Below are 121,781 nucleotides of genomic sequence, written 5' to 3' on the forward strand. Positions count from 1 at the left end.
GTGCCAGAGTTGATCAAAATAATCAACTCAGTCAACTTTTTATTTATATTTCAAACCTTGCACGATCGTATCGATCGTATTCAATCGTTACGATTGTGCCACAGTTGATCAATATAATCAACCCAGTCAACTCTATATCAATATTTTAAACCTAGCACGATCATATCGATCGTATTCAATCGATACGATTGTGCCACGGTTGATCTGTATAATCAACTCTTTATTAATATTATGAACCTATCACGATCGTATTCAATCGATACGATTGTGCCACGGTTTATCAATATAATCACCTGAATCAACTCTATACTAATATAATAAACCTGACACGATTGTATCGATTGTATTCAATCGTTACGATTGTGCAACGGTTGATCAATATATTCAACTCAGTCAACTCTATATTGATATTTCAAACCTTGCACGATCGTATCGATCGTATTCAATCGATACGATTGTGCAACAGTTGATCAATATAATGAACTCAGTCAACTCTATATTAATATTTTAAACCTAGCACGATCGTATCAAATAGAGTTTGCAGTTGATTGCAATGGTGTTTGGTGAATTATGCCCTTTAGAAATAGCATGAATCATGAAAAAACCCAGGAAACCAGTAGGTGACATTGTATTGCCCCCAAAATACTCCTTCGCCTGTTAATAATGCCTCTGTACTGTGCGTCTTTAATGGTACAATTTTGACACTGTGTACTTTAGTAAAGAATTTTGCTCTAACCGGTGCTTTGAACCGTCTTCAAACTTGAATTATGGTTAAAAAGGTTTTATCTGTGTTTAAAATCTTTCAAACAGCAAATTAATAAAAGCGCTGTTCCTGTGCCGCAACTTTTGTACATTTTCCAATTGTGTGTACTTGTTATGTTCACCATACCCATTCTTACATATATTATTTTCATAGAGTTTATCTCTCCCAGTGCTTGAGTTTTGTAAATATAGCATAACTAATCATGTTTAATCTATATCAATCGTATTAATAGTTACCATTAACAAATTGGGTCTATAACGTTCAATCGTTATTGATCGTATCTATCGTTACAATCGAGTCTTCATCATAAACACATTGAGTTGATTGAATCGACAAACAATGTTCAATCGTTATCGATCGTTACGATCGAGTAGTGGTAATAACCAGACTGTGGAGGTTGATTCGACATATGATCTTCAATCGTTATTGATCGTATCGATCGTTACGATCGAGTAGTGGTAAAAACCAAACTGTGAAGGTTTATTCAGCAAATGATGTTCAATCGTTGTCAACAGTTACGATTGAGACTTCGTCTTAAACAAATTGGGTTGATTGATTCGACATATGACGTTCAATCGTTATCGATTGTATCTATCGTTACGATTGAGTATTCATCATGAATAAATTGAGTTATTATATACTTAGTAGTAAATACAGATAAATTGTATGTGTAATACGGTCAACGTCAACCGTGCTGTATCAGCCATCCGTGATGATATCGATATCTGTCACGGTTGCAAAGGCTTTATCACACCTTTTATCTGTATGACGTCACGTCATCGATATCAGTCACTGTTGCAAAGGCTTTATCAAACCTAATCTCTATTATGTCATGTCACATAAAAAACGTCTACTTGAGGTATATCATAAAGGGTATATGATATGGCTTTTTCAATATCACACACCGTATCAACCTTCAACCAATAAAATCCCTCGAGCAGAGCTCTTGGGGTTATATTGGTGTCTCGGATTGATACGGATGTGATATTGAAAAAGCCATATAATATTATCTATTTATTATATACTTAGTAGTAAATACAGATAAATTGTATGTGTAATACAATCATTGGCAAGCGTGCTGTATCAGCCACCCGTGATGATATCGATATCAGCACGGTTGCAAAGGCTTTATCACACCTTTAATCTGTATGACGTCATGTTATCGATTGCAGTTACTGTTGCAAAGGCTTTATCAAGCCCCTAATCTGTATGACGTCATGTTAAACCTATAATCTCTATGACGTCATTTCAAACCTCCTTATCAGTATGACGTCATGTCACATAAAAAAAATCATCTACTTGAAGTATATGTATATAATAAAGTGTATATGATATGGATTTTTCAATATCACACACCGTATCAACCCTCAACCAATATAATCCCTCGAGCAGAGCTCTTGGGATTATATTGGTGTCTCGGGTTGATACGGATGTGATATTGAAAAAGCCATATGATATTCTCTATTTAATTGATTCGACAAATGTTTTTCAATCGTTACCTATCGTATCGTTCGTAAAGATTTGTTGTTTTAATCAATTGTTAAGTTGTCTATTCAATACATTCTTTTTAACTGAATTGAATTTGAAATCAACTGTTGTTGAATCAATCGATTGTCGAATACTGTACCTTAATGTAAAACGAGTATAGTACAGTATTCGACAATTGATTGAACTACCCCGAAATGTTAAAACGAACACTACCTAAAACCGCGGACGATCTCATGCGCTCAGAAAGTGTATTCAATCTTTCACAATATTAATTTCATTCACATTTAATTAAACAACTATTTGTCATGTCCATAAACACACTAGAATTTGAATTTGTGTTTTTCATTCATTTTAATATTCATATAAAACCAAAAGATCCATATTTGTAGATGGCAGTATGTTGGGCAACTGTTTCCGGAATATCATGTAAAAATTGTCCTTGACCTTACACATGTTACAATAATAAACTGATTTATTTTGGGCATATATCATATCCAATATTTTGCTTTTAGAGCATATGTTTAGCTCACCTGGCCCAAGGGGCAAATATCACTTGGCGTTCGTCGTCTGTGTTCGTTAACTCATCTCCGGCTCTGAAACTACAAGACCAAATAAAACCAAACTTGGCCACAACCATTCCGTTGGGTATTAAAGATTTATCTCTTATAAAATTTCAACCATTTTTCCAAACGATAGCTACAGATTTGAGCCGGAGAAGCAGATCGGAATCAGTTATGACGTAGACAGTAATCGTTTTATTCGTAATCATGTTTATTGACCATAACAACGACGAAAGCACTTTATATAAGGATGTTTTGACATCATATAATGAAGTAAACTAAACCACATCATGTAATGTTACAAGCACAAAGTATTATGACACAACCAAATCATATAAAAAAAAAGATGTTTGCACATTATACAAGTGTGGACACAGATGAATGTGGATAGTATGTTTGGATGTTTGACAGTGTTTTATATGACAAAAGGAGTTCTATGTTTTTCTTATATGGTGTTATTAACTGTGTTGCACGATGACAACCAACCTGAGCATGAGGAGTGTTGTTTATTTAATATTTAGATTTTATGTTCAAGAGGGCATGAAAGAGACACTAATTGCATTAATGACCAATTGATTATGATAGAATATTTTCCACATCTTTGATTTTGGATAAATTTTGTAGCTAGGAGAGCAACACATAATAGGTTCATTTTTTTATGTGATTTTTTTTTAAATGGGAGATGATATCTGAGAACATGATATCAGGAGGCTGCAATTCAGTGGTTGTCGTTTGTCTATGTGTTAAATAATATTTGTTTGTTTTTTCGTTTATTTTGTGTACATAAATAACATAAATGACTATGCGTTATGGGCTTTGCTTATTGTTGAAGGCTGTACGGTGACCCGTAGTTGTTAATTTCTGTGTCATTTTGGTCTGTTGTGGAGAATTGTCTCATTGGTAATCATACCACATCTTTTTTATATGTATTTGCTCACTATTTGTATGGTTCTATTTATATTACTTTGTGGTGGATTGTCAGTATCATTAGTAAAATATTTTGTTAAAATGTCGAAATTGTTTCTCAGATTAGAAGACATTTATTGGTTTTTAGTAATGAAAATGCCTGACATGATGCTTGGGGCTAGATGAGCTAGAAAGTAAACTTCTGTGTTGTTTTTTATCAATTCTTTGATAACATCTCCTCCAAAGCTGGCCGAAGCAAAAAAAAGTTTTGACCAATATGAAAACGATATCAACAAAAAAACCTTTGTGAGCATGCTTCAAAGACTCATAACTGCTCCAAAAGTAATCTGATAGAATTTCAAGCATGTCAAGTGGGTATTATGAAAATCTACTTAATATGTCTAAATATCAAAAAAGTTATAGTATTCAATATGAAAAAGGTATTGCAAAATTATTCTCTTTTCAATTTTTTTTGTTATATGGATACAAATATAAGTGATACCAATACAGTATTTGTTGTGGTATGAAAGTGTAGTTATTAACATTTACTGTAACAATGTTAATTCACACAAATTAAGAAATAAACAAATGAATGAAAAATGTTGAACATGTACAATGAAATATAGTTTTAGAAATCAATTAGGCCAGATAGGCCTTATAAATTTTTTTTTTTTTTAACATACTGAATGACCATTTACACTCAGGACCGAGTCATCAGTAGGCAGTACAGATGTATTAAAACAACCTAGCATCATATTGCTAGTAGCGAGTGTAGCATTGTCGGGTAAATTTGTTCTTTTTTTTAAATTTGGTTAAAGGACAAAAAATGTTTGGTTCAAATCATAATAAAATGCTTTTATCTCCTTATTACTTACATTGTACATAGAATGGATACTACCCTGACAAATCCTTGTACATGAGAGTTGTCTGTCAAATCTTTATTTCACAAAGAATGAATTGCATAACAATGAACTGAGCTCAAAGCAAAGCACTTTAATAATACACTTAGACAAAGAGCTCAATCCAGTGATATACTTTGTACTACAGGTCCTTCATGAACATCCTATCCACCAAAACCATATCTCACAAACATGCCATACTACATGTACATGGTTCGATCAGAAGTCCTGAAAAAGATATGAATTTTATATTCATATTTTAATTATACATACACAGGTTAAAAGTTATATACTCCAATGGCAGTCTTTCCTGCTAAAATGTCATGTGTAGAATGTGATATACCATTTTTGGGTCTATATGGGTACTGTCCTTTATATTCATTAGGTCATTTTGACACAACAAAATATATAGAAAATGTTTACTTTTATCTGGAAATTGAGTTCTTTTTCGCAAAATAAACCCACTAAAACTAAACTTTGAATGCAAAAGACCCCTAAATGGCTAACAGATATTGCTATAATGAATAGTCCATGATCATTATTGTTATTAAAGAGTTCATGAAATGTACACTGATTCTGTCAGTTGAATGGACTAGAATGAGATAAGTTATATAAACATAAAGGTTTTTTCAACAGTTGTGGTGTAAATTAAATCAGTTTTATTTTATGGTTGACATATTTAAGTATATATGTAGACCATTGGCTTTTCAACACTATATACAATATCGATTATCTATTTATTGTTATATTGTTGGTATTTTTCACCTTCCTAAAACAGTTTTAACGCAACATGAACGCAAGCTTAATAGATCTTGATAGGGTGTCCTCACATATTTTGACGTTGCTGAAAAATTTTGGTTGACATATGTATCCTCTTCTCATCGTTTTTCGTGCTATTAAGAATGCATACTGTCGTCACAATTTCCATTGAAAAGGCATGCATAGTACAAATTCATATGACAAACGAAAACATATGATCTGACTATATACATGTACATGTATGTATAGGTTATCAGCTTTTCTGCACATATTAGCCGGTAAGCCGCAATGAACCTATTATGGCGAGTGAGCGCAGCTAATGAGCTAAAATGAATCAAATTGTGTCCTCAGTGGGGGATATTTTAAGGGATCTATGTGAAGAAAACCTGATCATCTGTTCATCGTTCTATTACTGGCTTTTTCACCTCCCTAACTTGGCCTAAGACAGTTTACAGACGAAAGCAAGCTTGATAACTACTCCTCACACACATGTATAGATTATCAGCTTTTCTACACGAGTCATGAATATCGTAAAATGTTAGCCAGTGAGCAGGCCCGCAATGAACCTTTTTAGCGAGTGAGCCCAGCTAATGAGCTAAAATGAATCAAATTGTGTACTCAGTCACAGTTGGTGATATTTTAAGGTATCTACACAAAGAAAACCTGCTTATATAAATCTCAGTGGCGGATCCACAACTTTTCATAAAAGGGGGGTGGCCGCTGACTGACCTAAGGGTTGCCCACTCCCGTCATGCTTCCCCAGTGGCGGATCCGGGGGGACGGTTCCGATGGTTGGAAACCCCCCCCCTTTTTTTGGACGATCAATGCATTTGAATGGGGACACATAGTTGGAACACACCCCCCCCTTTGTCTCGAGTTGGGAACCCCCCTTTTATAAAATGGCTGGATCCGCCCCTGCTTCCCTATAAAATCAACAAAATTTTCCCCACCCCCTGGATCCGTCTATGTAACTGTTTATCGTTCTGCGTAATACTGGCTTTTTCACCTCCCTTACTTGGCCCTAGACAGTTGCTTATCTGTTTATCGTTCTGTCACTGGCTTTTTTAGACTAGAGACTTCATGTGTACAAACCTGACGTCAAACTCGTGTACTATAAAAGAAGAGACAAATAATTTCACATTAAATCCTGTAACATTACATCTAAAGATAATTACAATCCAAAGTAAATTATATTACGATGTCAATGGACTAAATTCCCGCGCAAATGTCATCACTGGGATAGACCAAAACGAATTTTAGGTTTATGTATCATTCACATTCCGATCAATTTACTCAGTTAAATAAAATATATGTGTTAACTATTTTTATTTGCACATTATATAAGAGAAAATGCACATCAAGGATATATGCACATCATATATACGGTATATTTTCACATCATATAAGTATATTTTGCACATCATAAAATTATGTTTGCACATCATATAAGTATATTTGCACATCATATAAGTATATTTTGCACATCATATAAGTATGTTTGCACATCATATAGGTATATTTGCACATCATATAAGGATGTATGCACAGCAAATAAGGATGTTTGCACATCACATAAGGAAAGTTGCACATTATATAATAACAATTGCACACCATATAAAGGTAAATGCACATCATATAATGAAAATGGGCATAATAAGACAGTTTTGGTGTTCAAATTATTTTCAACAGATTCTCTTGGAGGACTTACGGATCTTCAAGTTTGAATTATTTTATAGGCAACGTCAAGATTTTCGAAAACATTCATTAGTAAGGTTTTTAATCGGTTTCTCGTCAATTTCTAATCGAATATTTTTACATTATGTCAAATTATTTTTTATAGTTGTCGCCTACAGATGATATAAGGCATTTGATTGCCATCTATTTTGTTTTATTAACCAGATGATCCACAATTATTTGCCGGGCCACGCGGCATAAAAGCGTAATAGTAGTCTAGTCTAGTAGATGTTGTTTATTTGGCGGCGGGGAATTGTTTTTTTTTAACTCTATCAACAGAGAACAGAATATAAACATATATGTATGAAACAATTTATAAACACGCATATAAATTTTATCTGTTACATCGAATCTCAAATGAAGAGAAATCAAACTAAAACGTATAACAAGTTTTTTTACATACGGCCTTCAACAATGATCAAAACCCCATAGTATATGCAAGTAGAAAGCTGTTTAAGGCACCGGATAGCAAAATGAGAAACAATGCAATGAGGAAAACTTACGGGCTGATTTAAGTTTATAACATTAAACGGAAAAAATCATGACAAACGGTTATCAACGAAAATCGCCATACTACAGTTTCTGGCTTTGGACAGACAAATACAAACTGTCGATATTAGCTTATGAAGTTATCATTTTTATTAGAGGGAATAATTCACTTAAAGAAGGAAAAGAGATGATGATGAAACAGATCATTTTGGTTACTAGTAATTAAAAGTCGGGTTTTGAACTTTTAAAACGGGAGGTTTGTTGCTATATTTTAATTGCAGTTAACGTTACAGACAGAACTGACGATACCAAAGGACACTATAAAGTCGCAGAACACTTTGCATATTAAATGTCAAGCTTGATCTCTATGGACTGATATCAGTTTTAGATACACAAATGATCCCTGTAAACTAAATACAAATATTGATTTGAATACAATAGCTGATGCGATCCCTAATACCATCTCAATAATTGCATAAAAACAATTTCAATCTGGCAAAACATTCATGCTATCAACGATATCAGATTCTAATCAAATGTTAAGTGTTGTTGGCATATTCATTCAATACATCAATATTTGTTATAACAAAGACAGGCGGTACTATCATCATCATCACACAACAGACTAGCATACCAAATCACACATTCTAATAATTATACAGTCATTTTGGAAGTAATATACATATCATTGTTGTGCTATGGTATTTTATTGCTATTGCGTGTAGACATATGTTGTGAGAAGTTACAGTGTATTGTAATGTCTGTGTCATCGGCCACTGCTGCAGCGTCAACGCGCCCTAGAAAAGATTCTAGAACTACAAGTCCTAAAGTCAGATCTATGACACCTAAGCAATCGGGAGTAGAAGGTTTAGAAGACTTCCAAAGGTAAGAGAATTTTACAAGTTTTTTTTATTCTTTTATTAAAGTTTTGCAAAAAAATAATTCTGATTTTTATAGTGATAATTAAGATACCATTGGCTTGAAATATTCCTAATTTCAAAGGTAAGCCATTTCTCTTTTGTAAAAGTTTTGCTAAAATGATTCCGATTTTTATAATGATAAGACACAAGTGGCTTGAACTATTCCAAATTTGTCATAAAGAAAAACATCTTTTCACATTTGTATTTTTTTTAATTACTGGAATGATTTTCAGTAAAATGTGAAAAAAACCCGACGATTGCAAACATTTAATGAATTTCGCATCCCTTTTTATTTTGTTATTTTGGGTCTTTAGGTCACCAATGGATTAATACTTCCGGATTTTATAAAGTATAACATTTTACTGGACAATTGATGAACTATGAATTTTAGAAATGCACATATGGTGGACCAATTTAGCTTTGTTATTTTGTCATGTTGTATTAGGGGAAATAAGTGATATCTAAATGAAGTCCATGCCGTCTAATTTACTCTGTATCCCATATATGAAATAAGGAGATGTGGTATGATTGCCGATGAGACAGCTATCCACCAGAGACCAAATGACGTAGATGTTAGGCTAGCAACTATAGGTCACCGTACGTTCTGCTTTATGTTCGAAAATAAAAGTGCAATTACCATCTCATTTTGAAGGAACAATGTTCTTTAATTAAAAAAAAAAATTTTGAAGACACTTTATATCTATGCCGACATTATGCTAAATACTTGGGATATACGTGATTTATAAAGTAAGACGTGATAAACATTTAAAAATCATCTTTACATTACACCTAAATACTGAATAATGCAAGACTTTATAAACATTTAAAAATCATCTTTACTTTACACCTAAATACTGAATAATGTAAGACGTGATAAACATTTAAAAAAAAACATCTTTACATTACCCCTCAATACTGAATAATGTAAGATGTATAGACATTTAAATCTTTGATGACTGATATCTTTACGCTGCCCCTAATTACTCAAAACATATCTGTATTACACTAAAACGGCAAAGATTGCATTCAATAATTAGTATATATTTTTTTTAACATTAACATTTATGATAATTATGTTGCATAATTGTTAGTAAAATTATATTGCAGTTTATAGTGAATAGAAATTGACTTCTTTTAAACTGAGTTTTACTGTGCGTATTGCTGTGTGTTTGTTTATTTTTTTGCTAGAGGTATAGGGGGAGGGTTGAGATTTCACAAAACACGTTTAACCCCACGGCATTTTTGCGCTTGTCCCAAGTCAGAAACCTCAGCCTTTGTTAGTCTTGTATAATTTTTTTTAATTTTGGTTCATTTATATGTTTCGGAGTTTAGTGTGACGTCCATTTTCACTGAACTAGTATACATTATTCTCCGGGTGCGGGATTTTCTCGCTGTGTTGAAGACCCATTGGTAGCCTAGGGCTGTTTTCGGCGCTTTGGGCGGGTTGTTGTCTCCCCGTTTCCATTCTCAATTTTATTTCTAAATGATATGCAAAAATCTAATATTTGTTATTATATATACTTTATTACTGTTAAAATTAATTATTTACGCTAGTTATTTAGAATAGAAACATAAAAGTTTTAGAGAAAGCAGGGTCGTAGCTAGGTATCCAATGAAGTTTCAATGCAAGGAAGAACATTTACCATGTATGTTAAATCGATTAGCAGGGTTTCTCCATTGATGTTCATAATTAGAAAGATTAATCCTATTTACAATTTGATTGATTTATACTAATCGTCCCGATAATGATTTATGGAAAGTAGTAGGTCTTAACTAGATTCTTCTCAAGAGTCAATATTTAATGGTTAAGTTCTGATATGATAACCCAGTAACCATTAACACGGATAACTTATGTAATAAATTGTTTGTATTCTGTTGTTACATCACATCGTAGGAGGTCAAGTACCATTGATGTTGGAAATCGAACACACTCGTCTATGTTCGATGGAAGAAGTTAAGGTTATTATCTGTGACTTGTTCATAAATGAAAAATAAAAAGATACGATGAGCGGAATAAAAAAACATAACTCGACGAAAGACAGACAGACGACATCATGTGCAGAAGAAAAAAAAACAAAAAAACAAACAACACTCAATCAACACATAGTACAGAGAAACTCTATCTAAAATTGGGAGATGTATACCAAAAGGTTCAGTTCCTACTCTACTGGTAGCGCCAGTCGACTTCATTATGACAAGTAATTAGCTGTTGACACAAATAAATGTCTCGCCTTTAAGTAATTTTGATAGTATAATACAAATATTGAAATTATTAAAAAGCAATACTTTAACATGTAAACTATGTAAAAGAAATTAAAGTTTATGACCCTTAACTGAAAGTGCCAGGCCAAATAACCTCTGTGGAAATGAGAAATGCCAAGGCTAATACAAATGAATACCAAATACCATTGACTTAGCATAAGTGGTGCCTCATAAATTGAAGAAAAAAACTTCTAACATGTAAACGAGGCAAAACATCCAAAGTCAATGAACTATGACTGAGGGAACAGGCCAAATAATCTCCAAGGAAATGAGATGTGCCCATGCTAATACAACTGCATACCAAATATCATTTATTTGTAATAAGTGGTCCCCCTTAAACTGACCTTATCACAAACTTTAACATGTTAACTATGCACACATTACAAAGTCAGTGAACCATGACTGAAGGAGTGTGACATAAAATCTCCATGGAAATGAGACGTGCTAATACTAATTCAACAACAAAACAATATCATTGATTTACCATAGTGGTTCCCGTCAAACTGACATAATCGTGCTAAAATTAAGTCAATAGATAAATTGAGAATGGTTTACGGGGAATGCGACCAAAGAGCAGAAAAACAGCCTGAGCCCATCAATGGGTCTTCAACACAGCGAGAAAATCACGAGTTAGGGGCTGCCCACATAATCTCCACGGACATGAGATGTACTAATGATGATACAACTACACACCAAATGTCATTGACTTACCATTCGTGTTTCCCCTCAAACTAACCAAATTAAAACTTAAACATGTAAATTAAGCAAAAGTTTCAGTCATTAGACCATGACTTAGATGTGCCAGTTCTACTTTAACTGCATAACAAATATCATTGAAATACCATTATTGGTTCACCTTACACTGACCTAATACCAAACTTTAACATTTTGACACTGCCGCCACCGCCACTGAAAACAGCACGCCTACGTCTCGCTTTTTCGACTTTGTCTATAGACGAGATAAAATTCCGATGAAACTCGCATTCGGTGATGTCATAAAAAGAGGGATAATGGTAAATACAAATGGTACAAATCACAGGTTATCAGTCTCACAGATAATTATTAATAGTCTGCCAAATCTTGATAAATTTCAAAGAGATGACCTCAACTTTACAATTTTAAAGAACCCTTGATTCAGTAGCATTACTGTATGAGCAACAAACACTCTTTCAAGGAAATCCCGATATGAAATTCACGTGACATGGGCAATGTGGTGAAAGCTAAATCGTTAAAGTTGGACCACATTTTTTCATTAATCCACTGACAATGATTAACAATACTATAAATCAAGGACGTATCAATCTCAGGAAATTGCAAAATCTCTCATACGATATAATCTTAATACATTGCCATTACAAACACTCACGAAGCTAATTTAACATGTTAACATAGAAAAAAAAGAATGTGGATATTTGATGAGATGTAAAAAAAGAGAAAGTCTAAATGATTTTAATAGTTAGAATGTAAAAATGAAGGTCTGTGCAATAATGTAAAAAATAAACATAAAACGTTTGTATTGTATTTGACACGAAACAAATAATAAGACAATGTTGACTAGCCTTGCGTAACTTCATGTTGATTCCTCGGTTAATATATTCCTAATTTATTTTGCATGAAGAGACAATCCAAACTAATAGCTGTCCGTAGCCTCTATAGTTATGTTTAAAACAGATAAATTTATCATAACGGTAAAAGTCATAGAAAAATGTTCAGCCCGTCACAAAGTTCAAAATTTTACTTCTTACCGGAAATCGAATAATTAAAAGTTGGGCAATTTTAGCTTAGAACCTATAGATACGAAAAACTAACATTTTAACACAAAAATCACATTTTTGTAATAAGTTCCATCAATTAGGCACTCTCATGACAATGACAAATCTCTGTTATTGTCTTATAGTGGCCAAATATGACCCTCTGACTTTTTGTCTGTGTGCTTCAGGGTGAAAGATGATTTGACTTCATCAGACGCTTCAAGTCAGATTAAAATTTAACTGTAAATATGAGCATTCAATGGTGATTTCCTTCTTTATGTATTATTTATGCACAGTGGGATATAAGATATGCCAAATTTAAAATGATCTTTAAAAAGTCTTATTCAAAACACATCTCACCGTTTGAAATTTTAACTATCTTATTAAATTCAAACGATATTTGGAATTTTCCATTTTCTCATTTGATGAATCGCACTTTTTCTTTTAGTCTTTCTTCGAGAGGATTTAGAAGGGCATGAAAAAAAAAAAACGATGAGACCGAATTCTTTTTTCTTTGAACATTTTCGTGAATAAGATATTGCTATCAAATATGCCTTAGTTTTACTTTGATAAAGAATCAAGCAAAATAGAATCCTTGTTAATAATCATTGAATTGCTGGAGGGCAGAGATGCATATCAATTTATTTCTTAGGCCAGTGTTTTATTTTTCTGTATTTGTCAAAGGAATTCATGAGTATAAAAATAAAGAGATGTGATATGATTGCTTATAAGACAACAATCCCCCAAAAAGACAAGGACATAAACATCTACTGGTCATCGTATGACCGTCAACAATAAGCAAACCCATACCGTATAGTTAGCTGTAAAAGGTCCGATATAATAAAAACAAAAAATTTGGAACAATACAACAGAAAAATAATGGTCGGATTTAAGCCAACACCATTTAAACGAAAAGAATTTATCACAGACGACAACCACTGGACTATAGAGGTTTGGGACATGCACATACAGAATGTGGCGCAGTTAAACATGTTTATGAGCATTAAATTTCAACACTCCCAAAAGTCAGTGACATTGGTGTAACAGCACACCATTAGAACATCATAGAAAAATATATAGGTTGATAAGGGCTTTATTCGTCGGATAAGTACTAAGTATACACAAGACAACTAACAAAAACACAAAAGACACAAAATTCCGATTTAAGAGTACTCTTAGTTACTAAAACCTAGTCTAAAGCTTAATTTCAACCAATAAATAGACCATGTTTCTCAAACTAAAAATGACGTATATTTCCTGACATTATTGCATCTGCCCATTCTGTCGTTATGAGTCTATTCGTGTCTTTAATTGAACAAAAAATAGATGCAGTGTATATGGCAGCTCCATGTATATAAATTGTGTGTAAATAGGTATGTAAAAAATCTTAAATGTTACGAACTTTGAATAATTGTAGAAACAGATGCAAACAATCCAGATATACAATTTTCATCATTTACATTACGAAGGGTGAAAATTGGCCATAAGATTTTAATGTTTATTTTTTAAATCAGGTCAAAATATTATTCAAGTTTCACATAGAAATAGTTGTGATATTACCATTTATTCAAAATAACTTCTTTTTGGCACACCCCAATATAAATAACACGAAGAATTGACCCCTCAATTATGCGTTATTTGTGTTGTAACGTCAGTTTTGGTCCTATTTCTCCATAATTTATGACAGTTTTTAGTATAATTTACTTTGGTCGCATATCCTGATCCAGAAGATGTTTATGTCCAGGGATACAATATGATAATTGGTACCTATTGGTTAAAGAACATTTTGTATCGTAGATGGCGGCCAATGTTTTCCTAAAGCTTTTAGGTAAGAAAAATACACAAAATCATTGTATTTTGACAATATATCCAAAATGTGCTGACTTTCTCGTTTCTCGTTTTGATATAGATTAGACCTTTGGTTTCTCCGTTTGAATGGTTTTATACACTAGTAATTTTAGGGGCCCTTTATAGCTTGCTGTTCGGTGTGAGCCAATGCTCCGTGTTGAAGGCCGTACCTTGACCTATAATGGTTTACTTTTATAAATTGTAACTTGGATGGAGAGTTGTCTCATTGGCACTCATACCACATCTTCCCATATCTATTTGGAGCCTATAATGTACTCCTATGGAAAAAAAATGTTTTACCAGGCATTAAGGCATTGAAATTATTCAATTTTAGAACCAAATTATGGTCATTTTGATGTTTTATGATAAAGTTGAAATTCAAGGCAATATTTGGCCAAAAGTTGTCCTTTGATGTCACGTACACGCTTCACATTTATGTGGAAAAAGCGATCCCAGTTGCTTGGCGACGGACAAATGAACGAGACACCAAAGATCATACACATAATTGTCGGTTTAATATTTTGCAAATAAGTCGGATTTATTACAATGTACCTACGATTTCATTCTAGGACTCCGTTAAATGAGTTGAGTCATTCATTATTATAGTTGGAGGACGACCAAAGTCAATATATTTATATTTATAAAGAGTTATGGAAGACCTGAATAAGAACCAAAACCAAACTGATGTCCTTTAATACTTCTCAAAAATCCAATTTAGAATCCGAAAATATTTTGAATTCCTTGATCACATTTCTACGATCTTTGAAAATTAGTATTGCCGCTGGTTAGTTACGACTGTTAAGGCTATAACGAAGACACTTCCGTGTCAGTTCCAATGTAAATTCTTTTTGTATCGTTTGCACAAAACTGTTTTGATATTATGTATAACTTATACAGAGAAGTTTTGTTTCTATTATAGTTTGCCCGATCAGACAATATTTGTTGTTTTGTAAATTGGGCGAATGATTGCAATTCAATATGTTAGCAGAAAATTTATACAGTAGAAAATCAATTCCGCTTATAATTGCTCGTGTAGTGCCTTGGAATATCGCAAAATGGATTTATTTCCGGTTTCTGTAAAAGAATTTCATTTCCACGCTTCAGAATAATTGTCCTATGTCTAGCGTAATGAAAATGTATTGGTGGTGATGACACTTCGTGAATTAATTTTTATGATTAAAACAATTGTATACGTCTTTAATTTCCTAAACACACAGGGTATTTCTGTTGCTGTTTGTATCGTAAAATAATTATGATTATCGCTTCTAGTTTCATTTTTTTTATATATATTCCCAGAAGAATCAACTATACGACTATGACACAATCACTTTATAATAACTGATAGCTTAACGGAAATGACAAATACATCATGTTTATTATTTAAATTCATTTGCTTAAAACCCAGTGGCAAATATTTCATGCATATTCCGGACGAGAACAGTTGGCTAAAAAATAAGTAGTTATTAAGATTGGTCGACCGCTAATAAATGCAGAAAATGCCAACTGCTACTGGAAAAAAGATAATACGTTTGTTCTCCTAGTGAAACGAATGACATACGGGACCCCTTAAGGACTTGTTGCAAACGTGGGTAAAAGTCAGTAAAACCGTAAAACAGTAATATATCGAACATTGTCTAAGTTATAATGATTAGGTAATAATGAGATGATCCAGCCCAAAATAAGAAATCCAGACTATTTTCTTAACATAAAAAGTTAACCTAATAGACAGATCATTTACATCTCAGTTGTAATGTTTTCAATGGTCAATTATTATTGACCCACTATTTATAAATACTGTGATAAAAATATAATCTAAAACCTATAATGATCAATCGAACATTAAAAGTACGGTCTAAGGTTGAGTAACAAATGTATATCGCCGTTTTATCAGCAATTATACATGATTGTCAATAAGATGTCTTGTAAGTAAGAATTATTTGTTCGTCTGGATGATGTTGGCTGTCTTTATTCTTCATAGTCTGGTCTAATAATTTAAATTAAGTTGTCATAATGAGACCAGCTTTTCTCTAACCAAAGAGGAGAATTAAATATCTGGTATGAATAAAAGAAGATATGGGATAGACGCCAATGAGAGACAGCAAAACGCCGACACAAAAAAACCCAAGAAACATCTAGAGAGCAACACACAGTCTTCAACAGGAGACGGGTTTGTATAAAAATCGTCTCCAATTCAAATAATTTTGGCAGACAGCAGATTTAATAAAAACAAACTTTACGATATAATGAAAGAAAACCCCTGCAAAAGTTCCTGACTTGGGACACGCAGATGAACATGTCGCGGGGAGTCTACCGGTATAATTGATTGATTGGTGTTTAACGCAACTTTCAGCACTATTGTGCTATTCCGTGGCGGTCAGTTTTTATTGATGGAGGAAGCTAGTATATCAAGTTTATTAATACACTCAGGCACCATTGTGTGCAACAAAAGCAACATGATATAGTATACACAATAATAAATTGGTCAATTAATATTACAAATAAAAAACAACGCAACCCTTTTATCACTACGGGTGAAAAAGAGGTTTTCAGTATTTGTGAAATAAGTTCAGGATAGTACTAGCGTAGAATAAAATTTTAAAGAAAGATTATTCATAGAGTTCATGCACTTCGCATTGATTTTATGTTGACCAGGCTTTATGAATCAGGTTCGTCAGAATTGATTCTGTTCCGCTTCAGAATTTTCCGTTGTTTTGGTATCGGACGATTCCATGGGTAAAAATTACTGGGTCGGGTTGAATTAATGAATGGACTTTTATCAGATAAACTATCTATAATTGGTAAATAAAATCATGCCGCCCTATACACTCCAATATCGGGGGCTATACTTTGGAGTATACTTGATACTCATCCCTAAAATTCTAAACGCAATCAGGGAACAATATCGGTGTAACTACAACCTTTGTCTTTTTTATAACAATAATGTTTATGAATCTGTATAATTTGAATTTATAATGTTTGCATGATATGTGTTATATGTCATTAGTTTGATCCGATTTTAAAGAGAAAATACTATAGATGAACGTTTTACCCAGACAGTCATAAAATAAGGCGGTACTTATAGTGTCTATTTTGTTGTAGGAATGTATAAATACTCTGCCACGTCCGATCTGTGTTTTTGTTACTTGTTTTTCTGCTTTATATCGATATAAGCCCTTTTTAACGGATTCTGTAGTTTGTTCATGTATTATACTGTTACACCACTGTCCCAGATTTTGGGGAGGGTTGGGCATGTTTAACCCCTCCACATTCTGTATGTGCCTTTCCCAAGTCAGGAGCTTGTAATTTAGTGCATGGTTGTCGTTTGTTGCTGTATATCATATTTGTATTTCGTTCATTGTTTTTACATAAATCAGGCCGTTGGTTTCTCGTTTGAATTGTTTTACATTTGTCATTTTGGGGCCCTTTATAGCTGACCTGTAGTTATTAACTTCAATAACATTTGGTCTCTGGTGGAGAGTTGTCTCATTGGCAATTATACCACATCTTCTTATTTTTATATTAACCCCGCCACATTCTTTATATGCCTGTCCCAAGTCAGGAGCCTGTAGTTCAGTGGTTGTCGTTGGTTCATGTCTGTCATATTTTTTTTTCGTTAATTGTTTTGTTATAAATTAGGCCGCTAGTTTTCTCGTTTGAATTATTTCTCATTTTACATGTCGGGGCCTTTTATAGCCGACTATACGGTATGAGTTTTCGTATTGTTGAGGGCCATACGGTGGCTTATGACTTTCACCAACTTCATTTGAATTCTGGTGGATAGTTGGTTCATTAGAAATCATACCACATCTCCTTATTTTTATATAAATTGATTGTATTGGTCATACTATTCAAAATTCTTCGAAATCAGTATTAGATACAAAAATACGCCACACAAAAATGATTACTTTTCGGGAAAAGTTCTGTACAATCCATTCATAAATAATATCAATGTCTATAGGAATATCGGCATGAATAACTGAATAAATACAACTCTTTGTAACATCAGTCACCTACGTATATATTATACTCTGATCTATCTACACAAAATATATCTGTCTACTGTGATTTCTATCACCAAAAGTCTGATAGAGTTAAAATGTCTATTCGCCATTGGAGAATTCCAAACTACAAATCTTCCATTTATTCTTGGAATACATTATGTCAATATTAACAAAGAATACATCAATCTTTTCGGTAAACTATCGAATTTACATTGTTATCGCTATAGACAGCATCACAACACATATATTACATTTTTAAAGACATCGTTTATCTTTTTGATTTATATCTATATTCTAGAGAACTTTTGATAAATGCAATACAATTTATGAATCAAACAACAGTAAAACACTTTTTTTCATATTCTGTCAAAATTCATAAACAAAATGTAAAAGCCATAAAATAAAAAATGTAACTATTATTTCATGATGTCGAATAAAAACAACTGTTACATTTATCTCCGATCTCCTTACAGATATTTTTGGATCTCAAATTGATCGTGTTGTCAAATGTTGAGACCTTAAGTATCAGCTTTGCGAGTTTTGTAAGAATACCGTTTCACATGTTTAATAAGAAATGTATAACCAAAAAAAATGAACTCCAAGGTAAATTCAAAAAGGGGGAAGTTAAAAAAAAATAGATAAAGCCAAATGCTCGCCTTTATCAACCATCGGAAGGACTAGTAAAAAAACTGTTATATTCCTGACTTTGTAATGGCATTTTCTGAAGAAAATGCTGGGTTAAACCTGGTTTTATAGCTAGTTAGACCCCCATTTGTATGATTTCAGAATAATAACAAATAAGGTTCCAGCATGTCGATTTTTATATGTAATATGTCATTGACGTCGTGCAGTATATAAAACATTTTTCATTTGTCGCCATAACTTGGCATAAGACGAATAAGACAGATATTTCATAGGGATATGTTTCGTTATAAAAATGTCCTTGGGTCAAATAAAAATAAAGAACTAATATGATGGATCTCAAATAAATGGAAGCTGAAGTTAAAGTGTCAAGTTGCAATATCCATGCCTCAGTAAGACTTACAAAGCAATGGTAAATTTAAATCTGTCAATTTATATGACTACATTAAAGTTTATATTTATTGATTTTTTTTTAACTGGACAATGAAAAACGTTTTATTTTAAACTTGAGTTGAAGAATTATTAATATACAAAAGAGCTCTGGTGTTAGCACAATATTTATTGTTGGAATAAATGCTCAGTTATACTTATACCATTCGGAACAGGAAATTCTATCACATCGATTTACGCGGGTCTAATAGGTTATTTTGGTTTTTTGTTTGGATTTTTTTTATGTTGTTGGTGTTTTTGTCGGGGTTTTTTGTTTGTTTATTTTTTTAATCCTGCTAGCTAGATCGAATAATTCTCATACCAAACATGTTATGGAGGCTTCTTAAATGAATGTTACTTTTATCATAGATGTATATGTATGTGTTTATATATCTATGCTTTTATGAACAAATGTTGATGAGGTTTTTATAAATGATGTGTCTAGAAACTGCATATAAAAGTTCTAAATCTTTAATGATACATGAACATATTGGGATAGAAAACTAGATCAAATGATCTCTGTGCGTGTATCTTTACATTACCCGATGTTTACATAACACTCTCAAGTCGAATACTAATATTTATCACAAATAATCAGATTCCAACTTTATACTTGAAGCCATACTAATCCAATTATTCGTTGCATTCTTAACCATTAACAATTATCAGCTATCTATTGTTATTGTTATCTACAAGCTTTGGTGGCAGCTACTGTATTATTACAAAGAAAAGAAATAATCATCCCGTAAATCCGAACAACTAAGACATCTAACATGTTATCGTACTTTGCTTTGGGAATACACACTGATTGCCAAAGTATTTGCCGTTCTCAATGTGCAGACACATTTTGTTAGCTGCTATAATGTTAATAATGTAAAACATGAAGTCGTATTTCAACGATTTTTGTTGCTTGAAAAAGCAATCAATAACTTAAGACCCCCAAATAGATTTATCTTATTTTTATGGACCACCATCAATATATATTCTCGCCAAAAGTTAAGGATAACTTTACTTTAAAAAAAATTATGATTTCACTACCACCATTCTGTTAGTCATCTGATGAAAACAAGAAATGACTACGGGGATGACTTTTTTGTATGTCATTCGAACTTGTTTTGGTCACCATTACGGATTTTTCTATCACGTCTAGAATATTTTTTTTGGAAAATTGATGATTTTTAGTATCTATCCAGTTTACCCGGACTATCAATGATACTTTTTTTAAAAATGGATGGTACGTCAAAACATGTTTCTTGTTTTATCTCTTGATTGTTTTTATGTTGGTTGTGTTTTAGTTTTTCATCAGTTGTGCGCCACTGATAATATCATATACTTTCACGTACAAATCATAACATTCATTCATAACAAAATGTGTAGGTTTGTCAAGAAAGACGTTTCCCGCTTGTCTGTCTCCAAGTTATAGACTGACGGACTTTAAAAACGCAACACATATTTTGGTGATTTTATTTACCAAATCATGATTGATCCTCATATAACTACTATTCATGCTTACCATACTTCTATTTAGAAAAATTCAAGACCTGACTTACCTGAGGTAATTGAAAAAACCGGATTACTGAAGTCGCATGAATTTCTTAGCGCGATATTTGAAACCCATAAATGATTATTTAAGGTATATTTCTTCGTGAAACATTTTTTTCAATCTATACCCACACTGTAATGGGTGGTATATAGGCAAAACCAGAAGGTACGACACAGAACTCAAAACATGCACAACAGAACTGTTTGAGTTATCTGTCTATCATTTAGGCGTTGGTTGCAGGCAAACATTGTCTTCGACGGTGATACGTTCATTGATCAGGGGAAAACCACGGTTTCCGTGTATACCACATGATTTGAACGTTAAAGATGACGTAATCAATTCAACTTTAAAACTGCATTTTTTTTTAAAGACAATGTAGTAATGAATGAAATTTATGTTTATACAATTATTTTACAAGAATAGCATGTTTGAAAATGAGATTTCAAAAGATTATCTAGTGTTGCGTTTAAAAATCCGTCAGTATATATATAAAAAGAAATAAAGAAATCCATGTTTTGGAATTGGAAAATCGCTAAAATTACAAAGTAAGAATAGGAGGTGCATATCTTCATGTCCTGTGAAAATTATGTGCAAGGTTAGTTGAATTTTGTCCAACAGTTTTCAAGAAATTGCGGACGACGAAGACGACACAAGCCTTATGTGTCGCTACAGCTTCTTAGGCGACACATTAAATCGGCGAAATCTTATTTCAAAATAAACTTTAGCAACGTATATACACGTTGTATCTTTTACCTTTTTTTTTAATTCTTATTAACTTTTTCTCCTGGTACTGAAACTGTAATGATTCACAATCTATATTTGTCGCTGTTATTAAAGTATGCGTGTATTGACTTGAATAAAGCAAATATAGGCTGAAAGACAAGTAAACAAAAGTGACAGCAAATTAAATTACGCTGAGAAGCTGCTTCACTTGATAAATCTTTTGTGACAAGTTTTTCAATCAGTTTATCTTTTCTGTAATATATTTTACAGCCTTGGTGGTTTGACAATAGCTTGAATGTTTTTTACACAGTCAGCATGTCTCAGAAATAATTTCATTTCATGTTGTCCATATGCTTGTATCAAACGAGGTAACAGACGACGTAAAGAACATTAGAACGTCTGTGGTTTTCAATTTTAGCTCACCTGGTTCGAAGGGCAATTAATTTCACCATAATCTTTTCACCATGACAATTTGCAATATGTACTAAAATTTCAACATATCCCACGGTTTCGTGTGCTCATTTATACTAGAAAGTAACCCGCGCACGGGTATGAAGAACACTTTTGATAGATTTATTATAAAGTATGAAGCAGACCAAACTTATCAAAAGGACGAACGTTGTGGTGTGCATACCTATACTGCCTCTTTCGGCTTCGCCGGTAAGGCACTAGAACTATGAATAGAAAAGACACCCAGAGGTTTATTGCAACCTGTTGTTCTTTTAATTTTAAAATTCACTGTATGTACTAGGGTAAGTATTCCCGTAAATTGTAGAATTTGTTAACGAGTCATAAAATGCCTTTGTTTCGTAAGGTAGTCCTTATATTAATATTAACATTTTTAAAGTGTATATTATTTTATTTCTATTTCAGGAAAAGATCTAATTCATCAAAATCTGCAGTAAATGACTGTTGTATTATTTGCATAATTATGTGTCTGGCTGCAATAATACAGATATTTCATGGGAGCCCAGGATGATCATAAATGAAGATATAGAATATTTATAAAAAAAAGATACCTTTTTCTAAGGTTTTGAAAGAGAATATTTCACTGGACTGGTGATATTTGATGAAATGGAATCCGATTCTTAAATGGATAATTATATGTATATGTAGCATGTGTGTTATAGTTTCATTTTATAGAGTACACGTTGACTGACAGATTCATTGATTCTGAGATAGCCTAGCTGGTTCTACTCTGTAAACTAATTACAAGATAAGCCCTTTTATGGTAACTATCTTCAACTATGGCGTCTACATTTAGAATTATTAACCAAAAAGTATAGCCAGTATCGTAAATCATAGCATCGGAACAAAGTCATAAAATTTTCTATTTGCAATTATTACTTCAGAAGATAATTATTTTCAAAAATCTCTATACATTATTCCAATTTGAGGACTGAAATTACACTTAAAATAGTACAGATATTATATGAGAGTGATTTAACATTAAATCTTAGGACCTTTGGAGACTTCTAAATGTCAATAAAATTGTATTGTATAGATTTTGTGAATGCAACGTGTATATTAATGGGTTGATATGCATTAAAAATATATCGTGGAATTTCATTTTCATTCGAAAAATTCGACTTTACAAAATTGCATCTTTCTCTACCGATATAGATAATTGTTTAAATTTCGATGAGTGCTATTTCTAGGTCCAGTGATTTTTCTTAGTAAAAGCAATTTGTATTTTTCCTCACCATGCAGACATACAAAGTTTTTGAATTTCATATCTCGAATCTAATAACGGTTTTATGAATTATCTGAAAGGGTTTTGATGAATTTAAATAATGATCTAGATTTGAAAAAATAAAAAAATATTTGAAAAAAGTACTTTATATAATGTGTTAGAACTTCGTGAGATTTATTTTACCTTTCATGAGAGATCCTGATGATTTTACGGGCAATTATTGATGTAAATAAAATTGAGAATGGAAATGGAGAATATGTCAAAGAGACAACAACCCGAAAAAAGAGCAGACAACAGCCGAAGGCCACCAATGGGTCTTCAACGCAGCGAGAAAATCCCGCACCCGGAGGTGGTCCTCAGCTGTCCCCTAAATAAAAAGTCAATTATTAAAGAAGCTTTGAAGCAAATTAAGAGGGAAATAATGTTATTTTCAACAGCATAACCAGTTATGCATTTTTAAGCAAACAACATACAATACATCCATTTTCTATTTAGTATTCAAATGTTATACTATTATTTTAGATCCCTTTTGGTCATATAGCCCTTCACGGTTTCATCCTTGGCTTTCACATATTTAGTTTTGAGCGTCCCTGATGAAGGTAAATCTAGAAAAGCGCTTCGGACGCATTAAACTTCTATAAAGAAGTGTTATTATCATATTTTATTATACAATCGTTTATTTGCATTTTTGGTGATTAACTTTTATTTGCCAAAAACAGAGGATTGTTTAAATGATATTCTGTGACTAGGTTTACATTTACATATTACATTTTATAAAAGGTCATTTTGCTCTATCCACATGGCTTGGTCATTCATTTTATTGTAAAATTGAGATTCGTATATAGTAGGAGAGTCACTAATGATTTATTTGTTCAGCACGTTTACAAATGTTTTGAGTTATATGATAATTCCATTTTTTAAAACCTGTATTAAAAATGATATGAATACCAGATGGTTGGGGATTACAACATCAACACTTGTAAAAACTATATTTGCAACTGTGATTTGATATTTGTATGCATGTAATTTGCTAATGTGTTCAGAAATATTCTAACTAATTTAACAAATTAAAATGATAAATATACCAAAATCAATATTCATGTCTAATGTATTTATTTATTGAGTAAGCAGGTTGTCTGTAATTACTACTAAAGGTTGATTGACAGATCCAAATATCTCACAGAATTAATTTTTTTTTATATTTTTTTTTAAACTGAAACTAATTGAATGTGTTTGTTTGAAGCATGATGAAGGAAAAAGTTACCAATTACTCAATATACTGTTGAAAGACATTCTGTCATATTTCTAACTTAGTTCTAGAATATTTGTTTTAAAAGAGGAGATAATCTGACACTTCAAAAAGGCAACAGACACACCATCCATTACTGACCAAATACATTTTTCCTAATGTTATTTTAATAACGCAATTAGTATGTTGCAATGCAGTACAACATGTATATTCACAGATTGACCATAAGTCTAGCTTGGTCAATTAAAACAGATTATAATATTTTCTGGTAAACAGTATTACCATATACAAATTTAAGAACTAAAAAATCGTATAATTCAAAACGAGCTCAAATTAATAGTAGTCAACCGATTCCTGATAATGTTCTGCGGTATCCTATTAAAACATGTTCTAACAGGTGTGCATATTTAAAACCTATGCATACAGGTCATCATATATACATGTGTCAACCACCTAAGAAAAAGAGGTAGGGCAAATTTCCCCTTTATTTGTTTGACTCGTTTGACTCGAATAGTCAAAATTGGAAGGCATGAGTCTACATTTAGTCTTAAATACATGATTTTTTTTTATTAGTTTTTATTGACTTTGAACTAGCTTTCAGTAACTGCAAGTCCTCTCATGTCTGTACTTTGTGTCTTTTGTCTTTGACCTATGCATACAGGTCATCACATATATATACATATGTCAACCACCTAAGAAAAAGAGGTAGGGCAAATTTCCCCTTTATTTATTTGACTCGTTTGACTCGAATAGTCAAAATTGGAAGGCATGAGTCTACATTTAGTCTTAAATAATTGATTTTTTTTATTATTTTTTATTGACTTTGAACTAGATTTTAGTAACTGCAAGTCTTCTCATAACTGTACTTTGTGTCTTTTGTCTTTTTGTTAGTTGTTTTTGTACTTTGTATCGATCTGATGAGTTAATAGATATAAGAAGATGTGGTATGAGTGCCAATGAGACAACTCTCCATCCAAGTCACAATTTGTAAAAGTAAGCCTTTTCAACTCATTTTTATAGTTTGATCTAATGTTGTGCCGTGAAACCAATCACAGGTTAGGGAAAGGCTGGGGAGCCCTCAAACATGTTAAACATCGCCACATTATGTATGAGCCTGTCCCAAGTCAGGAGCCTGTAATTCAGTGGTTGTCGTTTGTTACTGTATGCCATATTTGTTTTTCGTTTATTGTTTTGTACATAAATCAGACCGTTAGTTTTCTCGTTTGAATTGTTTAACATATGTCATTTAGGGCCTTTTGTAGCTTGCTGTGCGGTATGGGTTTTGCTCATTGTTGAAGGTTGTACGGTGACCTATAGTTGCTTACTTCTACGTCATTTGGTCTTTGGTGAAGAGTTGTCTCATTGCCATTATATCTTCTTATTTTTATAGCACTAACTTTAAAAGAGGTGTTGATGCGCATTTTGAAATGACACTTATATTACCTTTTACCTATAACCAACAGTACGCTTACCATCCGTACTTGTATGTTTACCTCTTCGTCAGCTTTATTTTTATTGTTCTCTCGAATTATTTACATGCTACAAGTCTTTATGAATCATATAAATTTATTTATTTGTATTCTATGTCAGTAATTGTCATGTGTCTATTCAGTAATACGCCAAGATTCTTTGATCTTATATCCTATTTTTGTTTCTAAATTTAAGTAGATAAATTGGTAAACAGAACGATTTTAAACAAACAAATATACTTGAACGAAGATTTGAGCTATCAAATTGTTTCTATCATATATGGTCTCATTTCCAATGCTGAAACAACTATATCACAGATGCGATATACAAATGTGTTTCTTACGGTACAGTCTTGTCTATCCTTTGTCATAACAAAAGTTGCGTTAATTCATTCGGAAAAAATTAGGTTATAAAATTTATATAACTGATGGTTTATGAAGTTGGTGATGTCTTATATAAGTGGTCTTATATCTAGATGCTTCGTACAAGTATCTAGATGGTTTTTAAAAACATCCAGAAACTATAGCGAACTATCTAGATACTGTTTTCCATCTAGATATTTTCAACAACCACCTAGTTCCTTTTAATTAGTATCTAGATGGTTCGTACAAGTATCTAGAGGGTTCGCACAAGTATCTAAATACTTAGCAAAAGTATCTAAATACTTAGCAAAAGTATCTAAATACTTAGCAAAAGTATCTATATGCTTCGCACAAGTATCTAGATACATTTCAAAAGTATATAGATAGTTATGATGTCAGAAAGTACCTAACAGCCAAGTACGTCCATTCCCCAGGACCCAACACGATCGTGTTTCTGCAGAACAGAATAGGACGTACTTATGACGGTTCGTGGCTCTATAAAAGGTCTTGGTGCTTCATCAGGTGTCCTGACCCATTCCTTTTAATTTCTTTAAAGTCGGAATAACGAGCTAGTCAGAAAATCTTTCAAGTTACGATGTCTACTGTATCAATCATTGGTGGTTTGGCAAAAAGTGCCTTACACTTTTCATCCCGTTGTAATTTTCCATAATGTTTGCGCATAGTTTTATTAATATCTCGTATTTGAAAAGTGAGATTTGGTTATGAATACCAGAGGAATCTGTTTATAAAGAGTTGGTTCAAACTTTGTTGGAAGGACAAACACTAATTCACTCAGCTTGTAGGACTACCGTATAATGATCACTTATAAGTAAATATTTTAATAATAATTTCAAATCAACATATCTATTTTTTTATTATTTTTAAAGTTTTTACGTATGATAGAAAATAAATTCTATATTGCATATGAATACAACTAAAAATAAGGTACGCGTTGGTAAAAGTACGAGTTAGTAAAAATCGGGTACGAGTTGCTCGGCAAAGGTACGAGATGACATAGATCCACCGAAAATAGTCTGCTAAACAATATTATGATAAAATACAATATTTTTTACTCAGAAACAAAGTCGCTATCGTCATCATTTTCTTCCTCCCTCCTCTTTCTGGTTCTATAAAATTGAGAATGGAAATGGGGAATATGTTAAAGAAACAACAACCCGACCAAAGAGCAGATAACAGCCGAAAGCCACCAATGGGTCTTCAACGCAGCGAGAAAATTCCGCACCCGGAGGTGGTCCTCAGCTGGTCCCTAAATAAAATTGTGTACTGGTTCAGTGAAAATGAACGTCACACAAAACTCCAAAACATATAAAGGAACTAAAATTATAAAAAAACATACAAGACTAACAAAGGCCAGAGGCTCCTGACTTGGGATATGCGCAAAAATGCGGCGGGGTTAAACATGTTTTGTGAGATCTCAACCCTCCCCCTAGCCAATGTAGAATAAAGAAACACATAGCAATACGCACAGTAATAAAACTAAGTTTAAAAGAAGTCCGAGTCCGATGTCAGAATAAGTAACAAAAGAAACTAAGCTAATTATATAAATGCAGACTTCTTCTCATCAATTGTTGATATCTTTCAACATTCGACATATCAGCTGTGCAGGGAATTAAGTTTACGGGGAGAGGCACTGCGTGTTTCCCTCTCAAAAGTCCCGCGAAATGTGCTACTCAGTAGAATAAGAAAAATCAAATTCCATTGGTTAAAATAACGACAGAATACGAAAGATTTAAAGACTTTTCGACCATCTAGATACTTTAACGAAGCATCTAGATACGTAAACGAACTATCTAGATACTTGTGCGAAGCATCTAGTAGATGGTTGTGAGATGTATCTCGAAACTTGTGCGATGTATCTAGATGCTTTCAATAAGTATCTAGATGGAACCATCGCTATTTTGACATGAACGGCCATAATTTAGGGTTAGATAAGAGTAGATTACCAATCCGCTATTATGCGGGATGCCTAATCACTTGATTTGACTTAATAAAATATTTTATATATAGGAGCAACACGACAGGCGTAATTTGTGGAGCAGAAACTGCTTGCCCATCCGGAGCACCAGAAATCACCCGCGGGTTTTTGTGGGGTTCGTGTTGCTCAGATTTTAGTTTTCTATGTTGTGTTTCGTTTGTGTTTTGATCGTTTTTCGTTTGTTTTTGTTTTTTTTTTTGCCTATGTGTTGTCAGTTTGTCAGTTTGCATATCGCTTTGGTATCTTCCGCCCTTCTTTTAAAGTAAAAATATGTTCCATATTGGTCTTTAAGTATATCTTACCTAATGTAATTCGACATCGTTATGCAAAGAGGAATTCCAAATGTTGATGTAAAGACAATGCTGTATATATTTGTATATATAGCGATTATTCTGTTAAATAAGGCCACAGTAGTGTATAGCTGTTTAAATCTCATACTAGTACATCGATTAAGAAGACAAATCAAGGTAAACAACAAAAACTAAGGGAATCGCATGAAATCCAAAAGGACGAGATATGGTGCGTTGACAGGGTAATCATCTCCTGTTATGCATGCATCACCCGTCATGCGAATCCACACTCTATCAAAGCACAGTAAGTAGTTAAAGCAGTTAAAGCATAGTAAGTAGTTAACGCAGTCAAAGCACAGTAAGTAGTTAAAGCAGTTAAAGCATAGTAAGTAGTTAAAGCAGTTAAAGCATAGTAAGTAGTTAACGCAGTCAAAGCACAGTAAGTAGTTAAAGCAGTTAAAGCATAGTAAGTAGTTAAAGCAGTTAAAGCATAGTAAGTAGTTAACGCAGTTAAAGCACAGTAAGTAGTTAAAGCAGTTAAAGCACAATAAGTGTTAATCTTTTTACTTAAATTCAGTGGGAAAAAGCTGGTAGTGTACGTTTGTGCTATCTCGCCAGTAGTATACTACTGCGTTTTACGCATTACTTACGAGGAGAAACTTTGCCGGGCTACTTTACATAAAACGAAAAGAGAATATCTTTGTTGTAATACGTATAAATTTTATATATATTAGGCACAAATAGAAACATGACATTTTAACCGACATATACGATGACATTACAATACAATATGCATGATATAAAACAAATATAGTTTGCATACATACATATTATAGAGATAAGGATCGTCCTCCCTATAGAATTGATGAATTGTTGCTTGTTGGTATATGTAATGAGACCAAAAGTGTACAGTTCATTTTCTTCTTAGCTATTTAATATTTTTTCCTAACAAAAAAAATCGACTTTTTTAGAATTTTTAAAAATAGATTTATCGTGTTCTTTCAGATTCTCGTACAATCTTTAGGTAACAACACGATGTACTTAACAATTTGTTTGAACAGAAATATTACATATTACAATTAAGATGAGTAATATAGCCAGAGACATATATTCGATGCATATATATATATATATATATATATATGTCTCTGTAATAGCATAGTATCTGTTACTGAACATTTATCAGCAAAAGCACTCCTCAAGGTTAAGTTAGATCTGCCGTCTTTTGCAGAAAAGTATATTCAAAATTATGAACGACAAACCTGTTGAAGTCGCTTTCAAAATCAATTTACTGTGATGTTGTAAATACGCCGGTATTACAATAAATCTTTTTGATATACTCAATAACGCATTTATATCAGAATCTGCTTTACACTCGATAACGTATGGAACGCCGACACTGTCTTATTATGACATTTCTCATTATATGATGTTCATTTGCCATTATATGATGTCATTTTACCCTTATATGATGTGCAAATGACATAATTTGATGTGCACTTGTCCTTATATGATGTACACTTGTCATTATGTGATGTGAACTTGTCCTTATATGATGTACATTTGTCATTATATGATGTGAAGTTGTCCTTATATGCTGTCCAAACACATTTATATGAGGTGCAAACATCTTTATATCATGTGCACAATTCATTATATGATGTGCTTTCTCCATTATGTTATGTGATTGCGTCCTTATATTATGTGATGCTTTCCTTATACGATGTAGAAACGGCATTATGTGATGTGCAATCACCTTTATACGATATGCAATCACCTTTATATGATGACAATTTGACATTATCTGATGTGCAAATTATATTATATGATGTGCAAATTATCTTATATGATGTGCAAATGGTCTTATATGATGTGCAAATTATCTTATATCATGTACAGATGTCTTTATATTATGTGCAAACTTCTTTATATGATGTGAACTTATCCTTATGTTATGTGCTAACATCGTTATATGATGTGGTAAGGTCATTATATTATGACAATGTAACATCATATGGTGTGGTTCGGTTTACATCTTTATATGATGTCAGAACATCATTATGATGATGTCGAAACATCATTATGATGATGTCGAAACATCATTATGATGATGTGCATTCATCGTCCTGATGGTCAATGAACATGATTACGATTAAAGCGATTACTCACTACGTCAGAACTGATTCCGATCTGCTTCTACGAAAAAAGCAGTTATTGCTATACACTCGGTAATACATTTGATCTCTTAATCTGCTAAACACTCGATAACGCCTTTCATCTCTTAATCTGATACATTTTGTATACACTCGATAACGCATTTTATCTCGGAATCTGCTATACACTCGATAACACATTTTATCTCAGAATCTGCTTTTCACTCGACAACACATTTCATCTCGGAATCTGCTATACACTCGATAACGCAATTTATCTTGGAATCTGCTAAACACTCGATAACACATTTTATCTCTGATCTACTATACATTCATTAACGCATTTTATCTCGGAATCTGGTATGCACTCGATAACGCATTTTATATCAGAATCTGCTGGACACTCGATAACGCACTTTATCTCAGAATCTGCTTTACACTCGATAACACATTTTATCTCAAAATCTGCTATACACTCGATAACGCTTCATCTCGGAATCTTGTATACACTCGATAACGTATTTTATCTCAGCATATACAATCGAAAACGAATTTTATATCAGAATCAGCTGGACACTTGATAACGCATTTTATCTCACAATTTGCTTTAAACTCGATAACACATTTTATCTCGAAATCTGCTATACACTCGATAACGCATTTCATCTCGGATTATGCTATACGTTCGAACAGAATCTGATGAACACTTGATAATGCATTTTATCTCAGAATCTGCTATACACTCGATAACGCATTTTATCTCAACATAATCTCGGAATCTGCTATATACTCGATAAAGCATTTTATCTCAGCATAATCTCGGAATCTGCTATACACTCGATGACACATTTCATCTCTGAATACCCCATACGTTCGATAACGCATTTTATCTCGGAATCTGCTATACACTCGATAACGCATTTCATCTCGGAATCTGTTATACACTCGATAACGCATTTTATCTCAGCATTTACAATCGAAAACGCATTTTATATCAGAATCTGCTGGACACTTGATAACTGTGTCTTTATCTCAGCATATGCAATCGAAATGCATTGTATCTCCTAATCGGCATGCACTCGATAATGCATTTAATCTCAAATACTTTTTTAAACCTGATCATATTTTGTTGGTAACCCTTGTAAACTAACATTTTTTCATACTATGTGTATGACGTGCATTAAAAAATAGCATATAGGCTTTAGATTCATATTTTGATTTCTTAATATTAATTTGTCAGTCGGAAAAATAAGAAAATACTACGGTGACAATAAAAAACATCATAAGTCATAGAAGGACAAACGACTACTTACTTTTCTTTGATATATGTGTTTACATGGATTTGTAGTTACGCTTTGGATTACCAATCTTATTTAGTGCAGTGTTCTAAACTCTAAATTCCATTATATATAATGAAGCAAACCAGAGGGACAAATGTGTTCTTCTTTACCGTATGCAAATCTTTATTCAGCTTTTCAAAACTCATTTAAAAGGCCAATACAATCAGACCTTAGGTAATTAAAAATTTAATTGTAATTGGCTACAATAACTGCGTTTGAATTTTTACTAGATAATTTTTTTGTTCGCAATGGAGATTCCGTATATCGTCAAGTAATCGGAATCTCGATGGGAACTAACTGTGCTTCACTTATTGCGGACCAGTTTCTGTTTTATTGTGAGTTACATTTTATGACTAAAATCAGCAAAGACCCATCGAAACAACATCTGATACAAAAATTTAAACACTTTTAGATATTTGGATGACATATTGGCTCTCAATAATTACAACTTCAGTATGTACACTAAAGAGATTTATCCTGCTGAACTGACTTTAAATAAAGCTAATACTAACAATGAACACTGCCCTTTCCTGGAACTTGATATCTATATCTTTAACGGGAAGCTTAATACCAAAATTTATGATAAAAGAGATTATTTTTCATTTCCTATTGTTAATTATCCATTTTAGATGGTGACGTTCCCTTGTCACCATCTTATGGTGTTTATATATCTCAACTTGTTCGATTCGCTCGTGTATGTAACACCGTATTTGATTTTAACGAAAGAAACCTCTGTATTACTGAAAAATTATTACACCTGGGTTTTCGATATCACATACTAGTCAAAACGTTTACTAAATTTTATCATCGTAACAAGGACATCATTCGTAAATATAAATCAACATGCAGACATCTTATACGCAGTGGCGGATTTAGGGGGGGCAGGGGACCCGGGCCCCCCTTTTGTGGAAAAAATTTGGTTGATTATATAGGGAATCACTGAAGCATGACTAGAGCGGGCCCCCTCTTAGGCAGTCAGTGGGCCCCCTCTTATGAAAATTTCTAGATCCGCAACTGATACGTTCAGGTATTTCACATCCATTCTTTTATGGTAATATTTTATACAAAGCACAAAAATGTCGACATTTACCTCAAAAGCTAACCAAACCTTAAAACAGACTTATTCAGAAGGGATATAGTTACGATACTGTTGTCAGGTCATTAAAGATGGCATATTTTGGTATTAATATTGATTCACTCATAGGGTTTTTGCATCGGAAATAAACACATGTATTCTAAAACCAGTTGTTGGCATGATACGGGTTATGTTCTTCTCATATATTTTATGATGGTATGATACTAAACCCCTAACGGGAGGGATTGTGCTTGATTTTCATATGATGAAGACATGATCTTTCAATCAGTTTAATTGAGGTCTGGAGCTGGCATGTCAGTAACTGCTAGTAGTCCTTTGTTCATTTATGTATCGTTGTCATTTTGCTTAGTTTCTTTTGTTACCTATTCTGACGTCGGACTTGGACTTCTTTTAAACTGAGTTTTACTGTGCGTATTGCTGTGTTTGTTTATTCTACATTGGCTAGAGGTATAGGGGGATGGTTGAGATCTCACAAAACATGCTTAACCCCGCCGCATTTTTGCGCCTGTCCCAAGTCAGGAGCCTCTGGCCTTTGTTAGTCTTGTACGTTTTTTAATTTTAGTTTCTTTATATGTTTTTGAGTTTGGTGTGACGTCCATTTTCATTGAACTAGTACACATTTTTTGTGCGGAATTTTCTCGCTGTGTTGAAGACCCATTGGTGGACTTCGGCTATTTTCTGCTCTTTGGTCGGTTTGTTGTCTCGTTGACACATTCCCCATTTCCATTCTCAATTTTATTGTAATTAATTACACATTTGAAAGTAATTCAATGTAATGTGTAATTGGGCATATTTTCAATTACATGTAATTAAAAGTAGTTCGTTGCATTGCCTTTCTGTCATGTAATCATGAATTACATTTCAATTACATTCAATCACATTTAGATTATTTGCTGGGACATTTTAAGCATTTTTTTGCTTTTCTGATGCAATCACATATCATACACTTGTAAATTGTATTTTTCCGTCATTTAGTATGCACTTGGTACTTTGATTGTTTTTTATACTTATAAAGTATATAAAACATTTTAATGTATTGAAAGCATATATATAACATTCCTTAATTGTCATTAATCAATATAGCATGTAATATAATCTATATTTGTAATTCATTAATTAATTTTTTACATGCATACATAAAACATCTAAAAACTAAAAACAATACCTATTTATTGACATATAATTTGTAAATTTGTTGTTCTAACAATTAACAATAATCTTACCTTTAGGATGGTGTCTTCCCGATTGTCCCACTTTTTAAAATTACAGGTAAAAAAGTAATGAAATTTTATGGGACAATCGGGAATATGTTTGTGGGACAATTGGGAAGTTTAAATGTGGGACAATCGGGAATTGTTTTGATAGTGATTAATTTGTTTTTATAATATGTAGCAGGTAATTACATGTAACTTTTAAAATATGAAATGAAAATGAACAAATAATAATATTCACATATTTTATTTTGCACATAATAGGTACAATTGGAGTATCATCAAACATAGAATATAATATTAAGTCATGAAAAAGCACATATCAAGCACTACACAATTCTACATATATGTGTACTAAAGAGTTACAATTAAGCACAAATTATAAAAAGCTTACTACAATAAAGCACACATAATAAACAGCTTAATTCATTAAAGCACATATTTCACATGAAGAGCAGATACTATAAAGCACACACAATGCAGAAGGTACAACTGTTACAATAAAGCACACAAAATACATAAATACAACAAAAAAGCACACATAATACATAAGTACAACAATAAAGCACATATAATACATAAGTACAACAACAAAGCACACATAATATGTAACATAAACATCACAACACAACACATCACATCACATAATTGCAACAATAGTCCCAAGTGTAACAAATAATCGGCAATGTTAGCATACTGAAACACACTAACTTCACCATTCTGAAGACGATCTTTTAGTTCTTGTATGTGTTGATTGAGTTGTGTGTATTTTTTTCTCTTTGTTGGTCGTACTCCCCCGGCTTGGTACTGGATGAGGACCACTTCTTTTGATGCCTGCACTTCTTAAAGGTAGATCAGTAGCGTGTATATGTTTGGTTGTGGAACTTGGATCATCTTCTTCAAGTTGCCATCCTTCGAGGTGATTTGTTGTCCTTGGTCCTTCGGTTTTGGTAATGGTTCTATACCTGCCTGTTGCTTTCAACCAAGTATGTTATGACGTAGTCCGTAAACGGAGTGGTATTTGCTATCGAGTCCAAATTTTCCAGGTATTCAAGTGCATGGAACAGAAGTCTTCTATTTCTTCATGTGGTACCAGAAGAAGAACTTCTGACCTGCGTATAAGTTGATAAATGTCTGGTTCTCTTTTATAGTTGGTGACGATTCCTGTTGACTGCACTTTATGCCAAATACACTGGGTATAGTGGTAAAACAACCTTAAATCGTGATTCCTGGAAAGGTAGACCTGGCAGAATTCCAGCTTCGAAATCAATGAAGAAAGTTGGGTTCAGGTGAATTTGACGTTGGGTGCAAGCAGTCTTCAGTAGTGAAAAGAATCTTGTGTAAATGTCCTCTGACTTCCCAGGTAAAAGTGCAAAGAGTAGGAGAAACGTCTCTCCACCAACAACTGCGTGTATAGAGTGTAGAATGTAAATGAATTTATACTTTTTTTTTTAAATTGCATGCATTATTTCTAAATACATTTCAAAACTTTAGAAAAAAGGTAATAATTAAGATTACGATATTGATATTTGTTTTTTTTTTTTTAATTAAAAGTAATTTCATAACCCAGAAATGTTATATTATCTAATCAAAAGTGCATAAGTCTGATGATTTTCTAAAAACAAATCATAGTTTATACATTTATAAAATTTACAAAATTGATATCAATGATATGATTTGAACATGCAATAATTAATTCCCCGTGGCGGATCCAGAACTTTTTGTAAAGGGGGGGGGGGGGCACTGACTGACCTAAGGGGGGCCGCTCCAGTCATGCTTCAGTGATTCCCTATATAATCAACCAAATTTTTCCCACCAAAGTGGGGGCCTGGGGGGGGGGGGGCATGGATCCGCCTATGATTCCTGTTTATTTAGCAAAACAAACAACAGTTACCTTGTTTATTTCATAACATTTTACTTCAAAAAATAATGTGGGACAATCAGAACTCTAAAATTTTAAAAAGTGGGACAATCGGGAATAAACCTTTAGGATATCCCCTTTAACTAAAACTAATTTTAAAGTACAAGAATGTCCCTTGATTGAAATGCCAAATGCAATTTTTATTTTAAATCAACATATTCATATGTTAAAATCTTTTCAGATGGATACTTTTTAAACACTTTCTATAAAAAAAAATTGAATATAGCAGTCAAAATATACAAGATTGGAGTCCAATATTATTGACAATTTTTACTCGCCAAAAGACAGGTTTGGAAATTGCTTTAAATTTTGTGACTCACATGATGTAAATAAAAAAACCTTTTAAAAAATCTGAATTAATTTTTTTTTAGTAAAAACTTGAAATTTTAGGAAAAAAATTTTAAGAATAAAAAATATATTCATTTGTATCTATATATATATATCTTTACAAAATAAAAATTCTCCATAAACATAAAAAAATCAATAAAAAAACAAAATTGAAAATCTAATGATGAATAAATGTAACAATGATTAGAAATTTGAAAACTTAAAACGAATGTTTTCACTGTTAAATAGTGCATGTATAAAAGTTTCATTCTAGTGTGTTGTCATTTTTATGATTTTTTTATATAGGAAATAGCTCTTACATGTCTTTGGACTAGGCATTGACTATAAAATAGAGTTCGGGAACGTTCACAGGTTTGGACGATATCAAGGTGGCGGAAGACCCACAGTAGCACGTTTCCTATATCATTGTGACCTACTGTACGTTTTAGATAATGCATACAGGCTACGGAACACAAGATACGGCATTAAGCAACAATTCCCCAAAGAAATAGAGGACAGGAGACGAAAGCTATATCCTATTATGAAAGAGGCAAAGCGAAACAGGAAAATTGCAACACTCGTACAAGACCGCCTCTTTATAGACAATGAGCTTTACCAAATCCCCGACGATGCCGAGATAGCAGATATCCCATACCAAGATGGCAGTCTACCGATACGCCAAGGTGGATCTTCGCCGCTACGCCAAAGTGATGCCACACCACAGCGTCTTAGTTACGCCTCACCACAGCGCCAAAGTGACGCCACACCACCGCGTATTGAACGACCAAAATCAACCCCCTCATCTGATAGCAACCCCAAGAAACGATCCCGCACAGGTTCAACTCCGAAGGCTCATTACTAGGATTGCCGAGGAGTGCAACATATTGACAGTTCGACACAAATTGATAAATCTGATAATAAATATGTAGACATTGCTGAAAATAATGTAAAAAGTAATTGTAATGAAACTTTGTGTAATGATGAAACATTTGAACAGATTAATTGTATTTTTGGGAATTTAAACGTTCTTGTAGATATTGCTGATGAAAATATTACTATAAATAATGAAGACATAAGTGCGTCTTTATCAGGTGAATCTGCCTATTTGTCAAAAAATAGTATTACAGACAAAAAAGCTATACGGATCTTTTATATGTTAATTGTTGTGGCCTAAAACATAGACTACAATATCCAGAATTTGAAAGTTTGATCCGAAAACATGATGTTGTTTGCTTTGTTGAATCAAAAACTGACGATATGGATGATATGTATTTATCTGGTTACACATTAAAATTCAAAAATAGACGTAAAATATCAAGCGTTAAATCAGGTGGCATTGTAATCGGGTATAGAGAAAATCTGAATAACTCTATAGAAGTGATTGAAACAAATAGTAAATTTGTTCTATGGTGTAAAATTTCTAAATTTTTAAATAACGAGGATATACTTTTCGGAGTGGTCTATATCCCACCAGAATATACATCATGCTCTTCCCCTGACGCATTCAATGAAATTGAAAATGAATACTTGGAATTTTCTACAATATTTGAACATATTTTTATTATTGGTGATTTTAACGCACGTACCTCAAATGAGAAAGATTATGCATTTATTGATGAAAAAGATATTAGTATTGATTTGGAGGGTGTACCTATAAATGATGTATGTAACTTAGAATTGTATAATATACCCAGAGATCGTATTAGTATGGATAAAGGGAAAACACGTTACGGTAATAATCTGCTTGACTTATGTAAATGTAACAACTTATTCATTATGAATGGTAGACTGGGAAATGATAAGACTGGGAAATTTACCTGCAGAAATGCTAGTGTTGTAGACTATTGTTTGAGTAATGTTAACGTTTTAGAAAAACTTATTGATTTTGTTGTACTAGAATTTTCACACTTGTATTCAGATGTTCATTGTCCATTGTATTTACGCTTAGAAAGCAACTCATTGATCACAGTTTGTAATGAACAGAACAGTCCTAATGATCAGTCAAGACAAAAGATTAATAAATGGGATCATAAAATGGTACCTGAATTTAGAGCTAATATAAATGTTGATAGATTAGACAGGTTGTTACGTAATTTGAAAAATGTGAATTTAGAAAAAGTTGATGATAAAAATGTCAACGCATTTGTAAATGAGATTGGATTAGTTGTTTTAGAGTCTGCTAAGACAACGTTTGGAACACGAACTGATAAACCATAAAAGCGAGAATGTAGGACAGAAAGTCACAGGACAAAAAGTCACAGACAAAAAGTCACGGACAAAAAGTCACAGGACAAAAAGTCACAATTCAGTTTTGAGATTATTTTTCTTTAAACAAGAAAACACTAATTTGAAAAATAAAATTTTTGATTTTTCTTGAACTTTTATATATGAAGCAACTTTGTAATTAACATTTATTCAATAAATATCAATAATGATCAAATAATTGTTATGAAAACAAAATGTCAAAGTGGCTTGGTACTTAAATGGCTTCATTGTGCCAAGAAATATATCCTTTGCATGATTAAAATTTAATAAATTTTCATTTTACAAGGCTTATGAACAATTTCCTAAACTTAAAAATGAATATATGTAATAAAAAGAAAATATTTCAAGATCTTTCTCTTATATATTCAAACAATTGTCAACAAATTATTTGTGACTTTTTGTCCTGTGACTTTTTGTCCTATCAAATTTGTGACTTTATGTCCTGTGACTTTTTGTCCTGTGACTTTCTGTCCGTTTACCAAAAGCGAGCCCCTAAAAAGAAGGGAGACAAGCCATGGTTTAATTATGACTGCAAATTTTGCGAGGCAAAACTTTAGAAAGCTTAAGCGCAGGCTCAAATTTTCACCTTCGCTTTTATTATATAACGAAGTTAAAGATGCTGAGAGAAAATATAAAAAAGTTATGGACCAAGCCATAAAAACTCATAAACGTGATATGACTAAAAAAATTAAAAAACCTCAGATCTCAAAATTCAAAAGAGTATTGGAATATTTTAAATAAGCGGGAACACACGAAACAACCGGACATAAATTTTGATAATTTACTAAATTTTTTTCAGAGATCTAAATTCAGGCACCCCCGATCCTATTGAGTTACCAAATGTAGACCAAGATGCTTTAAATGATTTAAATGGTACACTTAATGGTCCAATTACAAAGGACGAGATTATGAATTGTATTAAGAAATTAAAAAGTAACAAAGCCTGTGGCGACGATATGATTATAAATGAATATATTAAATCTTCTAGTGATATTTTAATTGATGTATATGTTGAATTGTTTAACTTAGTTTTTAGAACTGGGATTTTACCAGAATCTTGGGTAATTGGCACGATCAAACCATTTTATAAGAATAAGGGAAACAAATTTGATTCAAAAAACTATAGACTTATCACAATTGTCAGTTGTGTTGGGAAATTATTCACTTCGATTTTATGTCATAGATTATCAAATTTTTCCGATGAATTTTTATTAATAAATGAAAATCAGTTTGGATTTAGAAGTGGATATTCAACAGTCGATTGTATATTTATACTGCACTCTTTCTTTGAAATTTTGAAATTAAAAAAGAAAAAAATGTTTTGTGCATTTGTGGATTTTGAAAAAGCGTTTGACACAGTCAGAAGAGACGCTTTATGGTATAAGATGTTATTGAATAACATAAATGGTCATATGTATAACATAATTCATAAGATGTATGAAAATATTAAGTCATGTTTATCTTATAATGGCAATATATCAGATTATTTTTCATGCAATATTGGCCTACGTCAAGGGGAAAACTTATCTCCTTTTCTGTTTTCACTTTTCTTAAATGATTTGGAAAACTTTTTTATCAACGAGAACTTGATTGGTTTGAACACTATTGAAGATGCACTCGAAGAAAAATTAGATATTTATGTTAAACTGTTTGCAATCCTCTATGCAGATGATACTGTGCTAATGGCGGAATCGGCCAAAAATCTTCAATTATTGCTAGATAAATTCCACTCATATTGTGATGTCTGGAAATAAAAGTTAATGTAGAAAAGACAAAAATTGTAATTTTTAGTAATGGAAGGCAACCCAAAAATCTCAGTTTTACATATGCTAACTCTGTTATAGATATTGTTCAAGAATTCAACTATCTTGGGATCTATTTTTCACGAAATGGCACACTTAAACACTGTAGAAAACACTTAGCAGAAAAAATTACAAAGGCAATGTATGAGGTGATCAAAAAGGGGAGAAAACATGGGTTATCTATTAGTTGTCAATTAGATTTATTTGACAAATTAGTGAAACCGGTCTTATTGTACGATTGTGAAATTTGGGGGTTTGGGAATAACGACATTCTGGAGAGAGTTCAATTAAAATTCTGTAAGCTTCTTCTGCACCTAAAGTCTTCTACCCCAAATTGTGTAATATATGGTGAACTTGGACGATATCCCATCAATTTAGATATTAAAGTCCGTATGGTATCATTTTGGGTGAAATTAGTATGTGGTAAACCGACTAAATTATCAGCGACCATTTATAAACTACTGTTTAAGCTGTCAAATGAAAACGATGTAAAGTTTAATTAGTTGGTTAAACCATGTTGAATCCATTTTTAATGAAACGGAATTATCTTTTGTGTGGTTATCTCAAACATGTATTAGTGACATTTGGTTAAAGAATACAATCAGAACATCACTCCAAGATCAGTTTCAACAAACATGGTTTTCAAATGTGCAAGCATGTTCGAAGACATTAAATTATCGAATTTTTAAGGATACTTTTGGGTTTGAGAACTATTTTGATATTTTAGAATTTCGTGATATTTATACTTTATGCAAATTTAGAACCATCAACCATAAATTACCCATTGAGATAGGGAGATGGACAAATATTCAGAGAGATAGACGAAATTGTAAATTATGTAACTCTAAAGATCTTGGAGATGAGTATCATTATATTATGATGTGCACAGAGATTTCAGTAAAAAGAAACGAATGTATTGATAAAAAATATGTAAATCGTCCAAATATAATTATGTTTAAGAAAATTATGAATTTAAATATAAAATCTAAATTGAGAAAGCTGTGTACTTTCATTAGATTTATAAATTCCCATGTGTGCCCTCCTGGCTAACTACTATCAGTATAATTGTAAATAGTGTACATATTTTGCTCTGTGTATTCATGTATTTATGTCTGTATTATTGATGCCATGTATTGTAATTGCAAAGGTTTGACAGAATAAAGATATATATATATATATAGGCAAAAGTAATTGAAATGTAATTAATTACTTCGGCAATGTAATTGTAATGTAATTAATTACATTTGAAAATCAATATAATTGTGATGTAATTAATTACTTTTAAAAGTTAATGTAATTGAAATGTAATTAATTACTTTGACATGAAATTTACCCCAGGTCTGAATGAATGTTGTCATATGTTTTGCCAAAAATTGTCAGTTGAACTTTTTGGTTCTTATATTGGTTGTTATTATAATATTGAGAAGGCTCTCCAATTTGGGTAAGGGATCGATTTTACAATATCAATCAGCACATATCGTGGAATACATGTATTCCTCATTCGGAATACGTTGTTATAAATGATGAAAGTATATGTCTTGCAAAAAAAAACTAACTTCATTTAATGATCAGCTAAGCTCTTTTGAGTTATCCCTCTTTGATTTATATTAGCATAGACAATAAACGTTTTCGTACGTATATATACAATGTAGAAGTTGATAACACCATACTAAGGAATAGAAATATAGAAAAGATCCTGAAAAAAAGAAAAAGTAAACCAATGCTAATTCACGGTACTGTTTCGAAACAATTTTCTGATAAAGGTAGGATTCTTGGTTTGCTCAATTATATCTATACAAAGTTAAAACACGACAAAAGCACTAAAACATGTTCCTTAGTAGTTTTCCATACCATGGACGTACTGTATTATACATCTATGCTCATACTGATTAAGACGGACACTGATGATTATGGAATTTCTGGACTTACATTAAATTTGATCTCTGCATCCCTTTCAAACCTCACACAAGCAGTTGTCATGGATGCATGGAAAGTCATCAAACACTGTCCCAGTCACACCAGGGGAGCCTCAAGGTACCGTCTTCGGACCGGTATTATTTTTGGTCTACAAACCTTCCAGACTACCTAAATAATAGCAAACTTAGACTACAGTATTATATATAGATCAAACTTCAGACTGATCTTTATGCAGCCAGGGGCGGATCCAGGATTTAAGGTTAGGGGGGTCGAAGTAAAATTATCGAAATATTCTTTATTAAGCTGAGAACAACCCTTGCTTTGCAAATTTTAGGGGGGCGCACACCCGCCACGTCCCCGCCGCCTAAATCCGCCCCTGGCAGCAGCAAAGTCGGAACAGGACTGGTTGATGGTTTACAAGTTATCCAGACGAATGCACAGTCATGTCTGTCACACAGAAAACAACCAATAAAACATACATGCATCCTTCACAATCACACATTAGAATCCGCTGTATTATCTACTAAATACCTTAGTATTACACTTCAAGCTAATCTAAAATAGGGCAAACATATAAATGATATATAAGACATATAACATCTAAAAGTAACAACACTTTTGGCTTCCTAAAACGAAATTTCAAAACATCAAATTAAGAGTTGAAGGCATACCACGCACTTATCCGCCCTAAACCTGAGTACTCGTGCCAAGTCTGGGACACACACACCGCTGAATCAATATCAAAGATTTGAAATGGTTCAAAGACGAGCTGCTCGGCATGTTTATAATAGCAGAGACATATATACATATATGTATATACGTCTTTGGTAATAGGTACCATAATACGCTTTATCTGACATGATAAATTTACACACTAAATTGGCCACCACTGTGATCCACTATCAGTCCGTAGACCGTGCGCCCTAGACTTGTCATGATGTATAAGATCATACATCATGTAGTCGCAATTCCATCAGACCGTCCCATTCTTATACCCAGAAAATTCCATCAAATCACTTTTGATAGACACATATAACGTCACAGTACTCAAATTGCACCTATTTTGCAAAACTAGCAGCGGAAATCTTACAAGTTTTCTTAGAGACTATAAATATATATTTTTTTCATGATATGATTATATAATTGCCATTATGCACGTTTTTCCACATAGCGAAATATATCTAAATATGCAGAAAACGGTCACATGATATATATCAAGGATTTGTATATTAAGATCTTACTATACAAATCCTTGTATGTATCAACAGATAAAACATCCCCGAGAAAAGAGCAAAATTTACGGAAACGTCAAATGCGACGTCCACAAAAAGCCATCTTTTAGAAATGAGATATTAAAATATGTCCGATGCAGATATGTATTACAAAATGAATAAAAACTTTTTAAGCATGGACAAATGTCAAATTGTTCTAAAAATGTATAGAAATAAAACAAAACATCAGTTATTCGAGTTTTACGTGTACAAAATAGCACTACATTTCCTTATCTTTAATACTTTAATGATTAATTTTTGTAAATAGGCCACGCTTGCAACAGTAGTTAATCATCAGCCTGTATATTCCTTGGTTGTGTAATTAAAGAAGACAGAATTTTGGCGGGATTACATATTCCCCCATGATGCAAATTGAAAACAAACAGTTATATATTTGTGTCGTGAAACAGTCCCTAAATTTCAGTTCATACTGGTCTCCTTCTCTCAATAACAGTCGTTTCTGGTGCTAAAATACAGGAAAGCAGTTCACTTGAAAACCGGAAATCACGTGACATGCATGGAAACAATCACGGCTTGGAGGTCGCTAGCATTTTTTCTGTGAGAAAAATAGGATTTGAGGATGTGACAGTGGAAATTATGACATGAGCAGACAGGAGATTTTTAACTCCTACAACGAAGGTGGCAAAATGAGGCCAAGTTCGGCCGAGGTAGGAACCAGTAGCTCGAAATTGCAAAAAGTCCACAATGTGTCTTCTGCAAAACACATTTAGGACTGTATAGTATAATGATTTTTATATATATATACATTTGTAATATTTTTTTTTTAAATCAGACAATTATATTGTTAACTGCACAGTCTATACACATCTTAGTATTAATGGGAAAAAATAACCATATAGATTGTGACGTTTCATTTTCTTTAACAAATATGAAAACAATCACTTTTTAATATGTTCTATATTTTTATTATAAGCTTTAAATAGTTAAATAGCAATCTGATAGCCCTGGCTTTTTCGGTGAAAAGATTATTCTTGATAGCTTGCTTATATTTCCTGGATTTTTTTTTATGTGTACCAATATATAGAAGCTAGGACATTACTATAGTATATATATATATATATATATGTTGTCTGGTCCATATATATAATAATTTAGACACAAGTTTAAGGACAGTATACATATTAAAATTTTAAAGAGTTTGAGAAAGATTATAGCCAAGAAGTGTACCACACTACCACTGTATCTCTTTAAGGAATTTTGATCAGTGTATTAATGGAAATAAGTAGTTCTCAGATTTTAATTTAACCATATGAAGATCTTAGATAATATCATTTCAATTTCAATTATTTTATTGATATTCAAATCAAATAGATTGGATAACAGACACAGTGCCTGTACTACATGTACTAATACTCTCCAAATACAAGATGGACAAAAAACAATTGATTATCTTTTTGCAGAGTAGAATTAAGGACAAATATATGATCTATTGGTGCCATGTAAAATGCAGGTTTTTTTTTGTCTCTTGAATTCTGCCAGAATACAGACTTTAGTTTATACTTTCTTTCTATTATAATTTTCAGATAATTTTTATTGTTTGTTAAGCCATTAAGCAGTTATTCTCCTCTTTGAAACATTTTTTGATTTCCTTGTGTTGTAGCTGAAGATTAAAAAATGTGTATAATTCAGAACATATACACTATTTATTTTACAGACATATGAAATTGGCATAGTAAAACATAACCATTGAATTATCTGCCATAAAGCTTAATGTTTATTAAGATATATCTATTTGGTTGATTCTATTGTTTATGACCTGGTTACATGTGTGCATTGAATAGCCAACAACATTGAACACGCTCAGTGATTCTGTAATAGTAGTAGTATAAAGGATATATATACAAGAATAAGAAACTTAAGAATCCTTCAGAAAAATTTTAGGCTCAGATCTCAATTTAAGATTTGAACATGGAGTTTTTAAATTGTTTTAAAAATTGTTATTTACATACATACTTAAGAGGCGTGAAAGATCTCATTTAAAAATCTCTAATCATAATTTTCAATTATTTGCATTTACTTGAAAAAGACTTGATAATTACAGTGACCTGAAATTATTTGTAATAAGAGAAACTTCAAAGGATTATTTGTAGAGTAGATTGACATGTTTATGTTTTTTACATGTTTAGTAGCAATTAAAATTTTAGAAGAATGGTAAATTTTACCTCCAGCTTTGATTTTGTTGAGTCACAACTTTTCTTAACAAAATTTTTTCAAAAATATTGAGATCTACCTATTGTTTATTTACATCAAAACTGTCGGACTACTTCTTATAAGAGTTATTGCCCTTAAAGAAAGATTTTTACCAATTTTTAGGATTTTTGTCTAATATCTTTAAAACTATAATTGATAGAGGGAATCTTTAAATGACAAAATGATCAGCAAGACAAGATTCACTATTAAGTCAACACTACTGAAATCATCAGTGACTCCTTATTTGAGTTTTTGCCTTTTAATGAAAATTTTTACCATAGTTTTATTGGTTTTTGCCTTATATCTTAAAAATTATAAATAGGAAAAAACTTAAATAGACATAAATGATCAGCAAGACAAGATCTTCAAGTAAGTTATATGGAGGAAATCTTCTGACGACTCCTTATTAGAGTTTTTGCCCTCTAATGATGATTTTTATCAATTTTTTGCATTTTTGCCTTATATCTCAAAAATTATAATAGGTAGATAGAAACTTAAATAAGCAAAAATTGATCAGCAAGACAAGATCTATTAAGTTTTATATGGAGGAAATCGTCCAACGACTCCTTATTGGTGCTATTATCCCTTAATGACGTTTTTTTGCGTTTTGCATTATACATGTATCTTGAAAATTTCAATAGACATATATATAGAAACTAATGCAAAAATGATCAGCAAGACAGGATCTACATATAAGTGAAATGGCTTATTGAAGATGCACATTGATCTAGGTGAGCGACACAGGCTATTTAGTGGTTTTAATTCAAATCAGATTTTTTCAATACTTTGATGAACAATGTCCCCTAAGAACAGAAATTGGCAAGCTTAACTGGATAATGTCTCTTTGGGAAAGAAATGTCTATTGATGTCAAATTGACCAGGAGAATGGAGTGAAGATCACAGAAGCTATAAACATACCAAACTGATATAGTTCACCAGCGACATTGGTCCAACTGTCAAAACCAGTCAAACCCTTTTCAGAATAGTAAATGCGATTTTGTCAGAACTGAATGTCTGATAAAATTTTGGGAATTTTTAGTTATATAAATATTTATAGATCAGTGAAATTTTTTTAATTTGGTTTTTACCTGTTCAAAAAAATTGTCCAATGGACCTGAGACTACTGTGTTATATTACATGTACATGTGTACATTGAAGTACTAGAAGTCTGTCTCAAGGTACTGGATTCAATGTCCAATGAACCATCCAGAACATTTGAAATATTTCAAAGGTCAAGGAATGCCATGTTTAGTCCAAAATTTTGATATTTTTTTACCTTTAGTTAACATGTGATCACATCATCTCCAGGTTGCATTCAGTCTGACCAAAAGCCAGCCCCCACTGTAAACTTGCATTTTGATAGTGGAGCTTTCTTAAGTCAGACTGGGTTGCATTAGTTGAGTAACATTTTTTACCTTTCTACGACCTTACTTTTGACCATGTTGACCTTAAATCAAACCATGTCTGAGGTGAAAGTCTTTAGTCAGCCTTATGATAATTTACTTGTTGGTATTTTGAAAATAAAATATAGGATATGCCAAAACACATAATTAACCGCGTCTGGTGAGGATTCATAGCCTGACCGGTTTTGGTCCTTCACAGACCTTCTTCAGAGGTGAAGGACTGAAACCAGTTAGGCTATGAATCATCACCAGGCACTGTTAATTATGTGTTTTGGCTTATCCTATATTTCATATGCTACATATTGCTTTCTGCTGATTCACGTAATTAATATGGCTTCCAATAACTAAAAGTTCCATTTGCAGCTACTGTGTTTAGAGACCTCTTATGTGGGTATATCATTACTACATTTATAGCTACTTGTTGGTATTTTGTTGTGTTTCAGGATCTCATTTAAAGATCTTATCTTTTGTTTGTATTTAAATGAAAAAGATAAGGAGACTTGATAATTACTGTGACTTAACATTATTTTTTTAATAAGAGAAACTTCAAAGGTCTAGGATTACTTGTCTAATAGAATGACATGTTTATTTTAAATGTTCAGTAGCAGTTAAAATTTTAAAAGAATGATGAACTTAAACCCCTGCTTTGATTTTTGCAACTTTTTTTAATCAAATAGGGTTCACCTGGTGTCAGCATTTGGGTCAATATGTGCAATTCATTTCAGGTTTGGGGGTAATGGGAGCATATTCTTCAATTCCTCAGCCCATATTGTAAACTTGGATATATATATGATGGCTCATTTCGAAGCTGAGACAATTTCACATATGTGATTAATTTATCTTGGTACGGAGGGAGATTCTCAAAAAGTTCTCTGGAAATTCAGTTTTTTGCAAACATTTAAGATAACTTCATAGTTTTTAACACATTTATTCTATGGTCCTATGCTGAAATTGTTAAGTTCAGTCTTTATATAAGCATTATGTCCAATATCACTGCATAGATTTTTTGTTCACATATTTCAATTTGAATCATCTTTTCAGTCAACCTTGATATATTTTACTCAGGGAAAAAGATTAGCAGGGACCCAGTAGCCAATGTTACTAAAATTTGGGTTGGGCCCCTAAATTTTTTATTAAAATGCCCACAATGCATATGTTAATTTTCACATTGTTGCAGGTTGGGCCCCTAGTTGGAAAATGTTATTCTTATTCCCTGTTACTTGTTGGTTCTTTGTTGTGTACCATTTGACTTTTCTCTCATCTTGACCTTTTAAAAGGTGAAAGTATTTATTTTTTTACTATGAAACTTTGTTAAGTCACAGTTTTATCCAACACTTTTTTCTCACAGTCTATTTATCAGCTTCAAATTAAATAATATATGTGATCTTTGATACCTAACTTAGAGTTGGACTAAAGAGTTTCTCAGATTTTTAAAAATGACATTTATCAGTCACATTTAGGACTTCTGTACAATATGTTGTATAATTTTCAGAAGTATCTGAGTATCTATGTCAGGAAAATAACAATGATTTTCAGACAAGTCATTGGACTTAAGTTTAATTTGTTCACTCTTAGGTAAACAAACACATTTATAAGCATGACTGTTGTCTGTTACTTACTTAAAGTAATATTATAATAAATATTGGCTAGTGCTTTTGGATTATTGATACACCCAGTCTAATATCTATTGAGTCTGATTTCTAACACATTGTAAACAGTACCTTTGTTGTAATGTTGATATTACTACATTTATACATATATTATACTCATTGGAGAAAAAAACCATGTATATAACTTTTTTAATAGTGAAACTGAAATTCTATAAGTGAACCAACCTGATGTGGTGATTGTGCGGTAGGGTAAAAACGAGTGGATACCGCTAGGTATTCACAGTTGTCTTAAAATAAATAAGAATATGTCGCCCCAAAAGATATTTTACCGCATTGCAACAGTTTTATTGGTCGACATGTTTCACCATCCTGACCCTATCTATAGGCGAAACATGTTGACCAATAAAACTATTGCAATCCCGATGACGCCTATCTATAGACAAAACTATTGCAATAGGGTAAAATATTTGAGTGTTGTCTTTAGTGGCAACATATTTGTTTAATAGTATTCATTTGCAGTATATTTTAAAGTTATGTAAATTGAATAAAGACATACATTTAAAGAGCAGTGCTACTGATTCTTTTGATGTAGCACACTTCATTATACATTTTGAATGGCAAAATGTTATATTTTTGTTGTGAATAAATAAGTGTTTTTTAAAATATAAGCCCAGTTACTGCTTGTGTTAAATGTGTGTAAATGTAAGGTTTTCTACTTTTGTCAAACTTGTTCAAAAACACATGCAGATTTGTTATATAACATGTCCACCTTAGAACTTATTACATATTCAATACATACTTAAAATAAAAAAAGAAATTATACTTTAAATTGTAGTGATCACAACAAGGTTCTCAAAATGTAAAAATGATTTTTTTACCGGATTTTCGAAGTAAAAATCGGTTATTGATTTGGGGATGTACGGCGGGCGCCTGCCAAACAGTGTCCGTTCATTAACATGAAAACGCTTTGAAGAAATTTGTTCAAATTTAGATATGTTGTTTCCTGTGACTAAATGAAAGGTCAAGTTCCATTTTCACGATTTTAGCTTTTCTCGTTGTTCAGTTATAGCCCTTTCCCAAGAATTCAATTTTTGATGAATTAATCCATTTCCGTACAAAGGGAAATAACTCATGTTTTTAAAAGATTTTTAAAAGACATTGTATTAATGATAAATGACATTTTGGATTTTTTTTTCTTTTCTTTGGTAAATTGTTTGAAGAATTTTGTGGTAGGTTTGTTTGTTATTCTGTATAAACTAATTTTCTGAATGCTATATATATCAATTTTTTTTTTATGAAGTGAACTCCTTTAATTTGATAATAATCTATTTTTATTAAAGGATATATTTCATTACATTTAAAGTTGTTGACATTGATATAAGTTGCAGATCTATATGAGTTTGTGACAAATGAAAGAAAAAATATTTGGAACTATTTATTATATTTGATTACAATTTGAAAATAGATATACATTGTGTTAAATCATATCTAGTTTTAGAGAACTATTTTTAGTGATTAAATATATCTAATGTTAGAGTATTATGTTAAACCCTATTTCTGTTCAAAGGGAAATAACTCAAACTTATTCCATGAACCAGCAATGATAACATCAAAATTTCTTTATAATTATTTTTTTTAAGTCATGTGTGTTATGAAGGTAGATGTCACAGTTGTAATGTGGTATTTTATTTTGTTGTGTGTGTTAATGTTTAATTTTTACATGATCCTGTTTGGGGTTCAAATTTGCAAATATCATTTTCATTATTAATTAGATAATAATCTATTTTAAATATTCAAACAAAATCCAAATTCAGAGCTGTTTTAAGCTTAAATTTTGTGTCCATACTTACTCAACTGTTCAGGGTTCGACCTCTGCAGGAAAATCTGGTTTGCTGTCTTTTGACAGCCTCTTGTTATTGTTTACTTTGCCCTTTGACCAACCAAAATGTGATTTTTTTCTTGTTAAATAACAAAAAATGCTTTTACATTTAAATCTTTAAGGTTCATTGCATCCACAAACGAGTGCCAAAATATCACTTAAACTAACCTTCACCTTTTATCTCAAATTTATATTCAAGAGTTTTCTTTTGACTGGTGAATAACAAATTTTTAATCAAAAAAATTTAAATCAACTTTTGCACATCATACTTTGCTCCTCAAACTTTTTAAATTTCTAATTAAAGTAGAATTTTGCCTTGTCATCTGGCTGTAATATTCAAGAATTAAAATTGTATTAAAATGACCTTATCATATTTTTTTTGCTTTTTGTAGACTTTGTTTGTTAGCTGGTTACTAGTCAGGAAGTTCACTCCTTGCATGATAGACTTGAATGTATCAGTCTTTGTTTTTTTTCTTTTTAAATTTCCGAGTAGTCTTTCATTACAACATAGATAATAAATAAGTATTGATTGGTGAGATGCTATCTATTGTGCATGGATTGCATGTACCATTAGCTTTGACATTGTGAACATAGATTTATTTTTTTGGAATGTATGATAGATGCAATTAAAACAGGACTATTGATCAGTACTTGAAGTAGATTAACTGACGATAGGAGGGAGTGTGGTAAAACTGATGAAATATTGATAGGAATTAATTCATTATGTATAAATCAATTAAGGATAGTCCAAATTTCATAAATCATGTTTATGGTTTGAAAAATAATTTAAACGAGGGATCTAAAAGAGTGGGAACCCAATTTTAAAATGACAAGTTGTTGGTCCCTCTTCACTTACCATGTAGTCAATTTGAGCTTATAGATAGGGTGTATATATATATATATTTCTGAACAAGTCTAAATTGAAAACAATGTTCAAACCTATGATTGCTTTGGATAAAAACCGCAATTTTTATATGTGTGCATGTAAAACAAATTTCTTGGTAGAGGGGTCTAAATACAGCACAAACAACATTTTCCTAAAGACCAAAAAATTGAAAAAGTATATTTTAACAAAACGCATTTGACTAAAAGGTCAAACAACGGATGTTCTTAAACCCTGCTGACTGCTAGTGTTTACCATTTTTCAAATCATAGGTTTGAACGTTGTTTTCAATTTAGACTTGTTTATATTTTTTCGTTTGGGCTTGTATTATATTTTCCTTCGGGTTTATATGATCCGTTCATCCTATTTCGACTCTTTAAAATTCTAGAGTCTATCCTAAATTGAGGTGAATTATATGGCCTTCCAAATACCATTTCGATCCCTAACATCACTAAAGAGACATTAATTGTCGAAATCCGGATATGGTGTACAAATTTTTGCACCTCATGTTTGTGGTATATCATCTTTTCTGCAAGTTTATTGTTTTCTTTTTGATATTAAATTAATATTAAGATCCATTTTGCTACATTTAAATCTGGTGATCAATTTATTTGGCAATCGCCAATGGCAGTCAGCAGGGTTTAAGAACATCCGTTGTTCGACCTGTTAGTCAAATGCGTTTTGTTAAAATATACTTTTTCACTTTTTTGGTCTGATATATTTCTGAATATATGTGATCCAGAGAAAAATATGTATCATATTTTTAGAGTGCAATTGAGGTTCTCAACCTTGGCTTGGACAAGCACAAAAATATAAGGTGAGGTTTTAATGACAAATATAAAAATGAGAAGAGTGGTATGATTGCCAATGAGACAACTCTTTACCATCGACTAAATGACACAGAAGTTTGCATCTGTACCACCTTCAACAATCAGCAAAACCCATACCACATAGCCAGCTTTAAAAGGCACTTATATGATAAATGTTAAACAGTTTAAACAATAAATCTAACAGCCTGATTTATGTACAAAACAATCAACAAAAAACAACAATACAGCAACAAATGACAACCACTAAATTAGAGACAACAAAATATATTTTATTTGCATTACAAAAGACCAAACTATAGAGCTTCATAGAAATAATGCAATACCCAGCCAAAGAATATCTTTAGTTACTGAAAGTAAGATCAAAGTACTTAAGTACCACTGTACCTAATGATCATGCAAAAGGTGATTCATCCGTGGAAAGCCTTCTTTGATATTTTGTTCTGAATGCAAAGTTGTATAAAAAAAACTACGAATAATTTCTACTTTCTACTCCATTTCATTATAAATATAGTTAATTTTTTCATCAACAATCCCTGTGGGAAAGGCCAGGGCTCTTGATCATAAAACTTTACCTATAGTACTTGGATAACAAAATTTGTGCTCAAAACACCAAATCCCATATTTCATTGGTTGATTTCTGAATCTGAGTATGATAATCCTGCTCGAAATTTTTATGGCTGCAAGACTTGGTCTTATATTACTTTGTCTGATAAATTCATTAGCACCAAAATAAATGTTGTGAATAAAGTTGGACTCTCTGTATTTCAAAACTCTGAAACCCTTAATTAGAATTTATGGGAACTTTCTCAAAATTTAACCGTATTTATGCCATTGTGCACCGCCTACATTGTTTTTTTTTTTATCCAAATTGTCTTTTGGGTTTCCCTAAGCAAATCATAGACTTTGCCATTGCTTGATGTGGAGCAGAGGGTATTATTTTTTTTAGCTTACTCCAAGTACCTCTAGTTTTTCATATTTAATTTTCATTGTATATCTAAATAGTAAAAAAGCAAACCTCAGATTTAGCATTTTATTATGATTTTTTTAAATGTTCTTCAGTAATAAAGTAATAAAAAAAATTGAAATTGTATTCAAGCAAAATTTCTTGAAGAGTTAAAGTAGGATTTGTTAGAAGGGGGTTTCCTTCCACCAGATTCACTTTCAAGAGGTAAACAGGAAACATTCTACCATGATTAAACATGGATAAAGAGGAATGTTTCAAACATGAGGAAAGTAATTCATTTCAATTTATTTGAATTGTCTCACCTTGACCAAGTTAACTTAAATAGTATTGATTAATAATGATTTATATAAAGACTATGATACAGATCTGGATGAATTAATTGAATAGTTTCGATAACATAAATGGACAGAGAAACAAATGTGGGAGAAAAAAATCTCAAGGAGGGATTGGAAATAATCTTATTCATGAATACAACAGAAAAGGCAGGAGAACCTTTCAAATAAAAACATTTTTTTTTTTTTGTATCATAGATATAAGAAGATGTGGTATGAGAACCAATGAGACAACTCTCCATCCAAGTCACAATTTGTAAAAGTAAACCATTACATGTATAGGTCACAGTACGGCCTTCAACGTGGAGCCTTGGCTCACACTGAACATCAAGCTATAAAGGGCCCCAAAAATTACAAGTGAAAAACCATTCAAACAGGAAAACCAACGATCTAATATATATATATATAATATATATCATAGCTTAGAAATAAGAGGGCAATAAAAAGATAGGTCGTGTAGGTGGGTAGGGGTACAAACTCCACATCACTATTACATATTCTTGTCATAAAAAGTATAGAAATAAGAACTGCCATATACTCTAAAATTATTAAATATACAATATTAGGTCAATGTCGGAAAAACATCAACTTTTAAGAAACGAGTAGAGCGAGGTTTACCTAGCCCTTCTACTGTTGCATGCCGAATACAAAAAAGTTTATATTTTTCTGACATTGACCTTATATTATTTTAAAGTTATATTGTTTTGATAATAGCTACAATTATTGTTATGAAATGTAATAAATATATAATAAAATATAATAACATGTATTTTCATCCCTGAAACGAACCCCAAATTATTAAGAAAAACAATGTGACATGAAATTGACATTGCATAAAATATCACTTTGTTACTATAATTAGTAGATAGAGATGACAGGAAGTGTTCTAGCTGCAGTATAAAGCAGATTTATATCTGTTAAATGAAAGTGACTGTTATGTAACATGCATGAGAATTAAGATATGATCTTTAAAATCTTTCGCTCATTTTCATAAGGTTACAGTCTAGAGGTTTCCTTATCTATTGGTCTATCTATCCTGAACACTGGCTTCTGCAATTTAAACGTATATGTAGTATTTTATACATGTAGGTTCTATATATATTTTAATATATAACCTCTTTTATAAGACTTGTGTAAAATCTGCTATAGGTTTTGGTGTTCACACTGTCCTCTTTAAAGACAAATGTTTAGTAAATGTTTAGTTGGAGAATCGTGTGACTCAGTAAATATTTTTGCAGTTCATGTCTTATGAGTTTAGTTAACTTCACCAAGTAATGGCATTCTGATAAATATTCTCCAATTTCAGCTGCTAAAAAGTCTTCTTTCCACATCTACATGTAGAGATGAACCTAAAATGTTGTTTTCGATTAACTCCTACAAAAGCAGTTCACATTATGAATTTTGACCATGTGAATAAGTGTTAAGTGGTACAGATATCTGACTATTTGTCTTTATAAATGATTTATGTTGATTTAAAGTTTAGCCTGAATTTTGACAGTCAGAAATAGTTACCACAAGTAAGATGTTTACTTACCACTTGATCCAAATTTTAAAATAAGAAGTTGTATACTAAAAGTTATGGACGCGTATTTTAACATCAGATTATTTCATTTGTGCAAAGATTTCTTGAAAGTTAAGCTCCTTAACAGTTGTCCTTCTTTTTAGAGAACACCTTCTGATCAAACACATTAAGTGATGACCTAAATGGAATTGATGAGAGTGTCTATATTTGTTTTACGACAGATATAAATTTAAAGTATACATTATTCAAAGTTACACTTAAACTGAAATTGTTGATATGTAGTCATGACTACAAACTGTGTGTTAGTATATATTTAATATATATTTTAAATTCTTTAATAACATAAATTATGATAATTTATGATCAATAAAAGTATTATTTCTGGTTATGATTAAAGTAATTTTACTTTTTAACGATAGTTAATTATATACAAATGCAATGTATCAGATTTATGTTTTTTTAAAAGTACTATGGTATGGTTTTTTTTTTAATATTTAATATTTAAGACAGGTGTTTTATGAATTAACCATATCAGAGATAAATAGTAAAGAACAGTTCATGTCTTATGAGTTTTAGGGTTAATTTACAATGATCACTAAATTAGTAAAAAAAGTAAAAAAGAGAAAAGAAAGAAGAAAGACTACAGATAATTTGAAATGAATGAGTAGATGTTTTCCAAGTATTCTTAATCTTTCTCAGTGTAGCATTTTATTTCACAGTTGGTTTTGCTATTTCGAGAAGTTCAACGATAATAAAAGTAAGACTCAACTGTTAGTAGTATTAATTTCTGGATCTAAGATTCAAGACACTGGTCATTAAGTCCCAATAACCTGTCAATCAATCTATGAATTAAATTCAACTTTCCCAAATTTCTGAAGAACAAATTAAATGTATCAGAGCTATGACTGGTTGGCTCAGAGTCAGAATAATGTGTACGGGTAAGGTGACATTTCTTCCTGCGGACTGTTACCTTGTGAGCTAGCACATTAAATATCTGGCTCAGTGTGTCGGTCTAGTACAAAGCAGGGTAAATATTCATTTTACATTAACATGTTCTCGCCCTGAATATGAATATTAATTTTTGCTGGACGTTAAGCAGCCATTCATCATCATCATCAAAGCTATGAATTATTATTAAGTCTAGATAAAATCTGTGAGGAGTCTCGGAAACAAAGCTTCTGCTTATAGTACTGACTTGCAATTGCACCATATATACATGTGTGCACTTGAATGAAAACATCTTTTTGGTTGTTCAATTGATCTCCTGATTTTTAGGTGTCCTGTGTATCTGTGAGAAATTTTATGGAAAGAACTTATCCTTTACATTTACAAAGCTGACCTTAGATGAATTTAGCTATTATGTTTTAGGTCCCTTTCAGTCATATAGCTTCTAATGTTTATATGTATTTACACATCCTTGGCTCTTAAATGTTTCAGTTTGAGCCTTCCTGAGGAAGGTAAATTCAGATACTTGTAAGGGCTTCTGAGCATGAAATTTATAATGTGTTTTTTTGGTTTAAAGACACCTTGGAGCCTCTAGTAAAGAGATCTAAAGCTCTTATTTCAATATCTGTCCTTGTACAGACTGGGTTATTCAAACATTGTGCACTACCAAAATTAACCTTGGGGAAAACAATTCTTTAATTACCACTCATATTGTAGAATGGCGGGACTTTTTGTTCCAGGTAGCTACCAATATCATACTCCGTCATTACCTTCTCTAATTATATTCAACTCTACTGGAGGGTCTAGGTTAAACAATTAGACTATTGAATAAATTTAATTAAATATATTTAATTTGATAACATTTTCATTAATTTGATCCAAGATAATCAAAATTTTAATCAGACAATTGTCAATCAAGTATTGTTTTAGACATCTGATACTTTTATCATAGTGTGGATTTGAAATAATTGAGGCTTCATGGACAGACAGTTTTTGAAGGACTTACAAAAGTTGGAGTGTGGAGGTTACTATTTTCCACAATGGGGACATAAGTTTCATTGTGATCTTGGAACTTTGAACGTGTGTATGTTTGTATAGTGTATATATACATTATTTTTTCATGATGTGTACCTGTAAATACATTTTAGGGAATTGACTAACAAATACCTGGTCTAGTACATGTGGTATATTGCTCCATTTACAGGTCTTTGGTCTGAATATCTGTACACTACAAAGAATTTGCATGTTTGAAACAAAGATAGAATTTATGTTTGGTGAACTGAATTAGCTTAGTTTCTATTCAGTCTATATTCTGAGTGTAGTCTTTGAACAATTACAGAAATAAAAAAAAAAAATCTTTGAATTGGTATTCTTAATTAAAATCTGTGTATATTTAGAAGCAGTATTGAGTACGACAAATTAAGTATGTATTACTGGTACTTTATTTCTCAATATGTGCATAATGTTCTAATATAGTTTACTCTGAAAGTAGTCTTAACTAGAAGTAAAACTTTGATTTTTATGCACCTTCTATGATAGTAGAGGGGCATTATGTTTTCCTGTCTGTGTGTCCGTCAGTTTTGTACATCAGGCGAAAGTTTTGGCCAACAAGTTATCTCTCTAAAGAAAGTCACAATATTAAAGACCAAATTTCCCAGAGGTGCCTGTAAAACAGAACAGAACTCATGCATTGAATAAGATATTAAAGGAATAATTTATATCAAATAATAAAATGTAGATATATTTCTGTAAATATAAAAGTTTATTGATGTAGAGAGAAATATCACAAAAGTTTACTTTTGATCAAACAATTTTATTACCACTGAATAATTCATGAAGTTTGATTGGGGTTATTCTTTTTCTCAAGAAACATTTTATGATGTCTTGAACAAAAAAAAAACTGATCAAAGTCTGTTTCAGTTGAAGACATGTGACTTATGTATGATATAATTTTTTGTTAAAATCTTAAACTTGAATAACAAGTATAGTGTGGTTACATTTTGAAAATTAAACTCTGAATAAGTTAGAGAATTTTACTTCAAGTAATCCTTATATATTGTTTATGTACTGTTTACAATAATCAACAATTGTGTTGCTATTTTTTTTTGTAGATACATTTTCTCTTTCTAATTAAATTAAATTCAATAGAATTTGACACATGACAAGAAAATACCTTTAATTTAGGAAGTGCTGATTTTTGTATTAATTCTTTAATTGTTAAAGGTAATATTATTTCATTATTAGATCTACTATAAAGCTCGTCAATGTGCTATAGTGCTATTGAATCCATTGATCAGGATTAAATATACTCAATTATTACCTCATTCTGATAAGTTTTAAATTCAGTAGAATTAAAAGTCCTGTCAATGTATACCTGACAGTCACTGTTTTTATTGGCTATTTGTGTTTACTTCATACAGGGATTAAATATTGGTTTAAATTCTGAGGCGTTTCTAAGTGTAATAATTGTCTTCGGTAAACAGTCTAACATTCAAGGGATAGACATTTGACGAATATACATATTATTTGTAAGGTGTGCTACCTAATACTAGAAACACATTGCCAAAATAGAAGAGGAAATATTATCGATTGTATTATCAATAAGTATTGTACAGTTTAAAACGTAGTGATAAACCGCTGATAAAACTTACTGCAATACAAATATGTAAAGAGACCAATATACAAACGGGATATTGGTGAGGATTTGAGTAACTATTGACCTGCATTAACATATTACTATAACAAACATTACATACCTTTTCTACGGTATCCGGAGGAGGTGTCAATATGATATGGAAAGTAATTGTAGGATTTAGAAACTTTACATCAATCCTGAAATAATTCCTTTATATCGTTGTTGGAAGATAAATCATCATTGATGACTTTCTTAAGTGTGTAGCATTGAAATGTCTGACTCTTAAGGAACATTTATATTTACCGTAATATTGGATAACTGTTGTTACTAAGAATTATATAGTTTTTGTGTGTAGGAATTTATCTGGAAACATAAACACATTTTATTTAGATTCTGTAAACAATTATTTTGGAATTTCATTATGGATGTGGCTAGCAGAGCTAGCAGAGCTTCATATAGACCAAAAGTTCAAAGGGTCAAAAGTGCAGAGGTAATGTAAAATACTTAGTTTTTGCTTTTTGAAGTTGTGAAAAAAGTGCCTTTTCAGTTCATATTTCAAACTTTGATTGATGAGAAACATAAATGAAATACAAAAATTAGTTTATAAGAAGTTAAATCTATGTTATATCTATTATTTCAAGAAAGTGAGATCCTAAAATGGAGTATTTTCTGAGAGGTATTCTTAAGGTCTGAATGGTTACCAAAAATTTTAAATGAATAAAAGTAGATGAGGTGTGAATTGGATGTGACAGCAACACATTTACATTTTTTATACTGTGTACTGGAATAAAGGTGTTGGTGTGTTTCTATGATATAAAAATTTCCTTGCCATCACCTTTTTTTAGAAGCTAGTGTGCTATCAAATGTAAATTTAACTTTTGATAATGATATCATGCCTTCTTACAGATCTTAGAATATATAGCAAATTGATAAAAAGTGCCAAAGAATCATGTTTCCATATATTAACTTGTTAAATATAGACAAGCATGACATTAGGGAAAACTTAATAGTTTAGTGGAACATGGTAACAATGTGACAATTAGTGAATTTGATTTTTTATTATTAAATCCCTGTAAATACAAAACATGAGCATTTAATGACAATTATTGAATTATAACCTTTGGTAAATTAATTTAGTCCACTATAAAAAAAAATCACCAAAACCCCAGCTGAGAGCTCAGTAATTGGCTTCCTTTAACAACCAGCTAAAATGGAATTGGTAAAAAGATCTAAATAAACATGTTATTTCTTGCTTTGATGAAAATTGTATAATTGTCACACATATTTTTTTAAAAGTATGTGGTAAAAAGAATCAAATATGTATATAATTTATTCTTTGCCAAAAATAATGGCACATTGTGAGAAATTTGAAGTAGTGTATTTATAGAATACTGTACATGCCAACGTAGTCAAAAGTAACGGGGGTGGAATACAAAATTAATTCAAACATGATTTTTATGCTATTAAATTACGATTTATAACTTATCGAAATTTCATCAATCATGATCTGGGCAGCTTGTCATATTGATCTATATGAATAAAGATTAAGTACAAAGGGGTTATGCATCCCTGATAGCACTTTCCTCAAGGATGGATTATAGTTCCGTGTAAGTTATAAATACAGAACACATCCTGGTGTTGAAGTTTGTCGGAGCATTTAAAAACCCACAGACATCCATTGATCTGTGTGATTTCCTTTCGTTTGGTAACAAATTGGTTTTTAAACATTTCATAAGTATCAGAATAAGTTATGTCAATTTTAAATTGTTATCTTTTGTAATTATGATAATAAGTTACCATTTGAAACATGTCACATACCGAACGTTGTAGTACAGAAAAATAAATCTCTTTTATTACCAACTTAGTTAGCTGCTATTCCTGTATATAAATGAGTTTTGTTAGTCACACAAATTTTTACATGTTGTTGTTAGTTGTCAAGATGTATACCATTTATCTACTCAATTTATTTTTCATTTTTTTTTTTTGCTGTAATACGACTCTATGGTCTAAGTATGTTCTTCTTACCAACATGACCTTTGACTTGCATAATAATGTAAAAATTCTTATACAATTAAATCTGAATTACGAATACAAAAATTACATAAATTTCAAAGTTCAAGGTATTTATTTTTGATTTTGTTTATTTTAGTATTTTTGAGTAAGACACTGTGAATTTGAGAGACCGTGGAGAAAAATTATTTAAAATCTCCACGTGGGTTTGTTTCTTACATGAAATTACAATCAACAATTTATATAAGATTACAGGAGTTCCTAGACTTATAGTATAGTCACTTCTTTCATTTAGTACTGTATTCACAAGTAAATCTCACTTATGTCACTAATCTTATAAACTGATTATGGATTCCATTTTGAAACTTGGTATAAGTAACATACCTGGTACAATTTAAATTGGACTATTTTAAGTATTACTTATTCATACATTTTTTCATATTTTGAAATAGCATCACTATATGGGATAAATTTTAAAGTGCACTTTTAAATTCATATTTTATTCATGTTCTAATCAGGTTTCAATCTAAATTAGATATTTTCTGAAAGATTTATAAGACTACACAAGTTTACCGTATATAATTTGAAGTATACTTTAAAACAGTTGTTTATTTTATTTTTCTGTATTTCCATCACAATCTTTGAAAACTTCAAATCACATATCAATAAGATAAATTTTAAGCCTTCACTTGATATTAATAATTTAAATGAAACAGAAATTTTATTTACATATTTCCCTTAATCAATTCAGAATTTACAACCAGTAAATGGATTTATAAAGCAAAAGTCAGACAAATTGTGATACTAGTATGTTTTAAAATTACAGTCATTGACTTTAAATTTGTGAAGTAACAGAAACCCAATGAATAAGCACTTTCATTGCAATTGCATAGAAATAATCTGAAAAATTGACTTTTAATTGTACTTGTCAGTGGTCAGAACACCAGTGCAAGTGTCACAAACTGTAATTATTTGCTGATAAATAACAAAAAGATAATAACACTATTTTAATTTCATATTAAAGAACATTTTGTATTATAGTTATTAAAGTTGTAGAAAATTTTATTTTTTAATGAGGTTATTACATGAGTGCTAGTTGAAAGTACCTAAAATGATACTTCAGTCAGTGCGTTTCTTTTGAATTGAAAAATGTATCTACTTCTACCCATCTAGTACCGGATATAGATATTTTGAGAATTGAATAAAAGCTGTCAAGTTGCTTGGTTCACATTTCACACAATATTAGAAGATTGTATATTGAACTCTAGCCAAAACCCTGATGCTGATTTCAAATTAATAATTTGAACTGTATGTCATATTCATTCAATTTTTGAAATCTCTATTTAATCCCTACTAAATGTCCTAAGGTACATGTATGTGATTTTCATTTCATTTTTCCACTCCTAGATATCCCCTTGCAATAAGTTTGTAAAGAGAATATTCATATGTCAGAGCACCTGCTTAGCACACTTGAGGATATCACATTTTTACATACATCACATCCTCACTGTTGTAAAATAGGCCCTGTCTTTTTGTAGTTAGTAGATTTTGTGACTTCAATTTTATGCATAAAATTCAGGTCTGTGTCTTGTATTTTAATGATGATTGAATGCATGGTGTTTTATGAGTTGACCTTACATTTCTTTAAAATGTAATAACAATTATGAACCCTAAAAAATCAGTTTTACTTTGCAAATTTGCATACTTTATGGTTATTGAAAACAGTATGCATGAACTAATGACTTGTATTATGTCATTAGCAATGTGATTTCAGTTGTATTATACTATAACCCTGGCATAACAGCATGAACATAAAACCGTTAGTTAACATTTCTATTTCGAGCTAAAATTTTAATAAAATCAATCTCTCCTTTTCTGTATTTTCAGCTAGCTGATTTACATGTTTATATAGTTCCACCAGATCTGTGGAGAGAAAGATATAACAACTTATTAAACCAGAACGTCACAGAAACAATCTCTGCAGGAATCATCAGGTATACACAGCTTGTTACCAAGTTTAATTAAAATCTGACAATCATTATTCTATATAGGTTCATTAAAATCTGTCTTCTCAAAGCTAGGGATCAGACATTCACTGTTGGTATTTTTCAAACTGGTAAAGAAATATATGGTATATTAATTTATGATCTAAAATCCCTATGTACACTTGATCAATAAAAACAAAGGAACAGCATTTTTATTGCTGTTCTTCTTCTCAAAGTTACTGCCTTCAACACAGAACAAAAACTCACACCTTAATGCAAGTTTAGACAGACCCTACATGTAGCACCTGTCTGAGGAGAATTCTTTGCTAGATGGAAATAAGAACACAGATGTTGGGGAAATATCGGCGAATTACAGACTATAACAGACAAAAAAACCTAACAAATACTGTCTAATATCAGATTTTTCCTTTGGTTGATTTGGTTTAGTTCAAACATATTTTTTTGCTCAAAAGGATATATGGGTCAGTAACAAGTTTTTCAACTTAGTAACATCTCTGATTTGGTATGTTGCTAGTCATAAGTTTTTGGTATAAAAGTTAATTATATAGTCCGTCTGTTTTCATTGCTCATTTCAAACCTCACTTCCAGTAGTTAACTTTAGGTATTTGTTTGTATATCTTCCTAAATTTAGGATATTTTGTACTGATCATCAGCCCTATATATCTTAATTTTGTATACCAGGTAGTTATTAAAGAGGGACATACACATGGTATATATATACTGTTGTCTGTTCACCTTTTGTTGAACATCCCTTATTAGAACTTGCCGTGAAATTTTCACTTTTCATCCTGACTAGTTCCAATTTTTATACCCTGCGGCTAGGCGAAGGGGGCATTAAGTGTTACCCTTGTCCATCAGTACGTACGTCCCAAAATTGGTTTCCGTTCTTTAACTTTAGTTAGCCTAAACCAAATGTTTTGAAACTTGTACACAATGCATATTACCATAAAACACAGATCAAGTTCAAATTTGGGTGGTGTCACTTTTACAGTTCACTAGTAAGTTATGTCCCTTTATCACATAATATGCAAGCGGGGCATCATCTGTGTCCCATGGACACATTTTCCGTTTATTTTCTATTATTCATGGATTTTACAATATTGAGTGCTCATGGCACAGCTGTTTATTACAAGAATATGCAAATGTGAATAAATAATTCCATTGCTGGATCTTGAAACATAGATATAAAAAAGATAGTATGTAGACTAGAGACTATGATTTGACAAAATAACATCAACAACCAAGAAGGCTTGTTATCAATTTATGTCACCTTGAGATATTATAAACCAATAGAAATCCACAAATGATCCTATAAAACACTCATTACTGTACCAGAGAGTACAAAACAAGAAACAAAGAACTGAATGAATTGTTTGGTTTTTTAAAAGTAAGTTATTTAGGTTTCTATTTGTATGTTGCTGATACAGTATAAATATATAACTTCATACTTATATTTGCAGGGTACACCCAGAGACAAGAGTGTGCAATTTACGTGATGAATTAGAAACACAGCTTGGTGCAGAATTACTACCTAGAGATTTTATATTTCTTAAAAGTGTAGGCAGAAGTATAACAAGGGTAAGTCAGCCTCCTCAGTGTGTGTTTTTTGTCACATCTAAAAACATTTTTTTATTATTTGGAGAATTTGATGGCAGATATTTTATAGTTTCTGTTTAATTTATTCAAAACGTTTTTAGAACCAGGATGATGTTAACATTGACGTTTTGTGAAGACGGCTGTGTTTTGGTTGTTTGTTTTTTTGGGTTTGCTGTCTCATTGAAGTATTTCAAATAAATCTCCTTTTTATCATAAGAATCAAGTGTCTGTTTTGGTAAAGAAAATTGGTCATCAGATACACACTAGTATGAAGATATAATAATTCCATGGAGATATAGAAACCATGGGTAAACTTGAACTGATATTCCCAAGACCCTTATTTACATGAAATGGGATTTAGTTGATGAGTTTTTGTCTATTTATTTTTTTTAGTTCATCTGAAAAAATGCCAGTTTATGTAACCAAAAATCTTTTTTAATTTGATGCGCAAAAGAAAGAAACTTATGCTTACAGCAACAATCTTTGCATTAGGTTAAATATCAATAGTTTTTAATAAAAAAGGGCAATTTATCTATTAATAAACATTAGGATTCTGAACAGGTGAGACTATAGAATGGGATTAAAAGGTGATTTATTCATTCTAAATGTGTAATGGACAAGAAAAACCATAACATAGTTATATAGAGAGATATCTTTGGTAGTGGTTTTGAAGTTGGTAGACAGAAATTTATAAGAATTGTGCTTATATGGCCAAATTTAAAGAGGTGAACCATTTACTTTTGTTTTGAATCCCTTATTTATATTCATCAATAAAAGATTTTAACTAACTATAAAATGCCTAATTTCTATTTGAAATTTCTTTACATTTCTTGAAGACATTAACTTGAAACTAAATAATTGATTGGATTTTGTTTTATAGAGAAAATCTCTTAAATGCTTTCAAAATCTTTTCAAATTCAAGAACTTAATAGGTATATGAATTTAATTTATTCCTCATTTATGAAACATTTTCAACTTTAATCAAGTTTAAATAGAATTAATTGTAATTTTAAAGTATTTTAATGTTTTGGCTTGAAAATTCATTTTCTAGCACGTTTCACAAGGGTTTTAAGATTAAATCAAATTTGTATTGTAATACTCGAGATGAAATTTAAAAAGCTTGCCAAGACATTATAACAATAAAAATCACTTCATTTAAATTGACAATCAATCAATCCTTGGAAAGTACACATACTTTAAAACTTACCCAAGAAGGTACTATTAAGTGTTCTTTTTATTGTTCAAGTATTTGAAAGGACCATGTAACCACTGAATAGAATTTCATTTTTGATAAAAATCTTAGTTTTTCTTTATGTAGCAGTAAGTGGTGGTATTTGAATTTATTACATGTATATATATATTTTAATTACAAGACATTAAGTAATGGTCAAGGTGAAACTTGTTATAATAAGACTGGCATTGATTAACGCTTTCATAGGATAGTGAACTTGCTGTGATTTGTAGATATAAAACCAAAGTCTTTCATGCAACTTTGACGTCACGTTAAGGAATAATTTTCGGATACATGTATTTGATTTGTTTTATATCCAAAGAACTGTTTTGAGTGCAGATAAATTTTCCCAGTTTAATTGTAAGCTGAAAAATTCACTTGACCTGTTTACTCAACCTATTAAATTTTTAATCTGGATAGAATTTCAGTGAAAGACAGCCCTGAAAAAAAAACCCAACTTCTAAGTATGCAGTTTAAATTTCCAAGTTTGATATTTTATCTTGTAAAGATCCTTTCATAGCAGATAGTTCAGTTCAATGGCACAGTAAAAATACCAGTTTGAATTACAGTAAACAAATGGTATATATAAAGCTTTCAAAAGAGGGAGAGTTGAAATCTCTTTCAAAAAAGAGTTCAGTCTGTCACAAGTTCATGTGCTTGTCCAAAGTCTTATGTCACATCATGTTTTTTGGTTATTTGAAGAATTAATAAAATTGAGAATGGAAATGGGGAATGTGTCAAAGAGACAACAACCCGACCATAGAACAGACAACAGCTGAAGGCCACCAATGGGTCTTCAATGCAGCGAGAAACTCCCGCACCCGGAGGCGTCCTTCAGCTGGCCCCTAAACAAATATGTATACTAGTTCAGTGATAATGGGTGTCATACTTAACTCCAAATTATACACAAGAAACTAAAATTAAAAATGATACAAGACTAACAAAGGCCACAGGCTCCTGACTTGGGACAGGCACAAAAATGTGGTGGGGTTAAAGTATTAATGACCAATCTTTGATAGTTTCTTATTGATTAAAAATGTTTTCTTTACAAATTATATAAACACTTGTTTTGCCCTTTAGATATCTTTTGGTTATTTATAGTGTTTGGTTGCTGTCTCTAATGTATACATCACATTATTATTTATACAGACTATTTTCATATACTATATATATGTGAGATATGATATTTCTTTAGCTTGCCTAAATTTTTTCTATGGTTTATTTTGTCAGTTAAATGTGATTTGCATTTTACGATTGCATTAAGTTTTTTTTAAATGAAAAATTTTTGCTTTCCCTCTCAATTGTCCAAAGTTAAAGTGAAGTTTTCATTTTCCAACTAATTTGTCTTTAAAAGAACTTTAATCCTAAATTGTTCCTATACATTGTAACACATGTTTTTGTTTTCCAACTCATTTGTATTCAAAAGAACTTTCATCCTAAATTGTACCTATTCATTGTAACACATGACTTATTTCAATTGTATTTAGATTTGGACTTGTACCAAATGTGTTTTCTGTTTATCAAAGGATTTATAAGATGTTTGAATTTGTAATTTCCACAAGGTTAATCTGAAGCACTAAGAACATAATGAAATACTTATCAAGTTAAGGTATTTCATATATTTTAGCATGTTTCACATTTTTCATGTCGGGCCTTTTATAGCAGACTATTTGGTATGGGTTTTTCTCATTATTGAAGGCAGTACGGTGGCCTATAATTGCTTACATCCACATCATTTGAACTCTGGTGAATAATTGTCTCATTGGCAATCGTACCACATCTCCTTGTGAGCTATTCTCATCACTTGGCGTCCGTCGTCGTCGTTAACTTTTTACATTTTGAACTTCTTCTGTTGTTACTTTGAAGCCGCTCCATCATCCAAGATGGCCGCCAGCGGGGGACTTAGTTTAACATAGGACCCTAAGGGAAATACATACAAATGTCTTCTTTTAGAGAACTACTGAATGGAATGAAACCAAACATGGCATAAATGTTCCTTATGAGGTGCTGATGAAGTGTTGCTACTTTTTTTGCCGATTTACTGTTCAAAATGGCAACCAGGATTTTTTATTAAATTATGGGGCCAATATTAAACCAAATTTGGCCTCAATCATTATTTTGGTATCTGTTGCTCAATAATTTTTATCTATTTTTACATGATTTCCAAAACCAAAGTAGAGTCAGGTGAGCGACACAAGGTTCTAGGGAGCCTCTAGTTATAATGTTGTATTTACTAAAATGTTACTAGGAATCTTTGTACAAATTAAGAGAAATGAATTTTTTTTTACCAGTAATGAATTTAAGATCATTTTTTATCAATATTTTTGTATTGAATTAACGGAAAATGCAATAATGTTTAGGTTAATCACCAGTGAATTTTTTTAACATGATTTGAGATAAGTGAAACACATAATCTTCCTGTTGCCATACAGAAGTTAACACATCATCAATACTGCAATGGAAAATCACTATGGACTTTTTTCAGTGTTTGAACTATAATGTAGAACCGAAGTTCAAACAGTTAGATTTTTATTGTAGTACAGAACAAATTTGTTTTTGGTTTGACATTCATTTGCAATTGACAATTTTTATTGGAGCTACAGGTTGGCTAAAAGATTTCACTGTGAAAACATATCATTTAAGACAAAATTATGCACTTAAATGCATTCAAAATTTGTTTATTTTTCAGTTGTGCAAAACTGATCAAAACTATTTGAATCAGGTCAAACACTAGCTGACTAAAAATTTAGTACATGGTTTTATTAGTGAATTACACATAACTACAAACATCTAGAAGATTGGTGTCTATCACTAAGTGCTTTTGGCAGGAATGCCAAGAAAGAGATTTGTTAGCATAATCAGGTTTCAAAAAGGCAATTTAGTCTGTAAATCCTTGGATGTCAGACTACCATATTCCCTTAAATTTTGACTGTTTCAGTGGTCTCATGGAAGAGTGCCCACCTCAATTGTGTGAGGTACATATTCATATCATATTTTTATGTGCTCATCCTGCATGGAATATTTGCTGCTGAATAATTTCCATCAATCCATCCCCATTAACATATGAATAGGGGATTAAAAGTTAACATGTTAAGTATGTCAGACTATATACCAGATCTTTAACCTAAACAACCTATATTTTTCTCAATTTCTTCATTACAATATTGTGAAAAACCAGACAAGTTCCAATGTATTAAAGTGTATACATGTACTAATTTTGGCTTAAATTTGCATATATTAAGGGACATATATGTCTTAAGATACAAGTATCTTTATGTGTTTTTCATGTGTTATTAATACCAAATTAGGAATTTAGCTTTTATGTTTTTCAAACAAATACCTATAGTGCATACTTTGAAAAGATCATTTATTGGGAAGATTAGCTTTAAACAATAGAATTTTCACATAGTTTAATAACTCCTTTGAAATAGTTCATGATTGATTGATCAGAATAAGAAAGACATTTTATTTATTCAAACAAATTTTGAACCAACCAGGTGTAAATATTTGTATAAGAACTATACTTGTACATTTGTATTTATTTTTGGTATAACAACAAGAGAAAGTTTTAAATGTTTTATCGGTAGATACCATTTACACGATAGTTACGGAAGACAGTAAATATTGATATCAATGTCTCAACGTCAGTCGGATTATGTATCTGAAACAAGACATAGATTTTTTTTATTTGGATTTCATTTAGAACTTTCTAGAAATGTAAATAAAGTATTTGATGATAAGTTTCAGATATCCAATAATGATCAAAATATTGATTTAATGTCACCCTGTATTAGTTATAAGGAAATGATCAATTTTATTTTAAAATGTTTTACTTACAACAATATGCTTTACTTTGACTTCTTGATTGATATATTTTTCCGAAAATTTTCTTTTATTGATAAGGACTACTTTGAAAGGACAAATAAGATTATATGATTTGGGTTATTGGTCTTGCTCATTGTTGCTTAAATCCACATAACTTGGACTCTGGTGGATAGTTGTCTTATTGATAATCATAGTCGATACCACATCTTTTTGTTTTAATATTGAAAGGGCTTGATATAGAAATATTTTACAATACCTGTAGATAAAAGATTTCTTTTCTTGGACATGCTTGACAATTCATTTTAATGGTATTATTCTTTAGACAACTGTCAGGCTTAGAATTGGAAACAAGACTGGTGTAAAGACACCAGGATCTCTGCATGTAATTTTAAGAACCATATGCAGTACAACAATTCTTCAGAAATAACCTTTGATGAATTGTTGTGAGATGAATTTTCTCATCCTTTCCTCAGCCTTGCTTTCCAATGGAGGCCAAAGTTAACTAACTTTCTTGGGACTTACCATTAAGTTATGACATTGTTAACATATCTGGTTTTGAAGGAACATGATTAATTTGCTGCTAGACGTTAGGCAACAAACAATTAACCAACCAGACTTAAGCCAAATCTGTGATTATTTTTAGATAGATTAATTCATTAATTAGCTCCCTTTTTATACGACCGCAAAAAAATTTTGTGATCGTATATTGGTATGACGTCGTCGTCATTGTCTTCGTCCGAAGACACATTGGTTTTCGCACTCTAACTTTAGTTTAAGTGAATGGATCTCTATGAAATTTTACCATAAGGTTTAATACCACAAAAAGAAGGTTGGGATTGATTTTGGGGGTTATGGTACCAACAGTTAAGGAATTAGGGGCCAAAAATAAGCATTTTTGTAACTTCCAGACATAACTTGTGCGTTAGTGTATGGATCTCTCTGACATTGTACCACAAGGTTCCATATCACAAAGGGAATGCTGGGATCGATTTTGGGGGTAATTGCCTCAAAATTTTAGGAATTAGGGGCAAAAACAAGCATTTTTCTAGTTTCATGACAATAACTTGTGTGTAAGTGTATGGATCTTTCTGAAATTGTACTACAAGGTTCCATATCACAAAGGAAAAGCTGGAATTGAGTTTGGGGGTAATTGCTCAAAACTTTTAGGAATAAGGGGCCAAAAATAAGCATTTTTCTAGTTTCCAGACAATAACTTGTGTTCAAGTGTATGGATCTCTCTGAAATTGTACTGCAAGGTACCATACCACAAAGGGAAGGCTGGGATTGATTTTGGGGGTAATTGCCTCAAAATTTTAGGAATTAGTGACCAAAAAGGGGAAAAAAAGAAGCATTTTTCTAGTATCAGGACAATAACTTGTGTGTAAGTGTATGGATCTTTATGAAATTGTACTACAAAGAAAAAGCTGGGTTTGAGTTAGGGGGTAATTGCCCAAAACGTTTAGAAATAAGGGGCCAAAAAACAAGCATTTTTCTAGTTTCCAGACAATAACTTGTATTCAAGTGTATGGATCTCTCTGAAATTGTACTGCAAGGTACCATACCACAAAGGGAAGGCTGGGATTGAGTTTGGGGGTGATGACAAATAAGGGGGTTCAAAAAATTGGGGGGGATTTTTTTTCCCTTTTTTTCCTTTTTTTTTCTTTAAAATTTTCCATTTTAAATTGGTTATTTCTGATTTATATATAAAAGCAAATAATAATGATATGGTTTGAATAGGTAAATTAAATTTTTTTAAGTTCTTAGACCACATTCATTCTGTGTCAGAAACCTATGCTGTGTCAAATATTTAATCACAATCCAAATTCAGTGCTGTATCAAGCTTGAATGTTGTGTCCATACTTGCCCCAACTGTTCAGGGTTCGACCTCTGCGGTCGTATCAAGCTGCGCCCAGCAGAGCATTTTATTAGATCTGGAATTCATTTTTCCTTCACACAAAACAGATATATACTGTTGGAAAATTTTAGATATGCTTTATATCTTCCCTCTTTAGTGATAATAATTCTCCTTAAGGTTTTCTCTATACATTGTCACTATTACATCATTATTTTCAAAAAATGTTCACAATACATAAAATCATCCAGGATTTGGTAAAGTGTAATATTTGGAAATTTATGAAGTTTCATGAATATTATCTGTAACAAAAGATACATGGTGCTTAAAATGAGTTATTACCTGTAAAATATACAAATACTTGGTAATTGAGGACCTTAGAATTGAGAAATTGGACCTTGATGTTTATTTGTCATCAGATCATTAGTAATTACTAGTAGAAAATGTAACTAACCAGAAAATTTTATTCAAAGATGATATTGCAATTCAAAATTTTTACATTAACAGATAGTTTTGACACAGAACTTTGATTTTTATTGAAGTACATGTATATAATAATTTGATAAAGTATATCTTATTGCTGCAATTATGCAGAAACATTATTGATCTAACCATTATAATGTAATATACAGTTGAAATGAATACTTGTAATATCTTACTCAAGGAATCAAATGTTTTATTTTTCATTAACCATAAAATGAATTATTAGGCCTACATTTTATCAGATAACTTTTTAGATAAACTTTGTGGTGTTGAAAAGTATTTAAATTTTTGAAATATAGGTCTACAAATATTTAACTTTGTTGTTAAATTATTCATTAGAATTATCTATAAGTGGATACAGAGTAGGGAGATTGTTGCCATTTTATGTACTTATGTTCGTACATTTGTTGGAATAGATTTCTTTAAAAATTTATGTGACTTTTAGATAATTAATGTTTTTGGTCTAGCATGCAACCACAAAAGTGATTGTAGATGAGACTTCGCCATTGTGTACAAATTGCACCTTAATGTCTTATTTGCTTTTACCTCAATTCTTATTTTAATTGGAATCATGATTTTTGGAAATGTATAAAATATGGAAAGTAAACATAGATGGTATATTGCCTTGTAAATGTCTTTTGCTTATTTGTGTCATTGGGTTGGTGATTCATTGACATTACACTTTCCCTTTCTCCATCTATTCTTATGTAAGAACTTTCATACTGACGTTTCTGTGAATTTATATGACAGACTCATAATACCAATATCTCAAAGGGCTTTTGAAATGATTCCTATTATATGCTATACAACTATATTTCAAAAGTTCATTTTGCCCTTCTAGCAACTTTGTACTTCTGTAGGAAAGTTTCATTCTAAGGTATGAAACTTTATTTATGAGGTTTACATATTCTGTAAATTTTATGCTTTTGTTTTATGTTTTGCAGTTAAAACCAAAGCAAGAGTTCCAGTTAAAAGTCAAACATTTTTTACCTCCAAATGTAAGTATTATATACAATAAAAGGATAAATAAATCTCATCTCAAACCTCTTGGACAGTTTGACCAAACTGTGATCAGATTGTTCATGGTTTTCTTCTCCCAGCATTTTATCTTTGCCTTTTCCTTAGATAGCTGTCGTTACTGGAAAGCTTCTTTATAATTTTTTTAGCCAAATATATAAGAACAAGACAAGTAATAGTATTCTATCTGTTGCTCAGGAATGTTCAGGAAATAATTCCATTCAGCTAAGGCATGTTTATTAATGTTACTATTTATTCAGGAGAACAATACAGGCTCCTTCAAGGCTCAAATTATTGACAAAGTCTTGCAGTATACTTGTAATTATTTGCAGCAGTTTTATTTACCTGAATGTTTAAATTGCAAACAGTTATTATAGGATTAGAAAATAAATCCATTCAGCTGAGGCATGTTTATCATCAAGGGGTACTATTTATTCAGGAGAACAATACAAGCTCAGCTGAGGCATGTTTATCAAGGGGTACTATTTATTCAGAACAATACAGGCTCAACTGAGGCATGTTTATCAAGGGGTACTATTTATTCAGGAGAACAATACAGGCTCCTACAAGGCTAAAAATAATGACAAAGTGTTGCAAATAATTGCAGCTATATTATATACCTGAATGATAAAATTACAAACACTTATTACAGGATTAAGATCATCTCAGTTGCCTGGCATTATTTATCAAAGACAATAGCAGTTCAAATTGGTACTTGGCAATCGAAAAATTTTAAAATAATCAATGGCACTTCAATTTATATTGCACCTAATTATATCATAAAATATACATTCACATTACTTAGAACATTCTTACATTGAAAAGATGACTGAGTGTTCAGAGAAATGTACTGAGTAAGCTTTGCATGTGGTATTGTCGATGATTGTGTCACCAGGGTATCGTAATGTACAAGTGTACATTCTGTCGAGAAGTGGATTTAATTCAACATTTAAAATTGAAATAAAAAATGGTTGATTTTGACACCTGAGGATCTTTGTAATGACAGTTACATTCTTTTGTAGTTAGAAATAAGTGATAAAAGGTAGTAGGAGAATTTTGTAATTTGTCAAAGGTGAAAGTTTTTTATAATTTAGGTTCATTTATATTTGCACATTTTCTGGTTACCAGAAGATAAAGCTTGTGTCTCCTAAGACTGGGCTGTGATAGTGCATTTTATATCTGACTACCAGTTCTAGGATGAAATATGCATCCATTAAACTTGAGAGAATGTTTTTAATCCAGATTATTACTGTTTGTTTGTTGGCATCTAAGTTTAATGCATGATCAATAAAATAGAATTGAAAAACATGAATATTGTAAAAAATGTATTGCGATTTGTACTTTAGTCCAATCATTTATTGTGAATTCAACATTGCTTTTAAGTGGTACTAGCAGTTTATTGATTTGTAATCCCAAATGACTTGTCACAGCTCTTCAACCTTGAAAATGAATAAAGGATATCTCTGCTGTTTTAACTTAATCTTTGAGATTCTCATTTACATTTAAAAAAGTAAGATTAATGAACCATCTTTAAACAAGTAATATTTGTGTTGCTTCAGAGTTTATCATTTTTGCTGTTTTTTCCGTGTTAACAGAAGGTGGTAATGTAATCATGACATTGAGACACCGTTATTCCTGTTTGAAACTTATCCATATTTATATCTTCTGATTTATGACAGGAATATATGAATATTTCAAACCCGCAAATAACAATGTACTATAATGATGACAAAATAAATAATTTAGAGTAAATTTATAACACTGATGCCAGACAAATCCTTATTTTCTTATATTATTTGAAATTTCCATATTCTTTGGTTTGTGTTTAATTTTTGTCATTATGTTAAGGAATTTTGAAAACAGTGATTTAGTCTGAAAAAATAATTTGTCTTTTCTTTTTTCTTTTATATTATTTGATGGGTTGCCGTCTCATGGCATATTGTTATATCTTCCGTTTATGAGACAGTGATCGAATAAATAGATATGAGATGATGACAATGAGACAGCAACCCATCTATTTCATTGTCATCATCTCATATCTATTTATTCGATCACTGTCTCATAAACGGAAGATATTAGATTTACATTAATGAGATATTTTTCTGCAGAAGGTCGGTGAGTTGATCTGGGTACTTAGGCTAATTATCCACCACCAAAAGCTGGCAGCTATGATATAGCCAGATGTGCTGAAAGTGGCATTAAACTCCAACAATTTATCAATGCGACAGCTACATTAGTTTGTCAGTCACCCATTAAAAAAAAAGACGGAATAAAAAAGACATCTTATATATTTCAGACTACCAGGTAAATCCCTATATTACAGTGGGTTTACTTAAGTACAAATCCTGGACATATTGACAATAAAAGTTTACTTTGATAATTATTTGCTTATTGATTCAATGAAGTTAGTATTATAATCCAGTAAGTAAAGACCAAACATTGTTAGATACTTATATTAGTTAGATATACCTAAAGTTCAATCTTGATTCCTCGTCCACCTGTGATTTCAAATAATCTATAGTTTTTTACGGTCTCAATGCAAACATATGAAACAGAATAATAGGTTCTTTCATGTGCCCACATTGAAGAAGTCTAAGATTGCTCTGACATTTGGCATTCTGTATACGGGACTCCTGTCAATATCTGGCATTCTGTATACAGGACTGGTCATTTCTGATAGTCTGTATACGGTATTAGTCAATCTCTTCTTTAAAAACTGATATTCAAACTTTATTTATTCATGGTTGACGACAAAACTTATCATTTATTTTCAATATCTAAATAAAATGTATTATATCAGGTAACTGTTATTGTTATAGCAAGATTTTTGAACTAATCATTCTGTTCGGTTGGACATTAACTTCACTAGACTTGCTATTCTTATGGGTTTTTCCTCTGGGATTATGGCCATTTAAAAAAAAAATTATTGATGTAATAAAAAAAAGTGAATTTAAAATGAAATTTTCCTTTAAGAATGTCAAAACTCATACTGCCTGTATAAGAATCCATCCTCCAACTATTTCTTTTCTCCATATTTTTACAGTCATATGCACCAGAGTTATATTTATTAGAAGTAGAGAATCGAGATGATGAAAATGAAACAACTGGTAGTACCAGACCAACAACAAGATCGCCACAATTTACAGAGAGTAAGCCTTTGTTTTATTACTTCAGTAATACAGAGATCATTTTTAATAAGTAAAGTTTTATTTTTGTTTAATTTAATATAAATATATATAATTTGGATTTTAGTTTTATAAGATTAATATATTATTTTAGTTTAGTTTTAATTGGTAATTCAACTTTATTAATGAATTATATTCAAGTAATGTATAATAGTATTAATGTGTAAATATATTACGTGTGATAACATTTATTGTGTGACGAGCACCTGAGCACTCTATAGTATTCCTTCCTGGTTTGGTGGCAGCGGTGGGATATAGATTGGTAATGGGAGTTAGATTTCCTTCTATCATTCCATAATTTCATTTTGATTCCATTATTTGTTAAAACAAGATTATCATCTTTAATATGTCAAGCAAACAATAAAGTTCTAAAGGATTATAGATCTATCTGATCTATTGGTATATTTAAATATTCAGTATACCTTGTATGATATAGGAACAAATTAAGTTACCTTGACATAAAATGGAAATGGAAAATTTTATAACTAGTTTTATTTAAACATTTATTTTCCTGGAATAAAATGACTGAATTCATAGAAACATTTTATAGATTATAGACTTTTTTATCGTTACACTTTAAAGGTAAATGTGATGGTCAATGAGATAATAAAATTATTCATTCTGACAGTTCAAGTTTTTGGAATAACATCATTCACCAGTTCCTCTTTAAAGTATTCCCAACCAATAATTACTGCATCTCAGTCTTTGAAATTACAAAGTGGATTGAACACACCAGTTTATCAGCGCTACATGAAGAAAACATGTATATGTTGCTATAAAATAAAACAACTAGGAACTGGTTTATTTTGATGCCCAATCTTACTGAAAGCAGTATTATACTATAGTAATAAGTGTGTTAGATATTAAATAGTCCAATAACATTCTAAGCCATTGTCTGGATTTCTATGAAAATTAAAAAAAAACTACTGTTCTTAATGGAATAGTGCCCCTACTTTTATATATTGTATTCAAGTATTTTTTGGAATCCATAGCACAAACATTGACTTTACTATACCTATAGATGAGGGAAGAGATGTGAATTTATGAGCTCTGCTCTCACTTTTTTCTAGTTTTTACTGGCTTAATTGAAATTTGAATTAAATAAACTGAACAATGAATTTATTTAGACAGAATCAGTTCTTTTTACTTTAAAAGTACATTATATACAAGTGTTATTGTACAGTATTATCAGCTATCAGAAACTGCATATAATGATGCAACCCTTTATGTGAATTTTTCATTGGCTGCTATGGTGATGAGGTCTAATGACTGGAGAGGCTTAAGTCTTTAGTAAGTACCTTCATACGGGTACAGGCATTAGCACATTCTGAGTGTACACATGTGTATTTTTATTTATTTGGATATTTTCTTACCTTACACAATATAAATGTGGTATGCCGTGTATATAAGCATTATTCAGTAGGTGATGGTCAAAACACAAATCAAGGTGATGGGAAATCAGGGGTTTTCTACTTGAAAATTTGGGGTATCTTTTAATATGCTTCATGGGAAATATTTTTTTATGCATTTTTATAAAAAAAAAAATGACTACATTTATATGAGGACCTAATTCTCTACTTATTTGCACCCTTTCCTAAATCTTTTGTAGACATACAAACTGCATGTTGAAAATCAGAATGCATGTCTGATTATTCAGAGCTTGATTTTCGAAATTTCTTTTAAATAACTAGAAACGTAGATAAATTCTTTGAATAACATTAGCTTTAACAATGTTTATATACATGCATGTTGTTCCCCTGTTCAGCAACATGGATACAGTGTGCTAAATCATTATTACATCTTGATTCAAAATTATAGCAAGGTTTCATGTGTGATTTTTTGGCCCAACTTTGAAATAACTGATGCTTATTTTTATACAACTGCAAAAAAAATTTTGTGGTCGTATATTGGTATGACGCTGGCGTCGTCGTCGTCGTCGGAAGACACATTAGTTTTCGCACTCTAACTTTAGTTTAAGTGAATGGATCTCAATGAAATTTTACCATAAGGTTCAATACCACAAAAGGAAGGTGGGGATTGATTTTGGGGGTTATGGTACCCACAGTTAAGGAATTAGGGGCCAAAAATAAGCATTTTTGTAACTTCCAGACATAACTTGTGTGTAAGTGTATGGATCTCTCTGACATTGTACCACAAGGTTCCATATCACAAAGGGAATGCTGGGATTGATTTTGGGGGTAATTGCCTCTAAATTTTAGGAATTAGGGGCCAAAAAGGGGCAAAAAACAAGCATTTTTCTAGTTTCATGACAATAACTTGTGTGTAAGTGTATGGATCTCTCTGACATTGTATCACAAGGTTCCATATCACAAAGGGAATGCTGGGATTGATTTTGGGGGTAATTGCCTCCAAATTTTAGGAATTAGGGGCCAAAAAGGGGCAAAAAACAAGCATTTTTCTAGTTTCATGACAATAACTTGTGTGTAAGTGTATGGATCTTTATGAAATTGTACTACAAGGTTCCATATCACAAAGGGAAAGCTGGAATTGAGTTTGGGGGTAATTGCCCAAAACGTTTAGGAAAAAGGGGCCAAAAAGGGGCAAAAAACAAGCATTTTTCTAGTTTCCAGACAATAACTTGTGTTCAAGTGTATGGATCTCTCTGAAATTGTACTGCAAGGTACCATACCACAAATGGAAGGCTGGGATTGATTTTTGGGGTAATTCCCTCAAAATGTTAGGAATAAGGGGCCATAAAGGGGCAAAAAAACAAGCATTTTTCTAGTTTCAGGACAATAACTTGTGTGTAAGTGTATGGATCATTATGAAATTGTACTGCAAGGTTCCATACCACAAAGGGAAAGCTAGGTTTGAGTTTGAGGGGTAATTGCCCTAAACGTTTAGGAATTTGGGGCCAAAAGGGGCCAAAAAACAAGCATTTTTCTAGATTCCAGAGAATAACTTGTGTTCGAGTGTATGGATCTCTCTGAAATTGTACTGCAAGGTACCATACCACAAAGGGAAGGCTGGGATTGATTTTGGGGGTAATTCCCTCAAAATTTTAAGAATTAGGGGCCATAAAGGGGCAAAAAAACAAGCATTTTTCTAATTTCAGGATAATAACTTGTGTGTTAGTGTATGGATCTTTATGAAATTGTACTGCAAGGTTCCATATCACAAAGGGAAAGCTAGGTTTGAGTTTGGGGGTAATTGCCTTAAATATTTAGGAATTTGGGGCCATAAAGGGGCAAAAAAACAAGCATTTTTCTAGTTTCCAGACAATAACTTGTGTTCAAGTGTATGGATATCTCTGAAATTGAACTGCAAGGTACCATACCACAAAGGGAAGGCTGGGATTGAGTTTGGGGGTGATGAATCATAAGGGGGTTCAACAAATTTGGGGGGGGGGGGGATTTTTTTTCCCCTCTTTTTTCTTTAAAATTTTCCATTTCAAATTGGTTATTACTGATTTATATATAAAAGCAAATAATAATGATATGGTTTGAATAGGTAAATTAAAATTTTTTAAGTTCTTAGACCACATTCATTCTGTGTCAGAAACCTATGCTGTGTCAAATATTTAATTACAATCCAAATTCAGTGCTGTATCAAGCTTGAATGTTGTGTCCATACTTGCCCCAACTGTTCAGGGTTCGACCTCTGCGGTCGTATCAAGCTGCGCCCCAGCGGAGCATTTTATTTTTTATACGTCTGTTGACAACTTACAAATTATGGTTTACTTTAGTCCATTTGTCTGTTAATTTTTCTAAGCATGTCACAAAATAACTCCATTTCACATTCAATAACAGATCTTGACATATTTTGTTTACCCAAAGTTCTAGAACTTTAATTAACAAAATACAGGGTTCTTTTTTTTCTCTCTTTTTATATGCCTTATTTTAACAATATTATCACCCTGAATAAGTTTGAAATATTTGCCACTGAACATTAAGCAAACAGCAATTAATCAATTGTACAATATTAAGATTAAGATACATTTTTGTTAACTACTGAATTACCAAAAATTGTTTTAACCAAATCAAAATTGAAATAACTTCATGTAATTTTTATTGACATTTAGACATTTTTATTGTTTTTGTTTGAAATTTGCATTCTAGGTTAGATAGATAATCAATTTTACCTGCTGATTCAGGAAATTAATACAACTTTACATCAACCAGTGCTGTAAATTTTTAAATATCAAGAAATTTTTATTTAAGTAAATGCTATGGAAATTAATTTAAATTGACTGTAGGATTAGATAAGCTCTCAGTCATCCACAGCTCATCCATAGATTCACAACAGTTGCCATTATTTGGTAATTTTTTTTAGTATAAACCTCATATTATATATTTTATAGCCTAATTATTGATACTAGAAGTCGGTTTTACAAAAAAACTTACGACCAAGATTGATCGTAAGTCATGAACAATTCAGTATACTTACGATCAATTTTATTCATAAGTTTTTTTTGTGAAACTGACTCCAGGTGAATATTAGGAAATAACTTGTGATTAAAATTTTTTAATTTTTGGTAAGCTTAGTGCAACTGGTAATTATGAATTCAAATTCATTGTAATGATTTGAAATTTTCTAAACTATAAGTTAAAAATAAATCAATCAACTTGAAATTGGACTCTTATCATTGCAATCTTATGTGACCCATGTTTATAAACTGATATTAGATTTCTAAGTTGTATGTATTTATATTGAATCATTGTGTCTATGTTTATAGATACTAGTAATAAGTGGTAGCAAACTTTTTTTACAAAAGACTTTTTAAAATTAAACCATTTTTCATAAGAAGAGGGTCATTTTGTTGGTTAGGTACAGTGCATGGACTTAAGTATTTGTCACTATCTTTTTCAAAAAAATATTGAGGGGTCATTTCTTGTCAGACGTTAATAAACCTAGTTACGCTAGAAGCAGAATTGCCAGTGATTGTTTTGTTTATTTTGTTGTGAAGCATTTCCATTTTGTTGTGATCCAAACACAAGTATTATTTTTTGTTGAGATATTCGCTGTTTATTTCTCCAAAATTATATTGTAAATAAGTATCTACACCTGCATGGTTTGTTAAAATCCAACCTTAAACACCTTCAAATTTGTGTTATTATATGAAATATTTAGCAAACGATTGCATATGTCAAATACTTATGTCTATGCACTGTAGTCATATCATAAGCAACACATACAGAAACTTATTAAGGAATGACTAATATTTTTTCTGTCTATGAAGAAATAACATCAAAAATGTGGTGCACATTGAATAACCTGTAATTTGGTTATTTAAAAGTGTGTACCACGTTTTTTAGGTTATTTTGAATAGACAGAATAATATTACAGTCATTCCTTATAATTTAATTCTAAAAAGGAGTAAATCATGATAAAAAATGTTGATGACAAAATTATGTCTATGAGCTGATAGACAAAACACTTTCAGCCAATCAGAAGATGTGTTACATCCAAAATTAAATTATTTGGAAATATTTTTTTTTAAAGATTCATCAATTTTTTTTGTAGAACCCCATCATCATAGCATTTTTCATTTCATTTCCCATCAATTGTTAGTTATAGTTCCTTTTCCCTATATGGCATTGTGTGGCAGTAGCCAAATTTCTCATTCTCTGTGAAGCCTTAATATCTTGGGTTTTCCTAATTCCCTTCACCATGGTATTTGTTATGGTTCCAGGTTTGCACGAAAAAACACTGCCAGCCATATTGTTTTTGGTGTTTCACTCATTCTATTAAAACTTCATGAAAAATTAAATCATCTAAGTCTAAATTGAATTCATTTTACAGTGTTAAGATCTTTTACTACGCGTAAGTGACTAAATGTGTTGGTTTTTTATGTTTTGGTACCAAGATAGAAATAAAATACAGAAATATTTGTGTGAAGCAGCAAAAACAATTAACTAATGGTCGGGTATGCATGAATCACATTGCATTATATTTATGGAGTAGGTTACAGTTGTTTGTTGGGGCTTGCAATTAGATATTGATTTATGGTAGCAAACTATTTTATAGAATATATAGCAGAAGAGTCTGGATTATATAACCTATGAAATGTGTTTTTCAGCCTTTGGTAGAAAATTCACACTCATCTGAGTTTTTTAAGACTAGTTTATACTCTGCTGATTTTTAAAAAAATATTTTTTAACCAAAACTTGTAATAGAGATGTAACCAATTTAAATCAGAACAAACTTTATAAGTTTAGAAAATTACTTCATATATAAGAAATTCAGCAGATTTTGAACTACATAAAGTTTACATATATATATGTGGTAACGGTAGAAGGTATAGTTTGCACAACAGCTTTGGCACTAGGTTAATATCAGTATTACATTTAGTTTTTAACAGTCCTTATTGGATTGCTAGACTTTTTTTAAAGTTGATTTTAGGCCAAAGTATTATAGGCTAAATGGCAGAAAAAACTGTTTTGTTAAATAGGTTCTTTTATATGTCACATTCTAATTTATTATTTTATCATATGGCAAAGTTAGATATAGAAATATTAAAGATTTGGTTCATATCGATTTTCTTTCTCTTTTGTCTTTTACTAAGTTTAACATTGACTTTTAAGTCTGCTTTGGATAAGCACTACTGTAAATCTTTCTTAAAACTTTCTTCTCTCTAGAATTGGAGGTTTTAACTCATTAACCAAAATTAATGCATTTACTTGTTTATAAAAAAAATGAATTGAATGAAGTCAGAGTGTGTTTTTTTTTTCTCTCTCCTAAATCATATTACTTATGTAAAAGCAATGACGTAATTTTGATAAATGAGAAAAAAAACTGAATGAAATTTTTAATGACAATAAATATTTAATTTGACATGTAATAAATATTTCAGTTGAAAATTAATTTCATCCTATTTTTTGTAATTATCAATAATTTTCATTTCACTAAGTGAAGCAAATGATGTCTAAATTGAAGTTTTGTTTGTTTTACATGCATTTGTTAAATGTTTGTGTTTTATATTTGATGACTTTTTTATTCAATGCAGAATTTCAAATTGATTTTATGCTATATTTGATTACTTTGCTATATTAGAATTGATGATATGAATATGTCTGAAAGTAACAAACATAAATTTTGTGTTTTTTTTGTTTACAACAGCTAATTCTGCATTGGAATTGATATGAATTTTTGCCATTATAGATGAAGTAAGCTGTTATAGCTAAGTGTTTGTAGGCTGCTAGTAGTAAATTGCTATTTATTGCTTTTACTTAACAGGTGAGGATGAACGCCAGTCAAACAGATATAGACAAAAGCCTCGCAATGCCACATCACCATATCGCTATACATCTCCTCTGCCTAAAATAAAAAGTGATCGAGGTGGTTCACAAAAAACTGTTGAAAGTGTTTCCCATTTTGATCAGAATGGGGATATGGATGGTGAAAAAATAGTAACTGTATCTAATTCTTGGGGTGGAGATACAAGGAGATCCCCTCGCCGTAGCCCCCCAACTGTTAGAAGATCACCCCCACCACGTTCCCCTCCCCCTCAAAATGATTATTCTCATAAACAAAATGAATACCCATCTCAGCAAAATGATTACCCACCCCCTCAAAATGACTACCCAGATACTTCACGTTTAAATGCAAGCCCTACACATTCAGGGGTTACAGACAAACCAGTGGCCAGTACACATCAACCAGTAGCCAGCAAATATGATCCACGTTCAGCAACTTATACCAACCAAACCAATGATTCTGGGATAGCAGGTCTAACTCCAGAAGAATACAGAGACAGAGAAAACTATGATGATGCTGAAAGGTGAGAAATAGAATGACATCTCTGGACACAAATGTTCTTCTTTCAATTGCTTCTGTTATATGGAAATGGTTCTTTATATAAATAGTAGTTATTTCCAAGTTGGGCCTGTTATGTTTTTAAAACTTTGAGAATAACTGCTTACATTTCCTGTCATCATTATTTGAATAAATATCCATATGATGAAATCTTTTTTCTTCATCTCATAAGTAGAGCCATTGAGTTTCTTGGTCTAATAAGTAAAGTCATTCAGTTTCTTGGTCTCATAAGCAAAGTCATTCAGTTTCTTAATCTCATTATTAAGGTCAGTTAGTTTCTTGATCTCATAAGTAAAGTCATTCAGTTTCTTAATCTCATGAGTAAAGTCAATAGATCTCTTGAGTAAAGTCATTCAGTTAATAGATCTCTTGAGTAAAGTCATTCAGTTAATAGATCTCTTGAGTAAAGTCATTCAGTTAATAGATCTCTTGAGTAAAGTCATTCAGTTAATAGATCTCTTGAGTAAAGTCATTCAGTTTCTTGATCTCGATAAGTAAAGTCATTTAGTTTCTTTATCGAATTAGTAAAGTCATTCAGTTTCTTTATGGCATAAGTAAAGTCATTTAGTTTCTTTATCTCATTAGTCAAGTTATTCAGGTTCTTGATGGCATAAGTAGAGTCATTTAGTTTCTTGATTTCCTGAGTTAGTAATGGTCTGTTTAGTGGATACTCTATGATGCAATTTACTTTACAAAAGTGACAACAAAATTAGATGCAAGAAATTTTTTTTACATTGTGCTGAACAGTTGTGTCCAGATAATTATTAATTTGTGTTATAGTATAAACTAACAAACCAGTTCATTGATCACATAGTTAATTATCACACAAACATTACTAATGGTGCATCACTTCAGTAAATAAGTAACTGCATCACTGATATGCATTAATTGAATGTTGAAATATTTATAAAAGTGTTTGATGTTGAGCTAATCAACTAATTGGAATTACAGTGTTAGATGTTGCAGTGGCTAGATTAACAGATTGCGTAACATACCAAGGTGCTTTTTGATAGACACATTGCACTACAAAAAGAAATATAAGCTTTTCACTGCTTGCGGCATTAAAGTAAATTTCACAATACCCATTCATATAAACAAAAAATTGAATCATCACACATATAAACATAGTTAGAAAATAGGGATTCTTCTGTTGCTTCACAAAAACTAAGATAAAGATAGATTAATATAAGATTTTATCTTACCTCCTATACATTTCTAGGAATGTGATTGGTTAAAAGCGCCCTCGTGGAGACCGTGTATATTTCATATTAGGTTAGTAGGGAGGCGGGGCTTATCTCATACACGGTTAGTAGTGGTGTTACGTCCCTTTATATTCCTTATAAGGTAGTAGGGAAATGGGGCTTATTTCATACACGGTCAGTAGTGGTGTTACGTCCCTTTATAAAAACAAAACGGTACTGAGAAAAAATGGTAAAGGTTTCAACAGACGAAGAAAGTGATGATTAAGATTGAAATTAATTCATAAAACACATTTAAACCTAACAAGTTGTTATTGTTGGTATCTGTTTTTGTAGGATCAATGGAAGTAGTTTCTTAATGCTAACAGTATTGAAGAATTGCTCATTTGATAGGTCACTAGTCTAAATTTCACACGTTAAGATAGTCGGTAAGATAAATTCGTTACATAGTGTGCTAGTGACCTAATACGGTATATATGGGGTCAGTAAATTCCATATGGGGATTCGAGCTTCGCTCTCACCCCATATGGAATTTACTGACCCCATATATACCGTATTAGGTCACTAGCACACTATCACCCCATATGGAATTTACTGACCCCATATATACCGTATTAGGTCACTAGCACACTATGTAACTAATAATATCAAATTATGAGGGGGGTCAGAATTTTATATCCTCACTCTAAGCATGGGGGCTATATTTGAATTGCATTGTCCATCCATTCATTCGTATGTCTTTAGGTTACAAATATTTTTGTCACACTTTTCTCTGTAACTCCTGAACAGATTGACGGCATATTTGGTCAGCTGCTTGATGGTGGTGTGTTGTAATGAGTGAACATTACAGGTATTTAGATCTATCAGACACCTGCTTCCTGAATGCCAATACTTTGAAATTTTCAATATGTTTAATATAAACAAAGATTTTCTTCACGCTTTTCTCAGAAAACCCAGAACAGAATGACTTCATATTTGGTCAACAGCTTGACAGTGATGAGCTTTTAACATATGAGGGCTTTATGGCAATGTAATACATCTACTTCCTGTTTTCCGATACTGAATCGTGAGTGGGGTATCCATAACACAACAATGTATGCAACTTCTTAATATGCATAAATTGTTATTTGTTATTTTAGATTATATTAACTAAAACATTGTTAATAATAGACCAGTGAACACAGAAGAATCTATATTTACACAGTATATATTTCCTGCTGAACACTTTATATGTTTCATTATTTGAATTGTTACATCATGTTGAATGAATTGAAGTCAATACATAGATCTAATTGTATGTCACCCATTTCTCCTATAATTAAATTTCTAGAGTGTTGTAGTAACATGTTTCACTAAATAGTGGAAAAATAACATTCAATAACATAGTAGTGACTAGCTTGATTATTAACTGTCCATTTTAGATTGCTGATCTTATGCAGTATATTAGGATAGTCCTATTAAAAAATTATTTGACATTTTTCACAAGGAGTACATATGGGGTTAAAAACTTATGTGTTTTTATACTTGAAGATACAGTCAGTTTTGGCTTCAAATTGATCCCATGTTTGAGACATTTAGTATTTCTGAATACATCTTTTTTCCCTATATCAGAGATTCAAATGAAATTAAAATTAAATTTCTGAAAGTTAAATGGTTCCTATCATCAATATACTGTATTTTAGTTAGCAACAGTATAGTGATAATACAGTCTGTTGAATTTCACTGTTTCTGACATTTTGGTACAGCATTGGGAATTATGATGCCAGTTGATGGAACTTGTAGTATTAACTTTTTATCTTCTCTGGCCATGGGCCATGTAAGCAATCGCCGTTGTATTGGCCGCCATCCTCAGCCAGCATACTGTTGACAGAAGTACATTGTATGATATTTGAAACCTCATTTAAAAAAAATAAATCCTTTTTTCTTATCAATTCTAGAAATATGAATAACTAATTACCGTACATAAATTTACTAGAGGAAACAGTAATATTTAAGAGACTGTAATAACACTCAGGCATAGGGCAGATTATCACTATTATGTTAGTTAATGCACAAAATAATACAAAGACTCATAATCTTCATGCCAGGATGTATCTATATAGGAGGAAGAATGAGTACAACGAAAGTCGCCAGAAGGAATTAGAAAATCGGTTAAATGGTGATCGAATGAATGGTGATCTGGATGACAGCGATCGTCAACGCAGACTAAAGGAAGATCAAGAGAGAGAAGAATGGGAAAGGAAAAATAGAGATGAAGATGAGCGTAGACGTAGGGAAGAGGAAGAAAGAAGGAGGAGGGAAGAAGAGGAACGTCAAAGAGAGGAAGATGAGAGAAGACGCAGAGAAGAAGAAAGGGAGAAGATGGCTAGGGAAAAATTATCAGGTTCAGACGAAGTAAGTATCTATAATTATGATATCTCACCAAAGCATGGTTGAAAATAGAGAAAGTCTGAGGTCCTGACATGTCACTATATAATGGATAACCTATGCCAGACAGACCTTAAAACTGCCTTGGACTTTGTTTCTGTACAAAATTTTTGAGTGAAGACATATATCATTGATAAGAATTATTCAAATATAAATTCAGACAATACAATGGCTTCTTTTTTCTTAGATATTAGACACTATCCTCTATTTAGCATTTTAAAAGTTAGTGTGGCTTTTTTCCTACTTTATCAATATCAAAATCTTTTAGAATGGACATCAGCTAGCATCAGTTATGTACAAAAAAGGCAAATAGTAACATTCCTCAGACCTGGATAAATATATAACCACAATTATCAGCTATAATTGGATCTCAATCTTTCCCTCCTGTAGACTTTTCAGAGTTTTAAAAAGGATATGTAAATGACATGTAATTTCTTTTAACTGAATGAATTGAATAACCGAGATGAAAAGTCGGCTAATCTGAAATGGTGTAGATATTAATATGAAGACATATATAATTATAGACCATCAGACATACACAAAAAAGACATATACATCTTATTCAAAAATATTTCAATGTTTACAAGTAAACTAGTGCATTTAAATTGTTTATTATTGGTGCCTTGTTGGATGTTTTTAATTTTGAATGGGTTTATATTTAAGGGTTTTTATCAATAGATAGAATAGATATGTAAACTTCACTTATTATTTTTTCTTTAGTTCTGTTGTACTTTCACTTTCTATTATTTTGTTGTGTTGATTTCAAAAAAGAACAGAATTTGTTTATAATGAATTCTATGTGTATTGAATAATGTACTTTTAACCTGCATTGAGATATATGTCTTTGAATTTAAATCTTGTACACTGATATTTTACTTTACTCCAACAATTCAAAAAGGTTTTCACATGTTGTAATAATTAAAATAATATTGGTATTCATCATAAATGATATCAGAATGAGACATCATTCAAGATCAAGTCAAAGTAATTTAAGATATGCTTCAAATTTTAATTATTTGGTATTTCCTACATTCTACAGCCATATTACTTGGCCTTCAGAAAATTAAAGAAAAATATTCACTGCATGTTTTGTTTGTTAAGTTGGAAAATTAACCAAATTTCCCTTGTCCTTATACACTGCAATATAGAATAACCATACATTGTCTAGAAATATAAGTTTTATTTGTACAAGGCTTATAAACAGGTAGAAAGCAAGGCTGTGCCAAGCATTTCTATTCTGTTTTGAGCCAAGTACAAATAAAATTTATATTTCGAGACAATGTATGGTTATTCTTTATATACTGCAACTCCTACAACTGTTCAAAATGAAATATTTAGGGTAAAAACCATCATTGTTTAATTTGAAGCCAACGACATAAAATTCCGCAAACCTGTACCTTTTAATGACGTCATAAGTAAAACTCTAAGGAAACGCATTGTCAAGGCCATAAACAAAGCAATATACGGTCAGTGACTGTATATCACACATGATTATACGGTCAATGCAATTTGACTGCTCAAATAGCACAGCTGCAGTATATAGCTTTTTATTATGACACCATAAAAATCACCAAACATTAAACAAAGAAATTAGGCCTTTCAGTCATAAAACTTTTCTCAGTACTCAAGAGTACCAAATTTGAGGTTTAAAACACCAAATCCAGTATTTTGATTGGTTGATTTCTGAATCTGAGTAGCATAATCACACTCGAAAATTTTATGACTGTAAGCCCATATCAAAGATTGATCAGATAAAAAAATTATTACTGTAAGGCAGCAAATTATTCTAAAATAACCTTATGTTTTTTCAACAAAGAAAATATCATTGCTATACTTTTAGAGACAATTACAGGGAAGAGGGAGAAAGGTAATGGGAGATAACTCTTCCCATGCAGTGTGTGCTGATTTTAATACAAAAATAGATATCTTAAACAAATTTGCTTATTTAGCAACCCTTTTGCATGCTTCATAGCAGTTTGATTTCATTTTCAATATATAATAGAATACGATATTTGTTGATTTTGTATAATTTTCTTTGCTAGGATGTATCGAGTGTGAATTAATTTTGTATGACTATTGTACTTTACATGCTTTTAAGCAATTAGCTGATAGCGAAAACCACGATTTCCTGCTTAATTCCATCAAAGTATTGTATTACAGATAGTGTTTAATTTTTATTTTCAACGAATTTCTGCATGTTTAATAGCAATTATATCAGCAAAAACAGTAGATAAACATTAAATTCCATCAAACTTTAAATGAATGTGTCCATTAGCAACTTGTAATATTTGTTCATGTTGCACATAATGATCTGAAAAATACTTGATTGTATGCTCATCGAATTAGAACAGTACTGAAAAAAAGACGAGATTAAACATTCGAAGCCTTTCATAATTTAATTGATTTCTAGGTGTCAGGAAGCTTTTGGATCTGTTAGATATTTTACATACAAGCAATGACATTGTTACTGAGATACATTCAAACCTTTCATACATGAAATGAATATATCAAAAGTAATAAGATATTGATCACAAGAGAAAATTGGTCAATTAAACATTAGCCAAGAAGTTTGATATTGGTTTACTTTGATCTGTATCGCTAGTGGGAAGTGCATCCTGTAAATACCTTGTAAATACCTGTAGTACGACATAATGGCGGGCCATTATAACATGTTTGCTGCATTTCCCTCCTTTAATATTTCCTTTCATTGATTAGATAATATTGGTGATTTGTCACCAGTTTAAATAATTAATCAGTCCTTTCCAATAAAGACTTAAATAATTTTATTTCAGCGAAGCTGAACATTTGATTTAACTGATAGCAAATTTTATATTGTTTTTTTAAAGAAGGTGAATTATATTATCAGTTTTCTGCTTCATAAGCTATTCAGCAATTAAAATGTGGAAAATAGTAAAAAAAATCCATGCCTGTTTATGTAGACAACATTTTCATTAAAATTAAATTTAGGGATGTTTTCTACCATTGACCAAGCCATCTCATATTAAAAGTTAAAACCCCTGTCCAGCCAACACAGCCTTATTAAATTGATTTAAAAAAATACCCTTATTCTACATAAAAATCCTAGTGACCACATGGTGACCTTTTCATTCATGACTATTATCAGGGACTAAACTTGGGAATTTCAAGCTGGGAGCCCAGACCAGATATTTCATAAGTAGTTTCTATATGTTCAACTGAAATTTACCTGAAAGTTTAGGGCCCAGCTCAAAATCTAGGAGCCATGGGCGACTGGGCTCCCTTTAAGTTTTGTCCCTGTATTATGTTCTTGTAAAGTTTAATTAAGTTAAATAAAGACTGCACTCTGTTTTAACTGCAGATGCTAATGACACACTACTGCAGTGTAGTTTTCTTATTCTGATAGAAATACAATTGTAATTTGAACATCATGGTAAATGTTCTGTTTTCACTCAGAAAAGATAGACTAATTCAATGTGTCAGTACACTCATGCACACAGGAAAAAGATAGACCAATACATTCTGTCAATACACTCTTGCACAATAGGAAAAGAAAGACCAATACAATGCATCAGTACACTTGCACATTAGGAAAATATAGACCAATACAATGTGTCAGCACACTCATGCACACTAGGAAAAGATATACCAGTACAATGAGTCAGCTAGTACACTCATGCACACTACAGAAAGATAAACCAATAAAATTGTGTCAGTTCACTTATGCACAGTAGGCAATGATAGAACAATACAATGTGTCAGTTCACTTATGCACAGTAGGCAATGATAGAACAATACAATGTGTCAGTTCACTTCTGCACATTAGGAAATGATAGACCAATACAATGTGTCAGTTCACTTATGCACAGTAAGCAATGATAGACCAATACAATGTGTCAGTTCACTTATGCACAGTAAGCAATGATAGACCAATACAATGTGTCAGTACACTCTTCCAAACTAGGAAAATCAATTATGATGAATTGAAGTCAAATATGTGGACCTGTTATGTGTATTACGAAGAGCAGTGTCTAAAATTTATGTTAAATTCTTCATTTACAGTTTGTCTGGTATCAAAGACAGAATCTGAGTGAAAATTATCTCACAAATACATATGGCATAGTTCTTATTTGTACCATTCAGAATAAAATATGTACAGAATGGCTATCCCCTCTCCTAAACAACAATTTTTTTGTCTGCCATATTGTTTCATTGTACCATAGGTGTTTTGGTGTTTTGATATATGCATGAGAAGTATTTGTTTTATTTCCAATGATTTTATATTTATTAGCTTTGACTAATATTTGTAAATGCTATTAATGAAAATAATAATTCATCACCGCCTGCCATGCTGAGTTTATAACAAATGCACAAACTCATAAAATAGTATAGAAAATAATTTTTGAATAATCTCACTTCTAAAAGTAAGATTTTTAGACAATTGTTACATACAGCATTACTTATTCAATCTAAGTTATTTTTTTCACAAGTAAAAACTTGGTAAGTGTCAAATTAAAAATGATAATTCTAATTTGTCTTAAATCAATGGAAATGTCAATTAAATACAACCAAGTCCATCCAAAAAAACTTGATTATGATTAAAAGACATTGAATTGTACAAATTCTTAAAATTGCATTAAAACAAGTGAATCTCTATTGCTAGTGCTAGGAAATAAAACAATAATTTTGTATGACTGTAGGGTGCTAGAAGCACACATTTGACTCCAATGGATCCCGATTGGACAAAACGTGGGGTACATGGAGATTATGACCAGGTTAATGTTAATCAGAATGATCAGAAATTAGATGGTCCAGAAGGACAAAGGGATGATCAGGCAGGGACATATCAACAAACTGATAAAGACACAAGGGCATATGAACAAAGAGATGATCAAACAAGGGCATATGGACAAACAGATAAAGACACAAGGGCATATCGACAAAGTGATGATCAAACAAGGTCATATGAAAGAACTGATGATAAGACAAGGGAATATGGACAAACTAATGATCATAAGACAAGACAAGCTAATGATCAGACAAGGGATTATAGACGAAGTAATGATCAGACAAGGGATTATGGACAAAGTAATGATCAGACAAGGGATTATGGACAAAGTAATGATCAGACAAGGGATTATGGACAAAGTAATGATCAGACAAGGGATTATGGACAAAATGATGACCAGACAAGGGCATACAGTAACAGGGATAAGACCTTAAATAGATATGACCAAAGACAGTCAAAGGGCAGTGTAGCCATTCCATCAGATAAATTTGTACAAGTTGCACTAAGACCTGACCCAACCCTGAATGAGCCAGTTTCTGACAGTGAGTTATACAGCAAGGAAGACATTTCAAATTCTCCAAGGAATACCAATCCACCTGTCATTAATTTCCCTCAAAATAATGATCCTTCTTACAGAGAGGGGAGCCAAAAGAAAATATATGAAGGTAGGGAAAATCCAACATCACATAGACAGAATGAAGGAGTATACAGCGAACAGAGATATGAACCGATGCAAAATAATGAAAGAAACAATGATGATATTGAAGAAACACATAGTTACACAACAGGAAAAGTATCTAAAACATTTGTTAAAGATGGTGTGGAGTATAGACAGTCTGAAGATACAAATAGGCAGTATCAGCCCTCAGGCACTAGTAGAAGTGTTCAGCAGACTAGATCTAGTACTAGATCATATCCTAGACAAGAGACAGAGGACAGTGTAATGCCTTCTACACCCAGTTCCGATTCTGATCAGAAACAGTATCTCTTAAGGAAACAACAACAAACTCAGGACAAGACTTATTCAAGAGTTGCTGATACTAAAAACGTAAAAGGAAAAAATATACACAGGAGTAGCTTCCCTTTGCAAAATCAAGGAGGAAAACCAGTGATACATCACCGAAAGTCAAATCAGCGGAAGCAGTCTGTAAGACGTGTGAATACTGACAAACTCTTAATGATACACATAAAATATGTAACTTAACTGACAAATAAAGGTGTGAACTTACTGACACACAAGTTTACTAAAATAAAAATTACAATTACATAATATTCACAGCATGTTTTTACTAAAATAGGTGTCATATGCTTCATAAGTTCTGTTCAATCATTAAAACATCATACAAGACAAAATGTATTTTCCTTGATTATACTGGTTGTACAACAACAGAAAATGTGTTTACAAGTGCCTTTCACCCTAGACATCTATTTAAGGAAGTTGGTTTATGTTTTATCTTGCCAGATAATTTCTTATACCAAACATATGGCTGATTCTTTGTATTTATTGAAATTCGAATAATAAGAATTTATGAATATTTCACATCAAACTATTTTTTATGCCCCCGCCGTAGCGGAGGGGCATTAAGTTTTACCCTTGTCCGTCCGTATGTCCCAAAATCGGTTTCCGTTCTCTAACTTTAGTTTGCCTCAACTAAATGTTATGAAACTTATACACAGTGCTTATTACCACAAAACACAGATCAAGGTTGATTTTGGGTAGCGTCACTTTTGCCTTTCTAGAGTTATACCCCTTTACAAATTAAAAAATTGCTGAATTTTTCGCTTCCGTTCTCTAACTTAAGTTTTCCTCAACCAAATATTATGAAAATTATACACAACGCATATTACCACAAAATATAGATCAAGTTTGAATTCGGGTGGCATCTCTTTTACCTTTCTATAGTTATGCCCTTTAAAAAATGGAAAAATTGCTGAATTTTTCGTTTCCGTTCTCTAACCTAAGTTTGCCTCCACCAAATGTTATGAATTTTATACACAATGCTTATTACCACAATACACAGATCAAATTTGAATTTTGGTGATGTCACTTTTACCGTTCTAGAGTTATGCCCTTTTCAAATGGAAAAATGGCTGAATTTTCCTTTCCGTTCTCCAACTGAAGTTTGCCCTAACCAAATGTTATGAAACTTATACACAATGCTTATAACTTAAAAACTCAGATCAAGTATGAATTTGGGAAGCGTCACTTTTACGGTTCTTGAGTTATGTTCCTATATAAAGTTATATGCATGCGGGGGCATCATCTGTGTCCCATGGACACATTCCCCCTTTATTTTTTTTAATTTGAATAATGAAAGTAGGGAAAGAAATTTTTTTAAGCATACAAAAGATTGTCTGAAATCCATTTATTACCTTTTTGAAAATGTGCAGATTTTATAATTGGGATGATCATTTAACTTGTCCTTCAAACTGTAAAAAAAAATAAAATAATATGAATATATAAAATATTGGATATAGGCGTATTGTAATGTATAGTGTTAGCTCAAATGTAAATTCCTGTCCAAATAGTAAGCTTCCGCAGAAATAACCTCATAAAAGAATGTTATTTTTGTCTATTCTATCTAACCAATCAAACCTCATTCCAGTGTGAGAATTTACATGTGTATTAGAATTACAGTAAACAATGGTAGTAATGATTTAAATGCATGTATTAATTGTTTGTAGACAAATGTAGATATCACAGTAACATTCCCCCCTCTGTGTTATTTACATCAAATATATAACTATGTTAACAAACTTTACATGTTTTAACCTACCACAATGGACATTATGTATGTACTATAACACAATGACAATAGACGTGTACTGAAAGAAATAAGTACTATTGCATTCAGATTTGTTTGTTGAAAATATTGTTTTGCTCATTACAAAAAATATGTTCTTTCTTTATATCATAATGAGTTTGTTGAAAAATAGTTATAGAATAAAAATCATTGTGTAAAATTATCTTTTGTCTTCCATGTAGTCCAGAGTCAATAACTTTTCTGGTATTCAGTTACTTGAATCATTTTCCAAGAGTTAAATAGTAGGAAACTATAAATGAGAATTTATGAATTAGTATCTGATAGTTATAAGTATGTCATGATAGATATATCATTTGTACTTATTGGATTGTTTCAGGATCTGAACAGATTCCCGTCCCCTCCTCCAATGAATGTAGCCTCAACTGATCAGGATATGGATTCCAGATCACAAAATTTAACTAAGGAACAGAAGCAAGCGGAAAGTAAGTATATTTGAACTTTGGTGGATAGTTGTCTCATTGGCAATCATACCACATCTCCTTATTTTTATATAGTCAGTGTAGTGCCAGCTTTTTGTTATTATACACAGATGCAGTCTGCTTGTTGTCTCTTTACTTTGGGGTTGTTTAACAGAGCAAATTGCTCATTGGGCAGTCCTATTGATTACTGTCTTCAACAATAGTCAAGTGTCTTTACGTACTAGTATGGCCCGAGAACACAGTTATTTCGTAGTGCATTTCTTTTAGACAAAAAACGCAAATTAAAAAAATCACACCTGCTCTATCCAAAAAAGATTTTTATAGTGTAGTGTACTACTTTTGGGATAATTATATCAAAATTATAGAAAAGTCTATCAGCTCTAACTCAAAATATGGACAATTTTATGTTAAGGGGGTCTGCAATTCAGTTTGACAGCATCAGACATTCTAATTTTTGACCTTTTCAAACCAGACCAAATCACTACGTTACCTAAAAATTCATGTCCCAAATTTTTTTTACATGTATAATTTCATCCCCCTACTTACTATTTTATGCATAGAATATAAAGAAATAAATTTGGAAGGTGTATGAAAATAATTTGCAAGTTATACACTGTCCACACTAGGGACTCTATTTGTAAAGAATGAAAATCAAAGGACGATAACTGTGTTCCCAGACCTTTTGAATTGCCCATAGTCAATAAAAATTGTTATACTTTTTGACAAAAAGACTAACCAAAATGTAGTCCAGTTGTTTTATTCAGTCTGCAGCTCTACAGTGGGTACTTTAACACCAGTATGCCATGTCAATGAAAAATCATCAATCAATCATTGAGTACTTACTCTTTTTTTCGTATTTGATGCAATCAAACACCATGATTCGTTTTTGCTGTATATAAAGATCAGGTCCTCGAGATTAGGAGAGATAAATTTTGGGGAGGCTTGAATTATTTAGGTAACAAAAAAAGACAAAATCACACAGATTCAAGAGGATATACATGGCAGAATGATCCTAAACAACAGTGCATGTATTTTCTAGAGCCAGAGCAAGCAGAGGAACCCACACCTGTAACAGAAAAAGAAAAAACTGTGATTAAGAAAAAACCTAGCTTTAAGAAAAAACAAAGTTTTAGGAAGAAAAATCCAGAGGAGGGTGAGACCTCACTGGTGATTTGGTGGTCACAGTTTTTTTAGATAGTTTTCTGGAAATGGTTGCATTATTTTTCTGTTATTATTCTGTTAAATATATGAATTGAGCAATAATAGTACTTTGTTTGAAGAGGTGCCACCATGATTTAACTGTCACAAATGCACAGGCTATATGGTGTAAAAACGGATATTTGCAACCATCAAATATCAAATTGACTTTGGCAACTCTTTAAACTCAATACTATTTTTACTTTACCATGTTTACTAATGCAAAACTAGTAAAATTTTCAAAAATAAAAAATTGAAATAATCTAGAAAAATGGACTGGGATTGTTCCACTTAATTGCCAATTACTCTGACCGTCAATCGAGGAATTGACAGCTGCAGATGTCAGGCAGTCAAAAGTGGCATAACAATATAGATTTAGCTAACTCAAATAATTCTTGATCATTTCTTTTCCTCCTACAATAGCATTAGGGACAGAAAACAGCCTGTGGAAAAAGGATTCTAACCTTTATTGAATAATTGGAATAAAATAGATCATACTCTAGTATTCACTTTTCCGGTCTCATCATTATATGAAAGTTTGTACAGCAAAGGCCTTTTCAATAATGTTTTATCCACTGATATTTTAAATTTGTTATTTAAAAAAATTAACTGCATTATTGTCTTAGATATAATTGTACTTTTGGCTCACCTTGTGCAATCGGTTCAGGAAAAACTACAACACTTTAGATTTTGTAACTTACAGCATTGGAAAACTTTTGCAGTTTGTTTTTTCTGAGTTAATAACTTTATTTATTTTATTTTATTGTTTATTTTATTGTACATTTATCCTTTAAAAGATCCTTTTTTATGAAGTAAGTATTGTAGTGGTGTTTTGAATTAGTCTTCTGTGCTGTGGATTCATTATACTATAGCTACAAATCAACTCTTTTAAATATGTGTTCCTGCTTTTATGGACAGCAAAATAATACACATTACTGCAAAATAATTGGGGGGGGGGGGGGGGGGAGACAATCAGTTGCAATAAGAACATAACAATATTTTGGAAATGTGAAGTATTCTGATGTTAGAAAGTGCAGGAATACAAATGACATGAAAGAGTTGTGTGCATTTTGCAAAATAGTTTTGTCGTTGTCCAGCAATTTTTTTTTTTTTTCCCTAATTGTACAAAATGTTTTGTGATAAAAGGCTTATTAAATCTGTAAAAATCTAAAAGATTCATCCTATACATTAAGAAAGTAGAATTTTTTACTTTTTTCTGGAGCCATATATTTGGTTCAAATTTATAATGAATGCACAGTGTGGTTTGAATGATGTTATATCCTGTATGGAGTTTGGGACTTGTTAGTAACTCACAGCACCAATGCAAGGGCAGAAAATGGTAAAGGACATCTTTGTATTTGAAATGATATTGTTATACATTCAGATATCATTTTCTTTGTATTTGTCAGAAAAAAGATTATTACAAGAGTTGGAAGCTGCCAGGGAAGCCAGAAGAGCTGTAGAAAGACAGCGAGAGGAATTAGTGAAAAAAGCTAAATTAATGCAGAATAAAACACAAAATAGACGCAACCATGGTGAGTACAGTACCTAATATGCCTAACTATTTATGTTGAATATCAATGGTTTACAAACATGGTTTCAGTCTTTGATTTTTTACAAGAACAATATGAATTTATTCAGAAGAACATCCTTAAACAATTCTTTACAGTTGATCAATTCAAGACCAAATTAACAAGATTTATTTAATACAGGACCAAAAAAACAAAGGGGCCAAGAAAATTAACCAGATCAATCTGACTTATCAAAGGAAGTTTGAACCTTTGTATGTATTAAAAATTCAACAAATTTATCAAGGGAGACAATTAATAAAAATATAGCTTGTAGGTATCTGGATGAATGATAATGTTTGTGTCTTCAGGTGTTTTATGTGCCTTTGCAATGTGGCCACTGAGCTGATCCTGTCATAAGCTTTCTCAGTGAAATCATGGATTGCAGAAATTTTTCAGAAACGATGGTTTTTTAAAATTTTGTACCCGACTTAACTGTTTGTTATAGACCAAAACTGAGTGTTTACAAACTATAATCATGCTATTCTATCTATTATAAATATTTTGAATACTTCCAGCATTTGGTTAATGAGCAATTCGGATTCGTTTACACATTACTGTTAATTGCATATAAATAGTTAAAATAAAGTAATTATTTATGTGTATATTACTCAACAGTTAAGTGAAAATGTATCATTAAAAATGTATACATAACTTTATAAATATATTTAACAATGTGTTATCAGCGACATATATAACATATGTCTCTGGTGTAATTAACTGCGATATATTTCAAGTTTTTCATCAACCATTAATGTTAACTATGGAACAGGATAGAGATTAAAAAAATCAGTGTCTTTCATTCGCGAAAAATTCAATAACTGCATTCATTTATTTTATGCAAGATTCATTAGACTTAAAATCATCAGTGTATGGGTATATCTATGTACACAATAGAAAAAAACACTTAGTCCCTCAATATTAATGTATTTATTCTGTTATTTAGATAAAAGTATTCAAACAGATTTAATTGGTAAATGTATGATTCTATTTTCGAACCATAAATCCATCTTCAAGTTAACAAATCCTTTGAAAATATATAAAAGCATGCTTTAACCTTTAAAGATCTAATTTTAAGTGACTTCTCAAGGGATATGTAAAGGAATAGAATCACAGGGACACAACTGACACAAGTTATAAATTCTATGTCTCTGGTTGAAGAGCTCTTGTATGAACATGAATTAAAAACGAGTCACTTTGTGTAAAAAGTTTGCACTTGTCTTTTTATTGTTTGGCATGTCGTATAAATCTCTTAAAAGGATTTAAAGTAAAATTTATCTGTACTAATTTTTTAACATGGAGGTGATTTAGATTTCATTAAAAGGCTAAAATTCAGACTGAAATGTTTTGATTTAGTCCAATATCATTGATGTACGACTTCAGGTATCTAGGATTATTTGTTAATGACCATCTATATATTGAGGAATCCGTTTTAAGGGATTAAAGATAATATTATCCTGTATGATATGAATCAATAATGCATTAGATAGCTATCCTTTCCTTTCTGATGTATTGGTCTTCTTGTGTATATATGTCTCCATGCATGTTCAATTGAATTTAAAAATTTTCTTCTATTTAATTTGGCAGACCGCCATCAGAAACGGGATGACATTTAATGAAGAGTTCTTTTTACCCCTGTGAAAAAAAGACGAAACGATATTTCACATAAGTATTGACATTTGTTAAGTATGATCTATGGACGATCATGAATTGTCAATATTGATTGTTAAGCTAAAATAAACATTCAAGTAATCGGCAGGCTTGAAATTCTTCAGTATATATATCCTGAATTGGCAAAATCTTAAATAAAACATTAATTTTCTTTCTAATTTATTTTTTGCTTGTTGTTGCAAAACATGTACTTTGGGTATAACATTAACACTGTATGAGTATAATGCATTGTCTGTACTGTTCTTTATAACAGGCTTATAACCAACATAAATAAAAACGTTTTATCAACATTGATTTATAGAAATACTTATTAACATCAGAGTGATTGTTAATTAACCTGATTTTTGTCATGAGCATGATGTAAAATGAACTTTATTTATTTAAATATTTTTATTGATCAAACTTTCTACAATTATTGAAATTCTATGGCATACAGATAATCAAATATGATCAATTTCATTGGATTTTTTAAAAACTTGATATTTCTCTATTGAATAAATTGTACATTAAGCTGTCTAGCTAAGACATGCTTTTATAAAATGCTAGATATCATTTGATATGTGCATTAGTATTTCTAAATGTATATCTTGTGAAAAAAAAACTTCAAATGGTTTGTCCTCAAGTGTTTTAAAGAGTTTCTTTTTGAAGCTAGAAAGGACATGATTTAGAAACCCCCTCAGAGTATATTAGACTCTGTCTTTCAAAATAAATGAGAGCAGTCTACTGATCTACTAAGAAATATATTGCATTTATAAGTAAGATTTATATCATCGAAGCTTCGTATAGTTTCCATTAACAAAAGAAATTGTCAGGTATACATTAATTGTCTCAAATGTACCATACTTAAAATGTTTGGAAATGATATCCTGTCAAATGCTTTAATCAAAAATATAATTTGAATATATTTAAGTCAGTTTTTTTTAAAGTATTTAAACTCATTGAAATCTATTTGTAGCTTTATGAAAAATTTCTTCTTCGATCTTTATAGAAAAGTTTGTTCTGAAATTCATTTGTCAGATCTTAACCTGATATTCTTGCCTATATGATTGTTCTTAGTATCAAGTTGTTTGAATGGAAATAAAATTAATATTAGAAAATCTATACATCAAGTATTAAGAATGGAACGTACTGGTATTATCAAAGTTGACATCTAGTATAAGGTTCAAGTATTAGAACTTTTTCTTTAACAAATGTGTAAGTCATTATTTTATCATTGCATAATGGAAAAAATTGTTTGGGTAGAATTAAAAAAAGAATGAAGAAGACCGTTTATAAATGCATCATGATCAAAAACAAAATGTTGAAAATGTAAATTAAATTTTCAGAACGTATTTTCTTAATGTATGCATGAAAAAGAACTTGCATGAAAAAGCAAATGTGTTCAAAGTCTTGGGTTTTTGAAGATCATCATGGTTGGTCAAATTAAGACATTAGTCAATAGTCCAATTAGTTTAAGTAAATAAAATGTATTGATTGAAATCTCAAGTTTAATTGCCAATTAATACTTAATGAATTATTAATTTTCTAATTGGTAATGAAAGTTATTTGCGTTGCTATCCATCACTGGGTAATTCAATAAGAAAATCATTGTATGTTTTTTGAATAAAAAGGATATGTCCGGTACACATCAATGATACAGCAACCCAAAAGATTGTTTTAAATAATATCCTTGTGTGTTTTAAAACAGTGTTTGTATTATAATTAATACAGATTTAAAAACACATTTGATATGCCTAGTGAAGTGGAAACACCTTTAAATTTTAGTTCTTGAAAGTTCAGAAAAAAACTGTATATGTGTGAAATATTACACTTCAATACAGTATATTTATACCTGTGACAATACATTTGATCAGATTGTATACAATGAAGAAACTACTTTGAAAAAAATCAAAGTCAGACATTCAAGATTAACAAGTACTATAGTATTATAAAATACCCATGTCATGTCCGAATTGTCAACTAATTCAGACAGTACTTTTATTTTGCTATGTGAGATCTAGGTCTTACTTGAAGTCTAGTTCTTCTAGAGAACCATTTATTAAATCAAACTTTGTATATTTGTCCCTTAAAGTGTCTTGTCTGGGTTTTTGCCTTGCTTTGTAAAGGCCACATGAGATTTTATTTAAATTTTGGTGGTATTATTTGTATGCAGTATTTACTGAAATCACTATAAGTAATCTCGTATTTTGTCTATTATTCAAAATTCACAATAATAAATAGACACAAAAATTTCTGAATTTACAGGGGATGGAAATTGTCTCTATAGAAATGGTCAATAGGCAGAAAACTGAATTGATTAGTAAATCTATCTCAGATACTGACCAAGTGATACTGGTGTGGTAGCAAACACATAACAAAATGGAACAAATGAAATTCTCAAGAAAAAGTAAAGCTTTTTAAAAAGAATGCAAGATATTTGATCAAATGTCAAATCTTTGAACTAATTTCCAATACGAAATATTGTAAATTAATAGATGTCAAATTTTTGTGCTTACAGCTAGAGATTTATGGAAAAAGCGTTATTTTGAAGAAAAGAAGAGAACACCCCCATTAGAAGAACAGTGTAATAAATTACGACATGAATTGGACGTTATTCATAGAAAATTAATGAATGCTCTAGAAGGAAGTTCGAAGGACAAAAATACAAGAATGGAAAATTTAAAACCTTCAAAACAGGTTGGTTTAGGAGATCCAGGACAGAACTCAAGTGTACCATTTGGTTTTTTAAGCTATGATGGTTTACTTGTTCAAAAACAATTCCGACGGGCTGCCCTGTCCAGTAATGAGGACAAAATAAGTATTCCACCCAGTAGAGGTGGTATCAGTTCAGATTATGGTCGTTATGATATGGCAAATGCTCAAGCTAAAATAGAAAAACAAATTAAACAATCTAATCCGAGAGAAAAAATACAGTCTGATTATGGTCATTATAATGTAACTAAATCAAAGGACTCTGTCCAGAAGGAGCCAAGTGTTGTAGAAATTCTTAAGACTGCTAATATACCTAGTGATCAAATTTCATCACAATCAGATTTATCAACTATTGGTAAAGATGATTTGTCTAGTTTGCTGTCAGACCAGGTCTCAGATAGTACCAAAAGTATTCAGTCAGACCCAACTCATGGTCCAAAACTCCATACAGTTCATGGTCCGAAACTTGCCTTTTCTTTTAGTCCTATTGGTTCATGGATGAACCCTAATAAAAAGAAAAGAGCACATGTCCATTCTAAATCTGCAAAGATACCTTCTCCTATACTATCTCCTAAGTCTAAGAAGCGACCAGCTACTAAGGATAGTGGATCCACTTCATTTAAAAGTGTCCATTTTGACAAGGCTTATTATTACTAAATTGTAAATACCTAGGTTGTATCAGGAGGATGACACACTTTTGGGATGTGGAATATAGGGGGTAAAAAAAGATGGGATGTGGGGTATAGGGGGTTAAAAAAGTGGGGATGTCAGATATAGGGGGTAAAAAAATGTGGGATCTAGGAAAAAAGTGGAAAGTTGGAAAAATAAGCTGGATTTGGGAAACAAGCACCCTTATGTCACCCCCTCTTGTGTAATTTTGGTAAGATTGGTATTGCTCAAAATTTATCGTTTTAGTCATTTATATGTAGTGCATGGTTTAGAGCTCAAATTTTATTTTGGCTTACTCCTTTTTTATTTAGAGAAATTTTAGAAATCTTATGATAATATTGAAAGTGGGACGGTTTATTTGTTATTTATTAAACTATACTTTATTGAATCAGTTGTGTTTCATTTATATAGGTTTCCCTACTCATTTAAAATTTAATAGAAATAACTTAATATATGCACTGTCATAAGTCCCATATTTTTATACTGAAGGTTATAAGTAGAATATTACCACATTTTTTTATAATCATTGATTAAGACTTATTTCTAAATGTTAAAAAAGTTCTGATATTGATTTTAATGCAATTGTTGGCCATTAATTATACATGGTTTGACAAGAAGTAAGTTTGCTCGTGTCTTAAACCATTTTGTGCATTATCGTTGCATGTCAGATTTTGACATTTCTTGCCTCTAAAGAGAATCGTAGATAAAGGTTAAAAATGTGAGAATGTATAAATTATTGTAATGTCTTGTTTTTAGAGCTTTTGTTTCATACTGTTTGCAGTCTATGAGTAGAATTGCTCCAACCTTATACACATTTATGTCAGATGTTTTCTGAGTTTGATAAAAGCTAAACTTAATTCAGCAAAAAGAAAATGTTTAAATTCGCTTCGACTTGGTGCCATGATTTGAACATAGAGCACAAGCATTGCCCAGAAAAAATAATTTTGCAAGAGAGAAGAAAATTAAAAAGTAAACTTTTTGATAATATAATTTTGGATTGTACTCTATGAATTCTCTGCAAGTGTTTGTCAATGGTTAAAACTTTGTGTAATTTACCATTTTACTGAATTTCCTGCCACTATATGGCTGTATGACCTATATATGAATAATTAATATCCTTATAACTAAAAAAGACAAAATCTTATTGAAGTATGCGTACTCAACATTAAAATTTGCAAACTGGAGAAATTTTTAAATACATTTGAATTCAGGGCTGAATACTTTATGTATTTATGTAAGTTTTATTTTGATTTCTTATTTTGTCAGCTGTCAGTTATAATGCCCTGCTTTGTTAGTAGGCATTTGGATTCTGTCAGGTAAAAGTTTTGGTGTAAGATAGAATACCAAGCAGTTGTGGTCACATCAACTTGAAAACATGGTACACATGTTCATTATGAAGTGAACTTGAACTTGAACTTGAACTTGAAAACATGGTACACATGTTCATTATGAAGTGAACTTGAACTTGAACTTGAACTTGAAAACATGGTACATATGTTCATTATGAAGTGAACTTGAACTTGAACTTGAACTTGAAAACATGGTACACATGTTCATTATGAAGTGAACTTGAACTTGAACTTGAAAAAATATATGCCAAAGTTATGTTTGGATTCAGATTTCATGTTTCACTGAATATGAAAATATGATAGTGAGATTGTTTTGGATAGCCCCTTTTAAAAATTAAAACCTATTGCAATAAAATGTGTATACGTTTGGAGTTGTCCTCTGTAGTAGTATATAGAGAAATATTGAATATCTCCTTTATGTAGTGCTGTGATATTTTTTTCCAAGTGTTTTTATTTATTTGTTGATATCTGTGTGAAGCATTTATAATTATGCATTAAATATTTATTGTTTTATCAAGGAATGTGATATGAGATATGCTTAATTTATTGTTATTAATTTTCAAAATAAAATAAAACATAATTGTAATCGTTTTTTATTTTATTTTTCAGAATAATTATAAAATTCAAGCTACTCGACTAACACATGAGATAGATGACTTACGTCGCAGATTAGAAAATGCTAAAATGAAATTAACAGCAGAAATGAAGGTATGTCGCCTGACTGATCACACCTACAAACAAAACACTTAGATGTAAACACTAATTCTTTACACCATTCTGTACTATACTGTACAAATAATCTGGTTTATGGGTTTTGTTTTCTTTTTCTCCTTGAAGTAACATTTTTCATTGATCTACATGAAATTTTGAATTATACTTGTTTTACAATTATGAAATGGTGATACTTCAAATCCTTGTTTTTTATAAGATTGAAACTGCTAATCCAAAGTGTATTATCTCCATAAAACTGTCTCATTTATACTAACAGTGGAAAAAAGTGTTAAAGATATTTAAAGGAAAACATAAAGTCAATCATGAACATAATGTATCCATCTGCTACAGGAGATTAGATTTTTTTCATCATATAGACAATTGAATAGTGATATCATTGCTTTATTTTAATTCTGAGAGTTGCTAGGAGGTCTTCGGTGGTAGATAAAAACCTTACCCCAAGCCAGCTTAAGTGTAAACAGGAATCTTGTACATATTCTTTTTAACCACTACAAAACTTAAAAAAGTAAATTTTAAATTTTCTGTTTTGTAGTCTAGTACAAAATTTCATCTGTCCTTTAAATGACCAACCTTCATCAAACTTAGCTGGAGAATGACACTTAAAAAGAAGAACCTTATTGATATTTTAGTCAGTAGGTCAAAGGTCAAGCTCACAGTTCATATAAATACACTGAAATCTATTGGAAAAGTTTTGTTTCAGGACAATATCTTTGAGCCACAAATCAGATCTTAACCTATGTTTGGTGTCTAACATGCCTTGGGGTAAAAAAAGACACCTATCGATTTTAAGGTCAAGGGTCAAGGTTATATCAGCATTAAATTTTGACATATTTTTTGTTTCCCACCCTTTTATGTAAATTGTCAGCCGACTTCAGTCTTTATTGTACTTGACACAAAAAATGTTTCATCAACTACAAATCCTTATAGATTGCAACCCAGCTTATGCACCTATGGTTCTTCTGTAATTTTTTTAGCATGAGATAATTGTTGAAAATGTATGCATGAAATGATTGGTTCTTTGCTCATTATATAAACTAACCCATTGAGATTGTGACCTTCTGTTGTATTCATGAAGAGGTCATACATCTGGCAGAATTGAAAAAATCTTCAGGTCGTTCAGCAGTGAAGGAACTAAACAAGTATCATTTTAAAAATTTTAGTTATATGGGGAATTTTTGTTAAAAACTGGCAACTTGAATTTTGAAGAACCCTCTGATATTTATCAATCTTTCCTAAATCCAAGAAATTCACCTCATTTTAAAACAGGTCCATTTATCTTTTTTTAATATTTTTATTGGAAATGCTAGATGCGGATATTCAAAAGATATTCGAAAAATACAACATCAAATACTTTTCATCCACAGGAAACTTCAAATCACTTTCAACCTCCTGGTCAAAATGCTTGGCATGAAAGTCAAAGGAATCCTCTACAACCAAGACCACAATGGTCTAGAGGTGAAACTACAGCCTCATTCTTTAATGTTACACATTTACAATCAAAAATTTTTCTTTAATTTTACACATTTACAATCAAAATTTTATGCATGTACACAGTTTATTTAATTGCACAATTTTTTCACAGATAAAATATTTTGATAAAGTAATAAAATAACTTTCAGTGTGTGGTATTTAAATGCATGACCTAATTAAAGGAAATTCTGTGTGAACTTGATGCATGTTACTTTCTGCTAAGAAGACATGATTAACACAAATACAATTATCTTAAGTTAGTTTTGTTCACATTTTATTTTTAGAAATCCCTCACAAGAGCAAATTTGGCATGAGGCACATATTATGTACAAAAATTTTCTTGATTACATAAAAGAGTTCAAAAAATCTTCAATAATTTAGTAAGGGTGAAAGATTTGGCCTGTTCTGTTTTGCTCTTGAGAATACCGTAGATGTTGTCTTGTGTTTAAGAAACTACCCAAATTTATAAAACTGAATTAGAATTGAAATGCCTGTTGTACAGATATTTTTTGGTTAAGTAATGTAGATATTTCTGCACTATTATGTAATGTTTAAGAGAATAATAAAATTAGCCCCCTAGCTAGCTTTTTGATTTATGTTATCAGGAAGCAAGGTTTAGGTAAGAAATACCTATAGAGGTAATAGTTTACTATGTAGCTGTTTAAAACAACAATATAAACTTTTGTAGAATAGATTATCTCTTATGTAACTGAATACAAATATAAGAATCTATAAAAGATCAGTCAGGTGTTCATACCATTGGATTGGCAGTAACTAACTAACAAGTGTGGATTGGGAAGCTAACAGGATAATAACATAGTGGAAGGAGGAATTATCACCATTTTATAATAGACTCGTGTAAAACATTTCCCTTACTAATGCGGATGCAGAGGTTGTAATTTTTTCCAGTTTCAAGACTACTATGGAGCTATGTCTTCTCCTTGAGTTAATTTTACCTATACTGATAAAATGTTTCTAAAAATTGGAAAACTTAGAAAGTAGCTTTTAGTTTTAAAAGGAAAATGTTTTAAGGGAGTAGTGATGAAGTTCAACTCAGCTAACGATATGATGAATGATGTACAGAGGTTCTGCTTTCTGGGTGTCAACATGACTGTTTCCTGACAAATTTTCTGAGCCATAAACAATATCTTTCTGATAAAGTCCCATGAGGTAAGGAAAACCTCTATTTGCTTTGTGTCTAAAGGTCAAAGGTCAAGGTGACAGTAGCTAGATTTGGACGTATTGCCAACTTTTACTGACCTTTATTTTACAATGCCCAATAGGAGAAGGAGCACTCTTGATGTTGGGGTCAATAGTTCAAAGGTCAACGTCACATAGGCTATTGATAGACTGAAATTTGTTTACAGATGTAGTCTTTTTAATGGATGAAGAGGACTTTTTTTTTATTTGAAGTCACTAATTCAAAAGTTGAGGTCTCAGGAGTAATTGATAAAACTGAAATTGCTAAGACACCCATTGTTTTTCTGGAATTTTTGTACTCTTCAAAACTATTTCTTTTTTGATTAATCTTTCTTTTATGGTAATTGTGAGCTTGTATCACTTGGCAACTACTGAGCCTGTAGTCATTCTTCTGTCGTAAACTTTTGTTTGTTAATCTGGATTATAATACCACAGAAACAATGTTTAAGGTAGCTGGGGTGTCTAAATGTTCAACGATAGATTTTTTTTTAACTGCTGTATAAGACTTCTGCGTCAGTAAACTTTCAAATTTCAATATAAAAACTGGGGTCACAGACCTTCTTTTTTCGTTAAAATACATTGAAATTAACGATATCCCAGATATTTTGTATGGGTTATTTAGGGGAAACTTAAAGTTTTCCTTATGGAGGAAACATTAAACGATAGAATTGATTAAAATTCAATGAGAGAATTGCTTTTCATGAATACTTCCGAAATATCAAATGAAAATAGGGGGTCACCAGCCTTTTTTTCTTGAAAAATCAAAATAACACAAATTGTCCTATCAAATTCAAAGTAATTATCTGCCCTTGATTTTAAAAGTATTTTTGTGAAAATTTACACTTAACGACACTGAATATTTTGATAGTTTAATCTTTAAATTTCAAGTTTTAGATGTTTCTGTTGTATATTGAATGATGTTTGGTAAAATATTCTAAACTGAAAAAGTATTTTTGGAACATTCAAAAGGGATGCTCAGAAAAAGACACCTGATCTACTTTAAACCAAATGTGTATTGTCTTTAGAGTATTGTCCTTAAGAAACTTATGCTCAATAACTTTGCCAACCAATTGATTCCTGCTAAAAATACAATGTTTTGGAACTGTTAGGTGAATGTTCATGAATAAGATGATTCTTTTCGGACACTGAGTAAGAAGATCAATATCAGCACCTAAGGTAACCATTGTTACTACAGAGAAAAATTATTTGAATTCTTTCTTTAATTTCTGATTAAATGATTAGTTTTTCCAATAAGTTTTGAGCTAATCTCATACTTGGCATCCATTGTTGTCACAATAACACAATGTCATAAACTTAAAAAAAACAAATCTTTCAAACAAAAACCACTGAGGAAGTTAAAACCAACCTTGGCAATGACTATCCTTATAGGGACTAATTAGAAAAAAAAATGGTGCTGATTACCAATCTACCATCACAGCTGCCATTAACATGAACTTAACATAAAAATTGGGTTTTTGAAACTTCCAATAAGATTTTATAACTGTATTTAGTTTTAGGCCTCAAGTAGAATCAAATTAGGATTTCCATGTCACATGTTTGTTTTGGGTAGTTTTTAATTGGGCAATTGCCAGGCAGCAGACTGGGGAATCCCTGACCAATTTTTCTGAATATGTTTTTAAAAATTACAGCAAAGGCGTTTTCCCTCATTTTTGGACCCCTCAAATAGCAAAGCAATATGCTCCTTTTGAAATCTGGGGTGAGCATTAATCAATACTATACATACATGTTAGGTGATAGATACAGGCAAAATGGGGCCTCTTGCTTTTATATAGGTTCTTTTGGTTGTGAAATTCAGATACGGGCTATGCAAGCAGTAGAAACTGATAATATGTTACTGAATTTGAAAAAAAAAAGATGGATATTTCCTCTATGGAATGCAATTCACTAATTTATTCAGTATGATGCAAAAAATTATCAGATATTTAAAACTTTTGATGCAAATCTAATATCTAAGGTGGCCGCTTTATTTGACAACCAGGCTCAAGGTAGTTTATAGTTGATTGACATTACTTTAAATAGTTTAACCATATTATAAAGCATGTACAGTCTGATCAATCCATAAAAATACATTTTACAACTAGAGTTGTTATAGTGTGTGAATAGAAGGCTTTCACATTAGTTACACATCTTTCATCTTTCATTTGTCAGGATATTGCTATGATTTTAATTTCTAATTGAAGAATTGAAAGAGTTCTTTGTGTTTTTATTCTAATGAATGTGAAGTGGCTTCAATATTAAAAATAAGGAGATGTGGTATGATTGCCAATGAGACAACTATCCACGAGAGTTCAGATGAAGTAGATGTAAGCAATAATAAACCACAATACAGTCTTTAATGTCCTTTAATGTCTTGTTTTCAATTAATACTCAAAATTGCTACATAATAAACTCTTAAGAACACCAAACAGGACTACCATGGTTCATGTCTGTGTTTCATAAGAACTTCAGTTCTAAATTGAGTCTTGTAATACTTGTCTCTGGATTTAACATGGACTTAGAAAAAAAAACAGTAAGATAGTTGTTATCAACATTTTTAAAACAACAATCATGGAACTGATAAACATGCATAATAAACTTATGATGAAATCTTTGGATAAAAGGAAGATATCAAGGAGACGGTAAAACATATCACAAGTCAAAGAAAGATGTTCAACACGGTGGCCATAACAATAAAAGGATTTATTCATTGGTGATTATTTATTATTTTAGCTACGCAACCAGGCTGAGACAGAATTAAGAGCCTTAAGAGCAGAGTTAACCCAGAAGAAGATCCATTTGACTTTATCAAGGAATCAACAAATGGCAATGACCCCTGGTGGTGACAGTAGATATTATAGAACACCTGCATTGTCAAATAAAGCGTGATGTTAACATGTTGTAAATGTTATAAAATATCTGTGATATCATTGTGGGACGTAGAATTCTTAACAGTGTGAATGTTTATTTCAAATGGTTAATTTTATGTTATATATGACAACCAATATTCAGAAAATGAAAATGAAAGATTTAGATATCAATAGGGTTCTGTAAAAATAAAATAAATATAATATAAATTTGATATTGAAAAGTTGCATAGTTAGGTTCAAAATTATATATTACAATTTTTGTCCCCTATATATTCGACATTAAAATCATTTTTCAAAATTGTGTAGAAATATTTTATTTTGATTTCAAGAAATTTTTTACTGTTTGAAGCACATTTATGTCAAGCTTATCATTTTAAATTTGGTGTATTCTTCACTAATAAATTTTTTTTTCAATTTTTAAAATCTTCAATGAAAAAATATGACATCAAAATTTAAGAAATAATATTTAAGGTGAGATATAAATTCTTTAAAACTGGAAATCTTTGAAGAGCTAAAGAAGATACATGTATAAGGGAATTTGGAAATGTTTCTGCTTTATTTTTTGAAAATTTCATAAAAATTAGTTCAGAAATAGGTTATAATATGTTTGATGAGAAAATTTCATAGAAAATTTTAAGACTTTTGTAAAAAAAATATTGACAAGAAAAGGCTTTATTGCATTAGTAAATGGATAAATATATATCATAAATAAAACATTCCTTCAATTAATTATCATGAAACACTGAATGCAAATAGGTATTTTCTTTACAATTTAGTATTAGATTTTATAAAAAAGTCAATTATTTATTACTGTGTCCATTATGCTCATTACAATTAGCGGCCAAATCTGTCTATAGTGTTTAATGTTAGTGTTCTGTCTATATTTTTTCCCCATATTTTGCAATGCTCAGGATATATATGTTTTAGTGCTTGAATGTTCGTTCTTTTCTTCTTTTTTAACTGTTTGAAAATTACAAACATATAACTTCTTTCAAAAAGCAATTGCATATTATTGCAAATTTATTTATTATATTTTGATAATTCAAATAAAGCAATTCAAATAAAATTTAAATTAATTGTTGTAAAAGGCAAATAATTGTATAGAATGTTTTGGCCATAGGCTCTGATTCTTTAACTTCTTCAGATATTATCATCAATTATCATAAAATTAAACATTCACATTTTTTTAATTATTGTTTAAAAAACCTAAAAAAATACAAACATTTCATTTATACTAGAATGTGATTGTTTTGCAAGAATGGAGTTCCCTGATTCATAATTACAAATCCTACCATGTCATCTTTAATTTAATCAGGAATTACTTTTTTTGTTATAATTTCAAGATTCATAAGGCTTTTGATAAAAAAAAATTATTAAATCTAACCCAGAAGTCTGCTTAGTATAACAAAATAGATAAAGCAAACTCATTCATTATTAGAGGACTTCCAAGTTAGTACCTTACTCAAATATATAGTCTTGATAGTTATGTATTTTAAAGTTTTATTTCTACAATTTGTGCTGGTGTTAATGTTTTGTTTTGTCACTTAATCCGTCCATACTATTTTGTTTACCATTTTTAAGAAGTTTATATATTTTTCCAAATGCCATTTTATATATTTAATCAGTTATAACTGGTGTAAATTATTGTACAGGAGATAGTTTGATAAAACTTCTTTCTATAGTAGTCATTATTGTTTTTTTTATTCCCCTGTGACAAAATTTGGAGGATATTGTTTAACCACTGTCATCATACCTTTCTGTCCATATATAAGGTACATGATTTGCCAGTCAGACTTGGAACAACTTTCAATCATTATGGACACGAAATATGGTTATCCTATTACTTATAGTATCTGAGATGTTGACCAATGAACCAAGAAAATGAGGTCAAGGTCAGATTAACCTAGTCCAACATGGAATATAGTTGGCCTTATACTATTAGTATCTGAGAAATTGACCTAATCAGGAAAACTTAAAATTGATAACTAACCATGAAATGAGGTTAAGGTGAGTTGAACCATCTTAAAACATGTACCAGTATACCTTAAACAGTTCTTTCCTGATGATCAAATTTTGCTCTTAGAATTCTGTTAATCTATTTTAGTTATCAAGATTACTGGTATAGGCAAAAACTTTACAATTGGTTAAGATTATCATCATTAAAATTTACTTTATTAAGGGTTAAATTGATGGTTTCATTTATTTTACATTTTGAAGATTTTATATTGCTGATCAACGAATGTACCCCACATGAAGAGTTAGTCAAAATGTTGTTGAAATATCATTATGATAAACATTTTGCTCTGTTTGATAGTAATGGTAGTTAAAATAAAATTGTGATGAATGACATTAAACTTAGCCCAAAGAGGTTGTTTGACCCTTGTTGATTAGGTCATTCATACCTTCATTTAAGGGCAATAGCTCCAAATATGGAGTTGTTTGATAATTTTAAATATAACAAACAACTTATTCACCCAATGTTTTAAATAGTAAATCCCTACTTGTATTATATATTGTAGAAAATTCTATGCTCAGTGGGTATTATAAAAATTCAAAGTATTGTCAAAAGGAACTAAAGTGCCCTGCAGATCAGAAAATGGCTTATATGGTACAATTGAACATAAGAAAGTTAAACCCAAATATTGAATCATTTCTTTATACAATGAATACTATAGAATTTTAAAATATCATTAAACATAAAGTGACTGCATGACAATAAAAAAATATGCTTAAATGTTTTAAAGTTTGAACCAAATGTCAAGTCATTCCTTAGTACAATAACTGAGTACATTTGTAATATATAACAATTTATGGAATGATAAATGAACAGACTAACAGACAAAGTATACCATCCACTTTAAATTTTAAACTCATTTCCCCTGGGTTCTTTATAAAACTGATAATCAATGAAATGTGTTTAAATTGTGTTTTTCTATCAAATTAGATTTTTTTACGCCTTAAATTTATCAAAGAAAGCTTGCAGTTAAAATTACGATTAAATAAAACTGAGAGTTCTTCACATAAATAAAGGATTTCAGTTTCAAAAGTATTTTTTAATAATGTTTTAAACTTATTTCCTCTGAGTCCTATAGGAAACTATTTCAATGCTGTATTTATCATAGTTCATGCTGACAACATTTTAGTTCATTGATCACTGAAAATCTATTGGAAATACATCTAACACCAATAAATTGAAGTATTTGTTTCCTCTTTTTAGTTCACCTAGTCTACATGGCCAGTGTGAGCAATTCTCATCACCTGGCGTTCATCCTTAAACTTAACAAAAATCTTCTCCTCTGAAACTACTGGACCTATTGGAACCAAACCAGGCCACAATTATACTTTGGCTATCTAGTTTTTGTCGAGCCTGCGACTTTTGTCGCAGAAAGCTCGACATAGGGATAGCGATCCGGCGGCGGCGGCGGCGTTAGCTAACTTCTTAAAAGCTTTATATTTTAGAAGATGGAAGACCTGGATGCTTCATACTTTGTATATGGATGCCTCATGTTACGAAGTTTCCGTCAGTCACATGTCCAATGTCCTTGACCTCATTTTCATGGTTGAGTGACTACTTGAAAAAAAAGTTAAGATTTTTTGTAATGTTAAATTCTCTCTTATTATAAGTAATAGGATAACTATATTTGGTATGTGCGTACCTTGCAAGGTCCTCATGCCCGTCAGACAGTTTTCACTTGACCTCGACCTCATTTCATGGATCAGTGAACAAGGTTAAGTTTTCGTGGTCAAGTCCATATCTCAGATACTATAAGCAATAGGTCTAGTATATTTGGTGTATGGAAGGACTGTAAGGTGTACATGTCCAACTGGCAGGTGTCATCTGACCTTGACCTCATTTTCATGGTTCAGTGGTTATAGTTAAGTTTTTGTGTTTTGGTCTGTTTTTCTTATACTGTATGCAATAGGTCTACTATATTTGGTGTATGGAATGATTGTAAGGTGTACATGTCTAGCTGGCAGGTGTCATCTGACCTTGACCTCATTTTCATGGTTCAGTGGTCAAAGTTAAGTTTTTGAGTTTTGGTCTTTCTTTCTAATACTGCATGCAATAGGTCAGCTATATTTGGTGTATGGAATGATTGTAAGGTGTACATGTCTAGCTGGCAGGTGTCATCTTACCTTGACCTCATTTTCATGGTTCAGTGGTCAAAGTTAAGTTTTTGAGTTTTGGTCTTTTTTTCTAATACTATATGCAATAGTTCAACTATATTTGGTGTATGGAAATATTTTATGATCTATATGTCAGTCAAGCAGGTTTTATTTGACCTTGACCTCATTTTCAAGGTTCATTGCTCAGTGTTAAGTTTTTGTGTTTTCGTCTGTTTTTCTTAAACTATAAGCAATAGGTCAACTATATTTGTTGTATGGAAGAATTGTTAGCTGTACATGCCTGCCTAGCATGGTTCATCTGACCTTGACCTCATTTTCATGGTTCATTGGTCAATGTTTAGTTTACTTGGTTAATGTTAAGTTTATGTGACAGTTGTAATAAAGCTTTATATTTAGGACTATCAACATAATATCAATGATTAGTAAAGAAGGCGAGACATTTCAGCGTGTGCACTCTTGTATTAATATGCTGAGGATTCTGATTGCAAACAAACATGGCCACCAACATAGAACATAGGGGTAAAATACGAGTAATTGCTAATATCTTGAAAACAGTTGTAAAATAAATAAAGCAAAGCTGGCAGGTCAAAATTTTCTGAATGTCAAGTTTTACCCTTTGTTCATCTAGAGCAAAATTGTCAAATGAGTCCTTATAGGAGTTATTGTCCTTAAATGACAATTTGTACACATTTTTAGGGTTTTGGCTATCATGTTAAAAAGTATAATGGATAGAGAGAAGCAGCAAAATTGATCAGGAAGACAAATATAATCTTGAAAACTTTAAATAGCAAAAATGATCAACAAGACAAGATCTGCAAATAAGATAACATGGCTGAAATCATAAGTCAACACATTATAAAAGTTGTTGCCCTTTAATGTTTTTTTTGGTGGAAAATATAGTAGGTCAAGAGAAACTGTAAACAGCAAAATGATATCTACAAGTTAATTAAATGACAGAAATCATCAGTCGACTACTTATAGGAGTTATTACACTTCAATGACGACTTTTACCCTTTTTGTTTTTTTGCCTATAATCTTATAAACTTAATACAGCAAAAAGGATCAGCTAGACAAGATCTACAAATATGTCAAATTAGATGAAATCATCAGTCAACTTCTGATAGGAGTTATTGCCCTTTAATGACCTTTTTTGTCCCGTTTTGCTATAATTATACCCCACACAATTTTTTGTGTCGGGTATAATGTTTTTGACCCATCCCTTTGTCCGTCTGTCCGTCAGTCCTGTTCTTGTCATCACAACTCCTCTGAAACCACACAACAGAAGTTCATGAAACTTTGTAGACAATAAGGACATACTATGTAGATGTGCATGTCGACAGGAAATTATGATTAAATTTTTTTTCTAGGAGTTATGCCCCTTTGAACTTATTGGCCTCAATATACTACTGCACAGTTTGTCATCGCAACTCCTCTGAAACCACACAACAGAATTTCATGAAACTTTGTAGATAATAAGGACATACTATGTAGATTTTCATATCGACAGGAAATTATGATTAAATTCTTTTTCTAGGAGTTATGCCCCTTTGAACTTATTGGCCTCAATATACTACTGCAACAGTTTGTCATCCTAACTCCTCTGAAACCACACAACAGAATTTGATGAAACTTTGTAGATAAAAAGGACATACTATGTAGATGTGCATATCGACAGGAAATTATGATTCAATTTTTTTTCTAGGAGTTATGCCCCTTTGAACTTATTGGCCTCAATATACTACAGTCTGTCAGTCCTGTTCTTGTCATCGTAACTCCCCTGAAACCACACAACAGAATTTCATGAAACTTTGTAGGTAATGAGGACATAATATGTTAATGTGCATATCCACAAGAAAATTTTTATCAGTTGACTTTTGTAGAGTTATGAGTCTTTGAACTTAGGAATCTGGTGAGATTTTGTTTGTCCAGTGACAATGTGGGGGCATGGGGTATGTGAGTGTGCTCACAAAGGTTCTTTAATTTTAACTATAATAGATAGAACAAACGAAATTAAAACAACAAAACTGATCAGCTAGACAAGATTCACCAAAATGTCAACATAGTAGTTATTGCCCCTAAATGGGATATTTTCACCAATTTTTTTTTGTTTTTGATGATAACTATAGCAGATTGGGGAAACAGTAGAAAGCAAAAATGATTAGCAAGGCAAATAATTTTAGTGGACTGCTTATAGGAGTGGTAGCCCATTAATCGGGGTCTCATTGGAGGAGTTGGATCCCAGATCCAAGACGAGATTGTTTGCCTACACATTCCATTCAACAGACATATTCTTGTTACAATGTATAAATAAAGTTTATGCAGAAATATCAGGTGCGCAATACATCCTTCTTAGAGCCTCTGGTTTTCTATTTTCCTTTTTGTTGCTGTCATGTCTTTAGACATTTGAACCTGTACTTAAGTGGCTATTGAATTTTTTGGATACAACCATTTTACAAAAAGTACTATGTCACCCATTTGTCGTACAAAGTGAGTTGAACTAAAAGAAGTTTTTAATTCCAAAGAATTTTATGGAAACATCTAGCAAACGTAGGTTCTACATATGAAGTCATCACATGATATAGTAGTCCTATACAATTAATGTTTAAAGAAAAACAGGAATCACAAAAAGTACCGAACAGTAACAACAGACATAACCAACCACTGACAACCGACTCCTCCAAGGAAAAATATGAATATCCAAATAAAGAAAAACAACAATAAACAACATTTGGTTCACATAGCCGAACTTGGAACAGGCATAAAATGTGCAAGGTTCAACAAGATTTATGTGCACACAAACCTCCCCCTTTGCCTATCTAACCCATATGTCATAAATATCAAACAAACAATGAAACACTTGCACAGTCTAGCTACAAACAGGATGCACTCTACTTTGAAAAACAAAATAAAAGACGGCACATAATTTAAAAGCAGGGTCAAAATGTGCCAGCTACTGCAGGAAGCTAGCCACACCTGTTGGTTGAAAACTGCCACTTAAGAAAACCAAAAATAGAAAACCACACTACTTACATGTTTTAAGAAGTTTTTTCATTGAAATTGACAGTACTTGTGAGAGGCCACTTGGTATTTAGAATCATCAAAGCTTCAGAGAAAAGAGCAATTTTAACTGCATTAGTTAGTATTTGGTGGCTGTGGTCTAAAATAAATTAATCAATAACAGTCAAGTGTTGAGGCATAACAATTTTTTTATTAAGATTTTGCTCTGACAAAGGACTTAATTAGCTGACCTTAAAAAAGTAAACAAAACTGGTTTGTAGATAGTGGTGTTTTGACTGCATCAAATAACTAAAACATCTTGCATGAGTATTTTAAAAAAACGGTACACATGCAGAATTGTCTCGCCTGCTTTACTGATCACAAATGATTTTATGTTGAAAGTCTTATAGACTTATGGTTTTACTACAAATATCACAAACTTATTATTATCAATGATCCATGTAAATCAGTTCAGGCTCAGATGAACCCTACCTGCAGACTAACAAGTGCACCTTACAATAAATAAATACATACACTAAAAATAGAGAACCAATTGCTTATAGAAACATACCTAACCACAACAAGAGTGCACACGCTGAAATGTCTCGCCTTCTTTACTAATCATTCATATTATGTTGATAGTCCTAAATATAAAGCTTTATTACAACTGTCACATAAACTTGACATTAACCAAGTAAACTAAACATTGACCAATGAACCATGAAAATGAGGTCAAGGTCAGATGAACCATGCTAGGCAGGCATGTACAGCTAACAATTCTTCCATACAACAAATATAGTTGACCTATTGCTTATAGTTTAAGAAAAACAGACCAAAACACAAAAACTTAACACTGAGCAATGAACCTTGAAAATGAGGTCAAGGTCAAATAAAACCTGCGTGACTGACATATAGATCATATAATATTTCCATACACCAAATATAGTTGAACTATTGCATAAAGTATAAGAAAAAAAGACCAAAACTCAAAAACTTAACTTTGACCACTGAACCATGAAAATGAGGTCAAGGTCAGATGACACCTGCCAGCTAGACATATACACCTTACAATCATTCCATACACCAAATATAGTAGACCTATTGCATACAGTATAAGAAAAACAGACCAAAACACAAAAACTTTACTATAACCACTGAACCATGAAAATGAGGTCAAGGTCAGATGACACCTGCCAGTTGGACATGTACACCTTACAGTCCTTCCATACACCGAATATACTAGACCTATTGCTTATAGTATCTGAGATATGGACTTGACCACCAAAACTTAACCTGGTTCACTGATCCATGAAATGAGGTCGAGGTCAAGTGAAAACTGTCTGACGGGCATGAGGACCTTGCAAGGTACGCAAATACCAAATATAGTTATCCTATTACTTATAATAAGAGAGAATTTAACATTACAAAAAATCTTAACTTTTTTTTCAAGTAGTCACTGAACCATGAAAATGAGGTCAAGGACATTGGACATGTGACTGACGGAAACTTCGTAACATGAGGCATCCATATACAAAGTATGAAGCATCCAGGTCTTCCACCTTCTAAAATATAAAGCTTTTAAGAAGTTAGCTAACGCCACCACCGCCACCGCCGCCGCCAGATCACTATCCCTATGTCGAGCTTTCTGCGACAAAAGTCGCAGTCTCGACAAAAACTTGACAGTGACCAATGAACCATGAAAATGAGCTCAAGGTCATATGATACCTGCCAGCTAGACATGCATGTATACAACTTACAATCATTCTTTACACCAAATATAGTTGGCCTACTGATTATAGTATCTGAGAAACAGACATAACCAGGAAAACTTCAAATTTGACCAATAAACTATGAAAATGAGATAATGGTAAGATCAATCATACAATACACAAAATATATAGTTGCATATAGTATTGAAGATAAGGACCAAACTAAGGAAACTTTGACTTTTATCAATGAAACATGGAAATGAGGTCAAGGTTAGGTGATACCTAGCAAACAGACATGTACACCTTATAATCATTCCATTCACTTAATATAGTTAAGCTATTACTTATAGTGTCCGAGAAACGCACCAAAACACAAAAAGTTAACATTAACCAATAAATCATGAAAATGAGGTCAAGGTCATACAAAACCTGCCAGTCTGACATGTTCACCTTACAATCATTCCATGCACCAAATACAGTTGACCTACTGCTTATAGTATCTGAGAAATGGAAATCACGTAATTTGAACTTTGATCACTAATCCATGAAATGAGGTAGAGTTCAGGTGAACCCTGTCTGATAGACAGGTAGATCTTGCAAGGATTTAAGAGACCAAATTTTATTATTATACTATTTCTCATAAGTGGGAACTTCAACTTGGCAAAAAAACTAAGCAGTCGCTGAACCATGAAAATGAGGTAGGTCAATGGTCATATGACAGACGGAAACTATGTAACATAAGGCATCAATATACAAGGTATGAAGCATCCAGGTCTTCTACCCTCTAAAATAAAAGATGGATTGTAATCCCTATGTCTCACTTACTGTATCTCTCATTGCAGGCAAAACAAAAATCATCTTTGTTATCTCTATTTTCTGGTGTTGTCAAATTGAAAAGTTTTGCCTAACCAGTTACTCGGATAATCTATCAACTGATTAATGGGTCAACCAGTAGTTAAGTTGATGTTTAAAGGCCTTATCTTGTAGGTTTTTATGATACAATAGATTGAAGTTATACATTTTAAAAAGGCTTGGCTTTGTTCATTCCTGGTGAAGTCTTGTTTTTAATAATCCAATACTACTGTATCTACTATGAAGTTTGTAATAACTTCAGATTGAGAAGATGAAAATCTTCTTGATCTCGTCGTATTGACAATGTCTAAAACCATTGATTGTTTCATTTTCTCTGGTGTCTCAGAAAATAATGTAGAGTCTTTCAAATTGAGATGATTAAGCATGTTACTCTTACCACCAAGTATACATTAATTCCATTCTGGCGGGGGACATTTTAGCGAAAAAATCGTACGTTTTAGCGCCAAAGTATAACCCATTTGAGCGCAAGATTTTGAACCCATTTTAGCAGAAATTAAAATGATCAATGCCCATTTAAGCGCAATATTTTTAATCCATTTAATAATAAATAATAAATATTTTTTTAATAGAATCAAGAAAGCACACTATAAAAAATATCACCATGATCGTGTCCATTAAGATAAGCACTCAAAGTCTAAAAGGTTAAATAAAATGTTAAAAGTCACTTCTAGCTCGGAATTTATATCCTAGAGAACGTACATGATGGGCTCTGGATATACCCCCTGTACAACACTGTTCATAAAATTGCAG

At 31.5% G+C, this 121,781-nt stretch overlaps 1 protein-coding gene and 2 long non-coding RNA genes across 11 annotated transcripts; all 3 read left to right on the top strand.

Annotated features, from left to right (window-relative positions):
* The first annotated feature begins 8,199 nt into the window (after positions 1–8,199).
* On the top strand, positions 8,200–24,506 carry LOC127705906 (uncharacterized). The gene is made up of 2 exons (XR_007984091.1): positions 8,200–8,483; positions 22,591–24,506. It is a non-coding gene; the product is annotated as an uncharacterized LOC127705906 (long non-coding RNA).
* Positions 24,507–44,566: 20,060 nt separating this feature from the next.
* Positions 44,567–113,008, top strand: LOC127705440 (trichohyalin-like). Of its 9 annotated transcripts, none has more exons than XM_052209766.1 (17): positions 44,567–44,748; positions 63,192–63,298; positions 64,771–64,888; positions 73,242–73,295; positions 76,358–76,463; positions 82,263–82,283; positions 83,697–84,240; positions 87,562–87,868; positions 89,742–89,768; positions 92,578–93,813; positions 95,808–95,913; positions 96,950–97,063; positions 98,517–98,642; positions 99,622–99,648; positions 102,844–103,022; positions 105,665–105,763; positions 111,188–113,008. In XM_052209766.1, the coding sequence occupies exons 1-17, from the start codon at positions 44,683–44,685 to the stop codon at positions 111,341–111,343; spliced, it is 3,393 nt and encodes a 1,130-aa protein (XP_052065726.1). In that variant the 5' UTR covers positions 44,567–44,682; the 3' UTR covers positions 111,344–113,008. The 9 variants fall into 9 exon arrangements, with proteins under 9 accessions (XP_052065726.1, XP_052065720.1, XP_052065743.1 ...); XM_052209760.1 differs by lacking the exon at positions 44,567–44,748 and adding an exon at positions 59,046–59,784; XM_052209775.1 differs by lacking the exon at positions 44,567–44,748 and adding an exon at positions 59,051–59,784 and having other exon boundaries at positions 87,577–87,868.
* A 1,670-nt stretch (positions 113,009–114,678) lies between these two features.
* On the top strand, positions 114,679–115,920 carry LOC127705911 (uncharacterized). The gene is made up of 2 exons (XR_007984108.1): positions 114,679–115,155; positions 115,303–115,920. It is a non-coding gene; the product is annotated as an uncharacterized LOC127705911 (long non-coding RNA).
* The last annotated feature ends 5,861 nt before the right edge of the window (positions 115,921–121,781 follow it).

Source organism: Mytilus californianus, unplaced genomic scaffold (assembly GCF_021869535.1).
Source record: "Mytilus californianus isolate M0D057914Y unplaced genomic scaffold, xbMytCali1.0.p SCAF_1, whole genome shotgun sequence".
Lineage (NCBI taxonomy): Eukaryota > Metazoa > Mollusca > Bivalvia > Mytilida > Mytilidae > Mytilus > Mytilus californianus.

Coding starts and splice junctions, on each gene's coding strand:
- LOC127705440 (XM_052209760.1), top strand. CDS start 59,716: ATGGATGTGGCTAGCAGAGCTAGCAGAGCTTCATATAGACCAAAAGTT. Junction 73,296..76,357: donor AACATTTTTTACCTCCAAAT/GTAAGTATTATA, acceptor ATATTTTTACAG/TCATATGCACCAGAGTTATA. Junction 103,023..105,664: donor ATTTAAAACCTTCAAAACAG/GTTGGTTTAGGA, acceptor TTTATTTTTCAG/AATAATTATAAAATTCAAGC.